The sequence below is a fragment of the Canis aureus genome, chromosome 30 (assembly GCF_053574225.1).
Source record: "Canis aureus isolate CA01 chromosome 30, VMU_Caureus_v.1.0, whole genome shotgun sequence".
In the NCBI taxonomy this organism is placed as follows: domain Eukaryota; kingdom Metazoa; phylum Chordata; class Mammalia; order Carnivora; family Canidae; genus Canis; species Canis aureus.
In genome coordinates, this window is record NC_135640.1 from 19,625,649 (window position 1) to 19,769,827 (window position 144,179).

Consider the following 144,179-nt stretch of genomic DNA (forward strand, 5'->3'; position numbering starts at 1 on the left):
CAGTTAAAATATTTCCAAGTAGTTATTTCTACATATGGGGGCTGGGGTTCTGTGGAATGTAATATTGTTGTTGATTTTATAGAAGCCCTTTAGTAGAATTTGACATATTTTTTCAAATTATATAAATATATGGATTCGATAGAAGTATAAAATGATTGAGAAAAAAGAAAACTAATATTTTATTTTAAATATTTTATTTCTTTAAATTTGCATATTATCTTTTTGTTGTAATTTTCAAAAGCATGGTTGGAAAATAAAATGCTATTTATTTTTAACAAAATCCTGAGGTATAAAAATAACTTTCTAACATTGATTTTTGAGTAATCAACCACAAAGTATATGAGTTGTAAGGTGGTTCCAACAAAGGAAAAGTGTAAGCTTGTCAATTTCATCTTTCCATTCTTTTTATTTATTTATTTATTTATTTATTTATTTATTTATTTATTTAAAGATTTTATTTATTTATTCATCAGAGAGAGAGAGTGCACGCACGCGAGAGAGAGGGAGGGGGAGAGGCAGAGACACAGGCAGAGGGAGAAGCAGGCTCCATGCAGGGATCCTGATGCAGGACTCGATCCCAGGACTCCAGGATCATGCCCTGGACCGGAGGCAGGTGGTAAACCGCTGAGCCACCCAGGGATCCCCTCCATTATTTTTATATGTAAAATTTAGCATTGAAGATTTTAGTGAAATGAAGTGGTTCTACAAATTATTGGGAAGTATATATCCTGAAAAAAATAGAAGATGAGACCTCAAAATAAGTGTTCCTTAGGGCACCTGAATAGATATTTATATGTCTCTACATATGTTGTGTTCTTAAGATCTAATTTGAGTGTTCCAGTGAATATGGTAACTGACTAGACTTTGTTTTCACGCTTGAAAACTGACAACTCAGTATAGAGTCAGTATATTTCAACAGATTAGCTTTTTACCCTCTGGTTTTATTGAGATATAATGGACATAGAGCATTGTATAAGTTAAGGTGTATAATGACTTACGTATGTTGTGAAATGATTGCCACAAAAATTTAGGTGGCATCCATCATCCTAATGAGGCCTGTCTTGACATCTGTGGTGCAGGAAGTTACTTCTGTCTCACTCCCATGTTCTTGGATTTTTTTTTTTTAGTAATATCCTGTCCACAAATAGCTCTTTATTATTATTCTCGGGAGAGGGAATGAAATTAGGAATGGCTTATGTTGTTATCTTGGTGATGTCACTCTGCTCAAGATTGGGTTTTGTATTTTTTCCCAAGTATTAAAATATAATTTATAAAAAAAATTAAATGATTAATTTTGCTTTTAAAAGCTCAGTGGGTGTGAAATGCCCCAGAGATCACTAAGCAGACACAATGACATCAGAAGACATTCAAATATACTGGGGGCCATGAGAAGCCTCATCTACTCATGAGATGGTTGTTTCCAAAGGCTTTTTTGATCAGCAAACTAATCAATCAGACAGCTAACCAACCAGACAGTCAGCAAATATGTACAGGCACACCCTCTTTTATTGTACTCTGCAGATGCTTTTTTTTTTTTTTTTTTTTTACAGATTGGAGGTTTGTGGTAACCCTGCTCAGAGCAAGTCTATCAGAGTCATTTTTCCAACAGCATTTGCTCATTTCATGTCTCTGTGTCATATTTTAGTAAATCTCACAATATTTCAAACTTTTTTTATTATTATATTTGTCATAGTGATTGGTAATCAGTGATTACAATTCACTAAAAGCTCAGATGATGGTTACCATTTTTTAGAAATAAAGTATTTTTAATTAATGCATGCACATTGTTTTTTGGATATAATGCTACTGTACACTTAATACACTACAATATAGTATAAACGTAACTTTGTTTACCTTTTTTTAGAGGTGGGGGAGGGCCAGCAGGAGCAGGAGAGAGAATCCTAAGCAGATTCCATGCCCAGGGCAGAGCCCAACACAGGGCTCTGTCTCACAATCCTGAGATCATTCCAAGCCGAAATCAAGAGTTGGACGTTTAACCAAATGATCCACCCCAGTGCCCCCTAAATAGAACTTCTATATGCACTGGGAAACCCAAAAATTTATCTGACTTACTTTCTCATGATACTCACTTTATTGCAGTGCTCTGACTTGCAGTATCACCAAGGTTTGCTTATGTGAGTTCTTTTCACTATTTCACTATGTTTTTTATAAATAATTTCATTCTTGGGGATAATTTTATTCTTTGAAAATAATTTCTGTCCTAAGGAAATGTGCTCTCAATTTGGTCCAGATATTGTCTTTTTGTGCAATGTGTAATGTGACTTGGTCAATATTGCCTAGGTATTAGCCAGGTTGCATCTCCGTTATTTTTCCTATCATCCTCTTCTTCCTCTTTCTTTTTATTTATTGGATCATTCTGAACATTCTAGCACTTTCCAACTCATGAGATCGAGCTCCCTATCAGTTTCCCCACACTCAACAGGGAGTCTGCTTGAAACACTTTCCCTCTGCACCTTCCCCAACTCAATGTGCTTTTTCTCTCTTTTTCTAAAAAGAAGAGAAAAGAAAAGACAAAAGAAAATCCTTACCATACATGGATAGATTGACTTTTTTCTTTAAAAATTTATTTATTTGAAAAAAAAATTTTATTTATTTGAGAGAGAGAGAGAAAGAAAGAGAGAGAGACAACATGAGAAGGAGGAGGGCCAGTGGGAGAGAAAAATGTTCCTGCAAAGCATGGAGTCCAATGCAGGGCACCATCCCAGGACTATGAAATCATAACCTGAGTCAAAGGCAGATGCTTAACCAACTGAGCCACTCAGGCACCCTTGGCTGACTTTCCTATTGGTGTTATCCCAAACAACAACAAAAAAATAAAATAAAATAAAATAATAAAATAAAATAAAATAAAATAAAATAAAATTACATTTACTTTCTCCTAAGTCTAAGGCTGTTTTAGTTGTTTTATGTGAAAATTCATTTCTTAAGATTTATTCTGTGTTCATGGATATATTTAAAATTATTTTACTTGAAAATTGTGAGTTTCAAGACATAAATACATTTTTGATCATCATGTTTGGCTTCATTTTGAAGAAGGTAATTACTAATGAAACACTCCAAATGGTCAGATTTTGGAAGGGACGACTTTAGTTATTCAGCGAAAGTACATGCTCTTAGAAAAGCCTGTGAAAGAAAAAATATTTTTAAAATGACTCTTAAAAACCTTTAAAGCAGGTTTATGTTTTTTTTAAATATTTAGTTTTCAAAGTTATAATCATCTAAAAATATATACGAATTGAAGATACAGCTATTTTTAAATGATTATTTATTTATTTTAACTACTCAGAGTTACCAGAGAATTCTATTAAACAGTTTCAAAACTTGGAATAATTTTTTTTTATCAAGTTTGATTCTTTTGTTTGTTTATTGATTTGGTAGCTATCATTTTAAGGTGTAGATAGTGAAATAAATGGTAACAGTGGTTTACTGCTCATGCTATCTAAAGTTTTAGGTTCCAATTACAGCTATAAAAAGGGATATTAGTACTTTCTATGTTATTGCCATTAAGGGGAAAAAAGCAGTTCCAGTAAACTACCAAGGAGATACTATTCTAGATTAAAGTCCTGGTATCAGTAACTACTTCTTCCTTTCAAATTCCAAGTTGAAAGTTCTAAAAAAGTGAGAAATGTCACCTTCTTAAATATGATGGTCTATTAATTATGTCACTGCAGTGAAGTTTATTGGTGCAATTAGTTGACAGATAGGAATATCATTCTTTATAAAATTGTGTGTAGTGGAGACAAGGTTAATACTAATTTAATATGCATTAATGATATGATTGAATGCATTCAGAGATGAGAGAGCTGTGATCTTAGTAAAATGGCACATTCTGATTTATTTAAAAGTTTGAAAATAAGAACATGTCCAAACCATGTATTTCTTTACAAATCCAGTACCATTGGCAAGTCGAAAATGTGCAATTATCATTATTTTTCATTTATATGTACATTTTTTTGACAGCAACTTCTCAGTCATATGAAACACAATGATCTGATTGGAGAAAATACATTCATTTTTCTATATCTGCGCATGCAGCTACAATATAAAAATAGTAAGCATTTAATTTTAATCAAAAGCACAAACTAGGTATTCTAGCTTACAAAGTAGTTTTCAAATATGTGAAGAAAATGAGGAGAATATTAGCTTAACTTATAATCTATCTTTAATGCCTTATAGGCAATGTGGTTAATTTACAGAGGATTTTGGATGTTTTTGCATAACCTTTCCCATTTTAGAGATGTGAAAATGGAGAATCCTAAGCAAGATATATAAATTGAAATGATTGACATGTCACAGAAACTAACAATGGCATTAGCATTTGTTTGTAGATTAATTATATTAATGGTTATAATTAGGATAATTTGAGCTTTTGAATTAATATAATGGGAGTTTACTTGTAATGTTTTAGTCCACGCTTTAATTCTGCCAACTGTGAAATGGAAGAAAATGTCAATACTAAGAACAAAGCAGAATTTGCATAGGAATGGAAACAGCTACATCATGACAAACAGATCTTGATTTAGCTCATGAGCTGAATAATGTCATGAGTTTTTGTACTTAGAAATTTATTTTTTAAATCCATATATACCATGAGAGATTGATGAAGACAGCTGCATTTTTAATTCAAATAGGATCAGCTGTTTGGCAAAGGAGGCAGAGCAAAGAAAAATTGCTACCAAGATTTAAGTGAAGTGAGAAAATCAAAGACAAAGTGAAGCATAATGAAATCATCAAGCAAAATACACATTAAATGTAACTTCATTCATTTCAGAAAGAAAGTTTGTCTAATTTGCTTTTCATTGTGCCTAGTATAGTTTATACCAGGAAAAAAAAGTTTCCTTAAATAAATATTCCTCAATGAGGACAGAAGAAAATTGAAGGTTAGGGAAAAAACTTCAATGACTACTTAAGGTTAAAGAAAAAATTTCAATGACTATTTAAGGAAACAGTACTTTAATTGTGTTGGTCAGCATGATTATCATCACAATATATTTTAGGCTTTGGGCTTTTATTTCATTTTTTTATGACAAAATCTCCACTGGTGTACTTAGTCCTAACAGGATTCCCTAAATCTCATTCCCTGTTGGGAGTATTTTATCTGACCCAGACAGAACTGAACACCTCAAATGAGCAGATATCAACACTAATGATTTTCAGATGCCCTCTGTTTGGAGGTTGGCTGAATTTTCCTACTGTTTTCTCCTTTATTTTTTTATTTTTAATTTTTAATTTTTTTTTTTTAGTATTCAATAATTTATCAGTTGCGTATAACACCCAGTGCTCATCACATCATGTGCCCTCCTTAATGCCCACCACCAAATTGCCTACTGTCTTCTGATAAATGCCTCCCATCCCACCTTTCCTTATCCACCAACATTCCAATTGGATCCTTTATTGAATCTTATCCTTGCTATCTTGTCTGAAAGTTCAAATATTGCTGAGAGCTGCCTGCCAAATTGTCTTCTCTGGCCACTTCTTTTTGGTTCATAGATTGACTTTTCTGTCCTACTGGAGGGTTCTCACTCTTGTCTCAGAAGCTTGACCCCCTCAGTTGCTTAAAGAAATTCAATTCCAGGGCATCTGGGTGGTTCAGTGGTTGAGCTTCTGCCTTTGGATCAGGTCGTGACCCAGCGTCCTGGGATTGAGTCCCACATGGGGCTCCCTGCAAGGAGCCTGCTTCTCCCTCTGCTTATGTCTCTGCCTCTCTCTGTGTGTCTCTCATGAATAAATAAAAAAAATATATATATAAAAAAGAAACTCAGTTCTATTAGTGGTATTCATCCAACACTTACTGGTCTTCTTTTTAGATAATTGTTGATGTTAGTTACACAGTGATAAACAAAATGAATAAACATAGTATTTGCCTGGACCTTAGTGTATAGTAAGTTGTATGAATTATATACACATAAATAATTTAAATACACATGTAATTAAGATTTTAATATGATTAAAAGAAACAGGATTTGGTGTTAGAGACTACTGGAATCTAATTAGATAGGTCAGTCCCTGAAATTTAACAAGTTACTGAAGTGTTAGCTATACTTATATTATTGCTATTATTACAATAATTATTAAATAATATATATTGCTTATATTATTACAATAATTACTAGTGGAATTATCAAGGAAATTTTATTGAGATAAAACTCTAATAATTGATCTTTATTAAGTGCTTAAAATATGCTATATACTATTGTAAGTGCTTTATATATATTAACTTATTTATTCCTTAAGATATATTTTTGAGGTAGGTGATATTATTTGTCCTGCTTTATAGGTGAAGAAAATGGAATATAGAGATGAAGATGAAACTGCCCAAAACCATGCTGATAATTGAAAGGTTGGGTTTGGTATTATTATTTCTATTCTATTCTATTCTATTCTATTCTATTCTATTCTATTCTATTCTATATTTATTTGAAAGAGAGAGAGAGAAAACATGTGTGAGAGGGCCAGAGGCAGAAGGAGAGAGAATATCAAGTAGACTCCATGCCGAGCATAGAGCCATGCATGGGCTTGATCTTAAGACCCTGAGATCATGACCTGAACTAAAATTAAGAGTTGGTTGCTTAACTTACTGTACCACCATGGTGTTTCATGTATTATTATTTTTATTATTTGGATCACTAAAGGTGTCTGGCTCCAGGGCCTATACTATAACCACAATGTTATATCACCTGTTAAAGTGTTAAAACCTGAAATCTCATTTAAGTTGAGATGTGAAAAAATAGTAAATCAAGCCAGTGTACTACAATAAAGGGGAAATGCATATGCAATGACTGTCATTTAGAGCACAGCCAGAGTGCAGTGACTAGAGAAAGCTGAGTGTTGAGAGAAGGTCAAGGAAAAATAAATGTAGAGCTCTAAAGGCAAAGGGAAGTCATAAATAAGCCATTAACCTGATCTAATTCATACCTTTCCTGTTTATTTTGTTTTCTTTGTTTAATCATGCTGAATATTATGCAGAAAATGAGTTAGAATGGAGCAGCAAGAAAGGAAGTGGGGATACCAAAATAGGGACCATTTTTATAGTTCAAGAGAAAGATGGTGATGAACTGCATTGATTTTAGCAGCAGAAATATAGAAAGTTATGCAGAGAAGAGGTGCATTTTATTTTTATTTATTTATTTATTTATTTATTTATTTATTTTTTAAGAGGTGCATTTTAAAGGGACAATATATACATGGAATATTTTGGAGACTAAGAAATGAAGGCTAATGCCAAATTTTATGGCATGCTAAAGGTCTTATTCTAATAGGAAGAGAAATATTAAAATTGAATTGTAAGTCATTTAAGAACATTAAGTATTCTGAATTTTAAGCAAATAAATAGGTTAATACTTTTGCTAACTAGATAAATGTGATAGCTGGCTAATGTAATCATTAATATATGAAACTTCTGAATCCTTTTCTGAAAAATGAAGAATCAATAGAAAGAATAGAAAGGTAAAGAATTATAAATAGCTTAAGGAAAACAATACTATAAAATATATTTTTATAAATTCTCTCCCTCACTAGTAAGATATGCTTATTTTAACATAAATGTCTTTAGTATTAAGGTAATAAAGGTATAATTAATAGCATGAGGCTTAATAATCAATTATTCCAGATTTATTTGACAGATATAAATATAATCACAAAATTAGTGGAGGAAAGAAATAGGGCAGCTGTCACATATTAGACTTTGGGAAAATACCTTATACTGTTTCTAAAATATTTCCTTGCACGATTAATTTTTTTTTAAAAGATAAAAATGTAGTCTGAATAATTGTAGATAAAAACCATTAGCCAGGGGATCCCTGGGTGGCGCAGCGGTTTGGCGCCTGCCTTTGGCCCAGGGCGCGATCCTGGAGACTCAGGATCGAATCCCACGTCGGGATCCCTGCATGGAACCTGCTTCTCCCTCTGCCTATGTCTCTGCCTCTCTCTCTCTCTCTCTCTCTCTCTCTCTATGTGACTATCATAAATAAATAAAAATTAAAAAAAAAAACATTAGCCAAGCATCTCTCTGAGAAATGTTATTTTTGGTAGTCTTAGATCTGATATTATTGACATCTGAACTAACCTAATGGTCCAAAAAAAAAAAAAAAAAAGGAGGAATAAATCAACCCAAGTTGAAATATTCTAGGTACTGTATTTGAAGACTTACAGAGTGAAAATTCCAACGTTTTTAAGTGGTTAAATATACTTACCAGTAGGCTTGGTCTCTCTGAGGGAAGATGAAGGTTGAAATTAATTTTAAAAACTTTCTGCTTTTCCAAAAACAACAATAAACACTTGCAACAGAGATATTAATGAGTAACACAACCCCACTGAGTATGGAAATGGATTGAAATATTTCAAACAGTAAAAAATATTAGAAGCAGTCAGATTGCTGTGAACAATATACATACACATGTCTGGTTGCCATGGTATTAGACGGATATTAGCAATAAGTGCATTCTAAAGAAAACCAGTTCACTCCTTTGAAATATGCTATTTTGAAGAATCTCATGACCATATGTTCAAGAAAAAATCCCCTTTTCTTAATATCAATGCTTGACATTCTCAAGAAAAATTTGTTATTTTTAGCATTGAAAGTTACAGGCAGATCTAGGTATTTTGATAATCAATCTAGGAGATCTTCATGAAATCTAAAATCTCCAACCAGGACAGAATTAAATATAGTGCAAATAAAATGCCACAACACAGACATGTGTCTAAAAAAGATGACCAAGGTGGGTCAAAATTTTTCTCACAAAACATTGCTCTGGCACAGAGAAGTATGTTGTGAAAATTCCAAAATATTATGGTTCCTTAGAGCATAACTTTACATATATTCACCAAACTGGAATTAAGCAGGTGCAATCACTTACAAAGTACAGCGATTTCCTTCGGATGCCTTCCCCATCTTTTTAAGGGTTAAACTTTGTTACCTGAATAGTGATATATACATACTTGTATTTATTTTCTCCATGGAGAGCTGGGGGTCAGGGATAGTGAATCTCACTTCTCTAGAACGGAATTTATCTATATCTATATCTGATATATCTATATCTATATCTATATCTATATCTATATACAGATATATCTATATCTGTATCTACCTGATTTAGGATTCTTATAGAATCTGTCAACATGTTGCTCATTCCTTCCTTATTTTTTATTTTTCTATTCATATATAATGGAAACATATATTATGTAAGTTTAAGATGTACAACCTATTGATTCAAGACATAATGCACTATGATTATTTTAACATAGTCAGGCATCCTTTTTTTTTTTTTTTAAATGCCTTTACATAAAGTCTTAACCTATTGTCTTAGAGCAGATACTATTTCACCATCCCAAATCTTGTGTTTCCAGAGTCATATTATTTATAATTCTCCTATAACTATTGTGATTTCTTGTGTGTGATTTTTAAAATAATATTTAAAATAAAAGTTTTTTAGGAAATTGTTCTTAGGCTAGGTTGAAAATTATTTTATGTACTGTATGTAAGTGGCACTGATAGATCAATTTTCTGAAGATAAAGAACTTTGGTAGAACCTAAGTGACATTCAGCATCTTCTCTTTTGTCATGTAATCACAAATGGACCAATCATCTTCTTGGCTAAGTTGTGACAGATTCATCCTCTACTTCCTCAAGCTTTTAGAAGGTGAAAGTTTTATAGTACTTGTTTCTTCCAAACTAGACTAAGATATATATTTAAGGATTTGTCTTCTTTATTTTACACATTAAGTTTAAAGATAGCTACAATCCGTATTAAAGTGAGTAATTTCTGCAACTTTTAGTTCTGAAACTTTCTCACTATAGCACTTCACTTAAAACACATCAAAATATGGTTGAAAATGTCAATGTGGAATCTAGGTATAAAATTATAAATATACACATAATTAAATACCTTTGTAAACTCAGTGGATACTTTTATAGCCAGAAGAGACACCATGAAATAAACTTTGCTTTACTAAAAAAGTATAGCAAAAATGCCATCTGCTGATGCTAATTATTGATAGTCTTTACTGAAGTATGCAAGTTCATTACATACAATGTCAATATACTTAGCCTTCGGTGATAGTGGTAGGTTTAAAATCTCTGGGGACAAGTCTTTCTTCAGATGTGTTATTGGCCATGGTACTCCCACTGGTATGGTTCAGCCATACACTTGAGAAATATTAAAGACTGTCAGAATAGTCAGGGAACAGACTTAAAATGAACAAAGAACTAGAGAAAGTTAACTGAAAATATGCTAAACAAATGAGCGTACATTAGTGTAGAGAAGTAAAAACTTGGGGAAGACTAACTATATTATGTAGGCAGATTGTCAATATATATTGACAATATATTCTTAGTAAATAGGTTCACATTTCATTGGGGAAGATTATTATTAATAAAAAGGACTAATCAGAAATGGGGTTATATAAGAAGCAGTAAGAAAATAATTTAATCTGATGGGTGACTTCATAATGAGAATTTCTGACTTATAAAATAATCACCTAGTATAAGTGGTGAAATATGGTAAGAGATATTTGAAATAAAATTAAAAAATGAGTAGCAAGCATATAAGAATAAAATTGGACACTGTACTGTGGGTCTTTTTTCATTAACACTTCAGTGATAATTGGTTCAGTTTAGCTTTGTAGTGCATTTGGATAAAAATTGTTCTCTAAGGTTTACCAACATGTACATAAAGTCCTTCTGTTCATTATTACAAACAAATATATATGCATAATTTGACAAATTAAATTTTATTCCTGCTTTTTGGTGAGCATTATAAAATGAGGAGTTGCTGCTAATTGATGAGCAATTTCCTATCTTATAAGGCCGTCAGCAAACATAAGCCTGATATTGCAATTGACAATCTCACCAAATCCCATATTTCCTCTGCCCTTAGAAGAACAATTCCAGAGCAGGTGCTACATTATGATCGTCAGAAAGCCATTTTGTTTAACATGAATAATGTCATTCAGAGGGTTAGCCATCTGTTTGCTGAGTGTTTGTCAGACCTACACCCACTGCAGCATAAAAGCGATGCATGTGGGTGCCATAATCATGGATCTTCCAAAAAGCTTTTGTCTCGTGTAAAAATGAAGTGAAATTATTTTAAGATCTAGTTATATTAGAAATATAGACACTGAAATACTGTCTTTTTGTTGCTTTATGGATCCCAGAAATGTAAATCAAATATTGAGTTTGAGTTTCTGCATGTAATTTATGAGCTTAAAAGGAGATACTGAGCAAATTATAGTTCAGATTATAGTTCAATGTATGGTTCACTTAAATAGTTTGGTGTATGTGTGTGTATTTCTTAAATTCTAGATCCCATCTTAAAATTTTTTTAGAACATTTATATTGGTTTATAATGTTTATCAGGAAACAGTTAAGAATTTCCTTTCCAAAAATTAATCATTCAATATTTTTCAAAAAATAATCTGCAAGGGAATTTTAACAAAGAGATGAGTAAAACGAACATTTCTTTGTTCAGACATCTCCAGTTATTGTAAGATTCCACAATTTTATCATTAGAACATTGTGATGGTCCCTCTAGGACAAATACTATTAACTTCTGAGAAATAATAAACACAAAATAATATTTGGGAAAAGAAATACTTGTGAAATTTAGTAAGCACAACATTAAAAATTTTAAATATATGTTAAAAACAGAACATAAGATTTTAGATTATTTACTTTACCAACAACTATTATAGACTCTTGAAATGTTGAAAACCATGCTCCTCCTCCTAGCATAAGATTGCCAATGTGTTTAGGAAATGAGTAGTAACAGTGCTTAATCTATTTTTCTAGGAATTCAAACTTATAAAGTAAAAAATTGTTCAGTAATGTAGTTTTGAATATTTTCAAAAATGTAGAAAAATTTCGAACAATTTGATACCATGAGATGCATGGATTTTTTAAAAGTATGTGAAAATATATGAAACAGGTTCAAAGAAATTTACTTGTATTTATTATGTCTAAATCATCAATATTTATTAAAGAATCTGTTCAAATTAACTAGCTATTGGATTAATAAGAATAAAAGTATACAGATTTCATGACATTAAGATCTCCTGGGCCATAATTTCAATATATAAAAACCAAAAATATTTAAAATCACCTTATATTTATGGATCTGGATTTAATAAGAGAATAATTTCAGGGTGTTCAAGTACTTCCTGAGGACACTTGGATTGCTGTTATGATGGTCATCACTGAATATGAGCTAGTGTTGATGGGTGTTAGCCCTACCCTAGGTATAGGGGATATAGAAATGCATAAACGGAAATGAACATAGAGAAGACATGGTCTTGCTTTTCAGGCTTTTAAACAACCACAGGCAAGGAAAAGAAATTTATTTCACAGACACTTCAAAATATCCTCATGTGTAGTGTGACTGTGAGTTTGCACATGAGTCAATCCACTATCCCTTGTCTGGGGAATCTAATTCCACTTGGGTAGGAATGAAGGCTTAAAGATAGGTTGGTAGGAATGAAAGCTTAAAGATATAGGTAGAAAGTCACCCCTCCCACTTGATGATGCACACATAGGGTCTAAGCCCTGTTGATGGCTTTCATTCTACACCAAGCACTGAGTGAGAGCATGTAATATGGAAGAAAAAGAGCAAACGTTAAGTCTGTACTAGAAATTTGAAGGCCAGAGGCAACATAATGAAGCTTGTATATATTTACTGACATGAAATTCTGATTTTTTTTTTTTTTGGAAAGTGATTAATTGAGATGATGAGAGCTCCGGAGGTTATGGGAGTCTGAGATGAAGATATCGCCAAATAGAGTGACTATGTCACTTAGGAGTATAATGCTGACCAAGCGAATCCTCATTTTACTTTTTAAATAAACTATTTTTAGAGTAATTTGCCACTAATTGTTATTTATTTTATTTTTTAAAAGATTTTGTTTGTTTATTTGATATACAGAGAGAAATCCATCATGAGCAAGAAAAGGGGCAGAGGGAGAGGGAGAAGCAGGCTCCCCCCTGAGCAGGGAGCCTGACTGGGGCTCAATCCAAGACCCTGAGATCATGACCAGAGCCAAAGGTAAAGGCTTAACTGGCTGAGCAACCCAGACATCCAACCACTGATTTTTAAAATTATAAAATACATGAAAAAAATCAATGATTACAAGATGAAAATTAGACAAATCTCAGCTCAAGATCCACTTTTTTGAGTAATGGCTTCCCTGGTTTCCCTAAATAAAGTCATTACTTTAAGGTGCTTGTACAGATCTTTATTGGAGTATTTGTTACATTCTTATTCACATTCACTTATTTTTAAAAGATTTGACTTTGGGCAGCCATGGCGGCTTGGTGGTTTAGCGCCACCTTCAGCCCAGGGCCTGATCCTGGAGACCTGGGATCGAGTCCCTCGTCGGGCTCGCTGCATGGAGCCCGCTTCTCCCTCTGCCTGTGTCTCTGCCTCTCTCTCTCTCTGTCTCTCCCTGTATCTCTCGTGAATAAAAAAATAAATAAAATCTTTAAAAAAATAAAAATAAAAGATTTGACTTCTAGGGATGCCTGGGTGGCTCAGTGGTTGGGCGATTGCCCTTGGCTCAAGTCATAAACCCAGGATCTAGGATCTAAGTCTGGCATCTGGCTCCTGTGAAGAGCCTGCTTCTCCCTCTGCTTGTGTCTCTGCCTCTCTCTCTCTCTGTCTCAAAAAGATTTGACTTCTTGGGGCACCTGGGTGGCTCAGTCAGTTAAGAATACAACTCTTGGTTTCAGCTCAGGTTGTGATCTCAGGGTCCTGGGATGGAGCCCCATGTCTAGCTCCATGCTAAGTTAAGGAGGCTGTTTATCTCTCTCCTTTTGCCTTTCCCTCTGTTTGTGCTCTCTCTCTCTTTCTCTCAAATAAATAAATAAATAAAAATCTTTTAAAAAATAAAGATTTGATTTCTCTTGCTTACTAGGTCATCCACTCTCTGAAGTCAGAGACACTATTAGTTCTTCCACATATTTCCAGCATAAAATATGGTGCATAATACACACAATAATATTTATTGAATGGAAGGGCAATAAATAGGGCTATTCTGAAATATATGTGTTGATATTATGAATTATAAAGGGGAGGTTAGCCAGATAATATTATAAATTTGCATTTAGCTGTAAGAATCTAAGATTTTTGACAGTGGGAAGAAAGAAATTCTGTAGCTATACTTGCTGGACATGCCATAGTTTCAATAGATTTTTAGGAAATAACTTTGGAGGTAAAAGCAGCTTGAAGTATGATCTGGAAGTTTCATGCAAATAGAATAATAACTGGTAATAATAGCTAATAATATGAGGCAATATATACAAAGAACAGGTGAATATTTTTTGATTATCAGGCTCATAATTAAAAATCAGCAAATCAGTAATCCATTTTTAGAAAAACATATATTATTTAGACAAATGCATAAAATATATTTTATATGAATTTAAACTTTAATTTTTAAATATAAGCCACTATTTTGCCCTTTATATGTATTTTAAATACTTATAAATATATATAATACTTGTTTGTATATGTAATACAAATACTTAATATAATACTTATTTGTATATGTACTTATAAATATGTATACATATGATATTAATCAATCCATATCTCTCTACTTGAATTGAATAGAAGCGACTAATACTTATTTCTCTACTTAAAAAGAATCCAATTGAAGAGGTAAAGCAATTTTGCTGCATAAAATATATAGATTATTACAATTTAGTTTATGAAATGAACAAAATTCTTCATAGTAAAATATATATGCATACATATGTGTGTATATATACACATATAAATATATTTAATAATGTAAACATAATTTATTATAAAGCTCTTATTTTAACATTTATCAGTGTTTTTTTTTTTTTTTTTAACATTTATCAGTGTTATAGCAACCTCATTATACTGTGGAGAATTCCCCAAGTGAGGTTAAGATGTCAAAACTCATGACTGTAGTTCAGACATCTTTTGGTATAATCAAAGGATTTTTTTGCAGAGACAGGAAAGTTGTGAAGCAAAGGCTACTAGAAGGCTCTCCTGGAAGAGGTGTAGAACTGAGATAGTTGATGTCAAATGTGTAGGTGTTTTATAAAAGCCAAGTCTCCCAGGCTGAAGATTTGAAAAAGGCACCCACAGCACAAGATTCAGAAGAGGAGCAAGAACGCACATGTGTTCATGGTGTGGGTGGGGGTAATATTTATTATGACAGACAGGAAATGATGCTTCAAGGTTGCTGGCGCTAAATCAAAGGCAACTGAAGTCCAAGTGTCTTCCTTATGTTCTCACAATCAGTACTAACAAGTTTTGCTTAGTTCTGTTTTTGTTTCATAATTGCATAGTTGGGAGAGGTTGGAGTATTTGAAGTCATTCCTTTAATTGCATCACTTAGTACCTGGTTTAAATTTATTATTAAAATGAATTATAAAATGACAATTAAGCTTTTAATGAATGAAATAGGTACAGCTAAATGGAAAGTGCAATAATGTGATTCCCTAGTTGAAAATATATCATTTAAAGTAGCCAAGAAAAAAAAAAAGTAGCCAAGAGAATTTAGTATTGTATCATGCAAATACCAAAATTTATTTGTTATTAAGCGTTATTTGGTATAGTTTCGTAAAAGTTCAGAGCTGTCTATAATTAGTGTCTAATCTAAAATTTCTGATGGAAAAAGGTTTTAAAATATAAAGCTTTGTGTACATCAGACGTTCTCCTTTCTATTCACAATGAATAGAAAGCAAGGATCCTGCATCAGAATATTTTTGTAATAGAAAGAGAAGAGAGAAGTTTTAATTGGACTATAGGATCAAGACAAAATTTTATAAAAATATGTAGTGTTCATCATCTTCTCTTATTTAAATCTCAATAAAATAACATTTAAAATAGGATATATACACAACAATAAAGAGATGAGATTATTTAAAAGTTAAGACTTTCTGGAAGCTGCAAAATGGATGTCCATCCATCTGAATTCAAGTCTGAACCCAATGGATTAGGGAAACTAGTAGTAGTAAAGATGGATTTCTTTTCTTTTTTAGCATTTATTTACTTATTTGAGAGAGGATGGGGAAGGGCACAGGGAGAGGGAGAGGAAGAATCTCAAGTAGACTCTGTGCTGGGTGTGGAGCCCAACGTGGGAGTCAATCCCACAACCATGAGATCATGACTTGAGTCAAGTCAGACACTTAACCTACTGAGCCACCCAGGCATCCTGAAAATTTATTTCTTTCTTTTTTAAAAAGATTTTATGTATTTATTTATTTTTTATGAAAGACACAGAGAGAGAGGGGCAGAGGGAGAGGCAGCTGCTCACAGGGAGCCGGATGTAGGACTCAATCCCAGGACCCAGGATTGCACCCTGAGCCGAAGGCAGATACTCAACCACTGAGCCACCCAGGGGTCCCTGGAGATGGATTTCTGATGTAACAACAGGAATAATAACAACAACAAAAGTGTGCCATTTTTGGGGGGGCTAGATAGAGTGTAGTAAGGAGTTAATTAGATATAGAAAGTACAGAATCCATTGGAAATCATTTGATAAAAAAATTTGTAATGACTTACACAGCAGTATCATACTGGTCAAACTTCAGGCCAAGTAATTATAAAACAGAGTAATAGGACAGTGCTTTCTTTTCATTGGCTATACCTGGCAAGAAAGTGCATAAAAGAGATGAACTCACTTAAAAAAAAAGTCAGCTTGCAAGCAGAAATAACAGAAAGATATTAAATATTAAGAATTTTCAGTGCTCTGTTATTATATACTACTTCAAGCTAACAAGGTATTTTGTGGATGGATATTGGTAGAAGACATGAGATTTCTGGGTCAGAGACAAAGTTGCAGATATGGTAGTAGCCAGACTGTCAACATTTTGTGGCAGTGGTTTGAGCACAGATTGTTATGGGATGATGGAAAGAGGGCCAGATGACACTTGCAATGCAATGGATTGCATTATAGGAGAGGAAATCTTAGCTTGGAAAACGCAAATATTTTATGATAATAAACATATGTGTCCTTTGCTGTTGAGGACACTCTACCTTCACTATCTTTCAAAGTAAGCATATCTACACTTTACTGTGAAGGGAGGGCATTATATCTTTCAGGGCAGCTAGCTATGTAAGCATCATTGAGAAAATAAAGGGGAATAAAAGGGAAGTCAGTGTTTTACTCATGAGATGTGTAAAGAGGAATAGATCCATGGAAAACTGTCTTCCAATAACAATAGGGTCCAGAAATTCAGAGTCTTATGGGGCAATTTCCTGTCAATTGTAAACATTAAAATATAAAATTGAGAAAATATTTGAGTGACAAAGAATGGATACAACCTAACCCTCTGTCAAAGACAAAGATGTATATTTTCACATCTCTTGAACAGTAAATGAGTATGCTCAGCATATCCACAAAAAAGTCTAAGTAGCCAAAACAAATTGTGGGTATTTCTCCTGGCACGTGGGACTGACCAGTATCAAATGTATAAGAAGCTAAGTCTTTAGAAGGTAGTACTGTAGCAGCCTGGACTAAAAGACTATGATTGTTCAACCCATGAAATGATCCTTGGACTGCTGACTTTCTACAGATTCGAGAAAGGCTATGAAAATTGCTCAGTCACCAAGGAGGGCATATTCTCCAATTTCCTCTTCAAGTGTGGCCAGGAAGGCTAATGGAGAGAAAATAGTCTCTCTTAGGGTGAAACATCACCCACCAACAAACTATGAACTAGAGAATTTCTCCCAGGGAGAGGCATGCAGTCTACCCATGGAAATTATTGTCTTTCCTGTCATGATTTCAGAATTTCCATGGTGCAGTGGATGTGCTATTCCTTCTATTCTTGCGTGTGTTTGTCCTTATTATTTTCATCTCATTGTGTTTATGCTCTTTCTCTTCCATCATAATATCTCGGGTGTGAGGGGAGCAAATAATTTGTATGGCTTTTTTTATGTTGTTGTTGTTGTTTGCTAGGTCTCTAGAGCAAGAAAACCCACTGACTTGGATTTGTGTTTGATGCCATAACTAAATTCCAGCTTGTGCGGCCTTCCCTGGAGAATGTATGAACAAAATTATATACAGCAAAGAATGCATGGGATATTTTTGACAAAAAGTGTTGACTGTAGAAAACTCTTATTGCTTGCAAATACCTTCTCCCACTTCTTGAGGAGGATTAAACTTCTTTTGTCCCACTGACATTAGACTTGGCCTGGTGATTTACATTGACCAATGAACGGTGAGCAGGAGCAAGGCATGTCATCTCTGTACAAAAGATTTATGAACATGTACAATGTTTGATATTATTTCTTTTCTTCTTTCATGATGAGTACCCAGTTCCAAGTAGATGTTGCTCTATCAGACTGGGTCTGGGAGGAAATAGGATATGAGACAGAGTCACTATGAATATCTAACTTTCACAAGAAAGAAATCTTTATTGATTTAAATCTGAGATTTGGGAGAGATTACAAGAGTATAACATAACAACAGAATAATCTATCCTATTGTAGTTGCTTTGTATTGTGTCAGTTTAGCCAGGTTAGAACTGTATTAGTGCACTCTGCATGCTTCTGGATTAGAACTCAGCACAAGAGAAATGTGCATGAGATTCAGAAGAGAGAAATAAAGCAACATCCCTCATACACTGATTATCAGACTATGGAACTGGGCACTGATGCAGCTTTCACACATTGCTGTTGATCTGCTGGCTTACCTTGTTGGAGTACCTTAGCAGCTGGACCAAGGGTTTCCTCTAGCTCCCACCAGATTCTTTGTCTTCTCAAAGTCCTAAGCCATGTGTGTGCTTCATGGCAAAGAATGTCATCTTCTGCAAGTTCTCTATGTCAAGAGCTCTCAGTTGGAAATAGATGAGTTAAAAATCAAGTTTGTCCTTGTGAAGTCCAATTTGAGCTCATAGGTTACAGTTTTCCTTATCTTTTTCCTACTATACACCCAGTGTTCCCAAACTTAGGTTCATCACTAGAATTTCGTAGACTGCAGCAGTTCTTGCAATAGTTAAGTTCTAATCCTTGCAATGAATCCATTATTGCATACCACTCACAATGGATATGTTTTGGATTGAACCCTAACTGATAAATTTAGCCTGTTTTGGTCATAACTATCATATGATTTTGTAAAAGGCTTTACATTTATTATTTCTAATCTTTCCAATAATTCTTCAGAGGAGGCACCACTATTTGTAATTTAAAGATGACAAGCCTAGAGCAAGAAACATTGCTTAACAAAGGTAAAGTAACTACTGAGCCATAGGGCCTGCATTTGATCCCATGTTTTTGGTCACGTTCTTTAAACCAGACTAGGCTTTCTCATTACAAAAAACTTCAGTCATTTATACTTGCAATACTTTCCTGCTCTACAGCATTTTCATCTAGAAGTCATTTTGCACACCTTTACTGCCAATTTGCAATCATTTTTTGAAGTGAGGAATACAGAAGTGAGGTTGTATAGCAAAACTGCGCACCCATTTTAGAGGCCAAATAATGACAGAGGAAAATATGACCTACAGAATATTACTTTGCATGCTGCAGTGCATTTACACACAGTAATGAAGGCTCTAATATCTACTGGAGAGAGGAAAGTGACAACGAACATTAACGCTGAACTCCTGCATTCTCTCTCAATGGAGCATGAAATAAGGCATGTCATCATGTCAGCATATGCTGGGAAGGATTTGCTTAGGCTCTTATCCTTTCCCTACGGTGAATCTGCTTCATGGTGAGTCAGAATCTTCCACAGTATGACTTACACCTCCTCTTTTCTTTCCCTATTCAATCCTCTGCCTTTACAGATCTAGTGTGATACTAAATTGCTACCTTGTCAGAAACACATACAAACCTTTTAAGTTTCTCATTGTGACCATGAAGTTTTGTGAAAGGCAGATTATTATAGTGCCACAAAAATATTTTGTAAGAAAGAAAAAACATTAAGCCATGGTAAAAATGCATTTTCATCAGCACCGCCCTTTTTCTCTACCCACACCATATAAATAATGATATTATTATGTTAATATATATCTTAAATTTAACTTCAGAGAATTAGCAGCACTATTAACTGCTAATGACAGTTTCAAAAATACCTAGGTTAAGATACTTAACCTTTTTAAGGCTCACATATACAACTAGTTTTTAAAATAAGGGAGTGAGTTTGGATAATCTCAAAGCTACATTCCAGGACTACATTTTATGACAACTTATTTTTCTAGGCTTTGTCTCTTTCCTTCCATAATTATTGAGCCCCTAAAAACTTTAGTTCTATATTTAATAATAGAAAAATATTATTTTATTTTGATTTTGTTTTAAGATTTCACAAATACGATCCTAAACAAGTTAGCGTAAATTCTAAGGAAACTCACTGTGGAAAACACGTTCTATTAAAAAACAATTATTATCATAGGACCACACTGTTTGAAGTTAGTACAATTAAGAATTCCAACTTATTCTTTCTACATTAACCTAACTAAATTGTTATTTTTATTGTATAGATCTTTGAAGGACATTTTTAATAGTTTAAATTCAGAGTATATGGAAATTTCAGCTAAGTTGGAAAATAGTTCAAATATATGTAGATCAAAAAAAGATGAAGTGTCTAAACAGGGTCTTTTAGTCTGGAATCCATGTGCAGGAGACAGTAAAGAGAGGTTTTCTAATGTACAATAGTCTTCAAAACCAAATGATATTACTAAGGTATCTTGATGGGGAGAAAAGTGACCATGTAAATTTAAGACATTTCCTTATTGCATGTCCCTCTCATAGGTTTGCAATGCTCTTTAATAGAAGTTTTGAGTGTCTATTCTAAAGAAATTTGCATGATTTCCTTAACTAATGTGATTTGAATTTGAAACCAGATTATATTGTTGACTCAGTTAAATTCCATTTCTTGCCAAAAAAAAAAAAAATACTTGGTGACAATAAATTCATCTCTAGGTAAAAAAACTATCCATATAAGACAAAAAGTAAAATAATGAGTCATTTGAATTGTATTTCTGTGACATTATGTTAAGAACTGTATTTTAATTTTTTTGAAAATTCTACTCTTGGACTACATTTTCTTTTTTTCTTTTCTTCTCTTATATATTGAGTATTGTGGACACACAATGTTACATTAGTTTCCATACAGTATAGTGATTCAACAACAGTACATGTTATGCTATGTTTACCACAAGTGTAGCTACTATCTATCACTATGCAATGCTATTACAATACCATTGACTCTATTCTGTACATTGTACCTTTAAGTCCTAGACTTATTCATTCCTAACTGAATGTCCTATGTCTCCCACCCCCCTTCACCAATTTAGCCCATCTGTCTACCCTCCATTCCTATGGCAACCATCAGTTTGTTTTCTGTATTTATGGGTCTGATTCTGCTTTTTGTTTGTTTGTTTATCTATCTGTTTTATTTCTTAGATTCCAGAGATAAGTAAAACCATGTGGTATTTGTTTTTCTCTGACTTATTTCATAGAATAATGCCTTCTAGGTCCATTCGTGTTGTTGAAAATGGCAAGATCTCATCATTCTCTATGGCTGTGCATTTTTATCTCATACCAGAAATAAAGTCAAATGCCCATTTAAGAAAGGCTATTTCATTTTCTTGTAAAACAAAATATATATTACATTTGAGGAATATATAGTTCCACAGGTAATGGAAGTACCAAATCTTCACTAACATTGAAAACCAATGATGATTTTTAAAAACTTTTCTAGGTAGCCCCCTCAATCTACAAATACTTAATTTTAGGCCCAATCGCCAGATATAAGATAGCAGTAGATGAGATAGACATTGATTTGGGATATGCTTTTTTTTTTTTTTTAAGATTTTGTTTATTTATTCATGAAAGACACACACACAGAGAGAGAGAGAGAGAGAGGTAGAGACACAGGCAGAGGGAGAAGCAGGCTCCATGCAGGGAGGAAATATGACCTACAGAATATTACTTTGCATGCTGCAGTCTCTTGAGTCTCCAGGATCAGGCCCTGGGCCAAAGGCAGGCGCTAAACCACTGAGCCACCCAGGGATTCCTGATTTGGGATCTGCTTTAAAGATGACATTTACTATTTTAAAAATTTAGCTACGTGTGGTAAATCCATACTTCCCTTTTTAATTTTTTTTTAAATCTGGAAAGTACATTGCTATATTTTGATGGCACATTTTCTTGCTTTTCAATCATATTTGAGTACCTTTCAATAGATATAACACATTAGAAGTTTAATAAATCCTTCTTTGTTGGGATTATATTTATGGTAACCTCAAGCCTTCTGAAATAGAGCTTTTTAGACAATCATGAATCCATGATTACTTAGTCCAAAAATTATTGAAGTATGACAAGTATTTCCTGGAGGAAATATGACTTTAACACTTTTTTCAGAGTTGAGTATCCAATGCTTAGGAAAATGTATTTCTGGAAAATGATTTAAATGTGTATATATACTTGATCATTCTTCTGACTAGTTGTTTGGGGTTCAAAATGCACTATTCAAAATTTGCTTTAGTTTATAATTTTTTGTGACTAAAACAAAAAATAATTTCCATTCATGTTATGTTTGGCATTCAGAATTGGTCAAAATCTTTGACACTTAAAAAAGTTCGACACTGAATAAAAAAGAGGGAGACTGTAAAATTGTGTGTCTTGAAGTATCCAGATATCAGATATTTCTTTACTAAATTTTGTTTTCACCAGAAGAGTTATCATTCAATAGCTATTGTGAATTTCCTAACCAGATTGTGGCCATACAGTATGAAATGATAAGGGCCAGATGCCTTCTCAACAGCAGGTCTTGAATGAGAAAAATCAGCTCAACTTCTGTAGTCTTTGTTTTTCAATCATGGCATATTCACATCACAGCTGGGAATCAAAGGCAGCTACTCATTTCAGGGAGGCCTCTTGCCCTTTATGCTTTCAAGAGAAAAACATATTGACCAGAAACCAAGGTGCTCACAGGCATTTGACCTTTAAAAGAGAATGAATCCTTGTAAGAATGAGATAAAAAAGTCATATGATCTATTTTCTTTCTTTCAAGTAAGCAGCTGGGTTCAGAGAAATGTATTTTATATGTCAAACAGTATTTGGGATCTATTTGGACTTCAGAAGTAGAGTATAGTATTTTGATATGTTGAAGGATTTTGGACAATTAAATGTAACATAAATTAGAGTCTTTTTTCCTTAAGAAAAAAACTTGCAAGAGTTGGGTTAGCTGTAAATTTGTAAAGGAGAGAAAAATATTTTTTTCTCTGATCATCAACTTAAGAATAGGAAGACATTATTTCAGTTGCAAAGTTGGGAAAATGTAATTACACATTATACCTCCGAATACATGAAAACTCAATGAATGACAGTAGCTTGGTCCATCTTTCTATTTTTTTTTTCTAACTTTTAAAACTTGATAAAACGTTACTTAAAAATTTAAATGTATTTGTTCTCAAGATCCCAAGTACTTATGATATCTTCTTTAACTGAAAAATTGTTCACTTTTTGTACAACAAATTTTTATGTAAAAGTTACCTAATTAACACTGAATATAGTGTATAAAATGTACCTCTTAGCTAAGTATCAGTGTCTATTGTTACAGCGCAATCTATGGAGCATATAACCATGCCTCTCTACTGTTATGTGAATGGAAACACTGTTTTGGAATATCAATTAAAGTTTGGCTGAATAAATCAGAGTAATGCAAGTCAGAAGCTACATATTCCTATGTATGCCTATGATTTTGTATATGTGCAGAAAAAAACAAAACAAAACTGTGATATTTTAAAGAATTAAGGGACACCTGGGTGTCTCAGTGGCTGGGCATCTGCCTCCAGCTCATGGCTGATCCTGGAAGCCCAGGATGGGGTCCCACATTGGGCTCTCCACAGAGAGCCTGCTTTTCCCTCTGCCTATGTGTCTGCATCTCTCTGTGTGTCTCTCATGAATAAATAAATAAAATCTTAAAAAAAATTATATTTGGAGTGCCTGAGTGGCTCAGTTTGTTAAGTGGCCAACTCTGATTTAGGCTCAGGTCATGATCTCAGGGTCCTGAAATCAAGCTCCTCATCAGGCTCCTTGCTCCATGTTTGAGGAGCACTTTGAGGATACTTTCTCCTTTTCCCTCTGCTCATCCCCCTGCTGGTGCTCTCTCTCTCTCAAATAAATAAATGAATCTTTAAAAAATAGAATGAAATTTTATTATTACAAATTGCAAAGTTATACGTAAATTACTAAAAGTTGCAAAAGTTGTACGTAAATTTTGCATAGCTTTATCAGAGAAAAGGTTTTTGTTTTGACTTTTTATTACAGAATAATAAGTTCAACAGTAATGCTCAATGATCTAACTTTTTAAAAAAATGTGTTATTTAAATGAATTTTAAGGATTCTGTAATATTAAAATATATCCTTTTTTTAAAAAATGAAAATCATAAATATAATCAGTGGGGATGCTGTATATGATTAGGTATATTTGTTTTATAGACTCAAATTTATTCTGAAACATTTAAATATATTCTTCCCATATCAGAGCATAAAGCTGTTTCATTCTTTCTAATAGCTACATGTATTATGCAAAGATATTATTGTAAATCTTCCATTCACTTGTAGTGAATGTGTAGATATTTCTGTCCCCTTTCTGTTTCAGTGATTATTACTATCTCCAAATACCAGTAAATTTCACTGAACTAACAGTTTTCCCTTAATCATTTTTGGCTATTTCTAAGAATTTGTTCTTGGAAAGAACAGTATCACTACAATGTGACACTATTTCTCCCCACCCCCAACAACTTGTACAAAATTGACTACCAAATACATGAGAGTAATAAATATGCAAATATCTAACCGACTTTACCACAATTTTTTTTTCAGTTTTTCCCAGATAAACTTATAACGCCATTCCTTCATGATATTCATGACATTCCACAACCCAGTCATCATGCAATGTTTTCCATTTTGCTATGAGAATTCACTTGTCCATTCAATGCTTATGGAATGAATTTGGGAGACATGTTTGAATCTACATGTCTCTCATGGAGTCTCAATGAGTGATGGATTCTTCTATATTCTCACTCCAAGACAGATTTTGTTTTCTCTCTTTCTACTGAACCAACCCTAGGATAATGTCATGTCTTATTTAGAATACAGTTACAATTTGTTTTCCTCCTTCTAGGCTAGTTTCTACAATTCCATTGATTTCAGCTTAGCGTAACAAAATCAACAGTTCCCACGAGGGAACTTTGATCTTTTTTACCTGTCTTCTACATCATGAGCATCATCGTTAATTGTGGAAATTATGGAAATTATATCTTGAATCCTAACTATCATGTACAACCAAATATGATCCATCTAGAAATTCTTGTGATTTTACCACAAACTGTATTTTAATCCTATACCAAATATTTAGTTATTATTTTATTGGAAGTTTCTCTTGCCTCTGTCCTGCTTTGCTATAAATGGCCTCTGGTGCTCCTTTGAAGTCTTTCCTCCACAAGAACTAACACAATATTTTTATTAAAATGATCGTAATCCTGTCACATTTTTGCTAATACTTTTGATACTTTTCCATTGATTTTTGGGTACATCCAAATCTCTAAGTGAATCTACCACATTTTGAGCAACAGGGCCCTGTATATAATTCTTATTTAAACCCAGTACAGCCACTTCAGACTATCTTTTTCTCCCACTAAAATGCTTTTTTGTTCCATTTACCTTTTGGCTTTTTAACATGATCTTTTAAATTAATTTTATTTATTTGTTTATTTATTTATTTGTTTGTTTATTATTTATCTTAAATTTCTCTTAAAACATTTTATTTGGCCAAAATACAGAAGGTCTTTGGTATAGTGATTTTTGCTTTTTAGTTACTACTTCTGATATTTGAGGAATGTTGATGTTCCAGTGTCATGATATTCAGTTTCAGTAGAATTCAGTAAAACATGATAGATTGAGTATGAGAGGAAACAAAATTCTACAGATACTTAGGGTTGAATATTCCTCTAATGAAATTATGGAGTCATCATTAGAAAGACTGTAGCTTTCCAGTGTACCAGCTTCTCTAACAACATCCATTTAAAAGCATGAAGATTTTTAGAAGCTTACTTTTGAAAAGTGTTGGAAAGCCAACGATTATTAAGAGTTACCTTATAAAAGCATCTCTGACCAGAAAAATAGTCAATCGAGAGAATAGATGAAAAATTTTAAAAGCCCCACAAAACCAGAAATCTGTGCTCATCAAGATTATTATATATTGAATTTTGGGAAAGAAGAAGTTCAAGTAGCTGGCCTAAAATCCATTTCTTTCCTGACCACTGAGGCTTGGAGATCACTCAGAGAAGGCAGGTGACCCAGTCCAATCTCTGTGCAATTATTTCATTTGAGAGGTAATCTCAAAGAGAGGCAATTGAGAAAAGGAAGGAAAGGCTGACAATACAGGGCACACTACCAAGCAAGTTACCACTGTGGAAAACCGGAGATTAATCCTATTGGGGAAAGTTGAGGGATAGTATACAAAATAGGAGTCAGGGTTTTTTCACCTAAAAGACAAATAAGATTGATATTTATTCAATAACACCCACTGGTCTTGTCTGAGAACTGGTACAGAGGAGTGTTAATTGCCCAATATTATCCACTTGTCCTACACACAGGATTGGATGGCAGGTTCTTTTGACCAGAGGCATACTTCATGTGAAGAGTTTATAGTAGTGTTGGGATGCTCTGAAATTTTAAGTGTGGAAGAGTAAGGGTGTGGAACAACAGCATTTTCTATACAACCTCTTAGGAATCTAGGACTTAAAGCATGTATAATGATGTAGTGTAGGATTTATGTTGATATGTGTTTGTTTTCTGTTGACCAAGCAAGCACATGAGAACAGAAAATGCATTTATATTTGAGTGAAAAATTGACTAAAAAAAAAAAAAGAATACTGCAGTCCAAAACATTCTAGACAGTCTGGGAGCTAGTTAAGTTGATTTGTTGATAGAAATTTTAAATCCCTTGATTATATTTAACTGTATTACACTATGGTGGCTTAGGTCATCATATTTCCACTTTCCTGAATTCATTTCATCTGTTATAAAAACTCCCTTAGTGGCCTTAAACAAGAGAAATTACTCAGACTGTAATCAGCCCTAATTTCCAAATATAATGCTTGGCTACTTGTTGGCCAAGAATAAATTTGTCCAAAATAAATATTGCTATAAACATCATAAGCCCAGTTTTTAGAAGTATTGCCAAATGGTTTACAACTGTGGCGGTACAAGTACATACTATGCCCAACACTATATACAAATTTCTAGGTCTCTACTTCATCATCAAAATAGAGCATCTTGGGACACCTGGGTGGCTCAGTGGTTGAGCACCTGTCTTGGGCCCAGGGCGTGATCCTGGGGTCTGGGATGGAGTCCCACATCAGGCTCATTGTGGGGAGTTGGCTCATTGTGGGGAGTCTGCTTCTCCCTCTGCCTATGTCTCTGTCTCTCTCTGTGTCTCTCATAAATAAATAAGTAAAATAAAAAAATATATAGCATCTTAGTTCTTACATTTTAGATAGCCTATAGATGAGTAACAGCATCTTACTTTGGATCTAATTTATATTTTGCTGGTATTTGAGCAATTTGAACATCCTTTTATATGTCTGGGATGTTTGTATTTACCTTTATATAAAGTGTCTACTTAAGTTTTTTGTACACTTTTTTAATTGAGTGCTCTGCCAAATGTCTTATTGATCGACAATATATAAATTTGATTAAATGTGTTGCAAAGGACCATTTCTACTGACTAGATTGCATTTTCAATCACTTCATTATGTAATTTTATGATTAGAAGTTCTTATTACTTTATTTTAATACAGTTTAGTTGATTATAGTATTTATTTTATAGTTACTATATTGTTAATTAATCTTTCTCATGACAATGGCATAAAATTTTTGTTGTATAAGTCTGCCTATAAACTTTGATGTTTTATCTTCATATTAGATTCATTATTTGTCTAGAGCTGATTTTTTAAAGATGCGAGGTAAGGACAGGACTCTTTCCTCTCCAACTCTGCTATATCACAGTCATCCTATGGCCCTGTGATGGCTTGTATCCATTTTTTTTTCATTAATTTCAGGTTCTCTTCTTTCTAGGTTTGAACCTTAGTATGTGGTCTCAAATACCAGCCCAAGAAATAATTCATAGAAAATAAATTGAATGAACTATTGCCTGAGTGAAACATATGGATTTATAAAGTGCATACATTTGTTATTCAAGATCAAAGACTTTTCCTCCAAAACATTAGAGATACTGTAATGTCTTCTAGAAACTAACTAAATATTTGAAAGTACAATACCATTATAAATTTTGCTCCTGTCTGTTGACTGTTTTCTTCTTTTTGGAAGTAAACAAATTTTTTTCATCACTAGTTTTCTGAAATTTTACTATTATGGACTTTTGTTTTTTCTGAAATTTTGTAACATTTATTATTAATGATCAACACGAAAATTTGATATAAGATTATTTCATATATAATCACATTGATAAAAAGTTTGACAAAAGTTGCAAGCATATCTAAAACTTAATGATAAATTAATCAAAGGAACATGAAAATCTTAATATTAGTAATCATCTTGAGAAATGGGTAGAAACTCATATTTGCTGAGTTTTGACTCATATATGCCAATGTATTTATAATATAAAGGAAAGATTTCACAATAGGTTTTTATAAAAGATTTTAAAAGATTTTATTTATTTTTCATGAGACACACACACACACACACACACACACACACAGAGACAGAGGCAGAGACATAGGCAGAGGGAGAAGCAGGCTCCATGCAGGGAGCTGGATGTGGAACTCAATCCCGGGACTCCAGGATCACACCCTAAGCCGAAGGCAGACACTTAACCGCTGAGCCACCCGGGCGTCCTGGTTTCACAAGTTTTATATTGACATAATTTCTATTATTATTGTGGCAACAGATTAAGACAGGTAGATTTTTAGATTCAGGATAAATACTTTAGATTTCTCAATAAAATTTTATTCCTAAACTTATATCTTACCTATATTTTATAAACTTATATCTTAATATAATATTCATTAATACACATTTACAGAAATATTCTTTGAGAACCTATCATGATAGTCACTGGATTAAATTAGAAAATCCTTTCACAGCTCTTTTACAAAGCTGGAGATATAGTGGTATTTAAATATAAGGTGACTTCATCTTTCTTTGAAATATCTTGGAACAGTTCATCAATATTCTCATTCGTGTCATCACCGCTCTCTGAAATGAAGACAAATATTGCATCATCTCTCCTTCTTTGTAGCCTTAATTGATAAATTACATGATTTAAATGATCTATGTAACATCAGGTTATTAGAAAGGGTTCATATCACCAAACACTTAAGCCTGTCCTTTTTCTTGCCAGGAGCAGATAATTTATCACTGTCACTGTGGGATAACTTGAGAGACATTGAAATGTCATCTCATCTGCAGATATCCTTTTTTAAAAATCACCTTTTCATTAGGTCAAATGATTTATCAAATATTTTGTTCATTCAAGAATGTTTATTGACATTTACCATATATTTAGCACTGTGCCAGAAATTTGGAACAAGTAAAACAAAACAGTCTCTGCTCTCATTCCCTCATGAAGCATAGATTGAAATGAGATGACAAACATTAATCAAACAATTGTAAAAATTGTACATTGTGCCAACATGTAATGACTGAGATTACACTGAGTGACATAAAGAGAAGTGCCATGAGAGACAAAATAGATAGAGCAGATTATTGTACATGGGATCATAAACATACAACTCTGGCACCACAAGTTGCAGATATAATCTGGAACATATTAGGGAAAATTTGTAAGCAGAGAAGTAGTAAGATGAATGTAGTCCCCTGAACTCTCATTATTCTATTGCCTAGAACAAACATAAATCTCTATGCATTCTAGTCAAGGCTTTAGTAGACAGAAACCATTCTGGGTGCACAGTTGAGATCATTCTAAGTATGAGAACAAACCTCATCCTCACAGCATTGTTACTTAGGATAGCCCAAGACATAAGACACAGGTCAAAAGATCCCTAAGCCAAGAAATAGTACCCCAAGGCCCATATTTGCATCCCAACAATAGATTCTTCATACCAGGACACATCTTTGATGTAAAGCACATTGACATCGGCCAGGGGCAGTGTGTTCTCCCTATACTTTTTTTAGGTCAATTGAGTCAGGTCTTGCAAAGTTACCAAAAAGAGAAAGATAAATGAATCTTTGAGATCATCTAATATTGTCTCCACTGATCTAGTCAGGAAGTTCTCTTAGGAATTGAACTGAATGTGGATAGAAAGAATTAGATAAGCAATAGGTCAAAGGTGATAAGGTAGGCGTTGGGAAGATGTGTGTTTAGGCAAAGAGAAATGCGTATACAAAAAGTAAGATGGAGGGCAGCATGGTATCTCAAGATCTGCAAGAAGGGTACAGGGTTGAAGTGCACACAGAAAGGAACAGTGAAATGCATTAAGAATAGTGTGGCATATGAAGCTAGAGAGTTAGTAAGCATGAAATCATGCAGGATTTGCAAACTGTACTAAGAACCAGTTAGTTATTATGAACAGCAATGGCAGACAGTATACTGTGTGAGTAGAATGCAGGTTGGGGGAAAATAACAAATTCAAAAAGAACATATTTGAAGACACCACAGTGTATATCCGGAGACTAGTAACATTTCCTATAGTCCAGAGGAAATTATGGTGGCTCAGACTGGTGACAGAAGTGCATGGATTTGAGAAATATTTAGAAAGAACATTTTAAAAATAAAACTTACTTAAAATGTCACTTTCTTGTTCAAGTTATCAGTAGGCAATAGCTGTTCTTATAAAAATAATTAGAAGAGTTAAACATGGCTACCTAATTGAATTCAAGTCTTACTTCAAGAAAAGTCATTGCTCTTCAGTTTTACTCATGTAACTTGTTTGGAATCTGTGCATATACTACCAGGTAGAAATGGATGAATATATAGCTCACCATGAACCAATACTGGTATTCTAGCTGTTAAATATGATTCATTATGGGTTCATCTCTCTAGATGTGAAGAGTTAATCCTTGGCACATAATTAAATTTTCATATTTACAGATAAAGAAAAGCCTACAGTATCAGTAGAATGGATAGAATATTTAGTGTCCAAACCAGGACATTTTTGAGAATGAAAATGGAAGCATGATTAATGATTACATAAAAATATCAGTTATATATCAGCACCGACCCAAGCAAATAAGGACATATGGCCACCATAAGTAGCAAATTTTGCTATCATTCCTAATAGCTAAACAGTTATGCAAGACAACTACTGAAATGTTATATTTAAACATAAAAAGGTCTTTGCCCAGTTAATCAATGTTCCTCTATCCTAAATGCACTAGAAATGTTATTATAATTCCTTTCTCATTCAGATTGGTAAATGAATAGGCTAATTTTCTACTCACATGGGTCTAGAATTTAAGCGATAATCAGCTCTGTGGAAACAATTAGAGTACTCTAAAATGACTTAATAGCAGACTTTTCAGATTTATTGTATAAATAGCAATTTGAAAACAGAAATTACTATAAATGATTAAAACTCCTGAAAGATTGAAGTTTTAGAGTTAGAGCTCTGATAATATAGCATATTATATATAGATGAAGATATTGTGATGAAATAGTTAAATTATTATAGAAATTAGAAAACATATATGAATCAATTTAGTGCAATACCTCATTAATTTGTGAGCATCCTAAATCAATAGATTAACCTAAAACAAAGCTACTTTCCTTAATGGTCATTTTAGATTTACCTTATTTCAGTGTTTTTAAAAATGACATTATATTTCTTTATGAATGAGACTCTAAAAGAAATATAGGTTATAAAATAAGACATAAGAATCAAAAAAAAATTAAAACTCTTTCTTAAACTTGAGGCCTCATTCAAAGTCAATGAGTATATTTGGAAAAAAAAACAATCATATTTATCTATCCCTATGTTTTAATAGTCTTGTTAATTCTCAGCTTCAAATCTATATTACAAAAGAAAATAGAGTAGCTATTCACCACAAACCAATATATAGATCACGTAGTAACTTGTGAGATAATAAACAGGTAAGCATATTCTAAATTGAATGGCAGACATACTGCCTTTGAATAATTAAAAACTCAAAATGAGTAAGGGACAGTTGGGCTAGTCAGGGAAAGATAAGGGGTTGGCCCCAGAGTCAGGCTCCCATAAAGCCTAAGGACACCGAGATGCAACAAAACCAGAGATAAAAAAGTAGATCTAGCCACCTGGCCCCAAATGTTAGGGAGTATCTTCCTTTGATGGTTACAAAGTAATCTCAGAGACTCACCAGACCCCAAAACAGCAATTTGTTATTCACTCAAGATGGTGCAAGAAATCTCAAGGCCATAAACACCCTGGCCAGGTCCTCTATAAAAGGCCAGCCAAAAAAACCTTCCGTGGCAACCCTGTCAGGACCCCTCTCACTTCTGAGAGCTTTCTCTGTATCCTCACTTAATTAACTTAAAAATATATATTTATCTATTCATGAGAGATACAAGGAGAGAGAGAGAGAGGCAGAGGGAGAAGCAGGCTCCATGCAGGGAACCTGATGTGGGACTCGATCCCAGGTCTCCAGGATCAGGCCCTGGGCTGAAGGCAGCGCTAAAGTGCTGAGCCACCTGGGCTACTGTAAACTTCTATTGCTTTACTCACACTCCTTTTTCCGCAAGATTCATTCTTTGACTCCGTGAGATAAGAACAAGTTTTCTCGCATCACCAACAATAAACTGCACGTAATTAGATTTCCTGAATGATTTTTATAAGATAGTCAATAGACATTTTAACTTCATAGATTATACATAAGGACCATGAAGAACAGTATTGCTTCAGTAATACCTTAGATATGCAATAAATATTGTAATTTTTTTTTTTCAAATGGGAAAAAGTATACTTACAATGTGTACGGGTTTGAATAGTGTAACACAAAATTCATGTCCACTTGAAATCTCAGAATGTGACCCTCTTTGGAAATAAGATCTTTTCAGAAGTAATTAGTTAAATGAGGTCATACTGGATCATAATGGGCCTTACTTAAATCCAACAACCATTGTTTTTATAAGGTGGCCATGTGAAGCAACACACATAGAGAACAATATGGAAAGACAGAAATAGAGATCGGAATGATGTATCTAGAAACCAAGTAATGCAAAAGATTGCCTATAACCCCAAAAGCTGGATAAAAGGTGGTAAATTAATTAAACAGGCCATTAGAGGTAGCTCTTATACATTGGTAGCCTGCATAAATAAACCAAAACTGAAGCCTATAAATGGCTCGAAGTTAAAAAATCAAAACCTGAGGACAACCAGTCATGAACAGCCAACTGTGCTTTCCCAAATGAAGCAATCAATTAAGCTATAGACAATCAAAATATTTCCTTATTTAGTTAGCTTCTGCATCTTATTTATAAAAAAAGTTTTTTCCCTGGTTCCTATTGGAGGAGCACTCCGAACTACTTTCCAGTTTGGCACTGCCCAACTCAAGTTGATTTCTGTTCAAATAAACTCTTAAAAACTTAATACACTTCTGTTTCTGTTTTAACAGAGTCATGGAGCAATTTCTGTCTCAGAGGCTTGAGAAGGAATCAACCCTGTCAGTATCATTTCAGACTTTCATATTCTTGAACTGTGAGGGAATAAATTTCTGTTGTCTTAAGCCACCAAATCCATGATAATTTATTATGACGTCCTTGGACTTAGGAAACTAACACATATTGTTTATGCATGGTCAGGAAGCATTTATTTATTCCAGCCACTATGCTTAGAGCATAGGATTTGAGTGAATTCCAATTGATTTGGACAAGATTTAATGAACCCCAAGCAACAAGAAAAGGAATAAGCCATAGTTCTTGTCCTCAAGATAATTATAGGTTCTTTCAGCCCTAATAAGCCATTTAGAAGATAAATACATAAATAAATTCTTAGGATTGCAAATGTAGTTCCTACAAAAGCCTTATTTTCTTACTATAAAAGCATGAAATTACTACATGGAATGTCTTCCGTGTCTACACTCCTGTAGAAGTGTCTACACTTCCTGTCTACACTCCAGGTCTTCAAAGCCTTTAGTTCCTCTCCAGAAAACTTATGCAAGTACTATCAATAACATTACACACTTCTCATCAATGCTATTGTAACTTTCTCACCTTTGCCAAAATCAATACTAATTTCATCTGTTTATGAATGTATAAAGAAGAATGTGGTACATATACAAGGGAGTATTACTCAGCCATCAGAAAGGACGAATACCTATCATTTGCCTTGATGTGGATGGAGCTGGAGGGTATTATGCTGAGTAAAATAAGTCAATTGGAGAAGGACAATCATCATCTGGTTTCACTCATATGCAGAATATAAGAAATAATTAAGGGGACTATAAGGGAAAGGAGGGAAACTGAGTGGGGAAAAATTAGAGGAGGAAGACAAACCATTAGAGACTCCTAACTCTGGGAAGGAAACAAAGGAAGAGGAGGTGGGGGTAGGGTGGGGTGACTGGGTGACAGGCACTAAGGAGGGCACTTGATGGGATGAGCACTGGGTATTATACTATATGTTGGCAAATCGAATTTAAATAAAAAATTTCATCTGTTTAGAAAAAAAATCACATTTTACTCAGTCCTTTTTAGTGTCTAATTAGACTTTTGTGTTTCTTCTATAATTGGTGGCTTAACCTACTTATATTATTTTTCTATCATATTTTTGGTGTTTCTCTTATTTATTAGTATGAACACATTTTAAATAAGGATATATGATGCAATTTATGTTAATGATTGTGGCAATATTTTACCAAATTTTAATTTAGTTTATAGCTTTTTTTTTATATAAGATTTCATTTATTTATTCATGAGAGACACACACACACACACAGAGGCAGAGACACAGTCAGAGGGAAAAGCAGGCTCCATGCAGGGAGCCCAACATGGGACTCGACCCCAGGTCTCCAGGATCAGGCCCTGGGCTGAAGGTGGTGCTAAACCGCTGAGCCACCTGGGCTGCCCAGTTGATAGCTTTTGACACAACCACTCAACATCTTTTGAAAACTATCTGACTTTTCAAATTTAACATGTTCAAAGTTTATTGTTTCCCCTCCCAATTAAACTGCCTGAAGTTTTCACATTTTTAATTAATAGAAATTTTATCTTTTCAGGTGTTGAGGTCAAAAATCTTGGGTGCTAAAATAAAAAATTGAGGCACAGAGTTCCTAAAGCAGAGTTCCTAAAATCCTTGAGATTTCCTGAAATATAGGAGTGCCTTTTGTTATTCATAAGGAATGCATTTCAACCACAGCTAAGTTTAAGCTAATGAAGTGACTTTTGGCTGGTGTTTAGGTAGCTTTAGGACAGGACTGGTCAATAGTAAAAATAACTAAGTGATTAGAGGGTTAGAATTTTAGCCTTACCCACAATATCCCAGGAAGAGAAAGGGGCTGAAAATAGAATTCAAACACCAAGACCAATGATTTAATCAATCAAATCTACTTAAATCTGTTCAGAAAAGCTAAGGTTTGAGAGATTCCAGGTTGGTGAATGCAATAAATTTCTGGGAGGGTGGCAAGGAAAATTAATACAACCTTCCCCCCTGCCTTACCTTATCATCTCTTTAAGTTGGTGTTTCTGAGTTGTATTCTTTAAAATGCATTGATATCATTATAAGATGTTTTCCTGAATTTTGCGAACATTCGATTAAATTATCAAATCTGACAGGGGTTTTGGGAACCCCTGATTTATCGTCAGTTGGTCAGATATAAGGATTGATCCTGGGATTTATGACTGGCATCTATAGTGGGGTCAGTCTTGTGGAACTGGGCCCTTAATTTGTGGGGTTCCATTAATTCTGATTAGTGTCAGAATTGAATTGAATTGCTGGCTCTATAGTTGATATCAGATAATTTATATTAGAAAAAACACCACCTATTAGGTGTCAGAAAGAACTTGAGATTTTGTTATTTATTTATTTTTAAAGATTTTATCTATTTATTCATGAGAGACACACAGAGAGAGGTAGAACAATAGGCAGAGGGAGAGGCAGGCTCCTAGCAGTGATCCAGATGTGGGACTCTATCCCAGGACCCTGGGACCTTGCCCTGAGCTGAAAGCTGACGCTCAAAACACAGAGCCACCCACGCATCCCAAACTTGAGATTTTGGTATCATCCTCAAGTCTTATTGTCTTCGTGTGTTTGGGCTGCTGTAACAAAAATACTATAGACTGAGTTTTCCCAAACAACAAACATTTACCTATCACAGTTTTGGAGACTGGGAAGTCTAAGAACAAGGGGCCTGCAACTTGGTGTTTGGTGAGAACTCACTTCCTGGTTCATAGATGGTCCTCTTCTCACTATAAACTCAAATGGCAGACAGGGCAGGGAGCTTTCCAGGGACTCTTTTATAAGGGCACTAATAAGGGAACTCTACTCTCATGACTTAATCATCTCTAAGAAGCCCATCTCTTAACACCATTATATTAAAGGTTAGGCAGTCATCATAGGAATTTTAGGGGGTACAAATACAATTTTTATAGTACCTGTTTTTCTCTTAAAATCGACATCCAATTTGACAAGAAATTTTTTGGCCTCCACATCTAAAAATTACCCCAAATCTAGTCACTTCAGTACTTCTTGCTCTCTATTTTCTTCAACGTATTAACAACCACAGTTTTGTTTTTTGTTTTTTGCTTTTTTTAACAATCCCAATTTTAATTTTATCTTCTCTGGGGGTGCCTGGGCTGCTTAGTGGTTGAGTGACTGCCTTCAGCTTCGGTCATGATCCCGCACTCCCGGGATTGAGTCCCATATTGGGCTCTTTGCATGAAGCCTATTTCTCCCTCTGCCTCTGTCTCTCTGTGTCTCTCATGAATAAATAAAATCTTTAAAAAATAAATAAAAATAAATTTATCTTCTCTGATAGCTCCTACATGTAAATCATCTGGGGATCTGTTTCTAAGGTACACTTTGTCTTTTTTTTTCCACATATGCCTGGAAATAACCATTTATATGACTAACATTGCACATGACAATTTATGGAAGACATGGATTGATGTCATCTCCTGCAAGAGAAAGTTCATCTTAGTCTGAGTAGACTGATAGAGTGTGGAATGTCACTTTGTTCTGATCTGAGCCAGAGCTTATTCAAGCATGGGTTATTGTTTTGGTAACACTCTTGCCACCTAATTTGTACCAGATTTTAGAGCCTGGTCCTCCAAGTTTCCTAACTGAGATCCCGGAAGATATGAATTCAAATATTGCTTTCTAAGGATAATGGGACTCCTTATATATTCATTCCCCCTTCATCAAATTCCTGCTTTGCTCTTTTTGCAGTTCAAAAATTTGACCAATGTACTGAAGGGAAGGCCAGCACAATGTGGAGCTTAAATTTTTAGGTGTTCCTTCTCACTGGAATTTGTATTAATTACTAGACTTTCTAGAACAAAATACCAGACTAGATGGCTTAAACAGCAGAGCCTCATGGCTCTGGAGGCTAGATTGAGCTGTCTGTAGAACTGGTTTCTTTTGAGGCCTATTTACTTGGCCTGTAGGTGGCTGTCTTTTTCCAGCATCTTCATATCATCTTCCATGTCAGTGTCCTCATCTCCTCTTCTTGTAAGGACACCACTCACCAGTCATATTGGCTTAGAGCCCACTCATAAACCTTATTTTACCTTAAAAATCTCCTTAAGGGTCTTATCTCCTAACTGAAGGTTAGGAGTTCAATATCATACAATTCAGCCCATGAGTATCAACCCTCTCCCTCTAACTCTTGGCTGTCTCCACGGCTCTGAATTCTAGTTTTTCTTTTCCAAGGCCTAATGAGATTGCTAATTTTCTGATGGATTTTCTGCCACTTAGCAGTATCTCTGTGTTTAGGCCCTCTGGATTTTTCACTTCTACCTTGTCTCTGGGAAGAATGGGTAAATCTTGAGAGGAAAAATAGTATGAGCAGAAAATATGCGTATTTCACCATAGTACCTTTTTTTTTTTTTTTTTTTTTTTTAATAGGATCTTAGCTGGCCCTTCAGATCCTGTTTGGCTCATTATTTTCCCAGTGTGCACTCATTGCATGCACACACATACACACACACACACATCCCTAATATCTAAAATCTGTTCTTGCTCTCTTTTTTCATAGGAATATTGATATGCATTGAGTTGCTCTATATATCTGGGAACAATATAAGTCATACATACATAATTAAGGGTCCATATTAAATACACTTGAGTGAATAATTATGAGAAGAGGGAGAGAGTGTTGGATATAGGTATGTGACTCATTTGATTGTTGTACAAAGAAGATGATGTAAACCAATAATCATACCATATCACTAAAAATGTTGACATAATAACTATAAAAATGATTATGTACATAATATAAAGATCTAAAAGAATACAGGGATGCTTAAGGAAAAAAATGACCATCACATAAAATCTTACATCTGTCGATATATTGGGGGTACAAATAAAATAAGATTCCTCCTACATTTTGTTTCATGTTAAACATGCTATTTTTAAACTTCATTTTTCACTTTAAATCTGGAGCACTTTAGAAAGTCAATATTCATAGAGCCTTTCTTCCTTTATTGAAGCTTGTTGTTTAATACACAGCACTTTTTAAAAACCAATCTCTTCAAGAATACGGTAGTTAGAGTGGCTAGTTTCAGCACCTATACTAATGGAAAGATTCACCTGCATACACAAAGCTGGCTTTTGTTCTTTATCTTCATCATGAATATAAACCTAGGCCTTTCCCTTGATATATGAGATTCTATAACAAAGGAACCAACTGAATGGCCATCATCAGAGAGAGGAAATGTTTTATTTAACAAAGACAAAATGTTCCAGTGGAAAGAGTTTTCCATTTATTTTTCTTTTCAGTCAGTTTGTGATCAGGCAATGCAGACAAGATAAATTATCTGAGCCTGTAGGCCATGGAAGCAAATCCAAACTGCGTGAACTGAGTCAAAATAAATAAATGAGAAGACATTAAAAAGAGAGGGAATCACAAAAATAGAGAATCCTTTGTTGGGGAAAAAGCATTAAATGATCACTCTCCACTCTGTTCTGAGCTCAAATGTCTCCCATTCAATGCAAGCTCTTGGAATTGTTAGGTTTATGGCTTTTCTTTGGTTATTTCCCCAGCTTTGTGGAGTTTCCCTGCATCTGCAGACCAATAATTACCTATTGGCAGAATGCTGGAATAATACTGCGGTCTTCTTACTGGTTTCCCTTCTCGCAGGAATGCCACTCTTGTGCTGCTGGTGCACGATAACAGAAACCAGTTGTTTCACATTATTCGCAGTCTTCTTATTTATAATGAGAGGTAATGTCCAATCCTTGTCACTCCATCATAGCCATTAATAAAAATCCATAATGGCATTTTTATTCATTTACAATTTATTTTGATACAAAAAATAGAATTTATTTTGGTGCAAGGTTAAGATGAACTTATAGATGAATTTTGGATTGTTAACAACTATCGTCCATTTAACTTGGTGCCTTTCTTATTTATTCAAAATTTATTTTTGTTTGTTTATTTTAGTTTCTTATATTGTACATATCTATTCTTAAAAAAGTGTGTAGATATGTCATATTTGATGGATATTTCAATCTTTTTGATTAATGATAATGCTTACTCAATTTTTTTTTCCCACAGAATAAGTTATCATATAAGAAATCATTGTTAAATTATTTTAAATTACTTATATTTTTGAGATGTTTTATGCATTTGACTTTTTTCCTCAACTTATCAGTGTGCTATGCTATAAAGACAGTTTTTCAATATTGAACCATATTTTTGTTTCTGGAATAAATTGTCTTTGTTAAGGGTAATGTTATCTATTACACTTAAGATATAAGATTTCTTAAATATTATATAGTATTTATTCATTTGGGTTCTTAAATAATATTGTTCTATACTCTGAGCTATTTCATTAGGCTTTAGAGTTAAGGTTTTGATAACCTCATAAAATGGCCTGGCACTTTTTAAAATCCAATCTCTTCAAGAATATAGTAGTCAGAGTGGCTAGTTTTAGCACCTATACTACCTAAATTTTCCAGAATGTCCTTCACTCTACATTTTTTTTTTTCACTCTACATTTTTGAGATAGTTTGGAAATTTCTTTTTATGTGATTATCTGATAGAAAATGAAAAAAAAAAACTCAAAAAAAGCAAAGAAAAGAAAAAAAAGAAAACCATATTGGCTTCATCCCTTTTGGGACTGATATTCATAGATATCCTTTGTAACCTATTCTAATGATGCAGTTCTTTCAATATTTCTTTTTTTCAAGACTATTTTGCTATATTATCTCAGTATATTGTTTTTCTAATGATCATTTTTTTCTTTTTATGTCATATATTTTTTCTTGCTTGAATTAGATAGTAGTTTATACAACATTTTTGTTCTCAAAAACTCTCCATTGTGCTCCCCTCCTCCAATTCATATATTTGGAATTATCTTTCCCAATTCTTTCTGGGAAGTTATTAAGAACTTATTAAGACTACCAAAAGAGACTAACACTGATTCAAGGAGGAAATACTGGAAGGTCTCTCCGGATTTCATGTAATATTGCACAAGTCCAATAAGTTACACCACATACTTTCTAAATTTAGCAGTGTGTAACATGAACAAACAAAAGACAAAAACAGAAAAAAGAAAAAAAAACACGAAAACCGGAGGTCTTAATTGAAGAGTGCTGTGGATACTGTAGATGTTATTATCTACATTTGTCATTATGCTCCAGGAGTATGATGAGAGTTATCAAATGGAACTGCATCAAACTAAAAAATTCTGCACAGCAAAGGAAATCATCAAAATTGCCTTCAGTACAGGCAGCCTACTGAATGGGAGAAAGATTTGCAAACTATATATCTGATAAGTGGCTAATGCCTAAAGTATATTAAAAAACTCATACAACTGAATAATAAACAAAACAAACAAAACAAAACAAAACAGAACAAAAAGCTATTAAAAATGGGCAGAGGAAGGGGCGCCTGGGTAGCTCAGTTGGATGAGTTCTGACTCTAGGCCATCAGCTCAGGTTGTGATCTCAGGGTCCTGAGATCAAGCCCTAGGAAGAGCTCCAGGCTCAGCACAGAGTCTGTGTGTCTTTCTTCCTTCTGCTTTTCCCTTCCCCCCACTCTAGTGTTCCTTCTTACTCTCTCAAATAAATAAATAAAGGATTAAAAAATGGGCAGATGAAGTGAATAGACATTTTTCCAAAGACACACACACAGCCAACAGGTACATGAAAAGTTGTGTAACATTACTGATCATCAGAGAAATTCAAATTAAAACCACAATGAGATGTCTTCTCACCTGTTAAAATGGCTATCATTGAGAAGAAAAGAAATAACAAGTGTTGGCAAAGATGTGGAAGAAAGGGAACCCTCTTACACTCTTGCTGGGAATGTAAACTTGTGCAGCCACTATAAAAAACAGTATGGAAATTCCTCAAAGAATGAAAAATAGAACTACCATAAGATCCAGAAATTTCTCTTCTGCGCATGTATCCAAAGGAAATAGAAAAAGGATGTAAAAGAACTATCTGTATTCCCATGTTTACTATAGCATTTTTCACTATAGCCAATATAGGGAAGCAATCTGAGTATTGGTCAATGGATGAATGGATAAAGATGGAACTTGAGGGCATTATACTAAGTGAAATAGATCAGACATAGAAAGAAAAATGATATCACTTATATATGGAAGCTAAAAAAAAATTTTAAATGTCAAACTCATAGAAATGGTAGAAAAGTGGTTGCCAGGGGCTGGGAGTGGAGGAAAATAGGGAACGGTTGATAAAAGGCTATAAATTTTCAACTATAAGAACAAGATCTGAGGATCTAATATAAGACATGATGACTATAGTTGGTAAGATAATATTGTATAATTACAATTTGCTGAGAGGAGAACTTAAATGTTCTTTTCAAAGTAACTGGATAGGTAGACAAATAAAAAGTGAGGTGATAGACGAGTTAATCAACTATGTGGTGGTGATCCTTTCACAATGTATATGTACATTAAATCACCATGATGTACATTTTACATACCTTATAATTTTATGTCAATTATACTTCAATAAAGCTAAAATTTAAAAAGAAACTAAATATATAACAAAATTTTAAAGATAAAAATAGTTATTCTTTTTTAAAGGATTTTATTTATTAGAGAGAGCACATGGGCAAGTAAGTTGAGGGGGGGGAGGCAGAGGGTGAAGAAGAGAATCCCAAGTAGACTCCCTACTGAGCATGAAGGCTCAATCTCACATCCCTGAGATCATGACCTGAGCTGAAATCAGGAGTCAGATGCTTAACTGACTGAGCCACCTAGGCATCCTAAGTTATTCTTTACACTTGTCATTATGCTTCAGTGGTAAAAGAAGAATCATCATCTATTACAAGTATAAATAATGATAACCTGAGTGGGTGTTTTTTTTTTTTTTTTGTCATATCAAAAGAAGGGTACTGTCTATCAGCATGACTTGTCCTGGTTCATGTTGACCTTGATTACCTCATCTGAATAGTATTTGTCAAATTTCTCCACTGTATTTACTCTTTTTCCCCATACTTTCTATACCGTACTCTTTGGAAAGAAGTCACTACATGCAGCCCACACTTACAAATGAGTGTCATATTCCTCCAACTTGAAGATGAAGTATCTACATAAATTATTTAGAATTATTCTGTAGAGGAGATGTGTCTTCTTCACTTCTATATCACTTCATTGATATAAACTTGATTTATATCAGTATGGAATCACTGATATTTATTTTATGCTTTGGAGTATAACCCAATACTACTTTGTTAATTTTGTTGCTCAAGGGATTTAGCCATTGGGAGCTTTTGCAGTTGAAAAAAGTGATTCAGTGTCCCAGTAATATATTGCTCCCTCATCAATGAAAGTATCTATTTTTTGAGCACTTATTACTTTCTGATACTATAAAATATTCCAAGCTTATCTTGTACCAATTCTAGAATCTACTATTTCTCCCAGGAGCCCTGATATATCAAAAAGTGGTATTAGAAACTGAGATCTGGTTACTGAGATCATTGGTACTGTGTGGGTTGTCATTACTTCTAGGACTTCAGAGTTGACAGAATGAGGAAATATATGTGTATTTACTAAGCACTATGTATACAAATATCTATAATTATTTCTATACATAACCATCTATAATTAGTTAAAATAAATATGATTTTGTACTGATGTCTTCACCTTTACTGCATTATCATGTGAATCATTCTAGTCTCTTCCTTTTTCTTGTAAGTTCCCACTCTGCTAGTAAGAAATCTGGCTTCTACCACATGCCATATCATTCATCTATTTAATTGTTCAGTTCATACACACACACACACACACACACACACACACACACAGGTTTCTCATGGGGAAAAATTATCAATTAGAGGAAAATTCTTGCATACAGTTTCTTTATTTTAAAGATTTTATTTATTTATTCATGAGAGACACACAATGAGAGAGAGAGAGAGCGTGAGAGGCAGAGACAGAGGCAGAGGGAGAAGCAGAGTCTATGCAGGGAGCCTGACATGGGACTCGATCCCAGGTGTCCAGGATCAGGGCCTGGGCTGAAGGCGGCACTAAACCGCTGAGCCACCCGGGCTGCCCCTGCATACACTTTCTTTAGTTTACAGACTCTTGTTACTTAGGTCAGCCTCTATTCCTTCCAAGCCCTTTATATCATGTTGTTCCATATATTTGTAATACAGAGAGTTCTCAGAGTTTTCAGAACCAGCATTCTTTCTTGAAACCCCCAACTTCCAAAATATTTTTTAAAAATTTATTTATTTATTTATTTGGGGGAAGAGAGAGAGTGAGTGTGCACTAGACATGTAGAAGGGGGAATCTTTAAGCAGACTCCCCGCTGAGCATGGAGCCAGATACAGGACTCTATCTCAGAAGCCATGAGATCATGACCTGAGCCAAAACCAAGAGTCAGTCGCTCAAATGACTGAGTCACCATGCGCTCCCCAATTTTTTTTTAAGATGCATACATTAACTCTTTGTGCTATTAAACTTCTATTGGTTTTGGAAAATGCAAAATGTCATTAATTCATGATTACAGTATCATACAGAATAATTTTACACCCTTAAAAAACAAAACAAAACTGTTTTGACTATTGATTTCCCCCACTGTCAAACTCAGGTGATCATGATAAGTTTACTACCTATATACTGTTTTGCCTTTTCCAGGATATCATATAACTGGAATCTTATAGTATGTAGTCTTTCCAGACTGACTTATTTTATTTATAAATACTCATTTAAGGTTTATTTGTATATTTTTTCCAACGTGATAACTCTTATATTGCTGAATAATATTTCTCTATATGAATATACCACAGTTTGTATAACCATCGACTTATTGAAGAGCATCTTCTAGGTTTTGGTGATTATGAATAAAGCTGCTATAAACATTTGTGTGTAAATTTTTATTGGACATAAGTTTCAAAATCAATTGGGTAAATCAATTGAGTAGATACCTGGAGCAGTTATTGGTCATATAGTGTTTGTTTAGTTTGGTAGGAAACTATCAAACACCGTTTCAAAGTGGCTGTACCATTTTGCATTCCCAACAGCAATAAATAAGAGTTCCTGTTACTCAGTATTTTGGCGAGTAGTTCTTGGGTATTATATTCTTTTTCTTTTTAAAATTATTTCTATGTATTTCAGTTTGGGAAAGTTCTATTGGCATAATCTTCACACCACTATTTTTTTTTTTCAGCTGTTTTCATTTTATAAATTTGTCTGTTGAATCATTTATTTTTGCTATCTGCAAAAAAAAAAAAAAAAAAAAAAAAAAAAGAGAGAGAGAGAGAGAGAGACCTGTAACCTGTCCTCCAAAGGCTGCATACAGGGCTGGGTGTGTGGACTGAGGAGACTTCTCAAAAAGCTGGCCAACAGCCTGCCTCTGGGACCTGGGGCCCACCTGAACATGGTGTGCAGACTGCCAGTCCACTCAGGCCCAAAGACACTAAATGACAATGGCAGTGACCAAGGTTTTGTAAACTTTCTGGTATATTTTTCTCCATGTACAAATGTATACGTTATGTTTCAGTTTTTGTGCTTTAAATAAAACACAAGACATTTTCAGACAAAAAAACGTATTTTTGATTTCAAGTATGTCAAATATTTTGATCCTTTTTAGAATTTCCATCTTTTTTTTTTTTGCTTATGTCACTCCTCTACTATTGCATGTTATTTATGTTTTCCATTAGAGTTCTCAATAATTAATCAGTTACTTTAAATTGCCCACGATAATTTTAATATTTGTTAGTTACCTGATTCTGCTTCTTGCTTTGTCTCTTCAGACTGTTTACCTGACTTTTACCATAGTTATGGTGTTTTTAGAAACTCAGGAGTGATATATCAATAAATTGGAACTGAGATATGTAGGTTTTTATGTGAAGTTACATGTAAATCAGGTTGTATTTAGTATTTAGTGTAGCCATATCCATGGGTGCCAAAGATTTCAAATCCCTCTGATAGTCTTGTTTTCCTCTCTCTTATTGTCTTTGTGGTTCCCTAAGAATTTCTTCTTTAATAAAATTTGAGCCTTGCAGCTCTTTCTTCTGTAATCCACTATTATTTTACCTGAGCTTTATTGCAGTGGCAGTAAAGAGTGGGAGATAGGAAATATTCTATAATAAAAAATATTGTATAACAAAAATCTCAGTCTTTTAAGTGATCTTGTCTTTCTGCTCATGTTCCTAACAAATATTTCTTACCTGTTTTTTTTCCTTATCTCCCATCCCTATTTAGGTGAGCAGGAAAGCTAGAAGGGGTTAGAATTGCATAATTGTTCTTCTGCCTATGTGAGATAAATCTCAGTAAATTATTTTTCAGTGGAGAGTAGACTTTTGTTATGCAGAATACATTGGTATATTTCAAAATGATTCTTTTCTCTTTGCCCCCACCCTCACCAGAGGCATGAATTGAGTTTTCTTGGCTCTTCACCATGAGAAACTGATAGATTCCTGGTGGTTTTAAACCCTCAAAAGTGGGAGTTCTAAGACTGTAGCCCCCATTCATTTCTTGCTCCACACTCAGCCTCCAGGAATCCATCTGTGACTGTTTAAGTGTCTCTACCAGTTTATAGCTCCATCACTATCTGCTCCAGGTAAAGTAATCTCAGGCTTATTTCTCCATGTTTACCTGTCTCTCCAGATTCAGAGCACTGCAATGCTCAGATGAGTGCAAGAAAAGTCATTGCTTTTTAATTTGTTCAGCTTTTTTTTTTTTTTTTTTTGTAAGGATGGCTGTGACAACTCCCAAACTTTTTTCATGTTGGAGCTGAAACCAGAAGTCCAGATCGTTTTTTACATGTTCAAATTCTTAGTCTTGGAGCAAAAAACCATCAGAACTTCATGACAGTTTATAGAGAGTATACATAGGAACCCCTTAAATACATATTTACAACCTTCTAAATGCAGAGGTCATGAAACCTCATTTTCTTCTGTTTCTATTCAGAAGAATTACCTTTTTCCTTTAATGCAGTAATATATTTTCTTATAAGTTTTGCAAATTTACTCCATATATACACACAGGTAAAAGACGCATAAAGACTAAATGGCTTTGGATAGAGAGAACTGCCTTTATACAAACGTCTAACAGATGTCTGAGCATTCTAAACATTCAGTATGCACAAGAATTGCATTTCTGCCCAGAGGTCTTCAGCTTTATTTTGTGGCAAGTAGCCTTAAACACATAGCCCAATGATAGCTTTATTTTTCATGATCTGGTATTCTCAATTTAAATGACAACATCAACAATTTGTATTATGCCTCTTTTCCACCTCATTATTGATTTGTAGTAAATAATTTTTCAAGTTTTACCTACATTAGCATTTTGCTATTGACTGATACTATACCAGCATTTTATCTTGAGATGAAATAGAACATTGTTTTTTTCCTTTTTCACTTATGAATGGACAACCACTTTCAGTTATTAATATGAGAGTGACCACTAAGGTTTCTCCCTCAAACGATGCTATTTTTTCTTTTTGCTATTATATCACTGTGCCACTTTATAATCATGTTTAATTTCATATTCAATGAATTACACTATAAGCCTAGAGAATTCTGCTTGATGTATTGAACAAAATTTAAAACAAACAAATAGGCTATTTCATACAGAAATACTGATTAAGGATTATTTTGAAACTAGGAAATCCAACCACCTTATATCTACATTTCCATATGACAAAAATTGCCCAGACTGGACTAAATGTTACAATCTTTGTATACTTACTACCAAATTTATTATTTCCTCGTGTGTGTGTGTGTGTGTGTGTGTGTGTGTACGTGTGTATGCATTTACTCAATTTACTGAAAATTAGGGAAATTAGCTTCTTCATTAAATACAATGTTTTTGTTGCATGCTATTCTTCCTTTCAAATTTGCAAGTAAAATTGAGAAAGTATTATAAATAAATCAAAAGAAATAATTTTTGTATACACTAAGGCGATTTTTAGTCTCCATTACAAAAATAAATGATGATTGTGATTTGGCAAGTAAAGTATTGTTTAGATATGATTTCTGAATTATATCATACAAACTAAATTTACAAATTCTTTTATCCTCAGCTCAAGCATTTTTCTTTTAAGGAAATATATTAACACATATTTGTCTAGTTTAAAAATCAGGTTATTTTACTTTCATCTCTCTCAATTTGGCAAAGTCATTCCATGAATGAAGCTAACCAAGAAAAATATGCTCCTTCTCAGTATAATTCCGTACTGACTTATATTTGATTCTTAAACTTCTGGCATTATCTCCATATTGCCATTTTATGAAGATTTAAACACATGAGTTCTTCATTGAGAGTTGGTATCATGAACTCATAACAAATAGACACTGGCAAAGAGTAATGATCACACCGAAATGCTGTCGAACTCTATTGGCTCACCTGAAAATAGATGAAGTTGAGTCACAGATTCTCATGAATGATTTTCAAATATAATTAATATTTTTTTTTGTTTAATGTAGTTACTGTTGTGAATATCAGAATACTTCAACACTTAGTGGCTTAAAAATAACATTTCAAAATCTGTTTGAAAATTCAGAGAAAGTACAGTGCAGATACTTGTCTCTGCTCCATAATAGGTGGAACTGTAGTTGGGAAGCTTGGAGCCTAGGTGAGCTCCACTGCTTGGAGCTGGAATGATCCAAAGGAATATTCACTCACATGTCCAGTGGTTACTGTTGGCTTTTATCCTAGATCTTAGCTAGGGACTGTCAGTCTAAATACTTGCATATGACCTCTCCAAATGACCTGGGCTTCTTCAGCATAGTAGTCTTAGGGCCACCAGACTTCCTCCAGTGAACAACACAGAAGCTGCATTACTTTTATGACCTTGGCCCAAAAGTCACTGAGTGCCACTCATTCTCTGTATTACAAGCAAGTCACAAACATGGATAGTTTAAGAGGAACGGGAATAGCAATATCTATTAGTGGAGTTACAGCCATATTCTAAGTTATCCTATTGAATGGAAAATAATGTTATGATCTTTAGACAATATAATCTCCTTGCCACTCATTGCTTATAGAAAAACTTATAAATCATATCATTTCCATGTATATATGCACATATTCATATATATATATAATCCCTATAATCCCTTATCTGCTTTGTTACATAGATAAGATTTTAATGTGTGAAATTTTTTATAGTTTAGTTCTTTCATATATTTTATATGCTTACTATATAATCCTGTTGCTGTTAATTATTCTAAAATCTGCTGCTGCTTATTTCCCTGCAGATATTGGACTGTAGGATTTCTGGATGACAGTATTTGATCTGCTAAGACATTGGCACCTCAAACACAAGAGGATTTGTAGTAAAGTGTTGAGATTTAGAAATGTGATGTTTGAAGCAACAATTGATATCAGTTATCAGAGATGATGTACATATTTACCTTATTCCCCTGAGCATACACTTTATATTATAAACCTTTAAAAGCACTTACTTAAAAGTTATGCCAATGAATTCAAAGACTTTGTGATCATTGTATGTTATTAATCACTATGAAATCTATTTCTCAATTGCTGGGATCTGTTATCAAATATGAGTTTAGTGTAGTGTTATATCAAAATCCATATTGATCTCGAGTTCCAACAAACAATTCTGATTATGAATCTATTCAAATGGCAAAATGTAAGCATTCAAAACTAATAAGCAAGAGCGCATAGGTTGATTAAAATTTGCCTTCCATGTTTAACATAATCATTAGCATAATTCTTAAGGATAATGGAATACAAATAAGGCATTGTATATGCTATACACTCAATATTATGCTAGGGGATGACGTAGAATGGTAAAACAAGTAAACATTATATTTGCCTGCTATTTGCTCTGTGAAGTCAGGTCTTACTTAACCTTTGCAGATTTTCAGCTACCCTTGAATTGATTATTGCGTTCTAAACTGTTATGCTTTCTGCCTCAGAAACATGTCCCTCTTTTTTTTAATATTTTATTTATTTATTATCGAGAGGCAGAGAGAGAGAGAGAAAGGCAGAGACACAGGCAGAGGGAGAAGCAGGCTCCATGCACTGAGCCTGATGTGGGACTTGATCCCGGGTCTCCAGGATCACATCCTGGGCTAAAGGCAGGCACTAAACTGCTGAGCCACCCAGGCTGCCCATCTGTCCCTCTTAGACATCAGTCTTTTTTACTTCGTAACTATACTTTCCTTTCATGGTTTTCATATTTTTATTTGTATTTTGAAAATGAATGTTATAATGGGCTTTAGCACAACCATATTCACTTTACTTAATAGTCACATATTCAGAACACTGTAAGCCTAAATGCTATGCAAAAAATTAGTAAAAAGTGAAAAGAGCCAAGCTACTCACAAGTAGGTCAGAAATACAATATCCTTAGCATCCCTGAATTTTGTCTTCCTTTTCAATCATCACACCCACCCCTATCATACACGTAGCCACTAACATCAGAGGATAGCATTTTACTTCTTTTTGTAATTAATGTAACTGGGCTGTTATGTATTCTTTCATATCTGCCTTCTTTGATCAATGTTTTATGACGTAAGATTCATTCATGTTGTTAGTGTTCATTGTCACTGTTTTAGTTTACTAATATGTTAAATACATGAAAATGGATTTACATACCAATACTTACATATAATCCACTCTAGTCTTGATTGGGATAGACAGGGACAGAAGGGCAGAGAGGAATGAGAGATGAGAAAGAGAGAGAAAATTTTGTTGGGTTATGTGGAATGCAAAGGTACAATTTTAATATGTAATAGACATTAGAAAGTTTCTAGAGTGGTTCTAAAATATGCATGCCCAATAACAGTAAACACATTTTCCAGTTATTTTGCAATTTAGCATTTCCAATTATTTTATTTCAGCAATTTTGGTGAGCATTTACTGATATTTTACTTTGTTTTTTTTAGCTTATAGCTCCATGATTTTAAAAATATTGAGAAAAATTTTATGTCTGTTTATTGTCCATTTGGATACTAGGTTACATGCAATTTCTTTTTAAGGCTCTTGTCTGCTTTTCTATTGGGTTGTATTTTCTTATGATTTTAAAGGAAAGTGTATTCTGTGTATAGTCTTTTTTGATTATCTGTTCTACAAAGGTATTCTCTTGCATTTTTAGTTTTGCCTTTTCACTGACTTAATAAGTATAATTGTTTACAATTGGTCTCTGTTTTAGTGCAGTCAAATTTACCACTATTTTTTAAATTAATAAACCTTCCTTTCTTACCAAAAGTCTATAAAAGTATGCACTTATAGTATGGTTTAAGCATTTTACTGGCTTATCGTTTGGTTCTATAAAATATCTGAAATAAAATTTTTCCTCTGGTATGAGGAAAGGGTCGAGATATAGCTTTTCACATTTGAATAACTGTGTATTGATCCATGTATTGAAAAACTTTTCTCTTTTTTTACTTATATTTTTGTCATAAGCCAAATGGCCCTTTGCAAGTCTGTTTGGAGAGACTTCTGATCTGTTACTTCATTTTTAATCATTGCAGAAATACCTTACATTTGTAACTAATTTAGCCCTATTATAAGTCTTGATGTTCAGTAGAGTAATTCCTCCAACTTTGTTAATCTTCTTCAGGATTCCTTTATTCTTGGCAGTTTTCATTTCCATATAAATTTAGAACTAATTTATCAATTTTTCGTAAAGATTTTATTTATTTATTCATGAGAGACACACAGAGAGAGAGAGAGGCAGAGACACAGGCAGAGGGAGAAGCAAGCTCCATGCAGGGAGCCCGACGTGGGACTTGACCCAGGGTCTCCAGGATCGCACCCTGGGCTCAAGGCGGCGCTAAACCCTGAGCCACCCAGGGCTGCCCAGAACTATCAATTACAACAACCAAAGACTACTGAGATTTTGATTGGAATTGAATTTAATTATAGATTTATTTTAGAAAAATTGACATTACAGAATAGAATCTTCCAGTATATTAACATAATCTACCATCTCAACTAGTGTTTTACAGTTGTGTGTGTGTGTAGTACACACACACACACACACACATTTTGTTAAATTCATTTCTAAGGATTGGAAGAATGTTAGTGTTTCTTTAAATAGTACATTTCTAAAATTTTATTTTCTATTTTTTTATAAATATAGACATGCATTTGATATTTGTATGTTAACCTGATATATTACTGAATATCATAAAATCTCATAGTTTGTTTTATTATTCTAAGCTGTCTGCATATAAATAATGCTATCTACAGATGTTGACAGGAATTCATTCTTGCTTTGAAATTCTTGGGTTGTTTTTTGTTTTGTTTTGTTTGTGTTGCTGTTACCTTATTGCCTTCTGTTATTTAATTCACCGGGATATCTGGTACTATATTGAATAAAAATGGTGAGAACAGAAATACTTTCCTAAGAATTCAACATTTACCTTTATGTAGTTTGTTGAAATTTATTTGATGATACACTTGATAGGCACAAGGGAATTTCTATTTCTAGTTTTTAAGTAAATTAAAATGGGTGACTTGGACTATCATTTTTGGTAATGTAATAAGTATACAATCATTTTATTTTTATCTTCTCAAACATTTTGTACATATAGATATCTTCTGTGACATGTCTACTGAATTTTTTTTTCATTTTTAAACTTAAACAAATCACATGTTTCTTACTGGTTGGTTGCACCTTATTATACAATCTGGATAAGAGTATGTTGTTGGGGGATCCCTGGGTGGTGCAGCGGTTTGGCGCCTGCCTTTGGCCTAGGGCGCGATCCCGGAGACCCGGGATCGAATCCCACATCGGGCTCCTGGTGCATGGAGCCTGCTTCTCCCTCTGCCTGTGTCTCTGCCTCTCTCTCTCTTTCTCTCTCTCTCTGTGACTATCATAAATAAATAAAAAATTTTAAAAATAAAAAAAAAAGAGTATGTTGTTGGATATATGACTTATACATACATTCTCCATTCTTTTTTTTTTTTTTACCTTCTCCATTCTTGACATTCTTCTTACCCTTGTAGTTATATATGTTGATGAATAGCTTTTTTTTTTTCTATTTTTTTGGAAAGAGAGAGAAAGCACACATGCATGGGGCTGGGGGCACAGGGAAAGGGAGAGAGAGAATATTAAGCAGTTATCCATGACCAACACAGAGCCCAATAAGGGCTCAATCTCACAGCCTTGAGATCAAGACCTGAAAGAAATCAAAAGTCAGATGCATAAGAGACTGAGATATCCAGATGCCTCTGAATAGCTATTCTTTTTTTTTTAAGATTTTATTTATTTATTTATTTATTTATTTATTTATTTATTTATTTATCTACCTATTTATTTATTTATTTTAATAATAAATTTATTTTTTATTGGTGTTCAATTTGCCAACATACAGAATAACACCCAGTGCTCATCCTGTCAAGTGCCTCCCTCAGTGCCCGTCACCCATTCACCCCCACCCCCTGCCTTCTTCCCCTTCCACCATCCCTAGTTCATTTCCCAGAGTTAGGAGTCTTCATATTCTGTCTCCCTTTCTGATATTTCTCACCCATTTCTTCTCCCTTCCCTTCCATTCCCTTTCACTATTATTTATATTCCCCAAATGAATGAGACCATATAATGTTTGTCCTTCTCCAATTGACTTATTTCACTCAGCATGAATAGCAATTCTTAATTGAATATATTCAAGTTCATCCAAGTTTCCCTTGTGGCCAGTGGCGTTTTGCTGTGCTTCATTTTTTCTTACTTATTAAATCTTTTCTATCCTATATTTCCTATATTGTAAAGTCTTTATTGCTTGTCTTTTTGAATTGGACAAAATTATCAATCTGGAAATAATTTTTAAATACACAGTAACATTAAATCCAAGATGCCTTTATCCACATATGCATATGTATTGAACTACAATCATTGCCTGAAAAAACAACATTTATTTATAACACTGCTGGGTAACATATGTCAGGTAAATGTTAATTTCTAGTTTTATCTATCCTTGTACATAAACAAATTTGTATTATATACTTTGCATTTATCATAAGTCTTGATATTGACAATAAGTCCTCCAGCTTTTAATATTTTATTGAACTTACTTAATAATTAAAGAAATATTCATATTTCCTATTACTTTTCTTGTCAATTAAAATATTTACATAAAGTTCTTTGTGGTATCTTATGTTTTTCAATATCTACACACTCTTAAATTATTTCTGGTATTGGTAATTTGCAATACAGTTTTTCTTGATGAGTGTTGCAAATTGTTCACCAATTTTTAAAGTTATATTTGATGAATTTTGTGGCTCATCTCATATCCTATTGACCTTATCTTTATTTCTAAATGAAACTATAATAAATCTTCAGTTTTCCATCCACTTTGTGCTGTGTCTACCTTGAGCACACACACTTTTCTTATTCTTGCAGTAGATTCTAAGTCACTGACATAGGACACTGAGGTAGGGGACTGTTGACAGATTCAAATATTGGGTCTATCCTGTCCTTAAGGAGCTCTCAAATATAAGAGTGGAAGCTTATAAATATTTATTTTCAATCTTCTTGTTAGCAATTTAAAGAATTGTTGATAAGTATAAACAGAATTGAGTCTTATTTGACATAGTGGTGAACAACTTGATAATATATCCTTGATATTGTTTTTCCTAATTTCAATGTCTCTGGAATAGCCCTCATTATTGCTTGGATGGATAATCTCCCAAATAAACTGCTGCACACAAGTTGTTGTTCTAAGATCTATTTGCAGTGGAACACATACTAAGATATTAGTGTTTTGAAATCATCAGCTTTTAGACTTTTTTAAAACTTACTCTGCTGTATTTTTAAAATTTCTTAATTTTTGCTCTTTTCTATACTGGTCATTTCCTTTTGTTTCCTTTCTATTAAATTGGCTGTTTATTTCTGAGTTTTATGCTTAGATCATTAATCATCAGGTTTTCTTTTTTTCTAATATATAGATTTAGAACTACAAATTTCCTAGCAAACATCAAGGTGTGTTTGACAAGTTGTATTTTATATAATTTTCTCATCATCTAAGTAAAAAGTATTTTATAGGTTTAATTATGATATTTTTCTTGATGAAGGGAAATTTAGAAGTGTGTTGTTAACTTCCAAACAACTGGGGACTTCCTAGTTATTATTTGGCTATTTATCTTAGTTTAAAAATACTGTAGTCAGACATCATATGTTGTATTATTTGAGTCATATGAAATATATTTTTACTTTATTACCTTTACTCCTGATTTTTTTGTGGAATATTTGAAATTAGGTAAATGTGCATTCTATTGCTGTTGCTTGCATAGTTACATGCACATGCATTAGTAAAATTTTGTTAGGCATTATATTTGAAGTCTTCTATTTCCTTACTGAATGTGTCTGATTTTTCTTTTCTTTTTTTTTTTTAAGATTTATTTATTTTAGAGAGAGAGAAAAAGGGAGAGAGAGAGGGCATGAGTGAGAGGAAGGGCAGAAGGAGAGAAAGAATCCTAAAGTAGACTCTTCTCTAAGCCTTGGAGTGTGACACATTGCTTAATCCTAGGACCCTGAGATCATGACCTGAGCTGAAACCAAGAGTCGGCCACTTAACTAACCAAGCCACACAGGTACCCTGATTTTCATAATGCATAACTGAGACTATAGATTTGTATATTTCTCCTACTTCTATCAAATTTGATTATCTATTTTGACAACTTTATGAGATATAGTTTATACACAATTAAATGCATATATATAAAGTATAAATTTGAGTTGCTATTGACAAATGTATATGCCCATGAATCCATGTCCACAATCAAGATAATGAACATATTCATCATTCTCTAAAGATTCCTAGTGCCTGTCTATAATCCATTTCTTTCCTGCCATTTTGTCAGTCCCCATATCATTTCCAGATAAACAATGTTCTGCTCTATGCAAAATAGATTTGTTTGAATTTCCTATAATGTTATGCAAATGGAATCATACAAGTACTTTTTTCTGATTTTTTTGACTCAACATGATTATTTTGATCTTCATCCATATTGACATATGTATCAATAGATAATTCCTTTGTATTATTTAATAGTAATCCACTGTATGAATATTCAAACTTATCTGAACTGTTTCCAATTTCAGATTATTACAAACAAATCTTTTATAAATATTTGTGTGGAAGTCTTTGTCTTGATATATGCTTTCATTTCTTTTGGGTAAATACCAAAGAGTTAAATGGCTAGATCATATTATAGACATATGTTTTACTTTTTAAGACATTGCCAACTATCTTACAAAGTGGCTGTCCCATTTTATACTCCCACCAGTAGTTTGTGAGAGTTTAGTACCTCCATATCCTCATCTCATAGTGAGTGTACAAAAAATATTAGGTTATGCTTACTAAGAAAAAAAGTTGTTTATCTTCAAATGTATTTATTCTACTTTTAATCTGGTTTATGGAATTCTCTTTATCTTGAATATCTTCCCTTGCTTTGTCCAGTAATTCCTACTTTCATGATCAGTCTCTGACCTACCTCAAAATATATCTCACCTTCTACTTTGTACAATGACTTTATTTTTCGTGTTCTGAAATCCCAATGCCATAGAGGCCTTCTTAGTGCTTGTATTTCAGTCTCTCTTACTAGATTAGGTGTTTATTGCAGGAAAAAGTCATGTATTATTTACCTTTTTCACCTGCTTTAGAGTTTGACACATATTAAGAGCTCAATATATCTTGGATTGTTAAGTAAAATAGTAAACAGAATTTTATAATTCTATGTCTTGTTGATTATCTGTAAAAGCTTGTAAATGAACATTTCTTAGTAAATGTAGACACATGGAATTGCATTGATTACTTTAAGACTTGAACCATTCAGAGTGCAATTAACAAATAAAATGAGATATCAAGATACTTCTGAGAACATGATTTGATTTAAAATTTAATCATCACTCACTCATGACTGCCACTGGAGTTTAACTTATTAGATACCATCTGCTGCCTAAGCATCTAGGGAATATTTTTAAGGAATATCTTTCTAGAGGAAATGATAATCTTGTGCCAACTTGTTTATCACTTATCTGTTTGCTGGCATTTAAACCTTGTAACAACAAAAATTATAGTTGAGTGCATAAGGCAATAAATGAAAACCAAATATGATGAGAACACAATGAAAATGTAAATGACTTTTTCCATCAGATTCATTACTTCTATATTACGATAAGCTACACAAATATGAAACTAGGTTACATGGCAATAGAATAGTGATTCAGAAGGCAAGCTTCATTCAGAAAAGTGCTAGTTTGAGTGTGGGCTATCCCTTTAAATATAACTGTGGCCTTTGACAATCTAGAAATCATTATAACTTTAGCTTTTTCATCATAAAAATCTTATAAATTATGGTAGTAAGTATATATATTTATATACTAGATTATTTTATTTGTGGTCCACAGAATTTGGTAAGATGGCTACTTATGACGGGGTCCAGGATATGCCACCTCAGAATACTTTTTCCTAAGGATTCTTATGATCTGAAAGTAGTGGAGAAACAACAGATGTGGGAAGTTCTCTGTCCTCTTTTCTGCCTAAATGTAGGATATAAACTTCTCTTTGTGAAGGTTTCCCTCTCTACCTTAACAAAAAGGGGACAGTGACAGACACAGAGCTGGAAACAAGATGAGCCTGTGTAAATACATTACTAAAACAACCTTTATCTTTCATTAGCTTCCCCCATATATATAGTAATCACTTTACCATAGTTTATGGTCCCTTGAAGCCCAAACTCCTTTTCTTTTTTGGAATTTCATGTTTCTGTGAACTCCAGTGGATGTAAATATTAACAAAAGTTGTGTATCTTTTCTCCTATTAATCTGTCTTTTAATTCATACAGCCCCAGACACTGAGCCTAAGGAGAGTAGAGGCAAAGTTTTTCCTTCCTAACAAGATCTTTAAATGTTAGACATTTTTACTTTAAAAATGGGTCTCTCAACTAAGAATGAGATGCTTTTACAAATTTTCCAGAAAATAAAAATTAAAGGCAAAAAATAAGTTTAAACAATGAATATTTTTACCTAAGTCTGAAATGTTTCTCATTACTAGAAGCTATTCATCTTGCATCTTCTATGAATCTTCACAGTTTTGATATATAGTCGGCACACTGTGCTCAATAAATGTATTATATTTGCAATGCCCTTATAGTCTTTTTTAACTATTAATCCTTTATTTTTCAAAGCAATCATATTGGTTTCCTAAGGCTGCCATAACAAATCACCACACACTTGATAGTTTAAAATAACAGAAACTTATTCTCCCATAGTTCTGGAGTTTGCACTGCTACTAGAGACTCTAAGGAGGATTTCTTTCCTAGCAACCTCTTCTAGATTCAACTTCCTTGGTTTGTGGCTACAAAATTCCAATAGTCTCTACCTCCTTCTTCAAATGGCCTCCTCCTGTTTGTGATTCTTTCTCTAAATGTCTCTCTCTCTCTTTTTAAACTAAATGTCTCTTTTAAGGACATCTCAGTAATGGATTACTTGAAATCAAGTACTTTCCCTAAAGTGCTGTGGACATCTTAATTTTTCAAATGTGTTTGTGTTCTTATATTCCATCTTGATCATCTCTGACAGTAGGCATTAAATCTATGTTTGTATTCTAATAAAATTGTTTCTGCTATTGGCTGCTATCTATTGAATATACACAGTATGTCAGGCAATCAACTAAACATTTCACAAACAAAAATTCATTAACTATAAGAAATCAGAGAGATAGCCATTTTACAGATGTTGGGACTTAAGACGCTGGGATGTTTAGAGACATTTCATGACATATTAGAGGTCTCCCAATAAGGTACAGAACTAAAATATGGAACCCACCACTGTTTACAAAGTTTTCTTAGCCACTGCTATACTCCTTTATTCCTGTTGTGTACTTCATTTTGCATGATCTTGAAAGAGGGGTTGGTCAGGGTTTTTACACATTCATGTGGGATCTGTACACCATGTTTTTCTCTTGTGCTAGATCAGAAACTGCTGTTTCTTTGTTGCATCTTCTCTATATTGTTCTGTTCTTTATTTGCAACTGTATCTTGATATGAAACAAATTTCTTATCTACCTAGGGAAACTTGGGCTTTTTGTTTTACCTGTTGGGCCTTCCATTCTGCCATGGACTTTTTCTAGGCTGAAGCCTGTTTCCTAGGCATTATTTATTACCAAACTATGATTGAATTCTCTGCTTCTTTCTTCTACACCTTGCAGATTTTTAGAATTTCCAGACTTCCTGCATTCTGAGGAAAACTTCACATGTTCTTTCCAAAGCAGAGGTATCTGAACACTTTTGCTCATGTACCATATCTGAAAAACTATTAGCTAATGTCACCATATGTGATTGGGTGTTCATGGGGATGCATTGCTTTGCTATAAACACTAATTAACCATGCACAAAAATAGAAATAATAAAGTTAAAATCAACAGAATAAACAGAGATTTTCTGCTATTTTTTTCCATTTGCCACAGTGGATGGACTAAGTACAACCACTGTAATTTTTGCTTTGAAGTCCAATATGCTAATAAGCACAATCCTTTACTACATGGGCACAAGTGGCTTTGGTCTCTTTGACCACCTAATCTCATGGCAGTACTGGCCTCAGCCTGACTGTAACACCTCCTATCACTTGAATATCAATTTGTTTGATTTTTGTCTATATAATTCCATAGAAGCAGTTTTACTTCTGTGTCTACCCTACAATACTGAGAGCATAAACCAATTCTCAGAGCTCTGCTACTACAATATTTTCCATTTCCCACACTCACAAGAAACAAAGTCTTCCTTTGAGTTCTTTAGAATTCTGAATATTTTTTTTTCAGGAGTTGTCGAATAAGAATTAAGACTAGTGTTTAACATGGATGCTCAATTCATTATCACAGATAGTTGCAGAAAAAGTTTTAAAAATCATATTAAAATTATATAACTTTTCTAGTTTCTTTGACAGTAACCCCATAACAGGTGTCTCCTCATGGGGAAATCATGGGGACTTGCACTGAATATATGCTGCTGTTTTAAACTATTTCTATGAGAAGTCTCACTCGAATCTCTACTTCATATGAAAGCATTTTCAGCTTGTTCTTTGACATTGATTTTGTGGAAATTATGACCTTCTGGAAATTGTTTGTGGCTAATCTTAATACTGGATCAAGTAAGCACAGACAATTAAAGATAGAGAAAAGTCGCTTTTCAGTAGCCATTGATTCAACCAAATCCCGCCATCTATATTAAATGTAGAGATTTCTAGATCTCTCTGTGTTAACATTTGTATGACTGGGGTGGATATGGAGTGATTATCTCAAGAATTTTGATAATAGTATTTTTGGAACCTATCAAAATAATTTATCAGGAGGTAGAATGGTGCCATTTTGTCAGCCATTCCTGTATCATACACTTACTCATCTTTCAATACAGTAATTTAAAAACTATATACAGAAAATCTTTAAAACAAATTTATTTTTAATTTTTATGTGGTAAAATTTTATGTATTTCAAAATATGTTACCCTAAAAATCTCTGTACCTGCTTATTGTTGGTCCACAGTAGCCATCGTCCCAACTGTAGAAACAATTTTTTTTTGAAAATCCTCCACACCTGGTCTCTCCTCTTAACAATATGATGTGGACAGTTTGGTGACTTCCATTGAGAACACATGACACATTTGTCAGTTCTAAGCAGAATTTTTTTAAAAAATATATTTATTTATTTATTCATGAGACACAGAGAGAGAGGGAGAGACAGACAGAGGAAGAAGTAGGCTCCTTGCAGGAAGCCCAATGCAGGACTCTATCCCCAGACTGGGATCATAGCCTGAGCTGAAAGCAGATGCTCAACCACCGAGCCACCCAGGTGTCTCATTTTTTTTTTTTTTTTTTTTAAAGTTTACGTAGTTTGAAGTCATAGTTTGAGATCTAGGTTTTAGTCCTCATTCTGACATTCACTAGCTGCCAAAGAAAAAAGTTACTGCTTTTCTTCTCAGAGTCTCTATATTCCTTTTAGCAAAACAATGTTTTTTGACTGCTTGATGACCATCAGGCTCCTTTACTTCTGTTCATCAATGTTGAGGTAGGACAATCCTAGGTGTTACATACTTCTTTAGAGATATATACATCTCTTATTACAGATGATTTAAAAAGTGAGCAACTGCACATATCTGGCAAGAAGAAGGTATTATAAAATAGATACAAACCCATCAAACTGTCTTTTTATATTTTATGCTACGTGAATTGATCTGTCCATACAATTATTCATAGGGATATGATTTATTTATAGAGAATCAGCTACAGACTTGAACATATTTTTCCCTACTTCTTGAATTTAAGATTACTGTATCAGATACTCTGGTTTGTATATTTTGGCATCACTGAATAAACATCATTTATGCTTATGTCTTGAGTAGTTTATGTCAACATTTTTATATGCCAAGTTTCTTGACATTATTTCTAACATTTCATAATTCAGTGGCATTATAGTCAGTGGCAGAGCTCAGTATTACATTAAACACAACATGATATTTTCCATGACTGCTTTGTTTTCTCTTTATTTATAACAGATTTAAGTATTTTTATAAAGCTATGGTTTTCCAGACATAAATAAGATTCAAGAATTACAGACTACACATTAACATCACTGGTTACAGAGTTAACTTTACCAAATACATATATCTGACTGCACAAGTCTGGTGTTCTTGCAAAGATTCTATCATCTATTTATCTATCTATCCATCATCTATCACTTCTTGTGAAAGAACTTGAGGCAACTCCTTTTATGTAGATAGCTTTAATTAATCAGAATATCTTAAGAGAGGCTTTATAACATTTAGTTACTTTAGTCTATGCTATTATTTAAGTTTTAATGGGAACCAAATATTTAATAATACATCTTTTAAAAGTTATGGTTTTATTGTAGTTAGCACGGAGAATTAAAGTTCTCATCTTTTCATTCTCTCTAGAGAGACCAAATGTATTTCTTTTTTCTTGTCTGAAATGGATCTACTAAATCTAGGATTTTTTAGTGTACAATGAACACTAATGTATCTCAAGATACAACAAAACAAACAGTGTTTTCCTGGAGTGTAATTAAGCCAAAGATATTTTATGTTTTATGACAACTAAATATTTCATTAAGAGTTAAACTCATAAAGTCAGGAAGCCTATTTTTTAACATTGGTCCTATCATTAAATTAGTAAAAGATTTTATTTCTTAGCAATACCATTCTAATGGAGATAAAACATTTTTTTGAGTAATACTGTTTCAAAAACCTAGTATCTATTGGGTTTTTATTATGTGGCAGGCACTCATCAAAGCCAAATGATGTATTACTAACTTATTGAATGCTCAAAGAACTGTTAGATAGCTACCTCTTGTGACAGGACTGAGAAAATTGAGGCATGAAGATGTTACATGACCTGCCTCATGCTTTATAACTGGTAAGACTCATGTGCCAGGACATAATGCTACATTGTCTCATAAACCAAAGGCTGTAAAATCTTTAAGTGACTTGCTAGCTTTAAAATTCAAAATAAAAAGTGTACCTCAAAATAAATAAATTAATTAAATAAAATCAGAAGTGTATCTCAAACACATGGACAGATTTATCACTTAGCAAGTTTCAAACTGTTGTAGCAATTTTGATATCTAGCATGAATCATTGAACTATAGAATACAGGGCAAATCTGCCTATTTGTGTATGAGCAAGTAGGGAGGGGAAGAGGTAGAGGGAGAATCTTAAGTATATTCCATGCCCAGTGTGTAGCCCAATGTAGGGCTCCATTTCAGGACCCTGAGATAACAACCTGAACCAAAATCAAGAGTCAGATACTAAACCACCTGAGCCAACCAGGAACTCCTAAAAATATTTTTACATCTTTCAATATCTGGAAAAAAAAAACAAACAGAAGAAGAATATTTCTGTTTTTGAAGTGAAAATTATCTGAAATATCTGTGTCCATAAATGAAGTTTTATTGAAACACAGCCATACTATTAGTTTACGTTGTCTATGGCTATTTTGAGTGGTTGCAAAGTAGGTATTTGGCCTGCAAAATTGAACATATTTATTATCTTGTCTTTTAAGAAAAAAGTTACTGGTCCTCAGTCTATAATGCCCACTAGGAAAGAGTTATTTATATTGAATCAGTCATCCCAAATTAATAATTTTTATTTTATTTTATTTTTATAAATTATTTATTTATTTGAGGGTGGGGGAGGGAAGAACAAAGCAGACATGGAAAAGCAGATTCTGAGCTGAGCATGAAGCCAATGTGGAGCTTAATCTTACAACCCGAGATCATGACCTGAGCCGAAATCAAGAGTCAGACGCTCAACCAATTTAGCCACCCAAGCACCCTAATAATTTTTATTTTAAACATACATAATTTTATCAAAAGACACTTATGAATATGTAGTATAAAGCAAGTACCTGGACATCAAATTATACCATAATAGCAATATGTGTGAAAAAATTAGAAGAGTTAAAAATCTAAAATTTAAGTATTGATTTTATGTTAAACAACATTTCAAAGGTTCAGACAATGTTGGAACATTCAGAAAAATATCTTTCATGCAAAGGAAACAGTTGTGATTTTAAGGCTGGGCATTTTTGAATAGAAGTGGGGAATGGATGCTACTTCAGGTTATGTCTTGAAACTCTTTACAAGACAAGGTGGTGATGACTAGCTTACAATGAGACACGAATGGAGGATTGAACTCTGGTGAGACAGTATTGCAAAAGACAGACCTAAAGCCTGTCTTTCCCATGTGGTTGTGGTTCCTCTGCCTCTGCCGTTGTAAAAATCTTTTTAAATCTCTCAACAAATAGTTCAATTCTATTGGAGATAATTATAGCATCATGGATATATTTTTCATTACATATATGAAGATTATGACTTTCCTTGTGCCTTTAACATTGCTGGGTCATCTTCTTGTTTCTGGAAAGTTCTGTATCCTATTAACCTCAGCAACTATTTTACAACATCTGTGTTCTTAAAGTTCATAAGTTCAATTTTGTCTCCTTTATTTACCAGATTATTCTGGTTTCCTTTTTATAGGCAATGGACTCTATCAAGAAGGAATTCCTTCAGATTTCTATTTCCTACATATTTTTATTTGTACCAGCACTTTGGCATGCCGGTTTCCTAGCAGTTTCAAGGGAAGGCATCCATCTCTTCTGAAATACAGTCTACTTACCTGGCATGGAATCCCGTTTTCTGCCCTCTCCTTGGGAATTTAAATCAATTTCATGTAGCTTCAACATACCTATTGGCATTTTTCCTTCAACATGCAAACACACACATTATATATCCCATATCCCATAATCATTGGCATCACATAAGACTTGGACATAGATCTTTCCTTGTTCTTCATATTCTATCTGAGCAATTTTACTTTGTGTCTTAGACTGTCACTTATTGAAGATAGTTCCTAAAATTTCTCTCATTCTCTCCCATCCTTGTTGGGCTTTTAACACCTTAAAGTATATTAGCTTAAAATATCACCTAACAGTTGCAAACTTCTTCCAACTTGTAACTCTTTCCTTTTTCTCTATCTCAAAGAATAAAAGCAACATCTCTATTGTTTCAAAAAACAAGAAGCCTCAATTTCCTTCCAAATGCCTGCTTTTAAGCTTCCACATTAATATTTCAAGATGTTTTACTGCTAGTATGCCCCATAACTATCTGTTTTCACATTCTGATTTCCATTTTTTTAGATCCTCCTATTTTCTCTACAGAATTGTTTTACCTTTCTCACAGATTTCTCTGCCATCCTGCTCAACTTCATGTGTTCTATTCCTGTCACGAACATCTTTCAAACCTTAGAATATGATTACAACATTAATATGGGTACCTACCTGCTTATTCCCATAATTTTCCTTAGCATGCGGAATAAAAATCTAAAATCCTATATATGATTTGCAGTCCTGTTATGAACTCTGTGCTGGTGATTCTTCTCTCCTCCTGTCCTTTATTCACAATTTATGTTTTGCTGTTCTTCATTCCTGACTATGCTATGTCTTCTTATAGCTCTGTGCAAGACATCTGCATTAGCTGATTTGCCTAAGAGACTCTCGTTTGTCTTCTGTTTTGACTTCAAGCCTGTATTCTCTGTGGAACCTACTTTGATCTCTCCAACTATACCTAGTATAAATACATCAACATTCCATGTTTACTGAAGATATGCATTGCATATAGCTTTCAAGTTAATTTGCAATTTGTTTTACACATGTCTATTTCTCATTAGATAAGAGCTCTTGAAATGAGGACATACAGTGTATTCTTCTGTGTGTTCTGACCAGATAGATTTTAATGCCATAATTCAGCTTTTAATTTGGTAAAAACAAAACAAAGTTTAAGTGAAAAGTATGAGATCCTTGGCTCTCATCTTCTTAATTTATTTCAGTGCTTACTATGTCAGACATTACATAGAAAATGTAATGAAAATTATCTCTTTAATCCATGCACCATCCTTTCAGGGTAGACAGCAATATTATTCTCACTTTATAGATAATGAATCTAGAGATCTACAGAGATTGCATCCAGGCAACATAAACTATCGTCTTAATAGTAGACTATATTCTTTGATTCAAGCTCAATTCACAAATTAAGTTTAAGTGCAGAGGACACACAAGTTTGTTACTGACTAAACTTTTATAAATAACAAAACTACTTGTTTCTCTTCTTGAATTTCAAGCTTATCATAAGGGTTCAAGATACAAGGAATGTGGGCAGCATATGTAAAAGAGACATATGGATTTCACTGGATAGTATAATGGTCATTACATAGGTTCAATATACTCTTAGTCTGCGATAAAAGTGTGGAGGCCGAGAAAAATTAAGGCCATTCCACCTCAAGTTTAGCATTAGCACAAATACAGCCATCTTAGGCCCCCATGAATAAGAGCTGAACTTTACAGGAAAAATTGCAGAATGTTCTCGGCAGGGAATCCCATATCAGAAAGACAACAGAGCCCACGCCAGTGGCAGAAAGTCCCATATCAGAATGAGAACAGAGCTCAATGCTCTTGAAAGCCCCATATCAGAATGTAAACAGAACTTGAGAAATTCCTCCATCCCTTCTGAAAATCGCCTAGACCAGCCCATAAAAACCCAGCTGTAACCCACCTCGGGTCCAAGTCCCTGCTCCGCTCTGTCGGGTATACTTGGACCCAAGCTCGAGCTTGCTAATAAAACCTCGTGGGTTTGCATCGGTGTCGGCTCCGTGGTGGTTTCTCGGATTTGCAATCTTGGGCAGAACAAAAAGAAGCAGCATGACCTTGGTACTATTGGAGGTGATTATTTACCTCTAATTGCAGGAGGTTAGATTCCACATAAAGGACTGCTTTCAGTAATGGATATAATAAGTTTAAAGACATATAGGCTAATTGGGTTATGTTCAGAGAAAAAAAAGCAAGCTTAACAACAAGTAAATTTATACCAAACTTGCAATAAATATGAACAACTCTGGAATATTTAACTAGAGTGCAGAAAGAGCTGCTTTCCAAATATTTAAACAACTCTCATGTGGAAGAAGATGTGCATTTTTATTTGCTTTTTATGGCTTTATGTTTAGAAGTAGGTCCAGTGGTTGAAGAAAGGATGTCTTAATGATTCATTGACTTCACCCTAGTTGAAAGTGATCAAGCATATCCAAAATGGACGTGTAGTAGGCTAGTACAAGTTTTGTTATTAGAGGCATTATTGGATTAGGTGAAATTTAAGAAATACCTCAATCTTATTTTTCTATAATATTGAAATCATATTGCTATTGATTTACAGAATTTTTAAATTTCTTAAGCATAATGCCTATGCTGCAATTGTAAATAATTTAACACTTTAAAACAAGATTTAAGTTCAGTGCTTTTAAAACATGAAGTGTGGCTTTCTTTCAATGTAGAGACTTTGATAAGGACAATGAATTGCCATGACATGCAACATCACATCCAAGTTTTAACGTCAAAATTTGATCTATTGAAAAACCAAGTGAATTGTTATTCAGAGAAATGGAAAATGTATTTAAAAATGTCCTCATAAATCTGTTTCCTAGATTGTAGTCTACATCAGCTTTTAAACATCTAAAATGATGGAAAGTAAGCACCATAAAATGGCCTAAAATTATATTGAAATTATAAGAAGTATCTTTCATAGTGTAATGTGTAATAGACACCCTTTCATAGTACCATCAATTTTGTGTTAAGGTTAAACATAAAAAGAAAACTTTCTGGCCTTATTTTACTATTAATAAATAATTTTTTTTCAGGGAGAAGAACACTTATAAAAAGAAAATGACAAAATAATTTTCAAATCAGAAAAACAGTTTAAAAAAATGTAAGAAAGCTAGAAGATTAAATGAAAGTAACCATGTAGCAGGAAAGCTGCCTCAAAAGAGTTTATTTTTAAAGTTTTACCCAGATAAAGATCTTAATTAGAACTAATTTCATTAAAAGTTGTAACTATTAAAATTATTTTGAACACATGCATAGAGCTATTATTAGTAAAGTTGTAGAGAATTCTCTTTGTTGTCTGAACTCACTCAGCCTGAGGGAGTTTCAAATTAAAAAAATAAAAAGGTCATACTATAAATAAAAAGAGAGGATTTTGTGCATCATAACAGTAATATGTGGGAAGTAGGAAATATTTTTATACTAATCAAGAAAAATAATCGATACATAGGAGAGTAAAGTTTAAAAATATTAATATGTTTTAAGATTTTTTTTAATTTTTTATTTATTTGTGATAGTCACAGAGAGAGAGAGAGAATGAGGCAGAGACACAGGCAGAGGGAGAAGCAGGCTCCATGCACCGGGAGCACGACGTGGGATTCGATCCCGGGTCTCCAGGATCGCGCCCTGGGCCAAAGGCAGGAGCCAAACCGCTGCGCCACCCAGGGATCCCTATTAATGTGTTTTAGACTATTATTCAAATGAACTTAGCAGCAACTTCAAAGCGCATGTCACTCTGAGAACTTAATGTTATTTTTAAAAACGTAAATATGGGTTGATAAATGTTATTCTCTACTGTCTTGGTAGGAAATTTGGTTTCCCTTGAAAAATAGTCATCCTTTACTAGTGATGAATCCCCATGGGTCTCTGACTTTCAAGACATGTACTCTCACACACTTCCTTCCAGTGATGCACTTTTGAATACTGAACTCATAATATTTGAGAGACAATAGTATATTTCTGGATGGCAGAACAAATTTATTCAGTTTTTAGAATGTAGCAATAAGCAAATTGAAACACCATTAACCAGGTGCATGATCATCTACTATAAACAGAGCATAAACCAAAGGAACAGCTGAGCATTGGTAGCTCTCCAACAGGGGATGCTAATACATGGACAACCACTTTCTTCACCATCAGGAAAGCCATTGTGACTGCAGGATTCTTCTCAAGACTCTGCACTAGTAATCTCTATTATTTCATTGGAGCTAATCCAAAAGATTAAATATATTGCCTATCATAGCTCTAAGCGTTGAGAGTTCAATACAGGCTAAAATAATAGATAATAAAATTGGTAATTAACTAAGCAGAGTTGTTAAGTGATAGCACTATAGGTAAACTTTTATATTTTCATATTAATTCTATTTTTTAACTTGAATAGGTTTATATTAAGACAAATTTTGGGGAGGAGAAATTGAAAAGTTCTTACTTTTTAGTGGTAGTGATTTGCCCGTTATAAAAGTTTAGTGATGACCACAAGAAACAGCTCACTTAGAGCTCAGTAGGTAGACTAATAAGGAGTTACGTAGAGTTCTCATAAAATTTCAGTATTGCATCATAATAGATTTATAAGAAATGTATAAAAACGAAAGAAAAAATATACAAGGCAGTAAAAGATCTTCAAAATTGTTAATGTTTGATGTCAATAAAATGCTCAATTAGAAAAACAATGTTTTATGTCCTGAGGTAGGTCCACTTTAGATAGTTGTAAAATAAACAATATGCTTTTTTTCTTTCAAAAATTCTGTTGAGTTCGATAGAACTTATTGAAATTTGGACTAATCTTTTTTACATATATGTGTGAAAATATAGTTGTGGTAAAATTGGAAAAAAAATTTACTTATGTATATTTTCTAAACATCAAAGGGAGTCAGAATGTGATTTTGTATCTTTTTTTCTTCCTAAGAGCACTGAACATTTAAATATATATGGTCATTATCTTACATCAGTATTTCTGTAAATTTGTAACTGAGAAGCTGGCATTTTTAGTTATAATGTTTGCCAACACATCTTGGTAAAATTCAAATCCTGAAAATACAATATTTCAGAGAAATTTCCTTTTTCCTAGAATAGAATTATTGAGCTATCCATTATTTTACATTATACATGTGTAGTTAAAATTGGTTATATAAAATAAATTATGAAAGTATGTTTTTTTAATCAGAAATTGAGTCTACTCAAATTTTATTGTTATTAGAATATTAGAAAAAACATACTTTCTAAAATGATACAGTTTACTCTTTCCCAAACTCAATCAATCATGAATTTTCTAGTTATGTCCAGTATATGGAAATGGCCAATTCCAAATGTCTCCTTGGCATAATAAATTTAATTCATTAGATGGAAATGCTAAACTAAAAAATTCTATGAGGTCCCATAGACCCTATAAATGTGCCCCTCACTCACCACTAAGATATAACTACCTTTGAAATAAAACACTTGTAATATTCTTTACTGCAATCACTATTCACTAGAGATTTTAGCCAAGGAAATGAAAGTCACTTTTAAGTATTTCTACTTGCAGGCTACAGACAATTTTAAAAATTCTGTATAACATGATAAAGTAGTCAATGGATATTCAAGACATCATACACACAAAGCTTATTTGCCTATAGCAAAAATGAATTTTTCTTACAGAATAGCAAATACTTTAACAGTTAATATTTCATTCAAGATCATATGGATACATCCTGCTTGCTGAGACATCTAGATATCATTCATTACCAGCTTTTTTATTGGCTTGGTGAAATGCAATTGACATACAAATAAATGGCATATGTTTAAAATGTCAATTTGAATATTTTCTACATATTTTTACTCTTGTGAAACCACCTGCAATATCTAGAAAATGAATATATAATGCTCACCACCTGTGGAGGTTTCCTTGTGCCTTTAAGCAATCCTTCATTCCTATTTCCATTCCATTCCACCCTTGACCTCAGACAATCATTGATCAGCTTTCTGTCACTATGGATTAGTTTTAGTTTTCTGTAATTTTATATAAATGGAATAAAAGATTTTGTATTTCTCTCTTTACCTGGCTTCTTTCACTCAGCTTAATTATTTGAGATGCATTCATGTTGTAGTGTGTTATAATAATTCATTTTTGCATGAATGCATCACAGTATATTTACTCATTCACCTGTTGATAGAAACTTTAGTTATGTCTATTTTAGGTTATTATAAGTAATAGTGCCATGAACATACACAGACAAGGCTTTGTACAGCATATGCTTCTATTTCAGTTAGATAAATGCTGAGGAGTGGAATGACTGCAATATGTGGCAGATATATCTTTAACTTTTAAAGAACCTGTCAAAATGTTTTCCAAAATGGTTGCACCATTTTCCATTTCCGTGCTCAGTGTGAGGAAGTTACAGTTCCTCCACATCTGCATCAACACTTGGTAGGATCAGCAATTTTAATTTTAACCATTCTAATAAGTGAATATTCATATCTCCTTGGGTAAAAATTAGCATTTCCCTTAGAATATGTTGTTTCATGCATTGAGTCCATTTTTTGTTTGTCTTTTCAGGCAGGAAGGTGAAGTTGGTCCAGTTCCCTCCATCTTGGCCAGAAATGGAAGCCCCCACTAGCAGAGGATTTTATAGGTTGGAAAATGTCAAAAAATAAATAAATAAAGTACAAGCCAAACAACCAATATGAGGTGATGATATTGAACGTTAGGTGATGCTATTCTTGAACTTAAAAAAAAGAAATCACAAAAAAATGAAAAATATAAACTCAATAAATAATCACCTCTATAAATTAGTTGACTTTGTTTTCCATGACAGGTATTATTCTATGTGTTGATTAGTTTAGAATCAATCTTTGGAATATGGGGATTGTGTGATATAGATGTACTTTGTTCAACTTTGATTATATTTCTTCTTTAAAAAATTTTTTAAAAGATTTTATTTACTTATTCATGAGAGACACAGAGAGAGGCAGAGACATAGGCAGAGGGAGAAGCATGATCCTGGGAAGTCTGATGTGGCACTAGATCCCAGGACCCTGGGATCATGACCTGAGCCAAAGGTAGATGCTCAACCACTGAGCCACCAAGGCGTCCTAGATTATATTTTACTCTTTACCATAACAATGATATTCTTCTTTGGGCCACTCCCACTATAGTGTGATCAGACTTTGTGCTAGGAGGCACTGAAAATTAAAACCTGAGTTTCAAGACAGCGAAGACTATTCTGATCACTGATACACCTCTATTACTTAACATGCTGCCTGATATATATCAGTCAGGGTTCTCCAGAGAAACAGAACCAGTAGAATATATACAGATATATAAAACGTGATTTATTATGACAGATTGGCTCACATGATTATGGACGCTGGGAAGTCCCACAATAGATCTGCAAGGGTAGCTCAGGAAATTCAATAGTGTAGTCCAGTCCAAAACTGAGGATCTGAGAATCAGAGGTCTCAGTGGTGGTAAGTCTCATTCTGAGTCTGAAAGCCTGAGAACCAAGAACACCAATACACAAGGGCAGAAGAAGATGGACCTCCCAGATCAAGCAGAGAGATCAAATTCGCCTTTACTCCACCTTTCTGTTCTTGAGCCCTCAAAGGATTGGATGAAGCCACCCATATTGTGGAGGACAAGGCACTTTACTCAGTCTATCAATTCATATATTAATATCTTTCAGAAACATCCTCACAGGCATGCCCAAAAATAATGTTTTACTATCTATCTGGGATTCCTTAACCCAGTCAAGTTGACACATAAAGTTGACTATCATACACCATACCTAGTACATGAAGGATTAAATGATAGTGAAATAATACATATTCTAACATAATATATATTCTAACTGTATATATTCTAATGGTAGTTATAAAATAGTTCAATGTCACTGATGTTTATTATAATTAGAATATTTAAAACATTCCAAGACATATAATTTTCTTGGGTAGATTTATTAGTCTATATCCAGTTAGATATGTCTGCATTATTGAAGATGTCTTTTAACAGAGGATAAGATCACATTGTATATAATATTATAGTGATACTACAGTATACAATCCTATGCATATGACTATGGCTTGATTTCCTTTCTAAATACCTAAAGAGTCAATTGTAACAACAGGTATTAAGAGCATAAAGCGTATGTTGAGACTTATTTTTAAAAATATTTTATTTATTTATTTTTTGAGAGAGAGAGACATAACAAGAGATAGCGAGAGAGAGCACAAGTGGAGGGGCAGGGAGAAGGAGATGCAGACTCCCCACTGAGCAGGGAGCCCAATGTGGGGCTTGCTCCCAGGATCTCAGGCTTATGACCAAAGGCAGAAGCTCAACCCACTGAGCTACCCAGGTGCCCCAACTGAGTCATATTTTTAAACAGTGCTTTTCTTTACTCTTTTCATAAATAAAATTATTAATAAAACAACTTTTAAAATTAAACATCCAATGTTCCATTTTAAATATCCCCATAAAAAATAAATATCCCCATAAGTTTTTAATATAGGAAGTATTTTTGTACCAACACTTTAAAGCAGGATGAAACAAACATAAAGCAAAGCATATACCATTAAATAGTAGTAGCCACATAAAATTAACTATATCTAATCATACCCTGAAAGAGAAAAGAGAGCAGTATTCTAATTTGCAATTATTTTCAAATATTAAAGTTGGTGTTTTTTAAAATCAAGGATTAGGATAGTTTCTGGTTTTTGTTTTTCAGTTTTTTTTTTTTTTAATGGATTTCTTAACCACTTGGTGTAAAGCATGTTGTAAATGAAGTATGGTATTTTCTGGAAGCCCATCAAGGTATTCAATCTTTTTAATTTAAGCATGTTTTATTTTTGTAAAACAGTATATTAAACATCTAGTTTAACAAAAAAGGCAATAACCTCATTGCTGATTGGGATCTGCAGAGTAAATTCTGGAAAATATCCTAACAAGTGAAATATTAAATATTACTGAGGTCATTATTATCTGACAGTGGAATCTCTATTTCACATACATGCTGAAATTGCTTTCTGTTTTCCATAGAGAGAGGGGAGAATATCTTTTTCCTGAATTCTTTATTATGCACATTCAACAATGCCAATCAGTATATAGAACAGAATGGAGACCAAGAGCCATGAGGAAATACTGGGAAGTATTCACTAAGTTTTCTAAACTTAGTGAGTGAACATGAAGTGAATGAAACATGTACAAGTCACTGGGGATGTGTTTCTGTTTGCACGTCTGAGGTGTGGGGAAGCCAAAAATCATGAGGAAAAAAAAAAAAACTATTTCAGTTTCATATAGTTGAAAACATAGAACAACATGGAGTACACATTCAAGTTCTTTTTTTTTTTTTTTAATAAATTATTTATTTATTTATGATAGTCACACACAGAGAGAGAGAGAGAGAGGAGCAGAGACACAGGCAGAGGAAGAAGCAGGCTCCATGCACCGGGAGTCCGACGTGGGATTCGATCCTGGGTCTTCAGGATCACGCCCTGGGCCAAAGGCAGGCACCAAACCGCTGCGCCACCCAGGGATCCCCACATTCAAGTTCTAATAGGGAACCTGTTTTCACTTAGTTTTGTTAGTGCATTCAAGAAATTTGAGCAGTACACAGGGTTTGCAGTTATAAAACAATGGTAATTTTGGATATTGAGAGAGACAGGCCTGTGAGCCTTTATAAGTATGAATAGAAGCCATTCCTGAAGTTATAGATTAAAAAAAAAAGCATTATTTGCATATAAAATAAGTAGTATCATTTAGCTGACATCTTCTAAGGATTGTCAAGTCTGCAAGACCTCCTGATGATTGCTATCAGTAAAAATTGTCTTTGAAAAGAGTTTTGTTTGATTAATAAATTAATACGGAAATAGGAAGCCTAAATAAAAGAAAATGACATCTTGGCACAGATATAAATGAGGCAAAGTCAGTGTAGGAGTCACAATTCATAAGATTAAGAACCAGAAAAAAAAAAAAGAACCAGAATAGACTTGTAGCCATATTTTGCGAAGGCCTCTCATTGTTCTGCAGGAAAAAATGGGGAAATTATTACCTTGTTTTGAGTGCATAATGATTATATATTTTTTCTGTACTAGAAAGAATAATGGTTTCCCTTCAAGATGCGGGGGTCCTAACATCTGAAACCTGCTACTATGTTTGTTACTTTACATGGCATCAGGGAATTTACAGGTGTGATATAAGTAGGGGAGATTATCCTGAGTTATTTGGATGGGTCCGATCTAACTACATGAGTACTTAAAAAGGGAGGACCTTCCCCAACTATGGTAACAGGGAGAGATGAAAAAATGGTCAGGAAGGTACCATGTTCCTGGCTCTGAATATAGAGAAAAGAGCCCATGACCGAAGGCATACAGGCAGCCACTAGAAGCTGGAAAAAGTAAGGAAATGGCTTCCCTACTGGAACCTTCAGAAAAAAACACATGTCTGCTAACACCTTGATTTTAGCTCAGTGAGACCCAGGTTGTATTTCTGACCTAAGCAAGTGTAAGATAATCTGTTTGTTGTTTGAAGCCACCAAATGTGCTGTAGTATATTACGGCAGTAATAGTAGTACACTAATACAGTTCCTTATACAGTTATGTAAACTAATGGTACAATAAACTACTATAAATGCTTATTATGCATGAATTCAGATTTCCTCAACTAAAATTGACTTTGTCTTTTTAATTACAAGAGCTTAATAAGTATTAGAGAATGATCAAGCTAGGTATCTGTGCTATTTAAGTCCTAAGGGACCATTACCTCTCAAGGGTAGAAGTTAGTACCTCACGCACTCTATTTTCTATTGCTGCTAAACAAATAACCACAAATGCATGGATTAAAACAAAATCCATTTATTATCTATAATTTTTATGGGCTGAAGTCCAGTAAATGGGGAAATGAAGATGTCTGCAGGGCTGTGTTGCTGGTGCCAGTTTCTTGTTGGCTATCCACCCAAGCTTCTAGAAACCATCCATACTGTGTGGTGCTTACCACCTTCTCCCATCTTCAGAGTCAGATGTGACTGATCAGGCCCCTCTCATGCTTTGCATAAGTCCTGTTTCTTTCATTGTCTCACCTCTGCCTTTCTGCCTCCCTTTTGCACTTTTAAAGGCCCATTATGGTGACACTAGACAAACCCAGGTGATCTAAGTTACTCTTACCAAGGTATGTGACCTTTTTTCCATCTGCAGAGTTCCTTAGCCACATAATATAACATATGCTTAGGTTCCAGGGATCAAGGAGTGGGCATCTTTGCAAGGATGGGTGGGGAGATTATCCTGCTTACCACACAGTTTATGCAATGCCTTGTAAACCATCTTACTTTAGTTTAGGCATCTATAATCACAGAACCAGATGTAAGCAGCAAATTCTGTTATATTGGCAGCTTGCTGTATTGGACAAAGGAGAGAATAATGATGCATGAACAATCATCACCTGGAAATTGAGGTGATAGTGCATGTGTGTCAGTACAGCTGTGCCATTTACAGTCTTTTCAGCCTAGTATTATCCAAACTTTGGTTTCTTGACTCCTTTATCAGTACTGTCTAAAAGCCTCATATACTAGTCCATGACATTACAGTGGTTATGAGACAGGATCCTACCTGGTGCTGCTCTGCTCTGCAGAATGTTAGAAGTAGAGACAAAAAACAGATAATCAATAACACTTGGTAGATATTTGAGGGATAATGATATGCAAATTTTTTTCTTTTTTTTTCTTTTTTTTTTTTTTTTACTGTCAAGGATTACCTAACATTTTGAAAAGGAAAATCTATGATAACAATAGATTTGGAAAAGTAGTTGTCACTATTCATTAAAGAAATTCTTTTTTTTTCTAAAGATTTTATATATGTATTTGAGAGAGAGCAGAGGGTATGAGAGAGCATGAGCAGGGGGGAGAGGTACAGCTAGAAGCAGAATCCCTGTAGGAAGTCCAAAGTGGGACATGGGGCACGATTTCAGGACCCTGAGATCAGGACCTGAGCCCAAGGCAGATGCTTAACTGACTAAACGACTCAGGCATCCCTAAAGAAATTCTTTAGTAAGTGTACAGATTTAAGGTAACATCTGTTTGCATATGAAATAGCTTAACATTGAAGCTGTCTTGTTTATCATCTTATAATAAGGATAGAAAAACACAGTGATCCTTGTAAGAAAAGGAACCCAATTCAAAAATATTTCCACCTAATACTCTGGCTGTTTTCTGTTTTTGGTTTCTATAATTGTAGAAAGTTTCATTTTGAATATTGGTGATTTTTAAGATTACTCTGATGACACAACAATAAATAGTTTGTCATTCCCAAGAATCAAAGTTTCTAAAATGCAGGGGGCACACGTTTGTACATATGCGCGATGTTTATTTGCTCATTTTGTACAAAATGGGGTTTGGGTCATATTGAATTCCAAATTTTCTTCCTCTTGAATACATCTCAGAATGACCTTACCCTGTTCCCAAAGCAGTCTGCACCCAATGTGATTGTTCAAAGTGAGCATTTGAGTCTCTGCTTCCATTTGACTTTAGTGTTAAGTACGGGTCTGACATCCTTACACCAATCCAGTTTTAAATAGGCAAAATGTTGTGTTGGCTGATGACATATCTAGGGTTACTATGCATTGCAAAATAGCTGGCATAGATTCTGAATTGACATTTTTTGGCTCAAATATGCAGAGAAATTTGCACTTAGAGAATATATATATATTTGAGCAAGACTGAAACTGTAATACGTCATTAAGACCATGTTCACCATGTTTAACCCTGAATAGTTGTGGCAGATGGTAAGGCACTTCTGCAAAAATGCATCAATTTGTTTGTGCTTCCAGAGGAAAATGATAAGATTGAGACTGGATTTCCCAGAATTTTTTTTTTTTAAAGAGCAATAGATACATTTTTTGAACTTCTATAATGGAAGATATGTGGACATTGAAATTTGGGCATCAATTTGGGTCTATGATTTTGAGAGATCAGATGTTTCAGAAATTAAGTGAAATGAAAAAAAAAAGTCAAGGGCTATAATTCTTACAGATCAATCTGTAAAAATAAGTAAAAGTGGTCTTTCTGGTCATTGAAAGTATTACCAGGCTCTTTTCCAGTGTGAATCAGTTAGATCTCATTTTGAATGATTTCCTTATAGAGATGGTGCTCCATAATATATGTACAGTTTGGGGGACATTCAGTAATTATTTCTTAAATGAAAATAGGTCAAGCCAGCTACTGCGTACACTAGCTCCTAGCAATACAAATTGAACAAGGTGGTCATGGAAGTTGTAAAAGGACACTGACCATCATAAAGAAAGAGATTGTATCTGTGGAAAACAGAGTAAGGGAAAAGTTTGCTTATAAGGCTGGGCATGTGGTTGAGTCTGTGGTGTCAGAGAAGGTTTCTAAAGTTCACTTGAGTTTTCAAGAAAATTATTTAGCATGAAAAAATAAAGCCAGAGGAAACAATTGACAATATGGGCTAATGCCCTATTTAGCTACAAAATCATTTACTTATTCATTATCAGGCAATGACTTACAGATATGTTAAAGAGCTCTTGAATCATACTATTAATATCTCTTCTGTATCGTTTAAGATTGGCCATCCTCCTCCAAGGGAATTATTTCATTTTATAGTGTTCTAAAAAGTGGTTTCAATCTTTAAATCTGTGGGTCAAGTCATATCTCTGTGGGGATAGAAGTTAGGTAATATAAGATGCTATTTGAAATATTTTGGATCATTTTCCCTCAATTGGTACCTGGAACAACTGTGCCAGAAATGTTGAGATTTTCCCATAGGGCAAATGTGACACTATGACCCCAAAGAGGTATGACTTAGGTCTATTATGCTCTGATCTCATTTGTCAACTGTGGCACCCTTCACATTTGATTGTTTTCTCTATTCATGGGATAGCATTTCCCATTCATAGATCAATCAGTATTGTAAAATATTGTATGCTTTTCCAGTCAGTAAACTAGAAATAAGTATGGTTGGCATGACTGCTATTTCATAGCAGAATGAAATCCTGGAATTTGTTTTAAATGACAGGAGTCTAAGATTAGTTGCCAAGCTTTAACTAAGATTCTAGAAATGGCACCATGAATAGGCATTGCTTTTGATAATACATATTTCCCTCCAGAGTAACTGAAACTGCTTAGAGTAATGCAGGAAAAATGTTCTAGAAAAAGCCAAATTGAAAGCATTGAAGATAACGAGGGGTCTCAGGCATGAGCAGGGGATTGAGCAAAGAACATTTTGTAAAAAATCTACGGAAAGTTCTGCTTACTGTTCACTTCAACTTTTGATAGAGCAGCCTCTTGCACTTTTGTTTAAAGGCATCCTAAAAGCATAAAGCATTCTCTAATACCTTCACAACTTTCGTTTCCAAAACATATACAACTGTGATGTTTTGGAAAAAAAATGATTTACCTTACTTAATACCGGGCGTTTCTTTGCCATTTTATTTAAAACAATGCAAAGTTCTTTCAACTGCAACTGCTAATTTTATTCAATGTTGTTACTCCCAGGTGTATCGTATTCCAAATGGGTTTTTCCTCTTGTTGATGAATGTCTTAGCTTTTAGCTTGACTGTGGAAATAATGGAGAAAGTAGTCAATCAAAATGTACTTCTGTGCATTCAAATGAACCTTTTGGAAAAATGAATAAGATCAAAATCTTTAAAAGGCCCTAGTATGTTCACTGACTGCAGAAGTGATTAATCTTTTTACCTTTATGTTGGCAGCAGCCATAAAGTGCATGCAATTAAAGTCTATAATGACATATTTCTAAAGCATGTACTGTGAAGCTGTCCAAGAGATGATAGGATAGAAAAAAATAGGATATGTGCACAATGCTCTGCAAATAAGATTTCCTAATGATTGTATTCAGCACCATACAATTTGGACACATTCAATGGTTTTCAAATATTTGCTTGTAATAACTGTTTTTCTGCCCCTGAACTGTATTAACTTGTAGAATAATGAAAGGCAATACTTCTTTTTGATTGTTTAGCTGATTTCTAGTTTAAGTGAATAAACACCTGAAGCAGAATTTTAAGTGTGATGATTAAGACACTATTAGTAAGTGGCAATATTTTTACTGTTTTGTACAAAAGGGAAAGGCTATTACATAACATTTTGTTATAAGTTATTTGAAAATTATGCATAAAAGGATTCTTACTTGGATCATTTACAGATCTTTTTATCTTTCTATTATTTTGTACCTTTTGCAAAGACTGCTAGCTGTCCTCAAGTATATACAATAAATATATAGTAGATATAATAGCATTTAAGCTAAGAGGAACTTAAAGCCAATTCAGTAAGGAAAACCTTGAAACAAGGTGGTTGACATTACTTTTGAAACGGCATTCTGTACTTAGCACGTACCTTTCGTGACAGAGACTATACATGTTTAAAATGCTAATGTCATGGAGTGAAATTATCACACTTAATGCTTGAAAACTACCTTTTGATTTGTTCTATTTTAACTAACATAATTTCCTAGAATTTAGAGGAGGATAAAATATAGGAATATAGAAAATTGATTCTTTTGCACTGATAAGAAACTTTTCATAAATCAGACAAAAGTGTGATAGCTGTCAGCTTTGGAACTATGGCTTTATAATTCCAGATTGCAACTTATCACAAAAGATAGGAGGTATAAGAGTGTATACAGTGCTAATAATGATATAGAAAGGTAAGCATTATAGAGAATGAGCTGGAGGTTGAAGTGTCCCAAGGCATTAGCAATATTGTCAATAGAACTGGTTCTTCCAGAAACATGATCCAAGAAAAATTCAATGCCCTGGGATATTTTCTCCTTTTGTAGCTTCATTTTATATTGGAATATTTTGCTTTTTTATTTATTTTTTTATTTTGAATTTCCATTTTGAAATAACTTTTGATGCACACAAAAGAATATATACAAAGTAGAAACTATACAAAGAATTCTCAAATACGCTTCAGACTGCTTCTCTAAATGTTAGCAATGTTCATAACCACAGTGCAGTGATTGAAACTGGGATATTAACACTGATGTAATAATATTCTCCATTCTATAGACCTTATTCAAGGGCAACATTTGTCCTAATAAAGACCTTTCTATAGGCCACTATTTAACGCAGGGTAACACATTCCATTTAGTCATCATTCCTTCTTAGTCTCCTTCAATCTAGAACAGTTACTTGTCTTGTTTTTGTTATATTGCAGTGTTTGAAGAATATTGGCCCATTATTTAAGAATATCCCTTCATGTCTGGTATTTGTTCAAAATTAAAATCAAGTAATACATTTTTGACAGGGATACCACAGAAGCGATTCTGTGTCTTTCTCGGTATCTTATATGGGGAGGTACATGATATTGATACATTATATTACTGATGATATTAATTTTGATCTCTTGGTTAAGACAAGGTATTCTCTACACTACTGGAAACTTAAGTTGTAATTTTCATTCCGAAATGTGTTTAAACCGGTTGATTTCTCTATTTATTTTCCCATAAATCATTTATAATAAGATGGCTGACTCTTACAAGTCAAGGTAAATAACAGAGATGGGATTTTCCTGTCAATATTAACAAACAGACAACTGGACCAAACATATGAAGCATTATTTTTTTATAAGTGGGCAATAGACAGTGCAACATTATAGGTACATAGGGGATGGAAACAATGGATGGAAGCCTGGTGATTGTACCAGCTCAGTTCCTGAAAAACTTTTCAGGTTATTTCAAAAACAATGGAAAAAACAATTGGCCAGCAATTCTTAAGTAATGTAATCAAGAAATAAATATTTACTATTAGACACCAAAATTTGGGGATTTATTTGTTAACCTGCAAAGGTGACTAGCATATCAGGATATGTTTGGAGATAGGGATATCTTTTTAGTGGTCTATAAATAGATTTTCACGTCTCATTTTAAAACCCCAAAGCACTATTTTGTCTGGAAAAATGGACACTGAGAAGAGTAATAACAGAATACAAAGAATCCTAAAAGGTGTGTAACAAGAAATGTATGCTAAGGGATGGCATGCTTGGCATTCCTCCTAGAAGGTTATTCCTGAATGGTTTAATAGCCAAGTTATAATGTGACTAATTGGAAATCTTGAGAACAACAGATTTTATGGTTTAGAAAACAATTCTGTCTAAACTTTTCTACATAGTTCTCCTTCACTATTTTCAACTGGCCAGAAGATTTCCCACAACAGCCATGCTATAGATTTTAAAACATGGCAGAGGTGTGTAAAGTATGACAAAACAACACACACACACTACTGCTTTATCAGCAATTGTCACTAATTAGCAGTGGGATTTAGGTATATTTTTCAACTTGATAATCTGTCAGTTTCCTTCAAAATACATTAAAATAGTAATACATTCAACAAGTGAATTTTAATACCCCACTTTACTTTTAAATAAAATTTATTTTTCTTTTTATGAACTGGTTTTGATGGATAAATTGCAGTATTAAAGAGAGGAGTTGACACATTAAAAGGAAATATTGCACAATTCATTACAGAAGTAAATTTCTAGGCTTTTTTCTGTCAATTCAAATATAACTGTCAGAAGTCATCTTCCCAGCCTACACTGTCTTAAAGGAAGTTAGGAAAACTCAGATCATGATAAGTAATACTCAAATTACCACTGAAAAACGATTTCTAAATAGCACAATCTATGCCCAATTGTAAAGACACACAAAATTGTAACCAAAAGGGATAAAAAATGAACTGTAAGCAATTCAAAATTAAGTATTGCAATTACTGGAGACAATATAAAGTGCCTTAGAGAAAATTCTATGATTGGTTTATTTCATAAATTTAAGATAAAATAGGGGCAGCCCGGGTGGCTCAGCGGTTTAGTGCCACCTGCAGCCTAGGGCCTGATCCTGGAGACCTGGGATCGAGTCCCACATCGGGCTTCCTGCATGGAACTTGCTTCTCCCTCTGCCTGTGTCTCTGCCTCTTTCTCTCTCTGTTTCTCTCATGAATACATAAATAAATAAAGTTAAAAAAGAAAATTCAGAAAAAAATTAGATAAAATAAAACCATGAATGTATTACAATTTTTTAAAGATGTAGGGCAGTAATTTCCAGAGATTGTAATAAAGTACATACTCATAGAGACCTTAAGATTAAGTGTATTCAAGCTAACCTTTCTTCCCCTCCCCAGTATTTAGGAAGAATGTAAGCTTTTATCCATTCTTCATTAAGGGTAAAGAATGAAACCTTCCCTGCATTTAAATAAAACAAAAAAAAAATTCTGGGGGTATGTAGAGAAAGGTACCTGAGTGGCAGTAGTTCAGGGGAACTTGTCAGACATATTTTAATCAGATAAATCAACATGAAGGGAGAGACAGGGGATTGAATAAGAATTTCAAGGTATACATCCTCTCCAGCCAATTTAAATTTAACTTCCTCTACTGATTTTTTAATTAGCTAATTTACATATCAGTGGCTTTTTTCTGTTGGCATTTTCTGGATATTTGGTATTGTACCCTTATTAAATCACTTGCAGTAGCCTCTCACTGAATATAGTATATGAATCTTCTATGCTATCTTTTCAACTTAATTTATTGGTTTTTTTTCCTTTCTCTAGTTTACATTTAAATATCCTTCAAAATTCAGCTAAAGCATCACAATTTTCAGGAATTCCTTCCAGTACAATTAATTTTATTTAAAATTTCTCTCTCATATTCTGACAGTAACCTGTACCTAGCATATGTACCTAGGTGACAACCAATGTACTATTCGTGGATCTTCTTTATCAAGCTTTAATTTACTCAGAATAAGAATTCCTAGGCCCCCAATTGTTATTTTCAGGGGAAAAAGTGAAGTTTTATATTCTAAAATATTTATATAATGAATATTACAGTCATAAAGCAAAGCTTAGGAAAGGGATAATGACATTATGTTTCTAGGTAAGACAGAGTAACAGAAGTGGATTTATACTCCTGCCCTGAATCAATTATAAAACAAATGATAAAGTAGTTTTCAAGACATTGGATCTCAGTAAGCTTATCATAGTGATCCTGAGAGACAGGAAACCAATCTGTGGAACCTAATGATTATGGTCTTCCTGCCTCAATAGAGTTTCCAGAACTTTGTGAAGAGAATTTAGAAGATATTCTGAATTGTTTTGGACACAGTACTGGGGCACAGGGAAATCATCCTGGGTGGAATTCATAGAGCTGAGAGCTGGAGAGGAGTATTCAGTGGAGAGAGAGAGGAAGATACACAGAGACAAATAGCTTGAGAGACAGAGGGAGAGGGAAAATGGGGAGAGAGAAAACACTGGAGATGTGTAGGGAGTCACCTGTACACCCATATTATTCAGGATAGTGCTGATCATGATGTGCATGAGAGCAAGCTCCTCAAGTCTGGGAAGAAGGAGAGAGAGAAACACCTGAATGGATTAGAGAATAGTATCCAGGACTACTGCAGAATAAGGAAAAGTATCTGTCTCTAGCATTTACGTTGAGAAATGCATAATTCATGGATCATTGGTAAATTATTCAGCATTCATTAGTGAAGAAACTGGTGACCATGGAATAAAGTTAAAGGTTTAGTTAACATTATTACATCAATATTAATTTCTTAATTTTGATAAATAGACCATGGTTATATAAGATGTTAATATTAGGGAGAATTGTGGGAAAGGTATAAAGAAACTCTTTGTTCTTTAGTTGTTTTGAAATTGTTTGTAAATTTAAAATTATTTCCAAATAAATATAAGGAAACAAACAGCCAAGTCCAAATGAAAATAAGCTTTTAAAAAAGACTTAACAGCCCATAAAAAATATGATATCCAAATGGCTAATTAACAGGCAAATGTACTCAATTTTATTAGTATTATAGAAATGCAATTTAATACCACTACATCTCTATTGAAACAGCTAAAATAGAAATAAGTAACAATAATAGTAATGCAAATAAAGAAAAATTAATAATATGCAGTAGGGGGCAGGATATGGAAACTGGAACTCTTGTATACTCTTTGGGGGAATGTAAATTGGCACAATTGCTTTGGAAAATTGCCTGCAAATATCTACCAAATTTGAACTTGAGCTCTCACTATATAGTATTAGGTCAAGTCTTAGGTGTACACAAAACACAAATAAATACGTAGCCTGTATGTTCTTTACAAGAATTTTCATATGTGCATCAAAATTGCACATATTTAAGAATGTACCTGCATTCGAGAATGTTGTTTGCATTCACATGCCAATAATACACAGTGCAGTATTTACCTTTGATGAAGTTCAAACAGGTAAAATAATTCCATGATGCTAAGTCAGGAGACTGGCTACTATGAACAGAAGGATAAGAAGTAAGGAAGGGTTTAGGAAGGGGGCTTTTAGAGGTCAGTAATGCTCTGACTTTTGAACTATGTTATGGTTACATGGATGTGCCAGCTTTGTGATCTATTAACAAGCCATATATTTTTTTATGTCTGTCCTTCTTGCTATGTATTCTATAATGAAAAAGTTTAAATATACTCAGTACAAATAAGTTTCTAAATTATTTAATCTCATCTTCAGGTCTTTTAGGGGGAGGGGGGGTTTTTTTTTTTTTTAATTCCCAAGAGTGCCAATGTAATGCTTTAAAAGGTATGAATATCTTTGAATAACTAACTATTGGAGGGAACATTAGTAACTGCTAGGAAATCATTTCTACAATGTACTGGGTTAAAAGATTCTATTTGGCTTTATATAGATCTCTCGTTCCCTCCTATAGCTTAAAAATATGCAAATATCTATCTGTTTTAGATACATTGCCTATCAGACTGTATTCACAAAAACTAATTTTAAATGAAAGTCAGATAAAAGTGGAAAGGGAATGCATCCATCCCAGACCCATTAAAATGGTGCTTTCATATACAAACTTAATTCTTAATTTCCATGAGACTATATTTCTGATTTGCTATTGACAAAAAGGTCAGGGCTAACCTTTTTATGTCTCCAAAAGAAATAATATGTCCTGTAGGCAAATGATACCTTTATTTTATTTTTCTTCAAATTCTTCCAGGAAAACATCATGTCATTAATTTGTCAGATTTATCAAAGACTGTCTCCTGGGAGATTAAGAAAAAAAAGCTGCCATTAGAAATTTTTCCTCTATTCTGCTTGGTGACTATGATTAGAATTTCATTTTTTTACAGCCAGTGCTGGATCCAGGTTTTGTGAGGACTGAAGCTTATATAATTTTCCAGGGACCTTGTCGAAAAGAGAAAATACCTTATTTTTGCAGATTTTAAGAAACATACGGTTTTGTGATCACATTGCTAGAGCCCCTTCTGGGGAACTGGTACAATTTAAAGGAAACTTCTGTTTAATAGTAAATGCTTTTTCACTCAGTCTAGAGCCTTGAGATGATCAGGTGTCAAAGGGAGGACAGCTACAGGGGAGAAACAAGCCATGTTAATAAATGAAATGATCTATGTGTTAAAAAATAATAACGTAAGTGTAACTACAAATTGCAGCTTGCAGCCTCATTGTCATTGAAGTGATAATAAGGGAAATGTGACTTTGACACTATGCCTAGGACAATGAAGAATGGCCAGCATTCAAATCCGTAGAAATTCTCATGCAGTTCATTTTCCTATATTGAACAAATCAAAAGAGTGTAGATTTCTATTATGTAAGTTTCCATTTTTGAAAAAATAGTTTTGAAAAAATTTTGCAACAAATTCAAATTAATTTTCCAAGATAAATGTTTCTTTTTGAATGTAGAACATTGGACTTTTACCAAGTCTAACACACATGAAGGTAACTAGAATTCGCCAAACATGATCCTATGACTAGTCCCAGCCAAGGGTTGAGGGCAAAGTGGTGAACTGGTTCTGAAGATTTTACTTTTTGTAATGATTTAAGTGAGAAGATAGCCATTTTTTTTAAAATGTAGGAGACTTCTTGAGATCTGAAATAACAAATTTAGAGAATTGTGATAAACTGGAGAAAATCTGTGGATTGCCAAGAAACTTGAGGTGTGTACTGTTGTTATTTGGTCTAAACTCTCTTCCCCCTTCTTAACCTTAAAAAAAAAAATGAATCCAAGATACTAAGTGAGTTATGAATCCTACTGTCTCAGAAGATCAACTTTACTAACCAAGAATGCATGGAGAGACTAAAAATCCTAGTGCCATGTCCTGAGTTAGATGTGTCAAACTCAATCAGCATAGGGATTTGAAATGAATAAGTACAACATAAGAAAATGGAGCAGCAATAGTATTTACAACATACTTCACAGGTGATGGTTATTCAGGGGTAAAAAATAGGGTAAGCGTAGGCAGATGGATTCCAAAGAAATCAAAAGCTTGTTTAAATGCAAATGTTTCCAGGAAGAAAAAGTGTTCAGAGAAGAAATGATATATAAATAAATTTCCTCTCAGCAGAATGTTTTCTTCTTCAGGTTTACAAGAGGCAGTCTCAGGTGTCTAATGGAGATACACTGAAGAACTAAAAGTGGATACCTTTGCAAAAGGAGTTTTAGTGCCTCTAAAAGCCTGCCGTCTGAGGCACTTTATCTACTGAATTGAACCTACAACCAAATTACAGTCTTACGTCTCCGCATTTTGTATACCAATCTTGACTTCAAGATGAGTTGGCACTTCAAGGCATAAAAGTGTAATTTAGTCTCTTTTAATCCCCACTTAACTTCTGTGATAACAAGCAACCGCTTAGTGAGGTAATTAATGGGAAATTATGCTTTTCTATTGGCAACTTGGGATGTATTTCCTAGGACCAAAGCAGTAAGCCCCGAATCAGAATTTGATATCAGTTATTTTCTATCTCAGCTATCTGGTCATGCACCGATATTAATCAGTAACCTGAAAGGCAGGAAAGAGAATACCTCTTGCTTATCAAGAGGTTTTTTTGAAGGGAGGGGATAAGTGAAATGTATCCTTCTTATGAAGGTATATGTTCAGTTAAATTTCTCATTTTTTGCATATGGTCTTATTATTGCATGTACTATGCATTTGTTAGATCATCTAATTTTATGCAGTGCAGGGAAAAATTGCTTAAGGAAAAAAAATGATGAAATCTTCATACCTCACTCACACTTTTCTGCAGTGGATAAAATGAATATTTAGCAAAGCGAGCTAGCAGTTTGCAAATGTGCAATTAAAATCCTGGCTCTTCTCTAATTATGTAACACTTAAGTTAAATGGTCTTAATAGACATATAATGATAGCTTTATAAACCTACAGTTACTTATAATCAAATGTAATTTCTATTTCAGTTTTAAAGCACCCATTAAATGTCTATTATGATTTTTAAGTAATTTGGCAGACATTTAATGAACACTTTACAAACCTAAATAGTAATTATTTCAAGAGACAACTGTTAACATATAGGAGTAACAACTATTCATTCGAATACACAGCTTAAAACTAATTAGTGAGGTATATATGCAATACCCAATGGATTTACTAAGGAAGAAAAATCACAATTTTTTTTAAAGATCTTATTTATTTATTCATGAGAGACACAGAAAGAGAGGCAGAGACACAGGCAGAGGGAGAAGCAGGCTCCATGAAGGGAGCCTGATGTGGGAGTCGATCCCAGAACTCTGGGGTCACGCCCTGAGCTGGAGGCAGGCACTCAACCACTGAGCCACCAAGGAGTCCTGAAAATCACAATTTTAAGGCAATTTCTCTCTTAAAATAGAAACCATGTTTTCTAATTTTGTTCTATGTCCTGTGATATAACCTGTCACATTATGAAAGTGTAACACTAGAAAGCCACATCTTCTCATAATTCTGTGTATATTCTAGAAAAAATTATTTTTGTGCCAGGCAGAGTAAAAATGTATTTTATACATTAATTCACTGTTAAAATTTAGTGATGTTGCTAGGAAACTAAAAACTAATATAGACAGTTTTTCATTGCAAGTTGTAGGTGAGGAGGCAGCTTCCAATTTTTCAGAATATTCCTGTTAATTTTAACAGAATACCACTATTTCTCACTACATATAACAACTATAAGTTGGCCACATCTTTTCACAACTAAGATGCCTTAGATTCTTTGACATGACAGAGGAAACTGTGTGTTCTAGTAGTTACTGAAATCTCCTCATAAAAGAAATCAGTATTTTTGGCCAGTGAAGTTTCATTCATAAGCTTTATAGCTTATGAATGAGGATTCTAAGGCCTATTTCATGGGTGATGCACTTTATGAAAATTGAAGTTGCTTTATTGTTTCTATGAGATATCATCATTTCAATAGTCTAAATTTCAAACCCTGAGTGATGTAATTATACAAATACAGATAATTATTGAAAGTGAGACAAAAGTTTAGTGTTAATGCTTACCAGTAAGTACTATATTTTAATTATGATTATAGTATTACAAGTTAATTTCATAATCCAATTGTTTTTATAGACGTGCTGCCTCAGTATTGGGGTCATTTGTGACTTTTCTTGTCCTAATCCTCCTTATCTTATATGACAAGAAAAAATAATTAAAACATTTCTCCCTCTGTACTGGCACTCATCCCATAAAATCAAACATTTAGTTATTAGAAAGTACCACAATATGAAATAACACACACACATACATATATATGCATACACTTATACATGAATGTATATAATATACAAGTATATATACATATATATGAATATATAATACATATAAGAATATATCCATCACACAGGGAATATATATACATATTATAGATAGATATTATATATACTATATAGACCATAATATATATATTAGCATACTTCTATTACAAATTCAGGAAAATCTATCAAATTTATCCTGAAATATATGTAAAATAATGGTTGGACATTTTATTATTTTGTGTTAATCCTTATATAAAGAACATCATATGAAGTAGTACAGTGTGGCATTTAGACACAGAGCTAAACATTAAACTATTATCTTATACTTTTTTATTCATTACAATGCTACAGATTAATAGACATCACATTTATGATAAACCCAGTAGTTAGGTGGATTAATGTGACTGCAGTTCAGCAGAGATCTGCACAGATTTTTGGATATGTCAATTTGTCAGATATTTGGCATATAGATCATGATTAAAGCCATGTAATTATGTGAGATCAAATAGAAGTTGTATAACTAGAGAAAGGAAGAGTATCAAAGACAGTTCTGTGGTATCCAACACTAAAAGGTCAGGGAGTAGGGATAAACCATCATAGAATACTAAAGACATGCCAGAGGGATAGAAGAACATCAAACAGAAGTAGGTCACTGGGAGTCAAATGAAGCCACTCTTTCAAGACACAGGGGATACATTATATGTTATTGATATATAAATAGTAATAATGTGTTGATATGTGTCATATGCTATCATGTTATAAAAGCACAAAAAAATGTGCTTATATGCTACTGATAGGTCAAGTTAAGGATTGCATCTTAATCTTTAGCTTCAATAGTGGGAAATTAATTGGTAGCTTGATAAAAGGAGTGTGGAGAGGTGAACATGAACAATTGATGAAGAAAGCTCAGGAGATAAAGGGAGATTAAGAAACTTTGGCATAAATGGTTCTTCCAAAGTGTGTTTTTATAAAAGAAAGTTAAAAAAATGAGACAGGAGCTGAAGGTAGAATAGGAATTGAAAGACTGTTCTTAAGAATATAGATACAATGATATATTTATATGCTGATGGTAAAGATCCCCTAGAGTGGGAAAATTAAAAAGCATGTAGTCAAAGAAGTAAAATATTGGAGTAAAATTTTTGCATAGGAAAAGGAGAGGGGATAGCATGCACAGATGGAAGTGAAGCCTTTAGCTTAGAGTTTCATGGTTTATCCATATGAACCAGAGAGCAAGAAGAAAATTTAGACATAATTACTGAGAGTTGGATTGATGTAGTGGTGAGATCCTGTAGAAGTTTTCTTGTGATCAATTCAATTTTCTCAGTGAAATTGGAAGCAAGATGATTAGCTGAGAATGAAGATGATTGAGGTGGCTCTGGATATTTTGGGGAAAAGGAGGAAGTATGAAATAGCTTTCTAGTAAAATGAGATGAAAAATGAACTGAAAAGTGTAGTTTGATTTCTGAGGAACAATAATGCCCAACTGCTCTGAAGTTAGCAGTCACATACTTAAATTGAGAGCAATCAACACAATGTGTGTTTTTTCCAGTAGCATTCAGCTGCACAGGCTCATGCAAGAAAGTAGACAGGGGATTCGATACGATACTCACCCAATATATAAGATAATGCAAAAAACTCTGTGTGTGAGTGTGTGTGTTCTCATTGTTCAAAGGCTCCATAATACTTTATGTTGTCAAATTTTTAATATATTTTGGAATAAGATGTTCTGGAGGAAAAATTATGGTAGTTAAACTTGGAATTTTCCAGTTTCTCCAGTACAACATATAGAACATATTCATTTACTAGTAATGTCAAAATAAACCACCACACTCTGGGAAACTTAAACAATAGAACTTCGTCTCATAGTTCTGGAGGTTAGAAGTTGGGCAGCAGAGCAGCCCTGGTGGCTCAGTAGTTTAGCACTGCCTTCAACCCAGGGCATGATCCTGGAGACCCGGATCGAGTCCCACATCAGGCTCCCTGAATAGAGCCTTCTTCTCCCTCTGCCTGTGTCTCTGCCTCTCTCTCTGTCTCTGTGTCTCTTATGAATAAATAAATAAAATCTTAAAAAAAAAAAGAAGTTGAGTAGCAAGGTATCAAAACATTGGTTGGTTCCTTCTGAGGACTGTGAGGAAGGATCTCACAGAGTCTGTTCCAGGACTCTGCTAGGCTATCTTGATCCTGTGTCTCTTCACATGACATTATTCCTGGGTGTGTTTGCCTTCAGATATCCCCTATTTCTAAGAATACCAATCTTATTTTATTAAGGCCCACCCCTATGACCTCATTTTAACTTGATTACTTCTGTAGTGAACCTGTGTCCAAATAAGGTCTCATTACCAGTTACTATGGGTTAGGACTTCGATACAGGAAAATTGAGAGAAGGAGAATGGATATACTGTTCCTTGGTTGGTTGCATTTTTTAGAAAGTCTTTGCCTTCTTTCTGCCTTCAAGGCAACTTCTGGTTTGAATGGAAAGCATGGTCTCTCAGAATAATCAACCTCTTCTTACTCATTCATAGATCTTGTGTAGCTTCTACTTGCTTGAGTCTTTTGCTGAACTGTCATTCATTGTGTATCTACTGGAATTCTGTGCTCATGGGACATTGCAAACACTGTATGTAAAAGGAACAATAAGGAACAGTGGACAAGCATATCCTACACATCTCCACTCACCATCATGCTCCAGTGACCCAATAAAACTTCACTTACAAACCACAGATAAATGATCAAATTATTAAGAATTTTTAAAGTAGGGGCAGCTGGGTGGCACAGTTCTTTAAGCATTTGCCTTTGGCTCAGGTTTTGATCTTGGGATCCTGGGATAGAGCCCCACATCTGGCTCTCTGCTCAGCAGGAATTTTGCTTCTTCCTCTCCTTCTGTCCTCTGTTTGCTTCTCTCCTCTCTCTCAAATAAATAAATAAATAAATAAGTAAATAAATAAATAAAATCTTTTAAAAATGAATATTAGTGACAGAAGAGAACTAAACCAAAAATAGGGTCCTTCTAAGTATGGAATCCTGTGTGACTGGATCACAAGAGCATGAAGTTGGCTCCAGATGAAAGACAGAATTATTTCCCCTTAAGTTCTGGAACTAAACAGAGACATCTACTCCCACAACTGCAATTCAATATTGTGTGGAGGTTCTAGCCAGTACATATGAAAAGAAAATAAGTTTATTCAGGTTACTACCCATACCATTAATAATACCATCAAAAACATGAATACTTGAGAATAAATTGAGCTATTTAATAGCATGTGGTATCTTCTATACCTATTCACTGAAATCTTCACCACTTTGCTGAGAGAAAGGTCTATATGAATTAAGACATGTAGCATGCTCTAATTGGGAGACTTATGTTACTATGATATTAACTCTCCCCAAATAGATCTGTAGGTTCAATGCAAAGTTAATCAAAATCTTAGTAGGTTTCCTTGTAAAAATTATTAAGCTAACTCTGGATTTTGTATAGAGATTAAAAAAACCTACTACATCCAAAATGATTAGAAAGAAGAGCAAAGCCAGAGGAGTGACATCTTTTTGTATACAGTCTTTTTAGGCACTAGTCATTAAAGCAGTGTGGTATAGATGGACATATACATTGTGGACAAGTGGACATATAGACAATGGAAAATAAAGAGAATCTAGAAATAGATCCAGACTTACATGCTTAATTTTTTCAGGTTTTCTTTGACAGTGATGTCATGGTCATGTCAAAATAATAGTTTTCGACAATTTGCCCTGGAACAAATGTAAACATTTTTAGGGATGGAGAAAAAAGAATGCTTACCTTACAGCATCCATACATGTGCACACACAGAGATACAAAGAATAAATGGAGGATTAGGGATCCCTGGGTGGCGCAGCGGTTTAGCGCCTGCCTTTGGCCCAGGGCGCGATCCTGGAGACCCAGGATCGAATCCCACATCGGGCTCCCAGTGCATGGAGCCTGCTTCTCCTTTCTGCCTCTCTCTCTCTGTGTGTGTGTGACTATCATAAATAAACAAAAATTAAAAAAAAAATAAAAATAAATAAATAAATAAATAAATAAATAAATAAATGGAGGATTAGGATGATGAAATGATCAGCTATGGCTTACAGAACAGCTACAGCAGTGGGGGTTATATTTCTTGCCACTGATTCTTTCCTTATAAGATATTTTCTGCCTGGACATTGTAACTAGCTGCAGTTCGAAGAATAGACAAACTTATGGTGAGTCTCCCTTAAATGAGAACCTTAGCCTGTTGTTAGTGCTCCACTTACATTTTGTCATATCCTTCTACCATATTTTCATGAAGCCTCCATTCATGTTGCCATTCCCAAGAGTCAGAACCTGCAACTCTATCAGGTAAGTACGCAAAGGTGGCCAGAACTAGATATGTCTGCACAAGCAGAGACAATTGGCTCAGAAGTTTTGTCCTTTAAATAGCTCTTAAACAATGACTATGTGCACAGGGGTACAAACACTGAGGTTTTGCCCACACTTTATATAGATCATCTTTGAAGGATCGAGGTAAAGGCATTCTTTGTGGCCTTTTTCAAATATCTTGCTCTTTCTGGACACCTCTCATTTCCTGTCTCATTTCCCCATATATTTGTGAATTTTTCCTGAAACCATGTAATCATAAATCATATTTCTGTTGGGATAAAACCCCACCAATCCTAATTCATGTAGGACAGTCAGGTTTTAGGCCTATGATCCATTATATTTTCCCATTTAACTCTTAGAATGTTAAGTTTGTATGGTAACTTATATATGGTCACCATATTATAATGGAAAGTTGTCACAGCCACAATCACATGCTACTCAGAAGAGAGAGTATAGAAAAATCAGTAAGATACTCTAGGAGAGAAAGTGTGAGGCAATGCAGGTTGACACTGAAGTTTAAAATCAAAAAGACATTTTCAACACACAAGAAAATGTAGTAAACACTCCTTGCAAGAGCCTTCTTGAGAATATTAAGAAAGGATGAACTCCAGATAGAAAGGGTAGTTGTCAAACAAATAAATAAGAGGAAAAATATCTATCTATAGATTGATAGATTGGACTGTGAATTGCATGTGTGCTCCAACAATGTGGAAATCATCCATCAAACACAAAATGGGAACAGATGGGTTGGGTACATAGCTAGAAAGTAAAATTAGTTTGCAGATGGCCTCATTATAATTCATAGGTGTCAAAGAGTATTATTTAAAGGTAGCAAATCAAATAGTGAAAGATGAAACATATATATAAAAATAAAGAAATTAAAGTGATGAATGTTTATTCAATGTGGGTATGGTATAATTGCAGGGGGGAAGAAAAGGATACAATTTCATTTTAATGGGGTTTAAAATAGGGATTCAAAAAAGAAAGAACATATTTCATTAATATAGAATCATTAAAATAACTTCTAGGGCAAAATTGCAAACTTCCTAAGCATTAGAAACACAGTAAAAGAAGACAGGAAGCACATGCATATTGAATGCTTTATATATTATGACCGTTAATTTTATGTGTCAACTTGACTAGCTATGATGTCCAGCTCTTTGGTCAAACACTAATTTGGTCAAACACTAATCTTCTAATGAGATAAACTCTGGTAATCAGTAAACTTTAGGTAAAGCAGCTCACCCTCTATAACATGGGTGGGCATCTGTTGAAGGCCTTATGAGCAAAGACTAGAGTTTCCTAGAGAAGAAATTCTGCCTCAAGACTGTGACATAGAAATTCTGCCTGAGTTCCAGCTCGCTGACCTGCCCTACACATTTCAGAACTGTCACCTCCAACAATCACGAGTCAATTCTTTGACATAACTCATTCTCTTTCATTCTAGCTCATATTCTGTCTCTCTCCTGTCTCCTGAATTTACATCTCCCATAAATCCATATGTTGAAGCACCAACCCTTCATGTGACGGTATGTAGAGGTGGGGCTTTAGAAGGTAATTTAGGTTTAAATGGGGTCATAAAGGTAGAGGAAGAAAGACCAGAGTGCACTCTCTCTCTGCCATGTAAGGATACAGTTAGAAGCCTGTTTCTGCAAGGCAGCAAGAGGGCTCTTACCAGGACCCAAATCTGTTAGCACCTTGATTTTGGACTTTCCAACCTCCAGAACTATGATAAACAAATGTTTGTTGTTTAAGCCACTCAGTCTATATTTTTGTTAGTTTGTTTTTTATAGTGGTCCAAACTAAGACATAAGCTTTCATTTTTATTGGTGATTTAATATTGTGGTTAACAGCATTTCTTATTGAATACTGTAGAATTTAGGCACTTAACTTTAATGTTCCCAAGGAAAGAGAAATGTGGGGATATATGCTGTACCCTACAACCACTTTTTGCTGGGACACTTCAAAACAGAGCATATAGATGTAAGTACTGTGAAAAGTAAAGTAGCCTAAAGCCTTGAGATCTAGAAAAGAGAAACAAAGAGCTCATAGGGATCCAGCCAGGAACCGGGAAACAGTTTAATAAGCAGTCAGTCTAGATTTTTCAAACAAGAAGGAACAGATAAAAACACCTTTGTGTCGAGGAAATCATAAAGTTTTCCACTGATATTCCACGTTATTGAATACAGCATTTATAACATTTTCCCCATAGTTTATGTGTGCACATGCCAATGTTTTTATTCAGCTTCTTGATTTCTCAAAAACTTTGTCTCAGTTTTTCCAACAAGTGTTTATCTGTAATTAACCCTGTTCCTTTTTCTTTTGAAGCTGCACGTGCCCACTGAAGAAATTCTGTGAAAGCCCATGCTTCTCTTCACATTTAGTTCATCACTTTCATCTAGTAAAACAAAGTAAGACTTTTATTCTCCATTTTTCTTAGTTGATCTAGATTAATAACTAGAAAATGAGCATTCTGCTCCCCTTCACACATGATATGCATTTAATGGAATAATTAGATCATCATCACTCATATTCTCTACTGTCATTGTAATTGCAATTGGTAATGGTAAATGTGCCATAATTAAACCATATTTTAGTAGATAAATGCAGATTTTTATTTACATGTTAGTTACAAAGCTATGAAACATATCCTGTTAACTATATGCTGATGAACATGATTTATTCCTGACTTGATGTTCACTCAGATGCATGTAATCATTTATTGTCATTTTAAATATTTTCCTTATAATGATTGTTGATTATAGTCTTTCTATAAAAGTTATATTTTATTGGGTTTATTTTGTAGATTACCTTCCACATGTATTAATATAGTTCACTTTGAAAATACTTATGTATTAAGATATATGTATATAAGAATAATAAATATTTCATTACATATCCACCCCATTTAAATAAATAAAACATAAACAATATGACTGAAGTCCCTTGACTACTTATTCCCAAATTTAAGAATTCCCATATTTCGTTTCATGCATTTCATTAGACTTTTAATATGTTTGTTGCTAACTGATATAATATGGTTTTATATTTTATATGTTGTACTAATTTCATCATACTGTGTGTGAATTCCCTGGCAACTTTATTTCCCTCAAAACTATGATTATAATATTCATAATTAGAGCCCTACTTCATTCCTTTATACACCTGTTTAATATTGTACATCTGTTTCATATTGTACATGTGAAAATGCCATAATTTATGTGGACATTTTTCAGTTCATAGAATTTTAAGTTATTTCCAGTGTTTGGCTATCACAAAAAATGCTGATTTAGACATTATAATATATGTATCCTAGTGTTCTAAAATTGGCATTTCTCTAAGATTATCTGAGATTCTGAGATTGCTGAGTCTAAGGCTGGAATATCTTTTGCTTTCACAGATTTTGTAGCATTGCTCTTCAGAGTGTTCAGACCAATTTTCACTCTACCGGCAGTTATACAAAAAATTCTATTATATGATATACTTGACATTTCATTAGTTTTTGTAATAATTTAAGCCTTTCATTTTAAAATAATTTTTATTTATGATAGTATGTTTAGAGGTAAATGCAGAAAATTTGATAGCTCAAATGTATATGCATATATAAATATACGTATATCTATTTCTGTATGATTTTGTGTATCTTTTAAGTACCACCCAGATTAAGATTATTGCACAATTCCAACATCACCAAAAAGTTTGCTCATTCTCTCCAATCCTGAGGCTTTAAAAACAATTTCAAGGTGAAACAACCATCATTCAGACTTGTACCATTGGTATAAGGTTGCCAATTCTTTAGTTTCTTAGAATCATATAGCTGGTGATAATAATCTATGCTATTGCATGTGGAAGTAGTTTATTCGTGATGCTATGCAGTTATGTCATATCCAGTCACATGAAGATTCTAAACATTTTTAATTCAGTATATTGCTGATAGATATTTACGCTATTTTCACTTATGAATATTATAAATAATGCTGCTGAACTTTTTTGCGCGTGTTTTGGTACAAATGGAAATATACACTCATTTCTTTGTAGTTTATATTTAGAAACACTAGTTTGTGGTTTAGATTTATTGTGATGCTTTTAGCTTCAGGTTTTTAGCAGATATCCTATTGTAGATTTAAGGATAGCTTTTCTATATTGATATTTTTTAAAGATTTTATTTTTTTTTAGAGCAGTTTTAAGTTTACAACAAAATTGAGAGGAGAGTATAGAGGATTCCCATATGATCTCTGCCTTATACATGCATAACTTCCTCCATTATTGACATCACTAATCAGAATGGTGCATTTTATACCAAGGATTAACATATATTGACATACTATGATCATATATTTATATTATATATATCATATAATCATATAATTATAATCACCAGAAATCTCCACAGTTTATCTTAGGGTTCGCTTTCACTCCTGGTGTTTGCATCCTATGAGAGTGCATTAAAGTGTAATAACATTATCATATAGATTACTTTACTGGCCTAAAAATCCTCTGTACTCTGCCCATTCATCTGTCCCCACAAAACCCTGGCGACCACTGGTGTTTTTACTGATTTTATAGTTTTGCCTATTCCAGAAAGTCATACAGTTGATATCATACACTATGGAGCCTTTGCAGATTGACTACTTTCACCTACGTGCATTAAAGTTTCCTCCATATCTTTTCATGGCTTGATTGCTCATTTCTTTTATAGCACTGAATAATGGTCTCTTGTCTGAATATACCTTAATTTATTTATCTATTCATATATTGGAGGATATCTTGGTTGCTTCCAAGTTTTAGCAATTAAGAATAAAGTTGCTATAAACATCTGTGTGAAGGCTTTTACACAAACATGTTTTCAACCTCTGTGGGTAAATACCAAGGAAGATTACAGGATTATATAGTGAGAATATGTTCAATATTGTAAGAAACCACCAAACTGTATTCTTAAGTGGCTGTTCATTCTGCATTCTGGGCGACGAATGAATCTCTCTGCTCCATATCTTTGTTTACATTTGGTGTTGTCAGTGCTCCAGATTTTGACTACTAATATTTTAGCGCAGAATTTTCTTTTTTATTTTAATTCTTTTTAATCTTTAATTTCTTTAAAGTAAGCTCTATGCCCAATATAGGGTTTGAACCCAGGACCCTAAGATCAAGAGTTGCATGCTCCACAGACTGAGCCAATCAGCTGCCCCTTTAGTGTAAAATGCTCATATTATTTCATGTTTTTTCTTTATGTATATATAATAATTTTAACATGAAAAAAATTTACTGTTCAAACTATTTTAAAACATTTTTAGAATAATATTCACTAATACCTTCTCATTCTATTAATGATTTCACAATACATTTTCCTTTAAACATTTTTTAAGATGTTATTTCCAGGTAATAACATTTCATCAATTAAAAAATAGCCAACACTTTAACAAATTTGGTAGAAAAATCAACCTACAAATATAAGCAGCTCAGCTGAACCAAGCAGCAGTAACCAAGGAAAATAAAATAAGTCATGTCATTGTCAAAATTCTGAAAGCCCAGAAAAAGAAAACACACACACACACACACACACACAACCAAACAAAACATAAAACAACCAGAGAAAATGTTTATATTTGGGGAAAATGTGATGAATGAAATTCAATGAAAACAAAACAAAAAAAGTGATGAATGACATTTTTTCATAAAAAATAAAGACAAGAAGACAATGGTATAATATCATTAATTAATTAAAAGAAAGATATACAATTCTAAGTCTATAAAAATTCCTTCAAAAGTAAAGGTTTATTAAAGTCATTTGAACACCAATGAAACCACAAGAATTTGTGACCAATAGCATTGAACTATATGATTTAGTCTCAAGAGAAATGGCATGACATAAAAACTGGGATCTATAATAAGGAATGGAAGAACATCAGAAATTACAAAAACAGATATGGGTATATGTGCATGTATACTCCCATGGGTGTCTATTTCTTCTCAATTTCTTTAAAAGTATGAATGTTTGTAAAGCATTGGTCATAACAACTGGAGATATCAACTTTAGTAACATAATTAATGAAAAAAATACTAAGAGGAAGAGGACAATAAACAGAACATTTTTGCTTTGAGATTTCATATTTGTTTGTTGCTTTTTAAGTGAAGTGGTGAAGAGCTCCAATATTATGTTTAGGTAGACTTTGATAAGTTTAAGATACATAAGATATGTGGTGATCCCAACTGTAACTTTTAAAACTAAAAAGAGATATAACCACAAAACCAACAGAAAAAGTAAATGGCAGAAAAACAGAAATAAAGTAACAAAATGAAGATGTGACAAATAGAAAAATGGTCAACTTAAATTAAAATATATTACTAAAATATATTTTACTATTTTTAATTAGTAATTTTAAATACATATAGATTAAGCATGTATATTAAAAGCAATAATTGTCAGAATAAGTATTAACACTCAAAAACATATTGTCTACAAAGAACACACATTAAATACAAATATCCAGATAAACTGAAAAGCAAACCTTACTAAAAGATATATCTTGAAAAAATAGGGTAAGAAAGCTGGATTGGCTATATAATGATCATAAAAAATATTCTCTAAATATAATAATAGTCTATCATCTGCTATGCAAAACTTTATTGCATTATGATAAAATATTAATTCAATAGAATTAAATATATCATAAGTCTAGCAACTGAACTTTAATATATGGAGCAAAAACTAACAACATTGAAAAAAGTTAATTAAAAAAATCACAATTTAGAGTTAGAGACTTTAACACAGTTTGTCAAAAATTGATAAATCACCTAGAGAAAAATTCAGTAACAATACAGAAGATTTGAACAATGAGGAACATAATGTGATTGAATTTTAAAGGACACTAAACCCTCAGATTGAAGAATATACATCCTCTTCTAGTATGTTTGGAATACTTAGAAATACAGACCATATGCTAAGCCATAAAATAATTATCAATAAATTTCAACGGTATGACTTCATGTTGAGTATATTTTCTGGCTGCACCAGCATTAAATTAGAAATCAACAAGAGAAAGATATCTAGAATACATCAAAATTATAAACAAAATTTCAAAAAATCTATGAGTAAAAAATAGATCACATGAGTTTTTAAAATATATTTCAAACTGATTAATAATGAAAAGATAGTATATTAATATTTGTGAATTTCAGCTAAAGTAGCAATTATAAGCTTCTGGAGAGAATTAATACAATAAACTTATGTCTCAAACTTAAACAAGAGAAATACAAACTTAAGAAAGAAAAATAAAAACTTAAAAATGTGAAAAACAAACTATGAAGGAGTAAAATAATATATATGAGAACAGAATCAGGGAAAAAGAAAACAATAGAGAAGAATTAAAACCGCACTTTTTTTGTTTTTAAACAATTAGTAAAAGTTACTTCTATATAGAAAGATAAAAAAAGAGAAAACTCAAATTATCAATATCAGGATGTAATGGGGTCAATGTCACAAAGAATACTAAAAAACATAAAAGGATAATAAAAGTATTATGACAACTTAAATGTAATTAAAACTGTTAAAATAAGGAAGGTATAATCTAGAAAGTTTTCTATCTGTTAAAAAAAAAGATTTTATAATTAAATACTTCCTCAATTGAAAACAACTCAAATACAAGCCTTCTTAAATATACATACTCTGATGAATTTACTGAGGAATTTTATCAAACTTGTAAGAAAAAATAATTCCAATTCCATGAAATTCCGTCAGAAGGTATAAGAGGAGGTATGACTTTCCAGTTACTTTTATGAGACATTTTTTTTTCTGATTCCTAAACTATATAAAGAATTTGAAAAAAAGAAAACAAAACAAGAAAATCGATGGAATCCAATAATATATAGAAATAATATTACATATGTCATGGTGTGGATATTGTAGGAGTAAAATGTTATTATGAGAATAAAGGAAGATAATAAACAATTGTCTTTAGTAATTGTCTCTTATTTTTAGTAATTGTCTTTATAAATTAAACAATTGTCTTTATTAATAAAGACAATAAAAACACTTGACAAACTTCAATAGTTATTCACATGAAAAACTCTGAGAAAACTAGGAAAATAAAAGCATCTATGAAAAAACTTACAGATAATATTATAGTTAATGATGAAACCCCAAATGCTAGTCCCCAAGATTGGGAACAAGAAAAAGATGTCTCCAAGTACCATTTCTATTAACTAATAAATAGTACTAGTCCTATATGGTGCAATACGAAAAGAGAAAGAAATAAAAGACGTGACTATTGAAAAGAAAGAAGCAAAACTGCCTTTATTTACAGACATGATTATATGTGTAAATTTTTTTAAAAGTACATAAAATAAAATTAGAACTAGAAATTGTATTTAGCAAGATTCAGAGAAACAAATATAGAATCGTCTATATTTCTAGGGGTGCCTAGGTGGCTCAGTTGGTTAAGCACCTGACTGGATTTTGGCTCCAGTCATGATCTCATGGGTCCTGGGATCTAACTTCATGTGAGCACCATGCTTAGTGGGGAGTCTACTTGATCTGCTCCTCCCCCTACTCACATGCATACGTGCTCTTTCTCTGTCTCTCAAATAAATAAATAAATCTTCAAAAATCATCTATATTTCTAGACATTGGCAATGTGTAATTAAAAAGTAAAATTAAGGAAGCATTGAAAAATAGGATGCCCGAAATAACTTTAATAAAAAGATTTGACAAATCTCTGGGCTGGAAATTATAAAATTATTATAAAACGTTCTGGAGTAAATAAAAATAAATGGATATAAACATATTTTTATATATTCTATCACCTATCTGGAGTGAGAGAGATGATATATAAGTGGAAAATAAAAGCACACAAGAGGGTCCGGAAATAGCTCATAACTTACATGATCAAATTATTCTTTAACAAATTCAATGTAATAAGAAGTGGAAAATTTTTAAACAAATGTTATTGAAACAATTGAATATATGTAATAATAATTCCATAAATAGATATATATGTATCTAATGTATATCATCCATCTATAATCTGTCTAGTAATGATTTAGACCGCTACCATACATGACAAATAAATCAAGAGAAATCTTAGAATTAAATGAAAAAGTTAAATCCACAAGACTTCTTAATAAATTTAGCAAGATATCTTCAATATCTTGATGTTATAAAGTTTTCCTAGAGGTATACAGAGAGCAATAATCATAAAAGGACAATTGCTAAACTGTTTTGCCCTACCTCAATTTCTATTCATTAAAAAAATGAATTGGCAAGCCACAAACTAGGAGAAAACATTCACAAAATACATATCTGAATAAAGGATTTATATGTAGAATCCATAAAGAATTTTATAACTCAATAATCAGATTATAAAGAATCCAATAAAGTACGGGTAAAATAACTGAACACTTTCCAAAGAAGGTGATTAAGTGGCAAACAATAACAACAAAATCAAAACAGATGAAATAATTCAGAGCATCATTAGTTATCAAAGAAATGCAGATTCAGACCACAAGGACATACCACTATACCACTACACACCTACTGGAAGGGCTAAAATTTAAGTCAAACAATATTGACTCTTGGCAATGATATGGAACAATCAAACACACAGTTGCTTGTAGAAATATTAAATGGTACAGCCCCTTTGAAAAAAATGTATTGCAATTTTTAAAAGTGAAACATAAACCTACTTTATGACCCAGTAATTGCATTCTTAAAAACTTAAATCAGGTATCCACAAATGATTGTATAAGCATGTTAATCACACTTTTATTAGTTATAGACAAAACTGGAAACAATTCAAATGCCCATCAGCAGGAGGATTGTTAAACAAATTATGGTATATTTATACAATTGAAAACAACTCAGCAATAAAAAAATTCAATTGTTGCTACGTATAGCAGTATGGATTGATTGCACATTGTGTTGAAAGAAATAAACAAGAAAAAAAAGAGTGCGTACTGATTGTATGATCTCATTTGGATAAGATTCTAAAACCAGGGGTAGGTATAGATTAGAGGGAGCCATGAGGGAAACTTCTAGGATGATGAAATTTATACCTTAATTTAGGTACTTGTTTGCATTAATGGACATTTTTGCCAAGAGCCATCATATTCTACAATTAAGATCTGTGCATTTTTCTGTATGTAAACATTTCAATTTAATAGATACTAAACTAAGCAAACCAAATTTCTTAAAAAAGAAAAGAAAATGAGATACTGAGGATATATACAGTTAGAAATTTGTGGAATTGGGTTCCATAGCCCAGACCTCTACTCTATAAATTTAGTTAGTTCCTCCTAATTTACAAAACTGAGAAGTTAGCCAATGATTCTTTTATTCTAAAACTTCAGGAATTCTTAAAAGGATGGGCAATAAGGACCTGATCTTGAAAAAATGTATTTGGAATTAATGTAAACTTTGCCTGCTGGGGAACATTACACATTGGTATAAGTGGAAATAAAGCTCATTATCTTTGCATATTAATTTCATTTAAAATGTGAATGCCCTTGCTAAAATTTATCACCTTTGTCTATACTCATCCTATTTCTAAATGACTTTAGCAGTAATTGTAGGAAAGATATAAACTTTACCAATTTTCTTTAATTGGAGGCTTTATAGGATTAGGAAGGCCACTTGAATTCTTTGCAATTAATATGATAATAGAAGAAAAGCTACCTTCCTAGGTATCTTATTTTCTGTCAGCATTCTAAATGTTTTTCTGAAATATATTTATCATGCCAAGTTTAAATACTATATTATGAACTCCTTGTGAAAAAAATGTAAAATAATATCTAAGTAATGAATATACAATTCATGATGTATTTTATCCTAAAATTAAAATTCAGTTTTAGGTTAACAACGAAGTTGTTGTTTTTTTTGTTTGTTTTGTTTTGTTTTTACTTTTTCTTTTTTTTTTTAGCCTTATGGTATGTGAAAGGTAAAAAAAAAAAAGAGAAAGAAATGTGTTCAGGACTCTGAAAACAATTTTGTATCGGGAGGAAACTGTTGTTTATCTTCTTCTAGACATTTATGTGTAGTCAATAAATCATTTAATCTACTTTAAATTATTTTGCACAATAATGCCTAACTAATATGGGGATAAGGTTAAGCCTTCTATTGATAAGTAGTAAGTCTGCTCATTAAACTTAATCCATTGTACTGTAAATGTCACTCCCTGAAGCTCTTTTCCCAATCAATAGCCTCTCCTATCTTTCCCTGTTAGATGAGGTAAAGTCCACCTATGTAAGTATTGACTCCATTCCAACTATAAGATGGTAACGTGCATTTTGAGCATTTTGTAGTCTCTTTTAACTCTGACAGATGACTATATCTTATAATTGTCTTTTAATTAAAAATCTACAACTTTTAAGAATACAACGGATTCTTTTCGGCCATTTTAACATATTAACACTTTTTTTTTTTTAGAAGTGTTGTATTGTGTATGAGAGAGAGAGATTGTTTTAAAAAGATTTTCATTTTAATTAAAAGATATTTAAAAGATACTTAAATTATATTTATATTGTCAGTATACTGTCGATTAGGATGCCATTCTAAATTATAGCTTTCACATATTTAAGAATATAAGCATTGTGAGTTTGACTTTTGGCACACGGGGAGGATTGAATTTAATATAAAAATGATGATATTAGTTGTCATGTTGAAAATATAAAAGGATCTCTAGGCCCCCTGCTTTCCACATTAAGAAGTAGTTTGAGAAATTTGCTTGTTCTACCAAGAGGGGTGTATTTTACAAAGCCCTCTTCAGAAATGGCCAGGCAATGAGAGAAATGGAATTATATACCAGGGATGGATCTGAGAACCCAGAAGATCAATTGATAGGGGGTCACTCTCAGAAAAGAGAACATAGGCTTAGTAAAGAATCAGCCCCGCTCAGAATAGGGCAGAGAGTTTCTCACTCTTGGCTCTATTGATATTCTATGATTGGTAACTTTTTGTTGAGGGCAAGTGTTCTATTCACCATAGGATGTTTATCAGCATCCCTGTCTTCTACACACTATATATCTGTAGCACACACCCCTCATTATTGACAACTAACAATACCTCTAGCCACTGGCATAAATCCCCTGAGAGCAAATCATACCCAGCTAAGAACCACTCAAATAGGCGGGTGAATGAGCAATATTTTCCCAGAAAGTTTTGAAATTGGGATATTTTCAGTCACTGTGGACCAGTGACTGCTGTATGCCTTCCATTCTTCTTCTTTTTATTTATTTTATTTTTTATTTTTTTTAAAAAAATTATTTATTTATGAGACACAGAGAAAGAGAGCAGAAGGAGAAGCAGGCTCCATGCAGGAAGCCGGATACGGGACTCGATTCAGGGACTCTGGGATCATGCCCTGAGCCAGGCAGACACTCAACTGCTGAGCCAGCCAGGTGTTCCAATTCTTCCTCTTTTTAAGTAGGATTATTCATTGCACTTCTGGGTTTGTTGCTCCACTGTATGTTGGGAATAAAGGGACCATGTAATGTCTTCATTTCACATATTTCTGGATCAGGAAATGATTCAACTAAAGTTTTGGGATCCTAGGATGGGGTGGTCATATTTCGCACATAGGAAGACACCATGGTCAAGAGGGGCCACTCTAGTACATTCCATTATTGGCTCAAATATACTGCTGACATTCTTTGCCACATGACAGCAATATTTCCCAGTATAGATGCGATATATATTTCTCATTTCTTCAGATTTTCAGCTTTGGCCTGTTTTGACCAGTAAAACAAGGCAGAGAAGACCACGTACCAGTTTTGACTCATGTATTTAACAGGGAGTATATGTTTCATCTTTTGTCTTCTTGTGACTTATACAGGAGAAAGAGAAGACTAGGCAATCCCAATAACTCCAGAAGGGAGATGAGACACATTTGAAACAGTTACTGCAACTGAATTACCCCAGTAAAGATGGCATTGACTGGCTAAATTGCAGATGTATTACTAATGCCAGCTATGATCTACAAAACTACCTCAGAGAAAGGAGTCAGGTTCTAACAGTCTATGCTGTTGATTCCAACTTAAGTTTAAAGGAAAACAAAATTATTTTATGGTGCTATAAATCTGAACGGTGGTTGCTACGGACGGAAGAATTGGCTGAAAGTCAGGGGTGATTGGAATGTTCTATATCTAGATCCTAATTTTGGTAACATATATCTTTTTTAAAAGATTTTATTTGTTTGTTTGTTTATTTATTTATTTGAGAGAGAGAGAGAGAGACAGAGAACATGAGTTAGAAGGAGGGGCAGAGGAAGAGGGAGAAGCAGGCTCTCTACTGAACAGGGAGCGCAATGTGGGGTTGACCCCAGGACCCTGAGACTATGACCCTCTGAGCTGAAGGCAGGTACTAACAGACTGAGCCACCCAGGTGCCCCAAGTAACATGGAATATCTATTTATTAGACTCCTTAGATTATAATCTTAAAATCTATTTGTTTCACTGTGGAGTTTATCTCAACTACTTTTCTTAATTATATAGTAAAATGTTACATATGAGTTTTTCAACTTATAGAACCTTGGGAAAAAGAAAACAAATTGATTAGTAAAACATGAAGATAGTAGGAGGCAAAATAATAGTAAGTTAAAAGAAAGTAAAATGACATAAGAGAAATAATTCCAGATATAGCTGTAATTCCGATATATGTAAATATGTTCAGTAAAGATTAAAGCAAGAGAGACTCTAATTTGTATAAAAATGCAATCCAGGTCTTCTCTTTTCCTTTAATTTTCCTGATCAATTCAGTTGTATAGCATTTAGGTGTAGCATAGCATGGGAATTATCTTTAAGGAAAGATGTCCTGCATAGAGCATTGGAGAAGGAGCAGAGACAGGAAGAATTTGTCTGGTATGGGCTATCAGATCCTGAGTGGTATGGAAAGGGCATCAGATTATTACAGGCATCTGTCATGGAATGTCACAGACAAAATAAGATAAAGAGGGAAAGTGAGGGAAAGCTCTTTGTGGGTTATCAAAATCCTGCAGGGTGAAGAAGACATTAAATTCAATAGTCTAGTATGAATTTAGAGCCTAAGCAGGGTGAGGTTGGGAGGTACTGGGAGCCTGAATAGGGTGTGTAAGCCCAAGCAGAGATTACAGGAGTATTCATGGCTGAAAGTCCCCAAATGGTTTTTCAAAATCTGAACGAAATGAGGGATGCAGCATAGAAGGGATAATAGAATCTAATCAGGAAGCAGCCTAACAGACATCAGCTTCATCAACTATCACACTGAACAACATTGGCAATGGGGAAAAAACATAATGATGTGTAATATAACAGAAAACAAAAAGAAAAATACAGCATCACTATATTTCTGCTGAAGATACACAACCTGAATCTAGCTATATGGAAACGTGAGACAATTCAAATTAAAGCATATTCTTCAACATATTTAGCTGTAAATTTCAAAGGATCAAGGCTATGAAAATTAAATTAGGACTGAGCTATTGTTCCAGACTGTTCAAGGCATGATTTACAACTGGATCCTTTTGCCTATAAAAGACATTATGTGGACAATTGTCAAAACTTGAATGGGGTTCGAGAATCAGATAGTGGTAATGTATCTATATAAATTTCCTGGTTTTGATCATTCTATTATGTGGTTATGTAGGAGAATATAGCACTGTAGTATTCATGAGTAATGGAACATCAGAATAGAATAGAATTAAATAAGTAAAAGGTTGAAGAGAGTTAAAACCTCAGGAAAAGTTTTCAGTATAAATGAGAAGAAAGGAAATTTAATACATTACAACAGGAGTATTTGTATTCTGTTTAGAAAGGACTTTTATTTAAGAAAATTGTGGTGCATAATTAACTAAATAAGCAGCAAAAAATAAATCTGAGCCACTAAATTGCATCATAATCACAAATAAATTCCTATGCATTACAGATTTAGTACTACCAGGGTATCATCAATTCAGGCCTCACAAACATGGGCAACTCATAGAGGAGTTTTCTCATTCTTGGAGGCATCTTTTTTCCTTACTTTACCATTTTGGAGGCTTTATAATAAATTCGCTTGCTGTTTTCCTAAACTTGTCAGAAGAGACTTTTCCTAGTCCCTAGTGAATTCAAGTACTATAGAATAAGCTCTTCTCTATAGACTTTGCTCTGCATACTCCAGGTTTTAATCATAAACTTGTACAAATGTCTGTGCCTCCCTTATGATTCCGTAGACTTCAGTCCTTCTTGATTTTTATAATTTTGAATTCATCGTTTGTTTCTTGCATCGAGGTATTCCCTTTGTTTTTTATAAGCTTAACTTTGTATTAAAAGCTATGCTCATGTGTGTGTGCATGCGCCCACATGTGTACCTGAAGCAGGTGGAAGAGTCCTGTAACAGCTCAATCCATATTAGTAAGAAATCAGTTATGTGTTTAATAGTTTCCTATATTGTTTCTGTAATTTCTATTTATTCGAAACTGGAGGGGGAGTTTGCAGTATGTTCTGTCATTTTCAAAGCATCCTATTAATTTTTGGTCATTTATTTGCATTGTGTAGAGGTGGTAATTGTTAACTGTGTAAGAAAAAATGACTTAAAAAGCTGAAAATGGAGAGCATTATATTGATTGATTATTTCCGAGAATTGGGGAAATATTACCCTGAGGCTATTTTAGTGGAGTAGCAATTCACCTTGGCTCGCAGGATATCTGTATTTTCTGGAAACAGTGGTTGAGAATCACTGCACAGCAATTTATGCTTTATAATATATATATATATATATATATATATATATATATTTGTTCTTTACAACAATCTGTTGACATAAGTATTATTTCTACAAATTCCCACTATCATGGAATGTGGCACAAAAGAAAATGGCTTATCTGAAATAGTTTTCCCAATGAACAGTAGAGAAAACATTCAGAGCTGAGAGAAAGATCCCAAGATCTTTCTACTCAACTGCATGACTTCCAAGCATAAACTGTAGTCAGGTTTCCTTCTTTCCTTCTTTCCTTCCTCCTTTTCCTTGTTATTTCTTTTTTTTTCCCCCTTAATTTAGGCAACTCTCCTTTTAAGGAAGTTAAGTGACTTCTAATACAAACAGAAGAGGCATTTAGTAGTTTACTAAGCTGACTGTAAATTAAAAGCAAGTTGTACTGCCCTGAGACTTAACTAGTAATTAATGAGTACAAAGTAGATTCATTCAATAGAGTATTGAAAAGCGACCACATTTTCATTCTTCTTCAATCAATATATAACACAAAAATATTATCTGCCATTAAGAATGGCTGTAGTCTATTTATTTTCTGTTTAATAACCATCCTTTAAGCAGTGTACAAGGCAAAAGCTACATCTTTCTTCTTGATTTCTATTCTCTACTGTGGAACATGTTTTAATTTTTAAGAGAGAAAATGCCTGTACAGATGAAAACTAATCACTACACATCATTTTCAAGGGAGAAAAGAATAGTAAATGCTTAAAAGACTAAACAGACTTCTTGTTCCTTTCTGAATAAATATCTCTGATTATTCTTTTCTGTGGGTGACTAACTATATAAAACATGACTACGTCTAATGCTCTATTGATGTACTGCAGTCTTAGGTAGAGTTAATGGTGTACTTAGCTTGGGCCTGCTTTTCTTTCTTTTCTCATTTTCCAAACTGCATTGTGGCATAGCCCTTAGTCAATACAGCAGCTTCCTCCTGAGCAAGCATTAAATTGAACAGATGAATGGCAGCATTTTAAAGTAGATCTGATAACCCAAACAGGCTTGTGGGTTTTAAAGAGGCCAGATCAGATAAAAAGAACTACTAGACACTTGAGAGCTGACATATTCCTTCTAAGAAAGAAAAGATCTTGAGAAATCAATTGGGCCATAGAGAATATTCTCCAAAAGATCAAATAGGGCAAATGTATATTTCTATGTCTCTAAAGAAGCATGTAATATTTAGTGGGAATTTGCTTTCAAATAATCAAACAGAGTGGTCATAGTGTAATTTATATAAAAAGAGTTGATCCTGATATTTCTAAAAATGACTTATATTTTGCCAGCATTCTTAGACTTTAATCTTGAAATATTTCCCATCATAGTAGGTGCCCAAAGAAAAAATACAGTCCTCAAAAGTGAGTTCATAAATCATTTACCTTCTCAGTACTCAGAGGATGGAGTAGAATTTCCTGAAGGCTATAGGAGAGGTATATGTGTGTGTGTGTGTGTGTGTGTGTGTGTGTGTGATTTAGAATGTATTGTGTGTGTGCATCCTTGTGTGTGAGTGAGAGAATAGAGTTTTCAGCAGAGTGTTGTATATTTGAAAGCTCAACATAGTATTAACAGTCATCAATTTTCTTTCTTTTTAAAGATTTTATTTATTCATGAGAGACACAGAGAGTGAGGCAGAGAGATAGAGGGAGAAAGAAGCAGGCTCCTCACAGGGAGCCTGACTCAGGACTCCATTCCTGGACCGGGATCACTCCGAGCTGAGGGCAGAGCCACTCAGGCATCCCAACAGTTATCAGTTTTCAAAAGGAAATTTAAAAAAACAAAACAAAACAAAACAAAAAAAAAACCTTTTTTAAATGATACTGATCTTTTAAGTCTAACGTTTTGTGCGAAAACTATTCCAAATTAGAACCGTATTTGTCATTATCTAAATAAACTGTCAATCAAAGGACTGTGTCTATTTATTAACCTAAACCATTTCTGTGATTCCTTTAATGATTACAAATCTACATGAATTTTATGAACTAATTAAATAGAATAAGACTTTAAAAAAATGAAAGAAGGAAGGAAGGAAGGAAGGAAGGAAGGAAGGAAGGAAGGAAGGAAGGAAGGAAGGAAGGAAGGACTTTCAAATGTTTAGTTCATTGTAAAGCTAAAGAAACCCCACACTTTCCAGGAAATAATCCTAAATAGATAGAGTTGACGTTAGAACCAATATGTTGGGTGAGAACAGTCAAGTACCATGTCAAAGGTATATAAAAATTGTCACATTAGTACCATGAGACATGGCTTAATTTGGTACAACTCTGTATTTTTTAAATGGCTACAAGCAAACAAATGTTGCAAGACATTAAACCAATTGCATAGGGAAGTGGAAATGAGTAATGACTCAAGGGAAATGAGTAATTAACAACTTAGCATATATGCTGATTGAGTCTAAGTTAATAAAATACATGCTCCTAGAGGACAAGAACTATTTCAGAATTATTTTTATACCCCAGAACATCAAGATCAGTGGAGTGTGGAAAATTAATAATAGATGGCCAATAAACATGATTTAAATGAATTAATGGATATTTTTAAAAAGGATTACAAGAAAACTACAGTAATGATAGAGAAAATATTATCTCATTTTTTAAAGTATCATCTATTCTTTATTCTCCTATGCATTTACTAATAATATAAGATGAAATTGTTAGCTCTACCATAGTTTCTGTCACCAGCCAGTCCTACTAATACTCTGCCTTTCTTTCCTTGCTTTCGTCCTTCTCCTATCTCTCACATACTTCAAAAATGTGATTTATAATAAGAAATATGTATTTGGTCTTAGTCCTGGTGTCTGGCAGAGTTCCCCAAATCCTTGTAATTTCCTAAGCAATAAGAAAGATAAGGTTGCCTCTTTTGTTATTTTTTTTTTTTAATTTTTATTTATTTATGATAGTCACATAGAGAGAGAGAGAGGCAGAGACACAGGCAGAGGGAGAAGAAGGCTCCATGCACCGGGAGCCCAATGTGGGATTTGATCCTGGGTCTCCAGGATCACGCCCTGGGCCAAAGGCAGGCGCCTAACCGCTGCGCCACCCAGGGATCCCTGTTTTGTTAATTCTTAAGGTCTTTTCAACACTCTTGACTCTATGTAAATGAGGCGGCCATTGTAAAATTGCTAAGGATGAGGAGGCTTTGTGCCAGAGGAACCACCCCATGATTACAGGGTTAGAACTGTCAGCCTCAGTTGCATCCTTTTAACTCCAGGCAGGAAGAATAAACTGCAGATTGATTTAATCAGTAGTGGACAATATTTGATCAAACATGCCTGTATAATGAAGCCTCCAAAAAAAATCCCTAGGTGTTCAGAGACCTTTCAGGTTGGTCAGTCCTTGGAGGTCTTGGGATAGTGATTTGCCTGGAGAGGGCATGGAAACTCTGAACCTTTGCCCATATACTTTGCCCCCTGCATCTCTTTGATCTGGCTCTGAGTTATATCCTTTTATAATAACTGGTCATCTGGTAAGTAAACTGTTCTCCTGTGTTTGATAAGAAATTCTAGCAAATTAATTAAACCCAATGAAGAAGTCCTGGGGACCTCTAATTTATAGCCGAGTGTCAGAGACACAGGTGAAAAAAAAAACCTGGATAATTGCAAACACAAGAGTGACATCTGAAGTGTTTGTGTCTGTGCCTGTGTGTGTTGGGCAAGGGGTAGTCTTGTGGGGCTTTATACTTAACCCATGGAATCTGATGGTAACTCGGTGTAGATAGTATCAGAACTGAATTGAATTGTAGCATACCCAAGTGCGTGGAGTGAGAAAAAACAAAAAGCAGACATCATACAAAATATCAAAAGTAAGACATTCTATGAGTAGAATGAGAGTAGAGAAAAAAAATAGTTTTTTTCTTTTCTCACCTTTTAGTAAAAGCCACCTATTCTACTCCAGTTTCTTTAACCACCTAGTGCTATATAGCATACCACCCCTACTCCCCAAAATAAAATATAGGAATTTAATATAAAGAGAATTCTGTAACTCAATTACTAGCTTAAAAATAGCTCACAGAATATTGCCATCTTATCTTTTGCTTATTCTATGATGGATAAATTATTTGGAATTGATTTTTCATCTAGAAGGACCACTCATATTTGCTATTGTGGCTTCTGGACTGAATTACTGTCTCTTTAATATGTTGTATGTTGTTCTAGACTTCTGGAGTATACTTTCTTAATTTAAAAGACCTAGATTTACATGACAGCCATGATTAAGAGGTGTTAATCCTTGCTTCCTTTGAGGTCAATTAGGGTACCCTATATTCCCCCAAATAGGTAGGGACTTGATAACTTATTTTACTTGTTATAAATTAATTAGTATCATGATTTTGTTCAATAGTGAAAGATCATAATTTATCTTCCATATAAAGATATGAACACCATATAGGAAATACTTATTGAAATGTTCCCTGATTAAGTAGGTAAGAAGCAAGGGTCATGTCATATTGTTATGTTCAAATATTTTGTTTGCAATTTCCTATGCTTAAGAAACAGCAAATTAATGGATAGAATCAGAAGGATATATATAATGTTAGTAGAATAAATATGATACTAATTAATGATGTTATTAGTTTTTTATTTCTTTTTGATTATTCCAAAATTTAGCAAAAACAACCAACAAATATAATTGTTATTTATTTTAATTATTATATATATAAAGAAACTAATAGGGAAGGAATGAACCAAAGAAAAATATTGAAAATTTGGAGCACATCAAAATACTGCTCTGGGTGTATAGACCTAACTCATTCTTCTAGACTTGACAGAGAACATTCAATAACCAGAATTATCTATCCATCATTTTGACATTGCCCTTTGGAGAGTAATTAACAGTACTAATTTATGTAATTTATTTAGCGCATCAGGAGGTTTCAGAACTCACATATGCTGTTGAACATCTGTGTATTTAAACTTTACATCTATGGATGCATTTTATTTACATTTTAGGCAATGTGCTATGACTGGCATAATATTTTAAGAAGTTTTTTTTTTCAAAATGGAAATGAGTTTCATCCCCAGTTATACTTTTTTTTGAAGAAGCTTAAGAAAGGATTTTCAGATTTTCGTGAAGTGAGTGGTTTTTATTCTTTCTTTCTGTTACAGCAAGTGCTAGACTATCTTTGTAAGGAGTGGAACCAGAGAACTTAATACGAAAAGATACACTGAAAAAAATATTTAGAAAGTCTAGAATAGTGTTATCCAACAGAAATATGATGTGTATGTGTAAATATGTGTGCATAAACAGAAATATGAGCTACACATATAATTTTTTTAAGTTTGCAATCTAGGTTGTCAGGAAACATTTGAAATTTCAAAGAGCTTATTTTTATTTGAATTCCTATGTCACTTATTATATTGCTTCTTAGAAATAATTTTGCTACTTCTTTTTTTATTTTTTTTTTAATTTTGCTACTTCTTAAAAAAGATCATTCATTCATTCATTCATTCATGAGAGACATAGCAAGGCAGAGACATAGGCAGAGGGAGAAGCAGGTTCCCTGCTGGGAGCCTGATGTGAGACTCAATCCCAGGACCCTGGGATCATGACCTGAGCTGAGCCAAAGGCAGATATTCAACTACTGAGCCAACCAGGTGCTCAATTATGCTACTTTTTTTGGATAAGATTGCTTTCCTTAGAAAATTAAATATGTTGAACAAATAAATTTGGCCTTAAACATTATGTGTTTTTTTTACCCCTTTTAAAATCTTGTTTATACCCTTTTATTCCTCCAGTCCCACCTCTGAAATTCTTCCCTTCCTTTTATGGCACTTTTTAACCTCACATGACAAAATTTCAAATAGTATAGGTGTAGCCACCCTTTTTTAGTCTTTAGATATGGCTAGTTGTAGATGTTCCCCCTAGAAAAATTCCTGCAAGTTTATCCAAGCAGAGTCCCAAATTCTAAAAAAAGGAGTGAGTTAGATTCATTCCAGATAGCACAGATGGCTCACAAAAATAAAGGGTAACAAACATGCTTATGAGCAGATTTTTTTTTTTTTTTCAGTGATTTGTTTCTCAAAAAGTTATACTCCTCAGGCTGGCAAAGTAGAAGGTATTCCACAAGCATACCTGAAAGTCAATATGTGGTTCAATACTCTTTCCACTTTGAGGTTTGAAGTAGTCAAAAATAATCAACATAATTATGAAGATTTAGTTGATGAAATTTTTAAATTACTTAATATATAGTTATTATTGTTCTCATAACATATGACTGGTATCTTAAAGGAAGTTGGTCATTGTGCAGACTTTTCCTTTCTATCTCTCTATTTTATGACCTAAGTAAAATGTATGCTCTCTGCCTTAATCTGTTTGGAAGCTGTAACAATACTATAGACTTGATGGTCTATAAAAAGCAGAAATTTATTTCTCATAGTTCTGAGGGCTAGAAGTCCGAGATCAGGGTGCCAACATGGTTGGGTTCTGATGAGAGCCCTCTCCCATGTTACAAACAGCCTTCTTGCCATTGTGTCCTCAGAGAGCAGAAAGAGGGAGTGATAGCTCACCGGCCTGTTTGATAAGGGCATTAATTTTATTTATGAGAACTCCACCCTCCTGACTAAATTATCTCCTGAGGCCCACACTTCCAAATGCCATCATATCAGGGATTCGATTTCAACATATGAATTTGGGACTGGCACAAACATGCAGTCCATAGCATTCCTCAAACATTTAATTTGGTTGTTATTGTTCAGGTGATATACCAACACCAATCACCTTCACCAATTTTTATGATTCTTGTTTTCACAATCAGCTGCAGCAAGTACTAGTCTATGTCAAAACTCAGTTTATACTCCTCTGGCTGGAGTATAAACCACAAAAAAACACAAAAAAACAAAAATGAAACCAACCACCACCACCACAACATAAAACAAGTGTGAACCCAGGTAACGGCTTACTTTAGGGAAAGTTTCACTTAGCAAAGAAATATCTGTCCAACCACCTTGAAAAATATATCTGAAAGGAAAATAAAAATTTTATAGTAGATTTACTACATAAAAATGTAGCTAGATAACTGTTTAGATATCCATGGGTACTTTTTTATGTGTTTTCCAATTTCTCATTATACAGATTTCACATATGTTACTTACATGTCACCCTAGACTGGGCAAAGTGGGAGAGTCCTCTTGGTCATATTTTTACAGTAGTACTACTGCCTGGAAACCCCAAAGAAAGATGACAAGTGCTCTGAAAAAGAGAGGTGTGTGATCTAATTGGAAGCAAAATCCTAGCCAGAATATAGAAATTTTCAGATTTCTGAGCATGACCCAGAAGCAGAATAAAGGTAGCAGCATTAAAAATATTGTACAAAGGAGGAAAATCAGTTGTCACTCTGTAATTGAATGACAGATGTCAAGAAAGCCATCTTGTCTAATGCCTTGGAGCCTTGTAAATGACACCACTGCTTACAATCATAGGTTGGGGAGGGAGTTCCCCCAAGTTTTCTGTGATTCCAGCAGGATAGGGCTGCCAAGTTTTAGAAGATAAAGACAGATGATATTTCTTGCACACCTGGTTTTGAGGCCTGGGAGTTATACTTATTAAAAATAAATACTGGACAGAAGAGAGAATTCTATTGCAAGACAGAAATATGGTGAAATTTCTTTTCCATGGAGTCACATCATTTTTCTTGTGAATTCTGGCTCTTTGCAGTTCTGTAGGAGTCAGTCCATTCTAGCTCAGCATGAAAGGCCTCTTGAGTCTCGGTATAAATAAAAGCCCAGGGCAGAACCAGCTCTTGAAAAGAAGTTCAGAGTTTTAAAAATTATTTAGTACTTACTTCCCACACTGCTCAGCAAGACAGAACACATAAAAAATATGTTTTACCTAAATTGAGGGTTTAACTCCCAAATTTCTAGGTCTTTACTCCTGAATTTTCAAACTGTCAGCAGAACTCCGTACATGGTCACCCACTCCTCATTTCTTATGTGGTTCTGGTGAGTTAGTGAACTCAAAGGGGAGGTGTTCATGGATAACAAACTGAAACAATATAATTAAGGGAGAGATTCAATATCATCTATACACATCCAAGAAGTGCTGTTTCAAACTTAAGCACAATTGAGAAGGCAATCCTGAATTGGCTTGTGTTCACAGGTTCACAACATAATTTAGTTGAGAAATGCACATGAATCTCTGTAACTTTAAATATAGATCTGCTGTGGAGTCTAAATTCCAATTAGTTAATGTACGGTGTTATCTTAGTTTCAGGTGTACAATATAGTGATTCAACGTTTCCATACATCACCCAGTGCTCATCACAGCAAGTGCCCTCCTTAATCCCCATCACCTATTTAACCCGTTCCCCACCCACCTCCTCTCTGGTAACCTCAATTTGTTCTTTAGAGTTAAGAATCTCTTGGCTTGCCACCCTCTCTCTTTTTATCTCCCCTTTGTTTGTTTCCTAAGTTCCACATATAAGTGAAATCATAAGGTATTTGTCTTTCTTTGATGGACTTATTTTGCTTAGCATAATACTCTCTAGATCCATCCATGTCATTGTAAATGGCAAGATTTCATTCCTTTTTTATGGCTGAGTGATATTCTAGTGTGTGTGTGTCCACGCATGCATGTACCTCTGTGTAAATACATACATACACACACACACATATAGAGAGACACATCACATCTATATACATTTATTAGTAAGTGGACACTTGGTGGCTGATTCTATAACTTAGCTATTCTAGATAATGCCGTTATAAACATTGAGGTACATGTATCCCTTTGAAAAAACAATTTTTTTTGGTATTCTTTGGGCGGATACCTACTAATGCAATTGCTGGATTATAGGATAGCTCAATTTTTAACGTTTTGAGGAAACTCCATACTGTCTTCCACAATGGCTGCCCCAGTTTGCATTCCCACCAACAGTGTAAGAGGGTTCCTATTTTTCCTCATCCTCACCAACACCTGTTGTCGCTTGTGTTTTTGATTTTAGCCATTCTGACAGCTGTGAGATAGTATCTCATGGTTTTGATTTGCGTTTTCCTGATAATAAGTGATGCTGAGAACCTTTTCATGTGTCTATTGGCTATTGATAAGTCTTCTTTGAAGAAATGTCTGTTCTTGTCTTCTGCCCATTTTTAATTGGATTATTTTGTGCTTGTGTTGCATTTTTAAGTTCTTTATATATTTTGGATACTAATCCTTTATTGGATGTCACTTGCAAATATCTTCTCCCATTCAGTAGGTTGTCTTTTAGTTTTGTTGGTTGTCTCCTTTGATGTGCTAAAGCTTTTTATTTTGAAGCAGTCCCAATGTTTATTTTTGCTTTTATTTCCCTTGTCATAGGAGACATATCTAGAAAGAAGTTGCTGGGCAGCCTGGGTGGCTCGCAGTTTAGCCCCGCCTTCAGCCCAGGGCATGATCCTGAGTCCGGGATCAAGTCCCATGTCAGGCTCCCTGCATGGAGCCTGCTCCTCCCTCTGCCTGTGTCTCTGCCTCTCTCTCTCTCTCTCTGTCTCTCATGAATAAATAAATAAAATCTTAAAAAAAAAAAAAAGTAGTTGCTACAGCCAATGAAAAAGAAGTTACTGCCTATCTTCTCTCCTAGGATTTTTATAGTTTCAGGTCTTACTCACATTTAGATCCATAATGCATTTTGAATTTATTTTTGTGCATGGTGTAAGAAAGTGGCCCAGTTTCACTCTTTTGCATGTTGCTGGGTGGGACTTTAGATGTCGGTCATTTCCCTGTCATTTTTACAATAGGGAATTACTTAATTTGCCTGGTTTTCAGGGAAAATAGACTAATACCTCCCTTACATGATTGCTTTCAATTAAATACACACATGCACATGCACACACAGATTATGTATTTTTAATAATGCATGACATCGTTTAAGGTATAAATCATAGCAGCTGCATTTTTTTAATCTCATTAATTACAAAAGTTGTGAGTTCTATCATTAAACTCAAATCATTCTTTGTTAAATAAGATTTGAAGAAATAGATATGAGAAAACTTGCCTAGTGATAAGTATACCCAGTATATCTTCTGATGGTTCATGATAAAATAATTTTTAACTTGACTCTATCAAACAAATTTATTCTTCATTTAATATGAATATCTTTTTCTTCTTTAAACTGTTACTAAGACATACATTCTTTTCTATTTAGGACTTTTCTTTTTTTAAAAAAAATTATTTATTTATTCATGAGAGATAGAGAGAGAAGCAGAGACACAGGCAGAGGGAGAAGCAGGCTCCATGCAGGGAGCCCAACGTGGACTTACTTGATCCTGGGACTCCAGGACCATGCCCTGGGCCAAAGGCGGTGCTAAAATGCTGAGCCACCCAGGGATCCCCACCTGGACTTTTTCTTTAAGTACCCAAGTTTGAGAAAAATAGTCAATAATTAGATAAATTGATCTTTACTAGAAATAATTTAAAAGACTGCCTTTATCTCAGCATCAGTATGATATAGAAATAAATTTAAACTGTTTTGATAATGTATATGGAAAAATGTAGTAATATATATTTTATATAATAGTTTCAACCCAATTCTGTGTTTTAGTCTGATGATATGCTAGTTAGTATGAAAATGGACATTGTCATAACTTTTTATTTAAGTAAAGGTAAGTTATAATAGTAATGAACTAATATTCACATAAATTTAATAGTATGAAGAAAAAAAGCTAGCATGTATTCTCTACATAAATTGCAACTCTTTTTTTTTTTTTTCTTTTTTTATTTATGATAGTCACACAGAGAGAGAGAGAGAGAGGCAGAGACACAGGCAGAGAGAGAAGCAGGCTCCATGCACCGGGAGCCCGACGTGGGATTCGATCCCGGGTCTCCAGGATCGCGCCCTGAGCCAAAGGCAGGCGCCAAACTGCTGCGCCACCCAGGGATCCCTAAATTGCAACTCTTTTTAATGGAAAAAGTTTCTTCGTTTCAATAAATATGTACATTTGCCTTTGTAAACATATTTTAAATCTCCTGTTTTTAATTAGTGCTTGTAAATATATGCAAAGAATTGAAATGTTCATAGTTACAAGACTAAAATCTTTATGCCAGTGGTTTTCTTTAAATTAGAGTGAGGTGTAGTCATGTAGGTGGAAAGGGTACTTTGAGTCAATTGTGTCTGAAGGTGGTCCAAGCATATTAAACTTTTTAATATATAAATGAGAGAACTAACTTTGAGCTAATTAAGAGTACAGAGCATCTCGGAATCTGTCCCTGGTAAGATATCTTGAATCAAATAGCTTGCTCTCCCAACTGAAAGGTCTCCAGTGTCCCTTGCTCTTTATAGCAAAGCCTTGTTTTATTTTTTATTTTATGTATTTTTTTGGGGGGGAGAGTGGATAGGGGCAGAGGGAGAGAGAGAATCCTAAGGAGACTTCATGCCCAGCACAGAGCCCAAATGCAGAGCTCAATCCTACAACCCTGATATCTTGACCTGACTGAAATCAGGAGTCAGCCACTTAGCCAGCCGACTGAGCCACACATGTGTCCCATAAAAGCCTCTTTTTAATTATAATAAAGGAAAGTATATTTCAGTTGTGTCTGTGGTCTGTGGCCACTAGACCATTAAAAATATTGCTATTTTGTTTTGACAACACATACATAAATTTGATACTAAAGACACATTTTCTTATAATTCTGGATTTAAAATATCAAAGTTTTCTCAGTGCCTCTGTTTTCTTGAGGAAATCATAATAGTATTAGTTTGTGGGGCTGGTGCAAATAGTAAGTGAGCAAATAAAGTCCCAGTAAGTGGAATTGTGATGAGCACATTGTAAGGCCCCCATGGTTGTTTTTATTACTATCAGTATTACTGTGATTATTATCCTGTTTACAAAAATGAACCAGCTACAAATTATTAGAAAGGAAACACTAAGATAGTAAAGTTAAATGCAAACTACATAAAATGACTTTATAATAATAAGAGTTTCAAACTTGAATTGATTGGATAGATTAAGAGAATGAAATTATAAACATTTTCCATTTTCTTCTCTCAATTAATGATTTATTTCTATGGAAAATTCATAATTAAAAAAACCAACAAGATTTGTGATTGTTTATATGCAAATGTCTTGATTTAAAACAATATCTCTAATGCACTAATATACATCGCCATATTCTTCTTTGGAAAACATATTTCTGAGTCCTTCAAATACATACTGATATAAAAATGTTATTTTCACTTACTGCTAAGCAATCCTGTTTTCTAGCCTCAAATTAAGAAAAAAATAATAGAGTGTTTCTCATCAAGTAGCTCCTATTAGGATAAGAAGCTTTATCAAAATCACCTGAAATTCAATAAAAAGCACTCTATTTTCTGTAACCCTTGTTCATAGTCAACTGGTAGGCACAATTGCCAACCAAATGCAGGCAAAAAATTTTGGCTTTTTTTCTGGATGAAGATTCTGCTTACAAACATATCGCGTCATAACTAGATACATTTCTAGACCGTCACTGGCACAGCTGGATAATCACAGGCTTACTGTACAACTTTAGAGATTTAATGATGTCAGGAAGAAAGTCCATATTTGCTGGTAGGAAGATCACCAAAAATGGAGAGAGAAGGGGGCTGATCTGCCCAAGTTCACATTATGTCTCCTGAGCATGAATGACAGAGAACAGCAAAAGGGCAGAAATATGGCTCTTTAAAGGACTCTGGGCAGAACACAGGAAGCAGAAAACTACACAATCCAATAAAAATATATCCAACATGGGCACCTCGGTGGCTCAGTTACTTAAGTGTCCGATTCCATCTCAACTCAGGTCTTAATCTCAAGATTATGAATCCAAGCCCACACTGGATGTGAATCCTATTTAAAAACAAACAGGGGGGATCCCTGGGTGGCGCAGCGGTTTGGCGCCTGCCTTTGGCCCAGGGCGCGATCCTGGAGACCCGGGATCGAATCCCACATCAGGCTCCCGGTGCATGGAGCCTGCTTCTCCCTCTGCCTGTGTCTCTGCCTCTCTCTCTCTCTCTCTGTGACTATCATAAATAAATTTAAAAAAAAAAAAAAAAACAAAAAAAAAACAAACAGGGATTCCTGTGTGGTTCAATTAAGGGTCTGCCTTCTGCTCAGGTCGTGGTCCAGGGTCCTGGGATAAAGCCCCACATTGGGCTTCCTGCCCAATGGGGAGTCTTCTTCTTCCTCTCCCTCCCACTGCTCGTACTCTCACTTGTTTGCTCACTCATTCTCTCTCTCAAATAAATAAAATATTTAAAACATATATATATATGTATGTTTATATATGTTCCATTATATGTATATAATGAATACAATCAAATAGTTTCATTAAAATAGTTACATCTTTATTTACTTGTTTTGATTTATATTTTGCAAAATTGCTAATAATTTATTACTTCCTTAAAAGGGTATTTCACATCACAGTTTTAAAAAAAATTTAGCACTGATCATCACTAATTTTCACTCTGAAACACAATCTTGCCTCAAATTTTCAGAACATTATTTTTTATGAAGTGTATCACTTCATAGCTAGCCACAACTCTCAAATATGTACACTCAGGAAAGTAGGATTTAAAAATCAATAATTCCTTTGAACTTTCACAAGCTTTTTTTTTTTTTTTTTTTTGGCAATGCCAGGAAATAAGACATACTGGCTTTTACTTTCAGTAATCAGAATATAATAGCATGAATTATGTAAGTAACCTCTGATTTATTTTATTTTTTTAAGATCTTATTTATTTGAAAGAGAAAGTGACAGAGAGAGAGAGAGAGAGAGAGAGAATGAATAGGTGGATAGGTGGGAGGGGGAAGGAGAAGGAGAAGCAGTCTCTCCACTAAGCAGGGAGCCCAAAGAGGGACTCCATCCTAGGACACTGGGATCATTTACCTGAGCCAAAGGCAGACACTTAACCAATTGAGACACCCAGGTGCTCCAGTAACCTCTGATTTAACAGAGTTATGTCATACTTCTCATTCCAAGATCCTTGTTTAGTAAGGTAAAACTCTATTTTTCATATTAATGGTTCTCAAAGGATGTGATTTTCACCAAAAGACATTAGGCAATGTCTGAAAACAGTTATGGTTTTCATAAAGGGTTAGGGGACTTGCTACTGGCATCTAGAAGGTAAAGGCCATGTATATTGCCATATGTTCCCCATTCACACAGCAGCCCCCATACTAAATAATTACCTGCCAAAAATGTCAGTAGTGCTAAGTTTGAGAAACCCTGTTCTAGATGTTACTTGACTTATCAAAGTTTGTGTTAGGAGAGATTTGCAGCTTTTAAAAAAGGTTTATTTAATTTAATATAATATTTTATTTTATTTTATTTTATTTTATATTTTATTTTATTATTTTATTTTATTTTATTTTATTTTATTTTATTTTATTTTATTTTATTTTATATCTTATTTTTAAGTTTTTCCTGTGGAGTCCTCTAGTTATTTTCTCTCTCTCTTTTTTAAAGTAATCTCTACAGTCAGGGTGGGGCTTGAATTTATGACCCTGACATCAAGAGTCGCATAGTCTACTGACTGAGCCAGCCAGGTACCCCTTAATGTTTATTTTTGATCCTAGTTGATCATTTACTGATTTGTATTTTCATTTTTTCTTTCTCGAGTGAAAAAATATTCAAAGATTATTACCAGCTAGTAATACAATGTGCTACATGCAGTTAATTTGAGTGCAACAGAGGCATGATAGCCTAGAAAAGTTAAATAATGTATCCAGGATAGGCAAACTAGTAACTGGAAGGTTTGTGTTTAAAACCTACATTTATCTGACTACAAAATCCACATTATTTTCGTGATGTTACACTTTTTTTTTGAAAGTTCCTATGTGCTCAAATTTACTGCTTTTCATTAGTGTGTTCGTTATATACCATCAATATTTTACATTCCATCAAATAAAACTCCAGAGAAAATAATAAAGTTTTCAAATATAAAAATGAATAAAAACAAACAGACCTTAGCACTCATTTAAGATAAGTTTGTCCTTAAGATGTTTTCATCAGGTTAGGAAATACCTGAGGCTATTTTAAAATGGAAAATATTTTTCTCAAGTTTTTTTATAGTTATTTTCATTAGGTGACAGTAAAACAATTTTCTGATCTATGGCATCATTTAGATGAATCACTATGATTCTTTTTCCAGAGAGAGCTTCTTTCTCCCTTGTAAATATTTTAACTTAAAAAGTTATTGAAATGAAACTTGTAAGTTGTATACTTCAAAATTTATTTGTGTTAATGAAAGATCAAGATATTAAAAAATTCCTTGTCAGTTTTATTTTCAAATTCTATAAATTATCTTGTTTCTGAAATAATCATCAATTAATTAGACATGAATGAAAGTATAAAATATATTCACTGCTTTCAGGCAATATATGTCAACTGGAGATACTAAATGTAATCACTAAGATAACATGGAAATATAGGCCTTCATAAGAAGTTGACTGGATTTATATTCAGAGATAGACCGAAAACCAAATTCTAACATTCATTAACTGAAGGATCATGGACACATATTTCAAATTTCTTGAAACTTTGCTCTGTTAACCTGGAAAATAAGCATAATTACATTTGTCAAATAGATTGGCTTTTGAATAGATAAAACAAAATGTAACAAATTTCTTTAAAGAGTAACATACTCTACAGAGTATATCAGTTATGTTTGGATGCTAAATATAAATTAAAAAAAAATCAAGTTTTATATTTATTATTACAATTTTGAGGTTGAAAAAGCTGGGGGATGATATTAATAAATAAATAATAATAAATAAAAACCTAATAACAATAGAAGCATCTCCAAAAATTCAACAGTGTATCAACTAAAATAGATCAATTCAGATATACATGTTCATTCCCCTTGAAATGTATATATTTTATATTCCACCTAAAATATTAAGGTGATTATAGTTTTTAATTATTTGCATTAATAAGAAAATCCAGAAAATAGCTTACTATACGATAAAGTACAGGGGCACCTGGGTGGCTTGATTTGATAAGCATCTGCCTTCATCTCAGGTCATGATCCCAGGGTCCTGGAATCCAGCCCCACATTGGGCTCCCTGCTCAACAGAAAGCCTACTACTTCCTCTCCCTCTGTTGCTCCACCTGCTTGTGATCTCTCTGTAAAAAAAATAAATAAAATTTTTAAGTATGAAAGCCTGTTGAAGTGCCTATTCTGAATATTAGTAGAGAGTGACATCAGCAAGATGGCAGGATAGCTCTCATCCCCTCACAGAGACACTGATTTTGGCAATCATCTGTAAATGAAAGTACTTTGTGACAATCCATGAGTCCAGTGGAGAGATCCCGGCAGTGCGTTGAAGAAAAAAAAAAAAGCACAACGAAACAAGGATGGACACTTTGAAAAGGGTAAGAACATCAGTTTTACTTTATTTTTGTCACTTCTCCCTTATGGCTGCACAGCCCAGTTCTGAAATGGATTCCCTTGGCCTGTGACTTCTCCCACTCCCATTGTGCACAGATGAATGGATACAGATTTGGTACATACACATGAAATAGAAGGAAACCCTGCCATTTGGGGCAACATGGGTAAAACTAAAGAACATTATGGTAAATGAAGCAAGCCAGACAAATACTGCATGATCTCATTTATATGTGGAAACTAAAAAAGTTGAACTCACAAAATCAGAGACTAGAGTGATGGTTGTCAGGGGTTGGGGAAAAATGAGGAGATGGTAGTCAAAGGGTACAAAGATTCAGTTACACAGGATGAATAATGTGAATGGGTTCAAACTTTTGAAAAGCATTTAGAAAAAATATTAAAATTAGAAAAGCATATATAAATTTTTGCCCATCAATTATATTATATGACTTGATCCTTTGAAAGTAAATTCACTTTTATTTGAGACTCTATGTGTAAGGATATTTATTGCTGAGTTTTTCATAATAACCAAAAAGGAAAAAAAAATACAAATACAGTATATATATCCAAAAATAAAAAAGGAATGGCCTAATAGATTGTTTCATCTATATCATGGAGTAATATGCAAATGTATAAATGATCATCAATGCATTTTGTTTTCTTCTTTTTGACCTTAAATTTTTTGTTGTTTTTCCTGTACTTTTATCTAAAAAAAAATATGAACTAACTTTCATTTTCCCAGCTCCATTTCTTAAGATCCTTTGCCAGAATCCTGCTTCATCATTGTTATCATTTGTTGCTTTTTTTCCAAAAAATGCTCTTCTGCTGTTGCTGCTTATCATCTACAAACTCCTGTTTCCCTCATCCAAAAAAAGTTACAACCACAAATAAAACAATAAAATTTCTCTCTAACATTCTGTCACATCAAACTGAGCTTGTCCCTCTCTCCACTATTTACAGCCATGCTGGTTCTCTTCAACTCCTCATTACCCACTTGTTAATAAACTTCCAGTGATTGGTCCCATATTTGTTAAAAGCAATCTCTCATATCTATAGAGTTCTCTATGGTGTCAAATACAGTGATTTTGCCAATCCTCATCTTCTTTGGCCACTATGCATATGACACATTTGAACATATAAGCCTGGAAATGAGGATATATGGGCCAGGGCCTTGGCAGTAGAAATAGAAAAGAGGAAACACAGTTTAGAAATATTTAAGTGGTAAGCCATTATTGACTGATTGCTTGGATAAAGGAACTAGATGACTGCCTGAAAATCAAATATTAAGGAGAAGAGTTATATATATATCTACTCTTATGGCAACAACAGAATTATACCTTATAAAAGAAGGATAATATTTATACGGAAATGATGAGGCATTTAAAGCCAAGTCTGGGATAATTATGGCATGTTTTAGTCAGGAGGAGATGAGTCCAAAGACCATTGCAAAATACGGTAACACCTATGAAATGTCTAATAGAGTGAGGTGAAAATCGCAAAGGATAGTCTCTGGAAATAACAAAGTTTTAGAAATATATAGATGAAAAGAAACCCTTGGGAAAAGGGGAGATGAATAGAGAAGTTGAAATGAATATTTTTTATTTCCTTCTCTCTAGTCACTTCTCACCCAAATCTGTATCACTTTATGCCCAGTTCAAAATCTGAAGACTAGTTTATGTCCTTGCTCTCTGGCCTCTGGCTTTTGCGGATGGAAATTATATAGAGGGAGAAGACTGAGGTCCAGACTGTTTCTGTGGCATCGTTTCTGACTTGTCATGGTGTGTTGGTTGTTACTAACTTCACTCTCCACAGCTGGTAGTAGTCAATTTTGGGAGCTTGTGACTACATGCTGTTTTGCCTTTCCTTTTTAATGGAAGCTTTATTAAATTATTCTCACTTGTACCATTGGAATGTGCCATGTATTTTTGTCAAGACCCAGACTGGTGGTGCAAGGATATGGGAAGACCAAAGGCCATGGTATCATGAGAGAAACCAAAAGATTTTAAAAATAGTTTGTGTGATATTGTTTCAAAACAGTATAAGTGGGGAAGGGAGTGGTGGAGAAAATGCACCAGAGTGATCCATCAAGATTTGGAAAAGATAGTAAAAATTATGAGAAGAATGCAGTATGAAATTATGCTGGGTAGGGGCAACAATAAATATATGTTGGCAAAAAAGGTAAAAAAAGTGCCCATTTTTCTATTTGATTTAGTTCAGTAATCATTAATAAGCTCTTCTTTTTATTCTAGGTAACAGAAACATCATCTGAAGTATACTTGGGGGAGGAATAATAGAAAGAAGAGACTGGGGATATCGCAATATGTTAGTAGTATAGTTTACTTGAGCTTGGATGTGTCTGTACTTAATTATATTTGAGAAAAATAGAAGCATTGGACAGAGGATTTTTATTGGCATAGTATTTTGACCAAACATACTTGTTTAGCCTATGAAACCTTCAGTCTCATTAAAGCCATAAAAATACTTTAGCATAGACAGACTATCCGCAAACATAGTTGGTAAGAAACTGTTTGGCTACTTTTAAATCCTGCCCTTGGTGTGTCATTGACTCATAAACTGGTTGCAAATATCCAAAGTGAAATGGACTTTGTATGGTTATTAGAAAAAAAATACTAATAAATCCTAGAAAGCTAAGACAAGAAAAAATACCTAAAAACATGGCAAATTTCCAGTGGCTGATGATTGTAAAGTTAAATAAGCAGAGTATAATAAACTTGATATTCTCAGGAATATAGAAGCCAGAGTAATTAGCCAGTCAGAGAAAGAGTCAGTTCCTGCCACCTCTCCCTAAGTGCCCACCATTTTTCAAGGGCTTGGTATATCTGTGGATTCTGATAACTGAGCCCTGTATCCAATTTAGAAAGAGCATCCCTAATGTTAGCTGAAGGCAGTGGAGTAGAAATTTATCACTAAGGAATGGAATACATGCCTTTTGGCTGAAACCTGCTTAGAGGAATACAATTTGTGCAGTATAAAAGTGCATGGAAATCCTAGTTGTATTTTTCCTTAAAATTGTGAAAAACTTTCTATGCCTTTAGGGACAGAAACCCTAAGCCATTTTAGAAAAACAGGAGTCATCTTAAAGAAGAGCAAACATTTCACAGGAACATTTACAAAATTGCTCACTGTTCTTCCTTTTATTTTATAGGCCAGACCACCTGGAATTTTGTAACTCAACAAAACTTCAGGCTCCCTGTATTTCCATCCAAGTTTCCATGGGCAGCATGTTCTTGCTAAAGTTCAAATCCAGGAGTATCTGGTGTGCAGAAGCTATTATGCTTAGTAAATAAGAAGAATCAAGGACTATAAATAGATAGTGTGCTAATCAAAATACATTTAACATGATTTTAAAGAGACGCCTACACAACTCAGTCTTTTGGGTTTGGATTAGAGTACATGACCCATGAATCAAGAGAGCAAGAATGGAGAGGGAACAATGTCTGGCATTGGAAGTCCCTGCAAGTATCAGAGTGTTTTCTTTCCAAATAAAAAGAATTATGCTTCAAATTAGCAAAATACTTTGAAACATACAATTTCACTGTACCAAAATGAAAACTTTATCCCTTGATTAGCAAACATTGTTAGTGGCAACTCTTCTATATTCTTGAGAGAAGGATATATGTTGGCAATGATTAAATATGTAGTGGGGTAATGGTGAAACTTCACCTAAAATGCTCTATGTTTTAGAGGAACAGGGAGCCTTCTAGATACCCCTAAAGTTTACAGATGTGCACAGTAAACTTTATTTTTTTCTGTATCTTGGAGGAATTGAGCATGCCATTGTGGTCCACTCTTCAGGAGGGAAAGCTATGAGAAGAACACTTCTGTTCTGTTCACAAGTCACTCCTTGCCTTTCACTCTTTTTTAGAGAACTTTTCCTTTTATCTGGGAGAGAGGACTGAGCATGTGCAGATTATCCTTTGCAGAGAGTTTTGCTCAGGTCTCAACCTAAACTGCAAAGCAAAGATCTTTCAGGCCTCCAGACTTTCCTGTTACTTAGAGAATGAGTAAAATTTGGGGAGAGGAGCAGGGAAGGTCATTTTAAAGTCCAATGGACCTCAAATTTAAGACATGATCTATATTATTTCTTTTTTTTTTTTAAACTTTTATTTATTTATGATAGGCACACAGTGAGAGAGAGAGAGAGAGAGAGGCAGAGACACAGGCAGAGGGAGAAGCAGGTTCCATGCACCGGGAGCCCGACGTGGGATTTGATCCCGGGTCTCCAGGACCGCGCCCTGGGCCAAAGGCAGGCGCCAAACCGCTGCACCACCCAGGGATCCCGATCTATATTATTTCATTAGCAATGGATCTAATAGTCAATCTCTATCCTTTTGATTCCCAGATTTTATATGTCAATTTCTTTGGAAGTTGCCACAGATTTGAGGGTCTGAACAATTGTCACTCCTAAAATTCAAGTACTTCCCACCTAGTGTCAATCATGTTTTTTTTTCCCCCTATAATTTCCAAAAAACAAAGATTCATGCCACTTGCTTGGGGTGCCTGGTGGGCTCAGCCAGCTAAACATCTGCCTTTGGCTCAGGTCTTGATCCCAAGACCCACATGGGGCTCCCTGCTCAGTGGGGAGTCTTCTTCTCCCTATACCCCTTCCCCACTGCTCCCACTCTCCTCTCTCTCACAAATAAATAAAATCTTAAAAGAACCAAAAGCTTATGTCACTTATCTAACTTAATAACTATTAAGGGTAGAAATGTCAATTTCATAAAATTCCATCACTGGAGATCAGGATAATTCATAGAGTTGATCTCTCTGTTTATTTCATTTTCCTCATGTTGGATAGCCCTTTCTTGATTATGTAGAGTGTTCCCTTGCAAATAAAAGCTCAGAAAGTTTTGCTGATTTATTTTAACAATGCAGGATGTTTTTCTTTTGCCAGCAAAGTTATTTATTTAGATAAAATATTGACACAAGGAGGAAGTCAACACTTATGATTCAAGCATTTCCAATGTTAATGTGCCTAAGAGAATACAAAATGCAAACAACTAAACTATACAATGATTTTGTCTTTGCCTGATCAGGAAAAATACCATCAATGTAGTATAAACAAACATGTAGACCAAGTAAGCATATAGCCTATCGTCATTTTATATTTCTGCTTTTTTATGTAAGTCAAAATCTGATTCACATAGGAATTGTGTAATACTGTACTAGGAAAACCATAATGTATCAATATTTACAAAAGAACAGATGATAATGCTGCAAAAAATGCCCTTCTGTGTACATAATTTTTTAAGTTGAAAGGCTCATTGAGGGGCAGCTAGGTGGCTCAGTGGTTGAGTGCCTGCCTTCAGCCCAGGTCATGATCCTGGGGTCCTGGGATCAAGTCTAACATCGGGCTCCCTGCAGGGAGCCTGCTTCTCCCTCTGGCTATATTTCTGCTTCTCTCTGTGTCTCTCATGTATTAAATAAATAAATAAATAAATAAATAAATAAATAAATAAATAAATAAATAAAATCTTAAGAAAAAAGAAAGGCTCTGTGAAAAATGACATTTACTATTTAACATAGATTCTGTGAGATTCTAGGTTTGCCAAAATCATTTCAATGAAAAACAGTAGCAATTATGTTGTCATATCCTGACTTATGACACACATGCACACCACATTGCGGAAAGATTAGATCCTTTTTTTTTCTAATCCCAAACCAATAATATATTTGTATTTATTTTATTTTTTTTAAGATTTGTTTATTTATTTGAGAGAGAGAGAGAAAAAAAAATAATCTCAATCAGACTCCCCACGTAGCATGGAGTTGGAGGTGGGGCTCTATCTCAGGATCCTGAGATCAAGACCTGAGCCGAAATCAAGAAGAGTCAGGTGCTTGACCTGAGCTATCCACGGGCCCCTGTGTTCTCTTTGAAACAATACATATTGCCACACATTTAATCTTCAAATAATCTTGCCCTAATCTGGTCCCTGCACAATGTACAAATACTCTGTTTTCTACGAGAACACATATTTCAGTTTGTCACTCCAAAAGGCACAATACTTTTTTAAGTATCATGGACTGCAACTGGTAGTCTAGTCATAGGCATAATGGGCTATTGTCCACTGAGAGCATCCAGGAGTCAATTTTAGGCGAATTTCATTAATACAAATAATCGAGTAGCAGAATCAAAAATTTTGACGTAGTTATATTTTACATTTCATTTTTTAAAATTATTTATTTATTTATTTATTTATTTATTTATTTTATTTTTTATTTATTTTTTATTTTACATTTCAATATCTCACATATCCTTTACTTATTCTCCAAGGAGATTAAAAACTTGTATCCAAAAATTTTAGGGGGCCTAACACAGGATGGCTTTCATATGCTTGCAAACTGTGTTTTTCACACAACAACTGGGAAATAGAGTCTCTACCTTTGTATCTCCCCTCTGTCTTTCTCAAACGAAGCTTGCCTAACCATCTACTTTTCCTTCCTGAAAATGGCTCATCATGTTGAGATCTTAACTCATTACCTGCCATTTTTCTACTTCACTCTTTCTTCATAATTCATATTACAGTAACCAAGACCACACTACAGTCACAGAAACTTCTACTTGAGTCCATCTATGCAGACATGTTTGCCTTTTTACCTATCTTTCCTCAATTCCTAATTTACATGCTCCATTTCACTTTAAATGATGTATTTGAGAAGCTATTTCTTGAAGTCTCCCATTCCGTAGGTATAGAGTCAACAGAAAAATACAAGAGTTAAATTTCAATTTTAGATAAAGAATGAGTACTTTTTTAGTATAAATATATCCCAAATGTTGCTCAGGTAAATCCTTTATGGATAAACATCTAGGGAGAGGATGGATGGAGGGACAAAGAATCCCACAATGAATGTGAGCTTAGGAGCAGAGGGGCTAGGAGCTTAGGAGGATTATTAAATTGGTTTAATGGGAAGTAATTCTTATTTTTACTTACTTATTTTTTTAAAAGATTTTATTTATTCATGACAGACACAGAGGCAGAGAGAGAGACAGAGGGAAAAGCAGGTTCCATGCCAGGAGCCTGATGTGGGACTCAATCCTGGGACTCTGGGATCACGCCTTAAGCAGAAGGCAGAAACTCAACCACTGCGCCACCCAGGCATCCAGAAAGTAATTTTTAAATGCATCTACAAATAAAATTTTGGTTTACAAAGTGACTTAGTTTTCTCTGATCTTAAAAAATTAGGTGCTTGAGTGATTATTTTGAGAAAAATCCATCTATTCCCCCGCCTTCTGTGAAATCTGTTTTGAATTATATTTGTGAATGATCTAACCCAGTTATACTGTATTTTGGACAAAAGAGTAGATTCTAATAGGTTGATGAGTAACTGAACAGAGGATTTTAAAAGGCATTACTATTAAGCATCTAGAGTGAAATTTCACTCCTGCTATGTATACAGAATGAGAACAGAATTATTTAATCAGAGTAAGGTGATAGCCACTCAGAGGCTGATAAAATCTCAACATTACTTGAGGAAAAACAATATTTCATTCAAATTGACATGTGTAACTGAACATCACAGTTCATAAAAAAATATATATATGTATATATATATATTTTTAATTTAACTGTGGTGTTTGCTATTCACCAATATACTAGTACATGATTCCCTATCAGTTTTATTAGATCCAAGTCAGGTAAAACCTAATATGAGCTGCAGTTTATTTTCCATAATAAGTATTTTAAATATTTTCTTTAAAATGGTAAATATAGTGATAAATCACAGAAGTTTTCATTCTTCATGATATTTTTAGATTTTTTTTTTTTTATTTGAGAGAGAGAGAGAATGATCGGAGAGTAGGGGCAGAGAGAGAGGGAGAAGCGGACTCTCTGCTGAGCAGGGAATCTGATGCAGAGCTTGATTCCAGGACCCTGAGATCATGACCTGAACCAAAGTCAGACACCTAATTGACTGAGCCACCCAGGCACCCCTTCATGGTGTTTTTATAAGGCATACATACATTTTATGCATACATATATATCATACATGCACATACATAGGACAAATGTTAAAATAATGATGTTGAAATAATTGGATATATATCCAACAAAAATTCATCAGTTGTTTTGATGGTTATCTCTGGTGGGGAGCATGGAGCACAATAATTTAATTGTGTTCCTTGCTGAGTAACGTGCTAAATATTCTTTAACAAACATTTTCATCAGGTAAACAGAAAATCACTTTTTAAAATAGTTGTACTTTTACAGATCTTTTAACTTTTATTACTCACATAATTTTCTATAGGTCAAAGAATATAGGCTCTATTGAGCTATATATTGCTTAGAAAATCTAAAATGTAAGACCAGCTGGATGATGAAACAGCATCAAAGGCAATAATTTGTTTCCTAATAAGCTACATACAAGTCACTTCTTGAGTGAAGAATTGGTCAAATGTACTTTGCTTGCTATTGTTATTTATATCTTCAAGTGAATATGTTTAACATTTTTCCCCAGGGTCATTCTCTGTAGTTATTGATGATTTCAGCCATTCATTGGCATATGCACACATGCTGAACTAAAATATACCTGGGGACAAATCTCTCACTTTTAAAAAGGCTTAGATTTGTTCAAGAAAACACTGCCCTACAGCCTGTGTGCTGAGAAATTAATCTTTATGAACATGGAGAAATCCCCACTGTGCAAACGAGTACTCAGGGCATAAAACATGGAAAATAACCTGAACTTCATCACCACCACTCAAATATTTCCCCATGTTTATCTACTGAAAATTACATGGCATGTCTAATAGAGCACTTTCTAAATCTATAAAATACAACACAGTTTTAAGTGAAGGCACTTTTACTGAGATGAACTATCATGTAGCAAAGCAAGAACATAAAAATCCATCCAAAATGGCTTTGTGAAATAAATCTGTTAGAAATGTATTACCAAAAATTGTATTACTAAAAGACAAGCCAGGCATACATAAAGTTTAAAATATAAACAAAATTATTATTGTGTAGCCCTATTAAATTGTAAAATACTCAACAAACACAATATTCATATATACAAGTATTTTGAATAACTCTTACATGTACTCACATTTTAATACTCTCACATGCTATAGTGTGATAATGAACAGAACTTTCTCAAGTATATTTGTTTCTTCCAAACCAATTGTTTAAGTTAAAATGAGATACAAAATAAATTATTGATATAAAAACACCGAAGTTCAGGGGTACCTGGGTCATACAGTCGGTTAACGACTGACTCTTGATTTCAGCTCAGTTCATGGGATCGAGCCCCACATTGGGCTCTATGCTCAGCACAGAGCATAGATGATGATTGAGATGGCTTGAGATGGGAGTCTGCCTCTTCTTATGCTCATTTTTGCTCTCAAAATAAATAAAATCTTAAAAAAATTAAAACAAATCAAAACAAAAAAGCATTTAAGTCCACTTTTATTAATCATTACAAATTGTCCTTGTTGTTCTCATCCAAAGATTCACAAATATTGAAGATTGGAAAATTTTATTAGAATTCCGGCCTCTGGAAAAGAATCTTCTAACTTCAGTTACATATAATCCAAGGTAAGATGAAATTCCTTGTTTTCTTGAAGACCCTCATTCTGAATGAAAGTTCTATATACCGTGTCATCAACTGCTTATTTGCCACTCACTTTTGGCTCATTTCAATCACTCAGGTCCCATTCTTCCATTGAGATTCCTTCTTCTAAGACGGTAGATTAATTCCACATTGGAAAAGTTAATGGAACTATCAGAACCATACTTCAGTGATGGAAACAGGGCAGTCCTGGTGGCCCAGCGGTTTAGCGCTGCCTTCAGCCCAGGGCATGATCCTGGAGACCTGGGATCGAGTCCCACATCAGGCTCCCTGCATGGAGCCTGCTCTTCCCTCTGCCTGTGTCTCTGCCTCTCTTTCTCTCTGTGTCTCTCATGAATAAATAAATAAAATCTTAAAAAAAAAAGTGCTGGAAGCATCTGAAACTGCCTCCCCTTTGATACATTCTAAACTTTTTTAATTACCATGAGAACAGTCTGGACTTTCTCATTCCTCCTTTCAGGTTGCTTTTATCCTATCTTCAGTGCTGATCTCCAGGCTCTGTATCATACTCTTTTCTTTCCACTCTACACACTTTTCCGTTTCAATGGCTTCACTATTCACGGTTGATGAAGTCCATATTTGTTTGTCTGCTTTGAATCATTCTCCTCTCCATTTCTGGATGTTTATTTCCTGGGTGTTTCTAAGAAGAGGTTTCATTAGGCACCTCATACTCCACATATTAAAAATGAGGTGTCTCCTCTCTTCGTTCACAATCTGACTCAGTCTATGAGTCATCAACCTAGATGCACAAACCAGCATTCTGAGTGTAATCTCTGAGTCTTCATTTTCTCATTCTAGAGATAGTCAATTTATCAAGTCCTTTAAAGTTTATTTCCTCAGTTTGTACACTTCTGTAGCCTACTGCCACCATCTAACTCCAGGTCAACATAATTTCTTACCTGGAATATGGCTAGCGAATCTCCCTTCAATTCACCCTACAAGAGCTGTGAAATGCATAGTTAATCAGGGTATTCCATGCCTCAGACTTTTAGAGAAGCTTTTCCTTGCCCTTGAAAAAGGCGTACTTGGTATTACTTGAAAGCTGTGTATGACTTGGTCCATGCTGATCTCCAAGTGTCTCCTCATATAACATGACTTGCAACAAATCAATATATTTTTAAAAATCTAAGGTGGCAAATTTTTTCCAGTTCTCTGATATATTTTAAGTACCACTATCTTAGGAAAGTTACTAGAAGCATGTAAATCTATTATTATTATTATTATTATTATTAGTAGTAGTAGTAGTAGTAGTAGTATTGCTATTATTATTATTAATTCTGTGATCAGTAGTAAACCATGTACCGTTCTTTGGGCCTGAAAGCTTATAGTTGTTATTGGTTATTTTTGTGCTCACCACTTTTAAAATATTTGTATCCCTCTTTCTTGGTATGTCCTCTTTTTACAAAGTGTTTTTAAGAGTTTCTGTCTCAGTTTAAGCAGGAATCCTTATGAGAGACTGTTTCCCACTTAACTACATTGATGAACATAACATTTCACTAACACTTCCAGTAGTTTTTTGTTTTGTTTTGTTTTTCAAATAAGTCTCAATTTTAATGAAATCCTCTACACATTTGCTACTGAAAATTGAAATAGCACATCAAAAAATTACAATTCAAGTTTTGAAAACCAGAAAAATCTAGCTTTTGCACCCTGCCCTAATTATGCTCCAACCAAATCACCCAAAGTTTTCTGCGTATTCCTTTTGCATAAGTTACTTGGCTTCCAATTTTTGATGTTAGGTTTTTATCTTAATGACTTCAGGCTTCTCAAACACACAGGCAACACTCAAAACCTATTAGTGCTTCTTTAGGTCAAATGAAAGAAGCAGAAGTATGCTTAAGTCATTGAAATGCAAACTGCAGGATTCCTCACAAACTACTGATATCATGGTAGAAAAGATACAAGACAGACATATCATAGATTATTGAAATATTATTGTCCTAATATAGAACAGCTTTCCTAAGCTGCTGCATAATGATCCTAAAATTACTAGCAAGAAGAAACAGGGCAAGTTTATGTTTACATTGGCTCTGTGTTATAATTATTCTCCATGCTGGTATCCTCAGAAAGATCTTTATGATACAGACAATAATGACAGTACATCTAAATCTTTCCACTCTGGATTCACCTTCAATTTCCCGCTCCCAAGATCATTTTGGAGCATGGACCACTTGTTGAGGTAGTAGTGCTGGTACTGAAATGTGGGATGCCTCATTTCTGCATTTGAAGAAAAGATTGATCCATTAATCTTGTTCTTTTGATAAATAGGTTCCTAATCATTGTTCCTATTTTTGATCTTCAATGTAAATATATAAAATATAACTATGTTTTTATTACTTTTACATTTTGCCTGAAATACCTTCTGAATTGTTTAGAATCTTAAAAGTGTTAATACATGTGTGTTTTTTTTAGTTTGCCCCATTGCGTGAATTACAATCCTTTTCACACATGTACAACATGGAGAAGAAAAGGGAACTTTAGAAAAAAAATCGCTCTACATTACTACCTTGTTTTGGGTATGTTAACAATACTTTTGAAATCTCTCCATGATCACATCTCAAGCCTAACCCCCAGATCTAACCATAGTTCCAAATATGCTGTTTAATATGATCTTATTTTCCACTGTGGTTTTGCAGACTTATTTTCTTGTTTTTACATATTAAGTATGATTATCCTGTGAGTCCTTATACAACTTGCTTTTTATTGTTCAGTACTCCATTGTAAGGGTCACCTATGTTTATGTATGTGGCCATAGTTCAATCACTGTACAGTATTCAGTTGTATGAATAATAAAAGTTATCTATTCTGTCCTCAATTAAAAATTCAGTTATTTACTGAATTTTTGCATTTATAATTATACTGTGCTAAATCTTATTATGACCCATAATGAACATTAAATTTACATACCTTGGAAAGAAATCACTGTATGAGGAAATATGCACATTTTCCATGTTACATAAAATACTGAATTGTTGGGCAATTATTTCTACAATAAACTCATTCATCAGGAGAATATGGTCTCTAGGGACCTGGATCATCATCTAGTTATTATTATTATTCAACTATTATTATTGTTATTATTATTATTGTTATTATTCAACTCCTACATTTTTATTTTATTTTATTAATATTCAACTCCTACATTTTTATTTTATTTTATTATTTTTTTTATGATAGTCACAGAGAGAGAGAGAGAGAGAGAGAGGCAGAGACATAGGCAGAGGGAGAAGCAGGCTCCATGCACCGGGAGCCCGACGTGGGATTCGATCCCGGGTCTCCAGGATAGCGCCCTGGGCCAAAGGCAGGTGCCAAACTGCTGCGCCACCCAGGGATCCCTCAACTCCTACATTTGTTATCAATCTGCTAAAGGCCAAATTATGAATAATTATGATTTAAAATTTTTTTTATTTTCCTGACAACTAATGAATTTGAGCATCTTCACACATATCTTCATGATTTATACAAACATTTCTCTTAGATATCTTTTACCTACTTTTATATTACTTTGTCTAATTTCTATCTTTTGTAAAAAGTATATATGTTTTGGTTGCTAAAGATTTGTGGGTTAGTGATGTGCAAACTATCCTTCCCAGTTTGTAGCATTTTACTTTCTTCATAGTATATTTCCATGAACAGAAGTTTTAATTTGCATGTAAATTCAAAACTTCTATTTTAATAAACTTTTTATAAATAAGTTTATATTCACAGTTGCAAAGATATACATACCCCTCAAGAGTTTTCCCTTTTGCTAAAATCATAACTTATGCTACACTTGTCACAACTAAGAAATAAATGTTTGTACATTATATTAAGCAAACAGAATCCTTATTTTATTGGAATTTCAGTAGTTTTCCATTAATGTCCTTTTTCCATTCCAGAATCAAATCTGGGATACCACACTTCATTTTGCTATCATGCCTACTTAAAATTCTCTGATCTGTGACACTTTTGTTATTTTTATTTTTGATGATCTTAACAGTTCTGAGGAGTACTGGTCAGGTATTTTATAGGATTTTTTTCAATTTGGACTTTCTAATGTTTTTCTCATTATTAGTCTGGGGTTTTCAATTTTGGGGAAGAATAACACACTGATGAAGTGCCCCTCTCATTTCATCATATCAGCAAGACGATATCAACATTAGTTACCACTGATGATGTTGACCTTGGTCACCTGGTGAAAATATTATCTGTCAGGTGTCTCATCTGTAAAGTTAATTTTCACCTCCTTTCACACTTACCTATTTAAAAGCAATCACTAAGTCCAGCCTATATTCAAGGAAGGATGGGCTATACCCTACATACTGGAGTGAGGATTACTCTCATAAAATACTTGAAATTATACTGTAAGGAAGATTTGTCTCTTATCCCCTCAGATATTTATTCATTTGTTCATCCATCCATCCATCCATCCATTCAATTATTCCTTCATTCATTTATAGCAAAATCCATTTATTCATTAATATCAGACTTAATTATATGTATTTTGTAATCCAGTACCGTGGGTTGTAATCCAGTACTATGTTATTAATTTTGCTGCATAGCCTGTTCCAGGTTTCACCATTGGAAGCTCTTGAGGTATGGCTTCCATGTCCATTGTACGTGTCTCCATCTTTGTCATCATTCATTTACTAATGGTTTAAACCTCAGTGTGCCTGTATAGCAGTTTCAGGATTTTATTCACATTCCCAAATGAAACAAATTAATCGACTTAGAACAGTTATACACAGTTCCTTTTGGTTTTAGAGAGAGTTTCCACTCAAAACACAATTTACAAAAGTTATTGAGGTCAGTTCTTTTTTTTCAGACCCCCTTCATTGAAGATATTTCATATATTTGCAACATATATCTTTATTACCTTATATATTATACTCTTTAGATATTTTTGTCTAGTCTGCATTCCTTCTTGTGGTCCCCATTTTTAAAAAATGTGCGTACTAACCTAATGCTTTTAATGTCTTATTTAATCTCTATGTGATTTGAAGTCACAAAACTTCTCTTTTTTTCTTTTTTGAGAGTTTACAATGTTTATTTCTTTAATTTTTTTATTTTTATTTTTAAGTAATCTCCACACTTAGTGTGGGGCTTGAACCCACAAGCCCTAGTCAAGAGTCACACGGTCCACTGGCTGAGCATGCAGGGAACCCTTATGATACTTATTTTTTGACATTATTTTATTTTGTTTCTATATTGACTTATTCACCTTGATTTCTCTATGCTGGCTAAGACCTGAAGTACATATTAAGTCAAAGTGGTGATGGGCATTCTGCCTGTAATTTTTTATACTCTTACTAGTAACACTACCAACATATTACTATTAGCTATTTAATTGATAGTGAAGTTTTGAAGATATCTTTTGCTCTCAGATTATGACACTCGAAATTGTTGCCTACTCAAAATTAAGCTTTTGAAACATGCAGCAAGTGTGAGCTTAACTGAATTCTGTATGGACCTATGTGGTTTATTGTTGTCATAAATTCTACTTTTCTTCTTCTTTCCTTCTAAAGCAATAGTACAAATAGACAAGTTTCTATTCCATCTCCTTTTGTACAGATGCTTTATTTTACTCTGAAGTTGTAGCACTCTGGGGTCTTGACTTGATGCAAAGGCCTGAGGCTCTATCTCCTGTCTACTGCCTTCCTCCCTAATACCACTGAAACAAAGCCAAATATCACTTAGTAATGTCCACACCTTCAAGGCAGCCTTCATCTCCAGTGCCTGGATACATCTCTGAAGTCCTTCCCTTTTCTCATTATGCCCTGATAATTTTCCTTTCATCTTACCAGGTCAGCCATGTATTTAACATTTCTTTTAAAAAATATTTTATCCAGTATTTTAATTTGCTATGTTTTGTTTTCAAATATAATTTCCCTCAATATTTTTTACACCTTCCGTGATCCTTCTCTCTTAAAAGACAATTTAACCAATCATTTTTTTTTTTTTGAGTGAGGGGAGGGGAAAAGGGAGAGGGAGAGAGAAAATATCAAGCAGACTCCATACCCAGCACAGAACCCAACACAGGGCTCTATCTCAGGACCCTGAGATCATGACCTGCTCCAAAATCAAGAATTGGAGGCTTAACCAATGGAGCCACCCAGGTGACTCTAACTGATCATTTCCAATATGTATTTTGATACATTATTTTGTTCATATTTAAGGTTTTTCATTAATTATTCTAAATAAGATGAAGGAGGGGAAACAAGTAAAGAAGAGCAGAGATAATGGAAATATTAGCTGTGATAGAAATGCAAGAAGAATAGGAAAGGATTTGAAAATGAAGGTTAAGATGCAAAATATTATAGTGAAAGACATGGTATTCTTAGTATTAGCAATCTTACATCCTAGTTTGAGTATAGTTAATAATATTCAGACTGACAAAATATCATCACATTTTTCACACTGCTAAAGAAATGGAACATCTGGTATTATTATAAAATATATAAGTCTAGTTCTTTGGATTTCATTTATTTATTTTAATTTTTTTTTAACCACAAAATGTGTAGGATTATGGATCTTAGAAATGTAAGCCCAGACAAGTTATTAAAATAATTAAATATGATAAGCAACTTAAATGAAATCATATGCAGATAATTTTTTTATTCTGAGACTGCTAAATTTCAGCTTTCTGAAATTTTATAACTCCCAGAAAATCATATCTTATTATGAACATCATTATGTTGAAACTGATACAAATTTAGCAGCTAAATGGGCAGATTTAAAAAAAAAATGCTAATCAGTCTTACTAACTCACTAATTATCCATTTCTTTATGAAGAGGAAATAAGAAACTGCTGAAGATTTTGCATATCAAAGTTGAAGTCTGTTATAATAGCAAGAGGGAAATAATGAACCAATATATTCATGGGTAGTTTCAGATAAAAATTCCTAAAGTATCATGTTTTAAAAGATGTCAGAACGTTGAAAGTAAGATAACAAAATTGGCTTGGTTATATTAAATATGAAATGACAATCTACAAAGAGTAAATGATAATTCAGTTGAAAACTTTAAGTTCACATTGCTCATTTATGTTCCTGAAACATGTGCACATATGGAGTGTGTATGTGTCTGTGTGTGTGTTCCCCCTTAGACTTAGAAATATCTTAATTTTCTTTACTTCCAATGCAAAAATTCACTATTTGTTTCTATCAAACCATTCTGCTTTAAAAAAAATAATAGTAATTCCTGCCCCTGCTCCCCCCCCCACCTCTTCCCACTGCTTTGGTCCCTTGAAGTAAAATCCTTTTGTGACACTTGGTAAAAGAAGTAAGGATTTGGCAAAGCCAAGTCCATCGAGAGCTCCATGGTACCTTGACATGAGGATATGGACCAATGACGTAGACTGCAGACTCTGATAGTTCAGACTTTGCTACTAGACTGCATGAGTCCAAATCAAATGGATTGCTATAGCTGTTAAATTAATTAAACAAGGAAACCATTAAACAGAGATGACTCTAATGCCTTGGTAGACTACATAAGCAAGCAAAACCTAAGCCAGAGTCAATTCCTGTAAACATACTCCTATCTGAGAAAATGAAATATAAGAACAACCAAACACAAACATCCCAAGAGGCTTTCCCAAATAAGGCAACTACTTAAGCTATAGCCAATCAAATAATTTTCTTACTTGGTTTCCTTATCTGCCCTATACAAGCCTTCCCCCTAGTTTCTGTAGGCAGAGCACTCCTAACCACTTTTGGTTTATGCTGCCCATTCAAATATATACTTGCACAAATAAACCTAAAAATTTTAATGTACCTTGGTGTATCTTTTAACAGAACTTGTCAGCTACATAGATTCCAAGGCAGCCATGTAGTTGGGAGTGGGCATGAGAACAAGGGATTGTGTCACTAGGAGCAGATTCACTTGGTTCTCTGTCTAGCCTCCAAACCCCCCAAGATTATTGAATATTTTCTCTTCAGGGTTCCGTCAGTTCTGTTGCTCTTTTTAGCCTAAGACAACCAATGTGATTTTTCTAGTTTGTACAGTCAGAAACCCTGGCCATTATTCTTAGATTCTTTCATTGCTTATCTCCTCTTCTGTGCCCTAATTAACACTGTAAATTTTTTTCTATATCAGTATTCAACCCTTTATCCTTTATACTCATATAACCAGTTAGCTATTAGATATATCTATCCAATGCTCAAAAATAAACCCCTCAACATAAGCTCCCTCTTAAAACCCATGGCTCTTGTGTTTTTACTTAGAAGTAATAATGATGCCATTCATTCATTTACCCCAGACAGAAATATTTGAGTCATTCTAAATTATTTCTTATTTCAAATCATTTGCTCTAAACCAGTTACAAAATTCAGCCTAATTAAATTCCTAAACATTTCTAGATTCTTCATCTTTCTCATCAGCACTGAGTTAATTTATATCTCCCAATATTTTATCTAGTATTTTAATTTTTCTTCTGCCTCGACACCTTGCTTTCAGTTTTAAATCCCCTCTCAAATTAAATTTATTCCATAATATATTTTTCTAAACACATTCTGGCCATGAGACTTCACTGCCTAAAACTTTTGAAATAATCTCTGTGGTGGCTTACAGTACATCAAACCATAGCCTCTGATTGTGGTTTATGATGCTTTCCATGGCTCTCCACAATCTGGCTTTAACTACAACCACTTCCAGATCTAGAAGCTTTCTGTATATACCACCTCTTTATTCTCACTATTGTTTTATCAATCACATATTTGCTTTTGTAGATAAGTTCCACTTCTTTTGATGAATTAAATCAGGTGCTATTTCTCCCTTTCTATTAATTAGCTTTGCATTCCATACATACATTATATATATATATATTTCTTTATTTTAATTTTAATATTTTAATTCTAATTTAATTTTCATTTTCATTTTCATCCTATTAACCCAGAACAGACTGTGAGGTTCTGGAGAGTTGGCATGCAATACATATTTTCTGAATGAAGTTAATGAGTTAATGACTACTGGCAGTTAGAAAAAGTGTCAAAGGTGGTGTTGATGCCAGTGGGAGATAAAAAAAAAAAAGAGGAAAGGGTTGTAGTGGTCAGTTTTATCATCACATGTAGGATGATAAAAGGATGGTTTAGATAAATGAATTTAGAGCCAAAGATGAACTATTGTGGGGGACTGGAAATGAAATTGGGAAAATCAAATCAAATCTTTTCATTTTTTTCTATGTGAGTCAATAACAATACCTGCTTCACATTAACATGCCTGTGATTCATTAGCAAGATTAAGAACCTTTTCTATATTCTAAAAGTGAAAGAAAAAAATGAAAAAAAATTTAAGTCAATATGTTCCATGTGATAGACCCAGTGTTAACTGGTCTTGTGTGTTTACAGATGGCAAGTATGGAGCCTGACAGATAAAATTTTTCGAAAGAGGACTGCAAGTGCAGTTAATTTAAAAGTGCATCATTTGCTCATTTATTTCACAGGTTGTTGTTGTATGGTGACTATACTGCAATTATTTACCTGGCTTGGACCTCTTGGTTGAGATAGAGAGTTAAGTAAACAATTACAAAAGAACTTGATGGGTGACATGATAGAGAAGGCAGAGTCCTTTATAAGCAAAGGGGAATGATATTTAATCAGAACTTATTTTTACATCTTGCTTGAGTTTGGGCACTATTGTAAAATCTTGACATAAAAGATGACATGCAGTTAGAATTGGAAGAATAAGTAAAAGAGATATGAGATTGATAAGAGAGTGCAATTTATATAACCTACTGTGCCAGGCATTGTTGTAAGTGGTCTGCTATCTTAAATTAATCAATCCTTACAAATACCTTAGAATAATATTATCTCCATTTTATATATCAAAAAACACAGCTCCAAAGACTTTCATAATATGACTAGAGGCGTATTAAGTGGCAGAGCCAGGATTTGAACTAAGACAGTGTGGCTCCAAAACCCATGGACCTATGACTACATCATGCTGCTCCTCTTGAAAAGATTACAGCAAGTATTAATAGTGCAACAAGGAAATGAATATGCTACCAGTGA